Here is a 144,179-nt window from a genome sequence, read left to right as displayed (position 1 = left end):
TTAATGCTTTCGGTATCTGAGGCCGATTTTCTACGAGTTAAAAAAAGTCGTCCGTCTGCAAAGGCCAAAATGGCGCAGACTTGGCCATGATTTTTGTTGCAGATCCACTGCAGATTTTAACCCTTGTATTTCTAGGGTTGATATCCGCAGTATAAGGGGGGTGCAGACGGGCAGATTTACAGTAGCAGCAAAGTGAATGAGATTTTGAAAATATAGTCCACAAGCTGCAGAAATAATCCCCCCAAACCCCAAACTCCGTACGGAAGTTGATTCAATTCTGCAGCATGTCAATTTTATCGCTGTTTATGCTGCGGAATTCACTTCTTCTCAATGATGGGGGTGAGTTCCTGCACAGAAATATGCAATAATACCTGATTCAAAATGCAAGTGTGAGGCCTCTTTCACATAGGCGACATCTATATCGGCATGAGAAAATTGAAGCAATATCACAGCTGTGTTCTGTGTTATATCGCTGGGTTTTCTCACAGCAATATTGCGATTTTGTGGCACTACAAAGATGTGCGACTTTGTGGCATTCTTGCCAACATTTTTTGAGGGGCTTGAAATATAAGCCCTACCCAAAAATAAGCCATAGCTACACAGAAAAAAAACAACAATACATTACCTAACAGGCACTGTCTATTCCACCGCACTTCTCCTCCAGCAGTTCCGCAGCACTTGTTTGTAGTCTTCAGCCAGTGCTTCCCGGTCAGGGAGTCCAAAAATACCACCTCCAGGAAGTGCTGGCACTGATTGGTTCTGGAGTGCCAATCACTGCAGCGCTTGATGAACCAATCACAGACATTTAATGCCTTGGCTGTGATTGGTTCATCAAGCGCCGCAGTGATTAGTTGAGCCACGGCGCTCAAGAACCAATCAGAGCCAGCACTTCCCGGAGGATGGGATTTATGAACCCCCTGACCAGAAACCGACAGCTGAAAACTACAAACAAGTGCGCTGTAGCTTTGGGAGGAGAAGTGCGGTGGAGTGGACATCGCCTGTTAGGTGATGTATTTATTATTTTTTTTATGCAGCTAGGGCTTATTTTAGGGACAAACGATAGGACTTCCTACTGTAAAAGTTGCATCGCACCGCACGAAAACTGCGAGGCTACACAAAGCAAGGCTCCTTAGGAAACATGGGCTACTGTTTTCTAAGGAAATGTGAAGGAACCTATAGAAAAGCATGGGCCTGCGATTTGTAGAGCTGTCGCATCGCGAGAAAATCACACGGTTTTGTCGCCCACGTGAAAGCGGCCTTGTGAAAGCAAAATTTTCTGCTCTGTGTGCAAGGGATTTTAGATATCTCCTCCATAGGGCTTCTACTGCGAATGGTGCGCACTGTCGGCTCGAAAATCCGCTGCTTTGTTCCATAGAGCCAGTCACCAGCCTCACGTGTTTTGGCTCGGTGCATAAATAGCATTAACATATACATTGTTCTCTCTTTATACCCAGTGAGTTGCACCAAATTTATCATTCTGCATGCGCCAATCTGACATGTTTGCGCCGTTTCCGTGCATCTAGCCTGCTGGTATCCTGCCTTACATTAACCACTATTTATAAAGTGGCCCCATTGAGCCAATACATGCTTGCTACATTGTATGTGAACTATAGGGTTATAGGAGGTCTAATGCATCGAACGTCACCAGACCAGAATGTATTACATCTTTTTTTGCTGTAATCTTCATAGTTAAATCGACCAACGACATAACCGTAGCGAGTGGGTGCGTTTACGTAGAACACTGTGTGCCGGACTGCCAACTGCAGTATCTCCTATCTTTGAGGGACAGATAACAGTTTTGCCTTTTATTATAGACTGCTGTGACCACTAGGGGCAGTGTTGGGCCATCACGCTAACACTATTTCCGACCAGCTGGTGTGATTTATCACACACACTATACCCATCGAATACTGACAAGTACTGCTCGTGCTTTAACTCATGAATGGACTAAATAATGAGCTATATGAGTAAAGACGGCTTCATACGCGCTAGTGTCACCCTTTCCATGAAACTTAATGGCTATTAAAGCCTAAGGGCTCCTTCTCACGGACAGATTTCTATTGAACCTAATAGCACAATGCTTACGGTGCGGAATTCCAACGCGGAATTCTGCACCGTAAAATCACCCGGACTCTATTTGCCGCGGGTGTACGCGCGGACGGCTTCCATTGCAGTCAATGGAAGCCATCCGTCACGCTATCTTCCGCTGTAGCACAGCGGAAGATAGCGTGAAACCGCTTCTCCGCCTACCGCCAGCCGCGTCATATGACGCGACCGGCGCATCACGCGCTGTATTGCGCATGCGCGCCGAAGCGTCATGCGGGACGTGGAACTCCGGATCCGGAGGTAAGTATTGGGGTCTCTGGGGGGCGCCGTGACGGGCTCCGCCGCGGAATTCCGTGGCGGAACCTGTCACGACCGTGTGAAGCCAGCCTAAGAAGGGCCAGCAGTTTTCTATTTTTCTGCATTTTGCGCAGCGTTACACCCTTTCCCTTGAGTATTTTCATACCTGATATAGAGTTCTATGACGTTTACACGGAATGATCTTATCAATGGAAAAAAATGCTAGATCGTGCTGCACGAGCGAATGAGCGAACTCTGACATTGCTTGTGCGAACGATAACTCGTTAGGTGTAATGCACCCTAATGGCTCCTGCACATGAACATATGTGTATATACACTCGCAAGAGCATGACATGATTGCCCTGTGAATGGAGCACTCTCACATGCTTTTGGGTGCGTATCCGCACACTCTACTCTACTTTTTTGCGCTGCTGACATTGCCCGGGCAGGTACTCGCTAAGGGCAATGTTCGCTCGATCAATTCCCCTTAGCGAGTATGCTCGCTCATCACTAGTCTTGACCTATCTTTGGTGTGCAAAACACAGGTAGTCCCCAGACTCCTATGGGAACTGGAAAAAAGAGAGGAGGAGCTAGTTCTGCCGCGCTGCTAAACCCAGAAGCACTATGTCTCTGCGGTGCTGAAGGGACTCCCTTCATCCCCACGGTTGGGCTTCCCTTCATCGGAGAGATAGAGAGATGAAGGGACTTCCCAGGGCTTCCCTATATCTGCTGTGGGTTCCCTTCATTGCGGGTATGTGCATGCTCCCCAATTTTGCTCTCTGGTAAGTTATAATGTCTTTTCCTAGCTAGTGCCAAAACTGACAGTTTTGACTGTTTCAAGAAGCTAAACCCCAGCTATATGAAGGTATGCTGGTGGCTAAGTGGTCCGAAGAGACTAACTGGTTTCATGTAATGCTGCCTATGATCGAAATGTATCAGAACACACAGTGCATCACAGATTTCTGCGTATGGGACTATGTAGCCACCGACAGGTTAGAGCACCCAGGCTCATCTCTGTCTATGCCTATAATGGGCATGTGAGCATGAGCATTGGAACTGGGCAATGAGGCAATGGAGGGAAGTGTCCTGGTCTGAAGAATCACATTTTCTGTTACATCATGTGTTCGACTATCTCTGACCGTCCCATTGAAGTGAATGGAGCAATGCTATGCATGCGTGGCCATCCGCTGCCATTCACTTTAGAACTCATCCACGGCTGGGGTGTCTGCATGACAGGCTAAGCCAGTCATAAGACAACCCCCTTGATTGAATAAATCTTACCAATTGTTAGCTATTCAGTTCCAATGTAGACCTATGTACACCAGGTTGATGCATTTACAGTCAAACAACTTGTGTGTAGTCTGATCCTGCAGCCATGTATTCCCCTTCTTCCTCTGCCTCTTGCTTTTTGCTATTTTACTCATGAGCACACTAGAGGTATCTGTGGACAGTACTGGTCCGTATTATTCATGTCATATATGCCTAAGAAGACTTCAGAGCTGTATTTTCTCATAGAAATCATGACTGCATAGCTATGTTAGAGTGAGGCAGGGGTTAAAGCTAGAGAACTGAAAGAAGAGAGAGAGATAATGGGAGAATGCCAACTGAGCTCTGAATATACAGGTCCACAAGCAGGCATGTCAGAAAAAGCTGGCCTATTCAATAAAAGAAGTAATTCAGAAATCGGTGTACTGCAACTTGAAACTTTCCAGATAGAAAAAGTATTCTAAGATAAGTATCTCTGTATGACTAAGGCCGCCTTCAGACGGGCGGAAATTCAGCAGCGGGATTCCCCGCAGAATTTCCGCCCCTGGACACCTGCATAGGATTGCATTACAATCCTATGCAGACGGGCGCGGTTTGTCTGCGCGAAATCACACGCACAAAAAAACCCGCGGCATGCTCTAATTCTGTGCGGGGCTCGCTGAGCCCCGCACAGAAACGTCACTCACCGGCCGCCAGAGCCGGAGCTACGGGAGCGGGTGAGTTCCACGCTGCTCTCTGCAGGCGCTCGGGTCGGGTCCCGCTGCGAGAATTCTCGCAGCCGGATCCGACCTGGCCATCTGCAGGCGGCCTTAGGTGTACAAAACTCTTTAAAGGGGTTGTGCCAATTTGGGCATCCCCTCCAGAATGTAAGACCTGCGACAAACAGGTTGTTAGCTGATTTTGCTGGGGAAGTGGAGTGGGGGGAGCTGTGTCCAGATGTAAGGGGCTCAGATGATCGGTCCTTGGATGGTAGAAGGGCAACCTCTACTGGCCATCATACATTACTGAATTTTGTGTTTTTCTCTATGGAGTGTTAAATACTACTTCACATTGGCTGCAGAGATGAGGTTGAATGTCTGGAAGCCTGGGGATCTAAGACAGGTCTGTAGGAGCTGGATACCAGGTGAGAGAGTGACAAGCTGGAAAGTGATCCCGGTGGTACTTAGTTTTGAGAGACTGCATTGCACAGAGAGAGAATTGCAAAAGGAGCCTACGCTGCCTAGTTGCAGGACAGGAAGGAACTGCTGTACCTTTGCAGATGACAACTTACTAGTACCAACAGGCTAGGCCGATAGAATAAACCAACACGGCAGGAAAACCACAGAACACAGGCAGAGCTGGATCAAGACAAGGTAACTGTCACTGGAACAGGACCAAGGTCAGACACACAGGGAACGGAACCAATAACTGGCAACTGCTATCAGCAGCTGCCAGGCTATTCAGGAGTCTCCGCCCCTTGGGTGGAGACCAATCAAGCCGGCTGACTGGAACTCCCAGCCAGCCACTATAAGGGTGCATTCCCACGAACGTATATTGGCTCGGTTTTCACGCCGAGCCGATATACGTTGTCCTAGTGTGCGGGGGGGGGGGGGGATGGATGGAAGAGCCAGGAGCAGGAACTGAGCTCCCGCCACCTCTCTGCCTCCTCTCCACCCCCTCTCTGCCTCCTCTCCACCCACTCTCTGCCTCCTCTCCACCCCCTCTCTGCCTCCTCTCCACCCCTCTGCACTATTTGCAATGAAAGGAGGTGGGGCGGGGGGCGGAGAGGAGTCAGAGAGGGGGTGGGAGCTCAGTTCCTGCTCCTGGCTCTTCCATCCCCCCCCCCCCGCACATGAGGACAACGTATATCAGCTTGGCGTGAAAACCGAGCCGATATACGTTCGTGGGAATGCAACCTTACTCACAGAGGTAGAGCGCGCGCCACACGTTGCGCCCGCACACAGGAGCACAGCGCCGTCGCTCGCTGACCCGAACGTGCGCACAACACCATCCAAGAACGCTGCGGCGAACCGCGCCACTGCCACCTGTGGTTCCTGACCGGCCTCATAGTAACATATATATCATGTTTCCCCGAAAATAAGACCCTGTCTTACATTAATTATTGCCGCAAAAGAGGCGCTAAGTCTTATTTTTGGGGGATGTCTTATTATACTTAACAAGCTCGGTCCAGGTCCCTCCTGCTGCTTTTCAGAGCTTCGATGTGCTGAGCCCTGACAATAATTGGCCAATTCATAAATCCCGCCTCCACAATACGATGGCTGTTATTCGTTCTTCCACCGCTACTCAGCCAATCAATGCAGCGCTCGATGAAACTATCACAGCCATCGCATTGGTTTATCAAGCGCTGCATTAATTGCCTGAGCAGCATTTGAGAACCAATCAGAGCCATCGCTTCCTGGAGGTGGGATTTATGAATCCCGTAACCAGGATGTGATCTTCAGTGGAGGCCAGGAACTGCAAGAAGCACGCCAAAGCTCCGGAGAGCAGTGGAAAGGACCTGGACCGTACCTGCTAGGTAATGTATTCCTTTTTTTATGTAATGCACCTAGGGCTTATATTCATGGTAAGGTTTATATTTCAAGCTTCCCCAAAAATCCAGAAAATTTAGGATAGGGCTTATTTTCAGGGTAGGGCTTATTTTCGAGGGAAACTGGGTATTTGTAAGCCTGGTGTCCACATCATACTCTTGTTCCTTCCACGACACATATTTCCCCGGCAGTGGCTGGTAATACGGTACTTCATTACAGTTGCGTTAAGAACCACTTTGCTGCCACCTTTGCTTTGCGCTAGCAACATAACTTCTGCTTTTAATACGATGTTGTGTGAATTTATAAATGTACCTGCAAAATGTAAACTTAAAAGCCCTTTGGTTATCTGTAATTATTTCCTTTTCTTTCCAAACTATGTCTGGAGGCATCAGACCATGGTAACACGGAGCTTCTTCTTCTGGCATTGATTTTACCCGCACAGTAAAAAATTCAGTGTGATTCAAAACAAGCAGGTGCATGAATTTCTTGGAAATAATACACTGTCTCCTGGCCTCAGGAAACGCTGAGGAATTAGCTGGGAATAAGAGAAGGCCGGCTGCCTAGCAACTTGTATGCGACCAGATCCCACTAATCCCCTGTGTGTTCCCTAACCTTGATACAGGGGCCTGGTACACGTTCTCCAGCCGGAAGAAGGAGCATTGTCCTGCACAATAGCAGCCCTATTTACATCCAACTACTCCAAAATTAACTAACGTGACTACTGCGGTCCTTGTGGTTTCAAGGACTAATCTGTGGCCGGTGTCCTTATAATATAGGTTTTCTTTTAATTCGTGTTATTAGAATTATTATTTTTGTTATATATTTTGCTCATTTTTGGGTGTTTGCTCAAATAAAAACTTTACGGTAACATTCAATTTATCTTGGAAACTTTGCATTCACTTTAATCACCTTGTGTTCTAGAAATACAAGTTTCCCCGTTTGCCTTTATCCCGGGCTAACCAGTCACATTCTGACAGGATGTTCATATAATCCACCTTGTTGACTAACAAATCTAACAGCTTCAACACCTTCAAAACTCTTTAGGGTGTAGTTATGGCCTGAGCGTGCAGGGTTTGTATGAAATGAGGCAGTGTAAATGCTGATTATGGCTGCTAACCCTTTAAATGCCCCGATCAGTGTTCGGGGGTCCAAAACAGCCCCTCGCGATGAGATGATGTGATGCCATTTGGCTGCCATGGCAGCTTGGGGTCTTCCAAAGGCATCCAGGGTTGCGATGATGACATGCCTGTGGAATGCCTTGATAGCCTTCCTATCAGAGCATGGTATAATGCAATACAATGGTATTGCATTATATTGCATGAGTGATCAAATGATTGCAAGTTCAAGTCCCTTATGGAGAATACAAAAAAAGATTTTAAAAAAAAAGTTATATTAAGAGCTTACTGAGACGTCCGTATATCGCCTGGGTTTTCATGCCCCGCCGATATACGGTGTCCCTTTCTGCAGGGGGGGAGGCAGGCCAGGCCAGGAGCAGTGCACTGAGCTGCCTCCCTCACTCCGCCCCTCGCCACTGTTTGTAATGGGAGGGGCGTGGCTAAGTTCTACCCCATCCCGCCCCCTCCCATTGCAAATAGTGGCGAGGGGTGGAGAGAGGGTAGAGAGGGGACGGGAGCTCAGTGCACTGCTCCCGGCCCAGCCCGCCTCCTCCCCCTGCAGAAAGAGAAACACCATATTTCGGCCGGGCATGAAAACCCGGTCAGTATGGACGTCTGAATAAGCCCTAAGCATTAGAAAAATAAGAGGTAGGAAAATTTAAAAAAAAAAAACTTTTCCAATATCTATAATAAAAAAAAAAAATCAAAACCAAAAAAAAAACCTAAAATATATTTGGCATTGCTGAATCTGTAAAGTCAGATCTATCATAGTAATACATTATTTATCCAGCATGGTGTATGTTGTCAGAAAAAAAAAATGCCAGAACTGAGGGGGTTTTTTTGGTCACCCTGTCTGTAAGAAAAAATTCAATAGAAAGCCATCAAAAAGTCATGTACACCCCAAATTTTTTAATAGGTATTTTTTCTTAAATAGTAGAGCAAAAAAAAGTTAATAAATTTTGGTATTGTAATGATCATACCGACGCTTAGAATAAAGTTACCAGGTCATCTTTGCTGCAGTGTGTATGCCGTAAAAACAAAACCTCCTCAACGATGGCAAAAAAATAGTGTTTTTTTCCACTTCACTCCACTTAAAAGTTTTTTTTAAAGTTTTTCAGTATATTATATGGTATATTAAATAGCATCATTGGAAAATACAACTCTCCCCACAAAAAAAACAAACGAAAAAATAAGATTTTTTGAGAGTTGGCAGGAGAAACCAAAAATCGAAGAAAAAAAAAAGAGTTGCGTCCTTGTGAGGATAAAGGCGATGTATCACATATTCTTTATTAACTCAAACCAGATACTAACACATATTCTTTTTTTTTCTAATCTGATTTCCAGATTTAGATTTTTTAAATTCTATTTTCGTTTTTTTTACTGTACTTTCTTGAATGGGACTGAGCTTACTGTCCCACTCCAGGCCATTGCACAATGTTCGCAACTGTGCTAGTTCTATTGCACAGTAGCTCCTGCAAACAGCTGATCGTCGGGGTGCTGGGGTGTCATGGACGTACGGTAAAGCACCTTCATTTAAAGTGTAACTGCAATTTTTAAAACTTTTGCCATACTTGAGGGACATGTACTAAATTTTGATCTGCGAGGTGCTGAGAGCCCCGCTGATTGCTCAAATGAAGGAGCTGCATTAATTTGAGTGATCAGCAGGTGTTAAAGCACCCAGACCTTCACTGATCAAAACTTTTGCCATACTAGAGTGACATGTACTAAATTTTGATCCGTAGGGTCCGGGTGCTGAGAGCCCCGCTCATTGCTCAAATGAAGGAGCTGGGTTAAGGCACCCAGACCTTCACTGATCAAAACTTTTGACATGCTACTCTGACACGTCAAATGTTTTTTAAAAGTGTAGTTGCACTTTATGCCCAGTTTCGCCATAGTGGCCGCTTTGCGGCCCACAATTTCAGTGGGGCAGGGTTGCACAGAATGTCCTGGTATAGCCAGCATGAGGACATTGTGCAGGCTTGTGCAAAGGGCTGGCATCAGCAGGGCATACTATGCTGGAATGGGCCCATGGTCTGTCTGTGCATTTAGTCGTGTGAATCATCTACCCTCACAGACATAGGCTCCACTCTTCTGCAAACAAGCAATCTTTGTCTTCTCTGGCTGTGATGACATTGAGGGAAAGGGCTCAGTCATAGCTTCAGCGTGATAGTAGATCGGAGATTAGAGGGCCTGAGAAAGTTCTGTTTATACCCCTGTAAGATACAGACAGGGCAGGTGCTTGAGGATATTTCCAGACATGAAGCACACAAGACGGACAGTTCACTTTCAACTTTCTATAATAAAAGGAGTTGAATAAACATTGTGAAGAAGTCCATGGCTGGTTTCAGCCCTTTCTCTTAAAGGGGTTTCACCCCTGGCACCTTCTCAAAGTTATTGCAACGGTGGTCAAACAAGCGCGTTGGTGCTCTGTTGACTTCAATGGGACCACCAAAGATAGCTGAGCGCCTGAACTCCGCAATCTCTGGCAGTCCACTGAAGTGATTGGAGCTGCAGCGTGCATGCGCCGTCACTGTTAAAACTTCAAGATGCATTATGCATTATCTGGATGGTGGTGGTCCCATGGTGAGAAATCTACTGATCAACATGTGGACAGGGGCTAACATGCTGAGATGAGAATACTCCTTTAATGAACAGTATTCAGTTTACACAGATGTTCTCCAGCAGAAGAGACACATTACAAAAGGCTGTAAAGTGCAGTGGTCCTCAGGGGACGGCTCAATACAATCTTCCTGTTAGGTTGTGCATCTGGGACCTGTGGTTCTACAGGTTTTCATGAGCACAGCTTAACAGGTGAGGGTTAATTGAGCTAGCTGGGTGTGGTATTCTCCACCAGCCAATCCCCTCTGGTCTGTTGCACATAAATACCAGCATCTCCTGGTAATAGATGCTGGTTATTTTAGTGCTTTACCCTGTGTTAATCCTATTTAGAGCTGGTGTGTGCATGCTTGTCCATAGTGCCTCTCTCACCTTCCCTGAGGACAGTCTGGACAGCTGCAGTCCCTCCCCTTCTTGCGTTTTGGGGTGCGTGCATCGAGTAGTCTGAGGTACAGTGACCGCACAGGCGTATACACCCACAGGTTTCTCCCTATCCCTTCACAGGTGCGGCCTCCAGACGTCTGATGTCTTATGTGTGTCAGACGGGTGATGCCTGACACTATTCCCTGTTATGTCAGGATAGTGGCTGACTATTCCCTTGGTGTGAGGACACTTGGACTAGCTATGGTTTATTATCTGCATGCATGTGAGTTCTGGGTTGGGGATCATGTTCTATGTGGTCTGCATGACCTTGTGTGTTGGTGTGAACAGCGATGTGTTTTGTATGTCTCTGCAAGTGGCCAGACATGAGGTGTGAACTGTCTTGTTCTGTGTTCAGTATGTGTGAACAGTGTCATGTCCTGTGTTTTGTACATATCTCCAGGTTCCTAATCAGGGATAGCCCGGTCCCAGAGGAAAACAGTGGGGCTTTCGTTATCGGAACAATCACCCTGCTTTTAGGTAGAGGTTCCCCACTTTCCCTGATTAGTAAGGGACAGGTATCCTTCCAGCGTTACCTGGACAGGTGTAATTGGTCTCTGCAACATTATGAGAGTTGTTGCGTTTTATTAGGACACCAGCTTGTGTCCGTGCTGAGCGGTGGCATTTTAGTGTGCCGTATGGACGTAACCCTTCCTTCTTCAACTCTATCTAGTTACTTCCCTTTCGGGTGCAAAAGCAACAAATTTAGCATATTGTCACATGAAGAAAAAACTGTGTGCTATCTTTAAATATGTCTAGACGTGCTCCTACACTTTATATACCATCCACCTACTGGAGGGAGTTTACACAAACATTTTGAGACCTTTATAAAATGTCACTTGATAAATCTGTTTAAAAACCTCATTCCAGAAATAACAAACACCACCAAAAAATGGCAGTAAGAAAATGCAGGCATCATCCAAAAACCGCTTGCGATTTCTTGCTGGCATCCTTTTTAACCCAAAAAACACCAAATCAAAGACCGTGAGGAGAAATTTACGTAGACCTAATAGTGTCTTCATGTATGCGGCGTATTATAGTGCATCCAATTACTACAAAAAATCCTAAAATTTAGCACAGTTTCTTACTATAGTGCTTAATAGAAGTTAAGTTTTAGGATTTCTTGCAGTGATTGAGTTTGAGGAGATAATCCTTTTGAGCCTTCAGTGATGTATATGATTATAGCCAGGCATATTAACCCTTCCCAATCCAATTTGTATTCTGGTTTTCCTAGGGGGCTTACTCTTTTTCTGCCGTTATACAACGGTGCTATCTGCTGGCTAAAAGCAGTACTGCATGAGGTGACATGTTGGATAGACTCCGACAGCAGAGAGGCTGGCAATATACAGTAAGAGAACCCTGACGGACATCTGCCAACATCGGAGCTGTACAGCCTTAAATCATAAATGTCTTTAGACGTCAGACAGTGGATTGGAAAGGGTTAATGGCAGCATGCCTAACCAATTCTAGTAGTTGGTTAGACGAGGTCAAGAGGTTTAAAGACTTGAAATCAAAAAGCTCAGAGATGTCACCCATAGGTGACTGACTCAAATTGAGATTTTTAAACAAATAGTAATTAAAGATCCTACAGAAGTGGCAGGCAATGCCGTCCCGAAAAACAGTAATTTGTCGCATCTAAGATGATATTCTTGTCGGATACAGAATGGGATCAGACAATTGTCATTAAGCCATCTGACAAGGGGGGAAATGTGTTCATTATGGACCACCTCCCACTATCTTGAGATGTGCTTCAGGATTTTGAAAGATCCCGAAGGGTCTAGTATTCTTGGCAGAGACCTTACTGATGTCTTTGTGAAAGAGCTAAATGACATTCTTCTGAATGCTAGGAATATGATTCTCATTGGCCAAAATGAGTGGACATTTATGAGCCCAAAAAGACAGATTGCTACCTTCTATTGCCTTCCGAAGGTACAGAAGAGAGTTTCCCTCTTAAAGGGGGCAAACAATCAACCGTGTACTGCATCCCTTTGTGGAAGCCTTGCCCTCCTTTGTGGGTGACACGATGGACAGGTTGCACAAGTTGGAGGAAATTGCAGTCACCAATGACACCATATTGGCCAGCTCCATCCCACATGGAGGGGTCCGTGCAGCGATAAAACATTTTTTTGGATCAGAGGGGTACTCAGTTTGAGCAACAAAACCAACTGATGCTTTAATTATTGTTATTTCTCTTTAGAGCATAACTATTTTCTCTTTAATAGAAGGGTGTACAACCAGCTCAGAGGCACTGCGATTGGGAGCCTCTTTGCCTCCACTTAGGCAAATTTGTTCCAGGGCCGATGGGAGGAGCAAATTGTTATCATTGAGACTAATGAGAAATGGATGTCCCATATCTCCCTCTGGCTTCCATTTATATTTGATATATTCATCTTATGGATAGACCCAAAAGGGCTATTTGAGGAGTTTGTTGACGATCTGAACACTCCAGGGCTTTGATTTACATCAAAAATTAGTGATTTAACCTGGACTTAAGGATCAATAAGAACAGAGATGGGGCCTTAATAATAAGAGTTTTTCATTAACTGATGGCAACTCATAGCCTCCCGAATTGGAGAAGTCACTATCCAAATTCTGCCAAGAGACATATCCCCAAGGCATAGTTCCTTAGATAACAGCAGGTCTATTCAGTATTTGGGGATTTCCAAGTACATGCTGAGAGAATGAAGGAGAGGTTTTTATGGAGAGGATATCCCGTCGACATCCTTAAATCAGCTTATGAACATGCCCTGCCCTAGAGCAGAGATTATTAGTGTAACGGGAGAGAGCAAGCGAGGAAAACTAAGTTAGATTGATAACTTTTGATGCGAAAGCTGGTGAAGTAAGAAAGGTCAGTGGTAGATATTGGGACATCTTGAAGAATGACAAAGATATCGCTGATGCCTTAACCCCTGGACCCTCTATTACTTATTGCAGGGGGCGGAATCTCAGAGAACTATTTAGGCCGTAGTGTTGGGCAGGGTTCTTGGCTTGATAAGAACATACCTATTGGCGCTTTTAAGTGTTGCAAAGAGTGCAAATATATCAGTATGAGTGCATCTTTCAACAGAGCAGCAATCGGTGAGGATATGAAAATAGAGAATTTATTAATTGCAGATCACAGATTATTGTATGGCGATCTGCCCTTGTCCTCTCAACTATGTGGATAAGACTAATCAACAATTGAGAGTTGGCCCACATTAGTAACATCACACACACAGAGGATACTCCCTCCCATGTTGTTTGGTTTTTTTTTGCCTTCCTCTGGATGAACATTGGGGGGTAATAGACTGAACTGGATGGACATATGTCTTTTTTCAGCCTTACATACTATATTACTATGTATTATGTTATATGAAGCAACAGCATAATAATGACCCTGATGCTCTGAGGTTCCAGGGAGTTGAATTGCTGAGACCAAATGGGCGACCTGGTGATATAGATAAAATACTTTTAAGGCCAGGACTACACGTTCCATTGTCTACAATTCCCCCATGGTAGCATCTGTTCCTTGGGTTTTACCACCCTGTGATATCACAGCTGCACTATCTCATTTACTGTATGGATGTAAACCATTGAGCAGAGCTGCACAATACAGAAGAAGCGCATCGGACGGGAACACAAGCCTGGTGCCAAGAGAGGTGAGCTGGCAAGTACTTACAATAGCATTCTGCCATGTGGAACATCACACCAACCAGCCGTGGTCCACCAAACCTAAATAAATAAATGCTTAGATACCAATATATGACTGAAGCTAATGTGCGTGTTGTAGGGTATGCTGATCTGGGATTGTTAGACAGTATATCCAATTATATAAAAACTCTTTCAATCATGTTACTGGTGTAATTGCACCCCCGCCGTCATAAAACATAAATAACGTAAATAAAATGACTATACTTTGTTTTGTCATCTATCTGAGGAACTAGTGGTTATCTTCAGGCAGCCATACACATTAGATATATGTTGGCTGAACCCAACTATTTTGATGCTTTCATAAAAATGTTTAAGGGGGTGTCCAGAGTTTCCACCAGCAGGAGATATCAGGGAAAAGAAGGATCAGACATTTGGATTTCATCATTCTCAATCTTTTTGTTCCTAAAGGAGATAAGCTGCTGCCATAGGTGTCTATCAGCACCTCTCCCCATTCAGGGATACATGCACACTTGGTGGAGCATGCATGTCTATGGGGAGGGGGGCAGGAGCTATAGCTGTCGTACCTTTGGCAGCATTGAATGCGAATATCTATGAGTTGTTCTCCTATGGTCCTATTTAAGGTACCTTGAGCAATTATAACCTGAATAATTTTGGGAAATAGCAAATTTTGGCAATAGGAGTCCCGTGTGCCCCCAGCCACCCAAAGGCCACTGGGCAAGAAATCACTCACTTGTCGGAGTCACTTATAGTTTTTAGATTACCCTAAATACCCAAGGACTATTGGCCACTGTAAACAGGCAGTTGCTTATCTATGAAGAACTGCTTGTTTGCAGTGAATGGAGGCTGCCAGAAAAGATCTCCAACCCGTTCCACTTCCATTCTCTGAAGGACTATCGCTGCTGTGTAAAAGCAAAAGAGCGACAGCCGGTGTAACCACTGTTATGTTATGCACCCAACAGTTGCCATGTGTAAAGGTACATTTTGGGTATATCTTGGGTGCAACTGTTATGTACACAACCAGGTGCTAAGAAACAATAGACTGTCAAGTGGATTTGCATTGGACGGGAACACAACAGGGGTGCTGATTGTCTTTCCTTCTTGTCATAGCCAGAGAGCTGTTGGTCCACCTAATTAGGAATTCTGCTGATATAGTGGAAAGTGGCAGGGGTCAGAGTAAATATTTCCCTATCCCAATGACATGTTACTCCATACTGGAGATCTTCTTTTATTGAGTACAAGAGCTCAGAAATAAATTAAATGAATGCACACACGCTACCTTCTCTCCATTAATGTGGGAACCTCCAGGACCCCTGTTCTTGGAATTAGCGGGGGTCTTAGTGTTTAGACCCCCAAAGTTATCCCCTATTCTATGCAACTGCAACTTCTGCGACCCCATAGCTATGCCACTCAGTAGGGTACACAGGCATTATGCCCGCTCCTGTGATATTTTACTATGAGTCTATGACTTATGTGTATATATGAATCAGATAATACAGCTGGGGCTGTGGTCTTCTGAAAGTGCCTGTGCAAGATCATCTAACCTGTCCCCCCTCCAATCACATTCTTACACCTGCTATACTAGGCATTCGCCTCCCTGGGGTGTATGCCTAAGCAATTAGTCTCTTCTTGCCATTTGCTCTGGTTTTGACTCTTGCCTATGTGCTAACTATCCTGATGTCTGTGCTCCCTGACCTCGGTTCTGTGTATTGGATTCTGCTTTGTTTGCCTCCTGCCCTGACTTACAGCCTTTACCTCATTTATGCACCTATGCTACCAGCCAAAGGTGTAATTAGAGGCTCAGGGGCCCGGGTGCAAAAGTTCAACTGCCCCCTCCTCCCCACCTCCATCTGTACCCATACCCAGAGGAGTAACTTGAAGATTCGGGGGCCCCAGTGCTAAATCTGTAACAGGACCCCCACCTATAATTTATTCATACTACTAGGCTCCCTATATGGAGAAGAGAGGCCTTATGGGCCCCATAAGGGTCCTGGGCCCGGATGCAACTGCATCCCCTGCATCCCCTATAGTTACACCTCTGCTGCCAGCCCTGACTCAAGCCTGTCCTTTTACTACGCACCTGCTCAGCTGTGCAGGTACTGTGCCTCAGCTCAGTGCAGCCACACAACTAGGACTAACCGTGTGTGAAGCAGCCTGGGGACCCCACAACAAAGCCGGCTTGGAGGGGTTAAGTGTGAAAACTAGGGTTCCCCCAAGCTGGTGTGTATTAAGGCGGATCCACGTCCACCTGCCTGACACTAATACTACAGAGGTACTGGATTAGATTAGAAATGACATCAAAATGAGGTTATACTAGATGCTTGCAAGAAGCTGACACGGCACTCGGAGTGCCTGAGATGCTTGAGAGTTCAGTGTTGTCTCGTCCTCCAGATCTTCCTCTTTTGGGATGGGTTTCCTCTTTTTACCGCAGATTCTATTATGTTTCACACTTACGCTCGTGTTTACTCATCATATGATTATTGCTAACTTCCTCCACTTATAACCCGTCTTTCTTATTTTTAGTAGTGAAAGTGACTAGAAAGGAAACATTATGACGCAGCAATTATATAAAAAGACTCTTGGAGTAAGCCGAATCGCGGTGTGCCTCCCTTGGTAGTAAAGATGTAACAGAAATGACAGCTATTCATAGGCAGAAATAATGTAGGTTAACTGGCTTCCTACGGAATTGGTATTAAAGGGGGTTTCCAGCACGGTGACTCAGTACTGGTGTCCTGTAGCACTGGGGTCCTGAGTTCAAATCCCATCAAGGACAATATCAGCATGGAGTTTGAATGAAGGATGAACGATTTTTTTGACGAGCAATAAAAAAATAGCGCGTCAAAACATAGGACATAGGCGGGATTTTTTGACGCAGAGATTTCTCGGAGTTGTCCTATCTTTTCACGGCACAATGCTAGCAACTCCATAGACTCCTATGGGTGACTATGCGAGTCGGCTGGCAAAGGGAGGGGGGGTTACCATCCCCGTGGGGATGAAGGGAGTCCCCCTCTGCAGGGATGAAGGGAGTTCCACGCCGCAAGGATGAAGAGAATCCCCAGCAGCGGGGATGAAGGGAATCCCCCGCAGTAGGGGATCCCCTTGGAGACTTCCTTCATCGCCGCAGGGATGGCTTTCAGTGTTCTGGCAGCCAAAGAATTTCAGAGTGGCAACGTCAGTGCACTGCAAGACGCCGTAGCCAGCTAGGTAGAATCGCAAAAAATAGTCACAAGTTGGTCACGGCTATTCTTTATTCATGTGATTTAGGACTCCAATAGCTGTGATTTTTCAGAACCGCTATCAGAGCTCTAAAATGACACTTGCGTGAAAGAGGCCTTAGTTTAAAAAAAAATATTTGTATTGCAACCACTGCACAAAAAGCTCTGCTGCGCGTTTGTGGTGCTGCACTGCGCCCCTAGGACTCTTTCACATGAGGCATGAAGGGAATTCACTGTGGTGGTGGAATCTCTTCATTCCCGTGGCAGGGGACTCACTTTATCCCCATGGTGGGGGACTCCCTTCATCGCTTCAGGGGTTGTTAAACTCCCTCCCCCTCCCTTTGCCAGCTGGCTCACACAGTCTCCCATAGGAACCTATGGAGCTACCAGCATTGTGCCGACAAAATATAGGACAATAAATCTCAATGTCAAAAAAATGTGCCTATTTCCTATCTTTTGACGCGCAATTTTTTTAGGCAAGTCAAAAAATCGTTCATCTAAAGGAACCCATAGAAAACTATGGGTTCCAATAGACTTGATTTTATTGACACGTCTACAGTGCGCCAAAATGACGCCCATGTGAGTGAGGCCTTAAAGGGGTTGTCCCGCGCCGAAACGGGTTTTTTTTTTTTTCAATAGGCCCCCCGTTCGGCGCGAGACAAACACAAGGGATGGGTTAAAAAAAAAACAGTTTAGTGCTTACCCGAATCCCCGCTCTGCGGCGACTTCTTTCTTACCTTAGCAAGATGGCCGCCGGGATCTTCACCCACGATGCACCGCGGGTCTTCTCCCATGGTGCACCGTGGGCTCTGTGCGGTCCATTGCCGATTCCAGCCTCCTGATTGGCTGGAATCGGCACACGTGGCGGGGCGGAGCTACGAGGACCAGCTCTCCGGCACGAGCGGCCCCATTCACCAGGGAGAAGACCGGACTGCGCAAGCGCGTCTAATCGGGCAATTAGACGCTGAAATTAGACGGCACCATGGCGACGGGGACACTAGCAACGGAACAGGTAAGTGAATAACTTCTGTATGGCTCATAATTAATGCCCGATGTACATTACAAAGTGCATTAATATGGCCATACAGAAGTGCTGAACCCCACTTTCTTTCGCGGGACAACCCCTTTAACCCTTTCCAATCCACTGTCTGACGTCTAAAGACATTCTGATTGAAGGCTATACAGCTCCGATGTTGGAAGACATCCAGCAGGGTATTCTTACTGTAGATTACTGGCCGCTCTGTTGTAGTGGGCCTCTCTGGCATGTCACATACCGCAGTACTGGCTCTAGCCAGCAGATGGCGCCATTTTATAATGGCAGAAAGAGAGAGCCCCCTAGGAAACCCTGAATCCAAAATTGGATTGCAAAGGGTTAATTGTAACCATTCGGTCACTTACCTGTTACCGTGTAAGTGATTTCAGACTGATAAGTATATTTAAACTGTAGCTACATTATAATGTTATTTTTTTATGTCATATGTGTTTTGTAGACTTTAGTTAAAATATCAGAAAAATGGTGAACCCTTAAATAGGTAGATTGTATCGAGTTTTGTGAGTCTTTATTAATAAGTGTTGTCTCTATTGGCCAGATCATATGGTGAACGAGTTACTTTTAATTAATTTGCAACAGAATGAGTCACATCTGTGTGTGGTGGAAATGTTAGTTATTAATTAAAAACAGCAGCTGATTCACTTCTAAGCCTGTTCTATTCACAGCCTAGTGTAGCAGGCAGTTAGATCATCCTCTGAAGACATTATCAGCTATCATGATCTATTATTCCAAAGACCCCTTGCACATACAGTGGATTGGCTGTGGATTAAGGTACCTTTACCCGGATTATTCCCCGTATAATCTCTTGAAACAGCAATTTTAGTCTATAACCGTCTGGTGTAACACAGCCTCTGATAAGGCACTGAGCAAAACATATAAGGGGTGGACAAAAATATGGAAACACCGTACAAAATGCATGCCTTTAATTACATGGGATTATAAATCATATTTCAATAAGACATGTAGAGACCAATTTTAAGTGGAGGTAATATGACAGATGCCACTGGGCAGAAGTGAACAACTGCGCAGGCAACAAGGTTCCATTGGTCAGGGGTTTGAGCCAATCAGCTGCTATTACCAGCTGCCTCTCAAAACCCCCCAGAGCAGGGCAAGAGGTGAAGTAAACACAAATTTGTCAGAAAAACTCTCAATCAAGCAGGGCTCAAAAGGGCAGCTTAATGCTAATGATTAAAATCCCATGCATTTCATATGGTGTTTCCATATTTTTGTCCACCCCCTATATATACCGTGTGAACTCATCATTTTTGGCAATTAATGTGTTTGGGGCCTCCCAACTCTCCTCTGATGACAGATATTGGTGGGGGATAAGAATCAGGTAGTTGGATTTCAACTTCCCAATCCTATTGTTATATTTGTAATGTAGGCAGGCAGTACGACCCCCATCCCTTGTTCCTGTTCTGGGCAATATTTTCGACCCAGGGCATCCTTATAGTTGCATGGTTGTATTTGATGGCACTTTTGGGGGTGAGATGGGCACTGCATTTGGCAGTTCTGGGGAGATATTTGTGGTTCATCGTAATTACTCAGTGCTTTTGGGAGAGGTACAGTACTTTTTCCTGCGCTGTAATGTTTGGTGCTGTTAAGGGGTAATATGTACACTGCACAGTAGTATATGTTTGCTGGTGATGCCTGAGTAGAAAGTTTGAAAAGCCCTGCTCTAGTGAACAATTCTGGTTGTATTGGCCAGTGGAGGAAGACTATGCAACTGCTACAGGGCCAGCAGGACAGGGGGGCTTGCGGTCCAATAGCCCCACCCCGTGTCCTACCCGCTGAACCACTAACTCCTGCTCCCAAAATGCCAACCAGTAGTACAAGAATCTTCTTCATAATTTACATACTTCTGAGCCTGATGCCAGCCATGCATTCTGAGTAGAGATGAGCGAGCACCAAAATGCTCAGGTGCTCGTTACTCGGGACGAAATTTTCGCAATGCTCGAGGGTTCGTTTCGAGTAACGAACCCCATTGAAGTCAATGGGCGACCCGAGCATTTTTGTATTTCGCCGATGCTCGCTAAGGTTTTCATGTGTGAAAATCTGGGCAATTCAAGAAAGTGATGGGAACGACACAGCAACGGATAGGGCAGGCGAGGGGCTACATGTTGGGCTGCATCTCAAGTTCACAGGTCCCACTATTAAGCCACAATACCGGCAAGAGTGGGCCCCCCCCCCCTCCCAACAACTTTTACTTCTGAAAAGCCCTCATTAGCAATGGATACCTTAGCTAAGCACCACACTACCTCCAACAAAGCACAATCACTGCCTGCATGACACTCCGCTGCCACTTCTCCTGGGTTACATGCTGCCCAACCCCCCCTGCACGACCCTGTGTCCACAGCGCACACCAAATTGTCCCTGCGCAGCCTTCAGCTGCACTCATGCCACACAACCCTCATGTCTATTTATAAGTGCGTCTGCCACAGGAAAAGCAGGCACACACTGCAGAGGGTTGGCACGGCTAGGCAGCGACACTCTTTAAAAGGGGCGGGGCGATAGCCCACAATGCTGTACAGAAGCAATGAGAAATATAATCCTGTGCCACCGCCATCAGGAGCTGCACACGTGGGCATAGCAATGGGGAACCTATGTGCCACACACTATTCATTCTGTCAAGGTGTCTGCATGCCCCAGTCAGACCGCGGTTTCTAATTCATAGACACAGGCAGGTACAACTCCCTATTGTGAAGTCCCTGTGGACCCACAGCATGGGTGGCTCCCTGGAACCCACCGGCGGTACATAAAAATATCCCATTGCATTGCCCAACACAGCTGAGGTAGTAATGTTGTGCTTAATGCAGGTGGGCTTCGGCCCACACTGCATGCCCCAGTCTGACTGGGGTTCTTTAGATGTGGAAACAGATGCATTTATAATTCTCTGTGGACCCACAGCATGGGTGGGTGCCAGGAAGCCACCGGCGGTACATAAAAATATCCCATTGCATTGCCCAGCACAGCTAAGGTAATGTCGTGCTTAATGCAGGTGGGCTTCGGCCCACACTGCATGCCCCAGACAGACTGGGGTTCTTTACAAGTGGACACATGTAGGTTAAACTCCGTGTGCACCTACAGCATGGGTGGCTCCCTGGAACCCACCGGCGGTACATAAAAATATCCCATTGCATTGCCCAACACAGCGGATGTAACGTCAGCTGTAATGCAGGTGGGCTAAAAATTCATTTGATTACACTGTAGGCGAGGGCCCACAAAAATTGCTGTATCAACAGTACTAATGTACATCCAAAAAATTGGCCATGGCCAACCAAGAGGGCAGGTGAAACCCATTAATCGCTTTGGTTAATGTGGCTTAAGTGGTAACTAGGCCTGGAGGCAGCCCAGTTTAACGAAAAATTGGTTCAAGTTAAAGTTTCAACGCTTTTAAGAGCATTGAAACGTATAAAAATTGTTTAGAAAAATTATATGAGTGAGCCTTGTGGCCCTAAGAAAAATTGCCCGTTCGGCGTGATTACGTGAGGTTTCAGGAGGAGGAGCAGGAGGAGGAGGAGGAGGAATATTATACACAGATTGATGAAGCAGAAATGTCCCCGTTTTGGATGGTGAGAGAGAACGATGCTTCCATCCGCGGGTGCAGCCTACGTATTGCTTAGGTATCGCTGCTGTCCGCTGGTGGAGAACAGAAGTCTGGGGAAATCCAGGCTTTGTTCATCTTGATGAGTGTAAGCCTGTCGGCACTGTCGGTTGACAGGTGGGTACGCTTATCCGTGATGATTCCCCCAGCCACACTAAACACACTCTCTGACAAGACGCTAGCCGCAGGACAAGCAAGCACCTCCAGGGCATACAGCGCGAGTTCAGGCCACGTGTCCAGCTTCGACACCCAGTAGTTGTAGGTGGCAGAGGCGTCACGGAGGACGGTCGTGCGATCGGCTACGTACTCCCTCACCATCCTTTTACAGTGCTCCCGCCGACTCAGCCTTGACTGGGGAGCGGTGACACAGTCTTGCTGGGGAGCCATAAAGCTGGCGAAGTCCTTGGAGAATGTTCCCCTGCCTGCGCTGTACATGCTGCCTGATCTCTGCGCCTCCCCTGCTACCTGGCCCTCGTAACTGCGCCTTCTGCCACTAGCGCTGTCGGATGGGAAGTTTACCATCAGTTTGTCCACCAGCGCCCTGTGGTATAGCATCATTCTCGAACCCCTTTCCTCTTCGGGAATGAGAGTGCAAAGGCTCTCCTTATACCGTGGGTCGAGCAGTGTGTACACCCAGTAATCCGTAGTGGCCAGAATGCGTGTAACGCGAGGGTCACGAGAAAGGCATCCTAACATGAAGTCAGCCATGTGTGCCAGGGTACCTGTACGCAACACATGGCTGTCTTCACTAGGAAGATCACTTTCAGGATCCTCCTCCTCCTCCTCTTCCTCCTCCTCAGGCCATACACGCTGAAAGGATGACAGGCAAGCAGCATGGGTACCGTCAGCAGTGGGCCAAGCTGTCTCTTCCCCCTCCTCCTCATCCTCCTCATGCTCCTCCTCCTCCTCCTGAACTCGCTGAGATATAGACAGGAGGGTGCTCTGACTATCCAGCGACATACTGTCTTCCCCCGGCTCTGTTTCCGAGCCCAAAGCGTCTGCCTTTATGCTTTGCAGGGAACCTCTCAAGATGCATAGCAGAGGAATGGTGACGCTAATGATTGCAGCATCGCCGCTCACCACCTGGGTAGACTCCTCAAATTTTCCAAGGACCTGGCAGATGGCTGCCAACCAGGCCCACTCTTCTGTAAATAATTGAGGAGGCTGACTCCCACTGCGCCGCGCAAGTTGGAGTTGGTATTTCACTATAGCTCTACGCTGCTCATAGAGTCTGGCCAACATGTGGAGCGTAGAGTTCCACTGTGTGGGCACGTCGCACAGCAGTCGGTGCACTGGCAAATTAAACCGATGTTGCAGGGTCCGCAGGGTGGCAGCGTGCGTGTGTGATTTGCGGAAATGTGCGCAGATCCGGCGCACCTTTCCGAGCAGGTATGACAAGTGGGGGTAGCTTTTCAGAAAGCGCTGAACCACCAAATTAAACACATGGGCCAGGCATGGCACGTGCGTGAGGCTGCCGAGCTGCAGAGCCGCCACCAGCTTACGGCCGTTGTCACACACGACCATGCCCAGTTGGAGGCTCAGCGGCGCAAGCCAGCGGTCGGTCTGCTCTGTCAGACCCTGCAGCAGTTCGTGGGCCGTGTGCCTCTTCTCTCCTAAGCTGAGTAGTTTCAGCACGGCCTGCTGACGCTTGCCCACCGCTGTGCTGCCACGCCGCGTGACACCGACTGCTGGCGACGTGCTGCTGCTGACACATCTTGATTGCGAGACAGAGGTTGCGTAGGAGGAGGGTGGTTTAGTGGAGGAAGCATACACCCCCGCAGATACCACCACCGAGCTGGGGCACACAATTCGGGGGGTGGGTAGGACGTGAGCGGTCCCAGGCTCTGACTCTGTCCCAGCCTCCACTAAATTCACCCAATGTGCCGTCAGGGAGATATAGTGGCCCTGCCCGCCTGTGCTTGTCCACGTGTCTGTTGTTAAGTGGACCTTGGCAGTAACCGCGTTGGTGAGGGCGCGTACAATGTTGCTGGAGACGTGGTCGTGCAGGCCTGGGACGGCACATCGGGAAAAGTAGTGGCGACTGGGAACCGAGTAGCGCGGGGCCGCCGCCGCCATCATGCTTTTGAAGGACTCCGTTTCCACAAGCCTATACGGCAGCATCTCTAGGCTGATCACTTTGGCAATGTGCACGTTTAACGCTTGAGCGTGCGGGTGCGTGGCGTCGTACTTGCGCTTGCGCTCAAACTGTGGCGCTAGCGACGTCTGGACGCTACGCTGAGAGACATTGCTGGATGGGGCCGAGGACAGCGGAGGTGAGGGTGTGGGTGCAGGCCAGGAGACGGTAGTGCCTGTGTCCTCAGAGGGGGGTTGGATCTCAGTGGCAGGTTGGGGCACAGGGGGAGAGGCAGTGGTGCAAACCGGAGGCGGTGAACGGGCATCGTCCCACCTTGTGGGGTGCTTGGCCATCATATGCCTGCGCATGCTGTTGGTGGTGCCTCCCCAGCTGATCTTGGCGCGACAAAGGTTGCACACCACTGTTCGTCGGTCGTCAGGCGTCTCTGTGAAAAACTGCCACACCGTAGAGCACCTTGACCTGTGCAGGGTGGCATGGCGCGAGGGGGCGCTTTGGGAAACAGTTGGTGGATTATTCGGTCTGGCCCTGCCTCTACCCCTGGCCACCGCACTGGCTCGGCCTGTGCCCACACCCTGACTTGGGCCTCCGCGTCCTCGCCCGCGTCCTATAGGCCTACCCCTACCCCTCAGCATGGTGTATTACCAGTGATTTGATTTTCCAGGCAGGAAATAAATTGGCGCAAGCCTTCTGTTAAACGTAGCTGGCTGCGTATGATTTGTTTACTATCTCCACCCACCACACACGTACACAGAACGCTGAGGACTGACAGAGGCAGGGCACATAGAATGTTTCCCTTTTTTTAAAAAGAAAAGGCCCACTGACTATATTCAATCAGATAAGATATGTGTTGCACAGAAATGCAGTTATATGAAGTGCAGCAGAGCGGAGACTTTTCCCAGGCAGGAAATAAATTGGCGCAAGCCTGCAGGACAAATAGAATGTTTCCCTTTTTGGGAAACGGAGGGCCCACTGACTATATTCAATCAGATAAGATATGTGTTGCACAGAAATGCAGTTATATGAAGTGCAGCACAGCGGTTACTTTTCCCAGGCAGCAAATAAATTGGCGCAAGCCTGCAGGACAAATTGAATGTTTCCCTTTTTGGGAAACGGAGGGCCCACTGACTATATTCAATCAGATAAGATATGTGTTGCACAGAAATGCAGTTATATGAAGTGCAGCACAGCGGTTACTTTTCCCAGGCAGCAAATAAATTGGCGCAAGCCTGCAGGAAAAATTGAATGTTTCCCTTTTTGGGAAACGGAGGGCCCACTGACTATATTCAATCAGATAAGATATGTGTTGCACAGAAATGCAGTTATATGAAGTGCAGCACAGCGGTTACTTTTCCCAGGCAGCAAATAAATTGGCGCAAGCCTGCAGGACAAATTGAATGTTTCCCTTTTTGGGAAACGGAGGGCCCACTGACTATATTCAATCAGATAAGATATGTGTTGCACAGAAATGCAGTTATATGAAGTGCAGCAGAGCGGAGACTTTTCACAGGCAGCAAATAAATTGGCGCAAGCCTGCAGGACAAATTGAATGTTTCCCTTTTTGGGAAACGGAGGGCCCACTGACTATATTCAATCAGATAAGATATGTCTTCTGGCCCTGCCTACACAATTCTCTCCCTGTAGTATTACTGCAAGGCGCAATGCTCTGGAGACAGCCGATTTTGAAAAGAAAAAAAAAATGCAACACTGCTAACAGCAGCCTGCACAGTACTGCACACGGATAGATGTGGCCCTAAGAAGGACCGTTGGGGTTCTTGAAGCCTACACTCACTCCTAACACTCTCCCTGCCTAACCACCACTTCTGTCCCTGTACTATTAATGTAAGGCGCAATGCTCTGCAGACTGCCGATTTTGAAAAACAAAAAATTTGTGCAACACTGCTAACAGCACCCTCCACAGTACTGCACACGGATAGATGTGGCCCTGAGAAGGACCGTTGGGGTTCTTGAAGCCTACACTAACTCCTAGCACTCTCCCTATAGCAGCTCCGGCACCAACAGCACTTTCCCTCAGCTAACTCACAAGACATCTGAGGCGAGCCGCGGGAGGGGCCGACTTTTATACTCGGGTGACATCTGATCGCCCCAGCCACTCACAGCAGGGGGGTGGTATAGGGCTTGAACGTCACAGGGGGAAGTTGTAATGCCTTCCCTGTCTTTCAATTGGCCAGAAAAGCGCGCTAACGTCTCAGAGAGGAAACTGAAAGTAACCGGAACACCGCGTGGTGCTCGTTAAGAGTAACGAGCATCCCGAACACCCTAATATTCGCACGAATATCAAGCTCGGATGAGTACGTTCGCTCATCTCTAATTCTGAGCAAAATCCAACTCCTCCCTTCATCTCCTGAGCAGACTCTGTATTCTGATAGCTAGAGGGTGAAGTCGAATTAGGCTCAGAGTGCGTGGCCAGTGTCAGACTCAGAAGTGTGAGTTATAAAGAAAATTCTTGTACTGGTGACTGGAGGTTCAGGAGCAAGGGCTACTAGTTCATTGGGTGGGATAAGCAGAGTATTACTTAGTGGGGGCACAGAATGGGGCACCATTACTAAGTGGAGCCAAGGACGAGAAATGTTACTTTGTGGGGCCACAAAGGTAGCACTGTTATTTTGTGTGACCACAGAAGGGGCACTCTTACTTGTACTATGAGAAGTATTGCTGTTAATGGCTGGATGGAGTTCCCTTCTGCACTGTGCATGCAGTGTCATGTCTAATTCGGGCACAATTGTTACCATACAACTGTTTATCAATTGCTGCTTTTTATTTTATCAGTTTATGTACATTTTCCCACCACAGCTCCGTTTTTTTTTATGGCTTCTGCCTCCTATCAAATGTGCACTGGAGCTGTGTGGAGAGATGCCATTCTGTGCTGCAGATGGCTTCCCCTCTTCAGATCGTGCTCACTCTCCACCGGACCCAATGCACTGTCTATGTTTCAGTGCATCGGGTTGTGACCTATACTCTGCAGCAGCCGAGCGCCAGACATTTTGGTAGGGAAGACAGCTGGGTAAAATGCTGGTTGTCTGCGGTGGCTCTGCCATTTCCTGCCGATACAACCAAAATGCGGCCTGGACTGGCTGCACGCAGGGGGTAAAGTTAGCAACTCTGCTAAGGAGATTTATAACTTACTGTTTCACGTGACGCCAGTGCCTCTCAAGTAATAAATCGTAAAAAGTAGTTTTTAACCAGTGGTACATGGTTCTTTACTTAACGTTTCCAACTTTGATTTTCCAAGCATAACACAGCAACAGTCTTTGACATAACACTTTTGACTTACTTTCTCCTCTTTACAATCTCCAAACACACTTGAATTCAAGCGACACTTCTTCACAGAAATAAAGCTATCACCAATCTCAGTTATCTGATGGAAAATCCTTGGGAGAGCACCAGGCAAATAACACATATGATTCTTCCCCGTTCCTCACACCCCTTTTCTTGCACACTTTCTGGTCCCTTGAGAGAATATATCCCATGCGTGGTTAGAATCTCACAGTCTGTTCTTAGACTCCAGCGTGAGAGCCTCAGCCTACATGTCCTCCTTTCCTGACTATATTCTCTCAATTCTCTTTTCACTGTAACCCCGCCTCCAATTTTTCTACCAACCAATCACATCAGACAGTGCAGGTTAGAGAGAACAGACACACAGACACCACCAAGTTTAGTGATACCAACATGAGACAATGACCCAACGTTGACCCAGACAGAGCCAAAACACATAACAACACACAGTCTACTACACTTACCAGCACAGACATACACACCATAAAAGACAGACATTTAAGTGCTGAAGGGACCCCTACTCTGGGGCACTACAAACTCCATCCACTGACACACTGTAAAAGTGCATGAAGATGAGCAACGGGGAGCAGGAATGATCTGAGGAGGAAAAGCTGTCTGTAGCACAGAACGGCTTCTCCTCACACAGTGCCAGTACACATTTGACAGGAGATAGGTGCTTAAAAAACTAAACTGTGGTTGGAAAATGTAGATAAACTGCTATAATAAAAAGCAGGCCTTATATATGAATGTGCGCTGGGGGCTTTAACGGGGTTGTGTGGTTAAAAGAAAAACATTTTAAATGGCTGGACATGTAATTAAAAAAAAACTAAAACAGCATACTCTCCTGTCTTTGGCTTCCCGGGCACAGCTGAACGGCTCCGGCTGCCATGTCAATGTTCCCTAGTGTGGTTGGCAGCTGAAAGTCAGGTGACCGTTATGGCCAATCAGAGGCTGTAGCGTCACTTTCTAAACTCCTGACATCAGCGCTCACACCCCGGTTGACCGCAGTGGTCACCTAACTTCCAGTGGCTTTCTGTGCCAGGGAACGGGGAAGTGGCAGTGGAGGGGGTGGGGGCAAGACGGGTGAGGATGCTGCCTCTTTTTACCTTTTATCACATACCCAGCCTTTAAAGAATTCTTTTGTTTAAAGGGGTTTTCCAGGGAAATACTATTGATGACCTATCATCAGGATAGGTCATCAATAGTTGATCTGCTGTGGTCCGTCGCTTTAGACCCTGACTGATCAGATAAGCTGGCGTTTGCTGTCAGCGTCGCAAATACACAGAGTTCAGAGCGGAAGCCACCACGCTGACCTCCGTGTAGTGGCTGGCGCATGTAACTGCAGGCACAGCTTGCGTTGATTTCAATAAGAGCCGTGTCTGCAGTTACAAGCGCCACTACACGGTGGTCGGCGCGGAGGCTTCCACTCTGACCTCTGTGTATTTGCGTCACTGACAGCATGCGCTAGCTTAGCTGATCAGTTGAGATCCCGACTGGCGGACCCCGGCCGATCAGCTATTGATGACCTATCCCGATGATAGGTCTTCAATAGTATTTCACTGGAAAACCACACAAGCCTTTTAATGCAGCCACCATTGCCACAGGACTGAATGGGCCTGTAATGCACTCATTCACATGAAGTGTGAAGATCCCAGTTTGTATCTTATATTGCAAAAAATAGAGTAGAATAGCAGTACTATAAGAAGAAACATGGTGTGACATTTTTAATACTATTTTAGTAATTTTTTAGAGTTCTACGCTACTTACCAGAACACATAATTTTCAGCGAGCAGCTGAATCCTTGAAATAAACGTTCAGTGCTAAGAATTCCCTAAGCCGAGAGCGGAGCCTTGAGAAGTGAGTCATACTGTACAATGTAAACACTGAAACCGCTGGAACTTGCAGCGTGTTTATGAAGACAAGCACACAACACTGAGGAAAGTTTATGTTCGTAGTGCGTCACAGAACAGGATCTGGGGTCCCCTTGTTTGCTCAGCTATTACTGTGTAAGAAGAGTTTACAAAAGACGTTCAAGCTAAAAAATAGTTTCCGGATCCGGCAAAAAGAAAAAAAGATTTAACTCCTTGTACAGTAAAGATATCAACTTCTTCCAAACATCAACTCACATTAAAACCTAACTAGACACAGATTAGTATAGTCTCAGACAGTTAGGGCTTTAACAGACGAACGCATGCGCAAATACGCTCACCGCAACAGAGCGTATTTTTAATTTTTAACAGTTCAAACTCCATGCTATTGCGTGCGCAAAAAAAAGCAGAATGATAGGCCATGGTCTATCTTTTCTCGCATGTAGGAATTGCGCACGAGAAACCCACTCATGAGAACAAATGGCATCATGTTATAGCAGGGGAGCTGAGCGGACGTGCGAGAAAAAAAAAACCCCTAAGCCTGGGTTCCCACACAGCGGAATCCCGGCGGAAATCGCGTGGTTTGGCCGCAGCACTTAGCCATAGAGGAGAACGCGGCCGCAGCGGAAGAAGAAAAAGAATGAGCATGCTGCGGCCGGCTAATCCGCGCCGCAGTGCCGGCTTCTGCCGGGGCGGATTTGCCCTCCCGTGTGGACGAGATTTCTGAGAAATCTCGTCCACATGGCTGGCTAATCACAGGATTAGTGGCCGCAGGCGGATTTGCCGTGGCGAAATTCCGGACGGAATTTCTGCGGCAAATCCGCCCCGTGTGAGCCCAGCCTGAAGTTTATTCACACAAGCGCAATTGCGCACTTTTTGAAACCATAAAATTTGCTCACGCAATACACAAAGAATAGAACCCATTGATTTGAATGGGTTCATTCACATGCGCGTGTTTTGCGTGCGCATTTGATGCGCACAAAAAATATGCAGCATGTTCTATTTTCCTGCACAATTGCGCTGGGAAAAAGAACATATTGAACTCATTACGCTAATTGGCCATTTCACTGCATGCTTTTTTGTGCGCAAAAATGCGCACGATTTACACACGCGAAAAATTGTAATAAAAAATGCACTTTTGCGTGGAAATAGACAACTCCCATTTCTTAAAACACAGCGCAAATATGCGCGTGAATACACATACGTTCATGTGAATCTAGTCGGGTCCCTCCACACGAGTGTAAGCGCATTTGCGCATGTCTGAGCACTGCATGTTTGCGAACTAAATGGTTTTTTTGCGTGAAATACGGAAATGTGAACAAACCTCCATTGAAGTCAATCGGTTCTATTCTCTGCATATTGCGCAAGCAAATACGCCCATGTGAATCCGGCCTCACGGATGGCTTCAAACAAACGAATGCACAAATCTAGTCGCATACGGTATTTGTGTAGTGAACGAGGCTGATTTGCGCGTAATACTATGCGTGCTTGGGCAGGTAGGGCAATCTTATATGGGCGTGACAGCCTTCCCCCTTATTTAAAAGACTGTTTAGCCAAATGATGTCCAGATGTTTTCTTTTCCCCAAGGTTTTACACAGTGTCTCATGCAACCCATTGCTATTGCGCATCCATCCGCACACCTCCCATAGACCTCTAAGGGAACGGAACCCCTGGTGCGAAAATATGCAGGAACATAGTGCAGCTCCTATTTTTTTTTAAAGGCTGCGTTTGACCATACGCTCATGTGAGCCTGCCCTTTTCCTGCATATTTGGACACCAGAGGACTCCATAGAAGTCTATGGGAGGTGTGCAAAATGCGTGCACAATACGCTGCACAAATCTGCGGGGGGGAAAAGAACGCATCTGGACCTCATTAAGCTAAATAGCAAATACAGTGCGCTGAAACGTGCGTATTAGCGACTACGCTCATGTGAATAGTAAATTCTCCTTTCTGCTAATTTGCAGCTTTTCTACCACAACCCCTTCCAAATTTTCAGCATGATCATTTTAACCCTTGCTGGTCTGGTGAGAACGTGTATCTCCCAGCTCCAACAGAAGTAGTAAAAACCAGCGCAGATTGTGCATTTCTGACGTCTTGGGTCATATATTTAGGCAGATAAGGACTTGGCAGCATCAGGTGGCTGTAATTAGCGCTTCTTGTGTCTATAAATACAAGCTGCCCCCCATTGTTGTCTGTGGAAGAACTGCTGGAGCGCGTGACACAAAGGCTGAGAGTTATTTCGGGGCGGCTATATTTAGCTCATTGATGCAGATAGAGGGATTCCACTGACGTCAATGGAGCGTGTGCTGACGTCACCGGCCCTCCTCCCCGCTCACAAGGAAGGAGCTGGCAGAGAGAATGCGCGCAAGGCTGAGTGCTGGCCACGAACAAAGGGGCATCACATTTCCATGCCCGGGCAATGGGGCTGCAGCAGAGCAGGAGCTCCCCCAGCACAGGGCAGGCAGGGGGAGAGAGGCGGCTGTGAGTGAGAAGGGATCCCCTCTTCTCTCCCCCCTGCAGCAGGTGGATGTGTCTGGCTGCTGTAACCTGATAACAGAGAGACACAGCGCGTCCCAGGGTGTAAGTACAGGGGCTGCTGTGTGGCATGTCACACGGGGGATGCTGGGGATATTTATACTGCACTGCTGTTTGTTGATGTTGTTGCTGTTTTGTTTAGTGGAAGTCACTTTGTAAGTCTCTAGTGAAGAATTCTGCAGGTTGTTACTTTCTGGCTGCTTGTATCACTGGTGGGGATCTGACACTAGGGTCCACAATGAACAGGGAGGGGGTCCCAGACTTTGGTTTTCTATAGTACAGAATGACTGACAACTGCAGATATTTCTGCAAAACCACATGTATGGTAGAGTAAAAACCAACTGATTGAAATGTAACTTTAATTTAACTTTTTTTTTTTCTGTTTTGCACTAACTTAAAAAAATAAATAAAAACATGTAATGTGAGAATTTTCTGCTGCTATTGTCTGACAGTCAAAACCATTGAAATTATAATTTTTTTTTTTAAATTTATTTATTTATTTTGCTTGATTGTTTCATCACTCATGGTGTATAATGCAATACCATAGTATTGCATTATACTGCTGTCTGACAAGTCTATCTAGCCACATTATATGCATGGCTTGATAGGCCATCAGCCATGACAGCCCTCAAAGCCTTCACAAGTTGCCATTGCAGCCTGGGATGTTTTGATCTCCTTGCCGGAGGAGTTTGGGATCCCTGAATAATGATTGGGGCACATAAAAGCCGCTGTCAGAATTTACAGTGGTATTTAAAGGGTTAGCAGGATCAGCTGTTGCGGGCAGGGTCAGCTGTCAAAGACAACTGGACCCAGCTCTGTGCGGGGTGGGATTGGCCCCCAATCCTGTGCCCCCCAAACACAAATATAGGTCCTGTGATGTTAAGGTCTTGTACTGGATTTTTTTTTCTTTTTTGCAATAGTTCTAGTTGGTTATTTTATAAGCCAGTTATAGCACTGGAAGCATCAATTTAACTTTGGTTTTAGCAGACAGTAAATACATTCATAGACAAAAGTGAGAAAACAGCCCAAAAATTAGCCAGCAGGTAGTCTCTAGATATTTGCTGCCTGGCTCCGGAAACAGAGTGCTACTGTATGTGACATGATGTCTGATGGCGATGGAAGGAGAATTTCTTATCAAACCCTAAAAGTCCTATTGGGGGTATACATATCTGCTGCTGGGGACCCCTGCTGATCAGTTATTCTCTGGGTGGTGTATGTGTGTTCACTGAGCTGATTCCTGCTGGAAGCAGGCAGCTTAGTTCCCACTTCTATGGTCAGCTTTGGCATTACAGGTTATTCACTTAAATGGGAACTTGGCCTGTAATACCAAGCCTGGCCACTGCAGTAGGTACAGATCTGTGCACTTCCTGCAGAAATCAGCTCAGTGCATGAGCACAGGGTATTGTATCTTGACGCCACCAGGAAGTCCTGGTGGAGTCAAGATTGACAGGGGGGTGATGCCCCCTGTACCTGAGCAGCCGCATAGTTTACTGGGCTGCAGGTCCTGGTAGCCCAGTAACCTAAACCATACAGGTGCATAAATGTACCGTACAGACAGCAGCTGTGGGTGTAGCGGCGCATCTGCCAGTGCAAGCGCCCTGTCCGCTGTTGCAGAAGACGGCACCACGCTCTGTCTTAATGTGCAGAGCGGAGTCGCCAGCAGAGAGCCCACACCAGCCGTGAAGCGGCGTTGCCGGCCGACAAACACCCCGCCCTCCCCACATGGAAGTGAAAAGTCGGCGGCAGCAGGGGGGACAGAGTGAGCTGGCGGCCCCAGACTGCAGGCTGTCACTGCGTCTAGACTAGAGACCAGCGGACAATGACTGACATGCCTCCCCCGCACACAGCTGTAGGACGTCACGGAGCCAACTGCGGCAGGGGACTGTCAGTCATACGCAGCAGGCAACGACAGCAGGGAGGCCGGAGGGCAGAGCGCCATGGGGGGGGGTGTGACACAGTTACCTGATGTTAGTGGGCTGCTGCTGAGCAACGGAACCTTGACACACACATGCACTTGGCTCCTTCTAGCACCATTAGCTCTGGAGCCAATCGGGAGCTAGGGGTGTGACGGGGAATGTTCCTCATGGAAGCCCTGTCAAACACCTAGCTTCCGGTGGTGTCAAGATACAAGAATACCTAAGCACAGCAGCCTGGTCCCAGGTGGTGGACCCCTGCCAACTCTACTATTGTAAGTATAGGCCATCAATAGTTTACAACTGGACAACACCTTTAAGGGTTAATTCATAGTGGCACATGTAGCTTTGATTTGTGAAAAATGGACCAACTTCACTGCATATTTATGTGCCTTATTTTTCTATGTGCAACACTGGTTTGCATAAAAAAACGTACATCTGACTACACTAATTTACTTTATTCGGTCCATATTCAGTCTATAAAAAAAACAAAAACCACAGGCATAACTTTCTGTCTGTATGGGAACAGGCCCTAACTCTGGGGCTACATGTCAGACATCCAGTCTATTTGTATAACTGTCTTATAGTTTGCCTTGAAATCTGATGCTAGCGCCTACCTTGCTTTCTATCAAATGTATTGATGTTTGTGGACGTTCTTATTGTCTGTCTACTAAAAAGAAAATTTAAGCCCGGTCCTGGAGCGTTCTGACTGCCTTGTAAGATCTACAGCCATTTATACACAATCTAACTTGTCAGCTGTCTATAATGATTCATCCTTTTGGTCTTTGGAAATCTGCTACTATGCTGTGATAAGAACCCACATTACACACCCTGCTGTTGTCTGTTAGGATCCTTCTACATGGGCTGATAACTGTTCAGATCTGCGATCTAATGATGATCGGAACAGTTGTTCAGTCTAAATGCATGCACCGACTGAACAACAAACTATAATTTGTTCACTTTCTGCATGCATAAAAACTGAAGGATTGGCCCGTGTAAACAGGCAGTTGTTCATCTATGAATGACTGCCTGTTTACTGTGAGTGAAGGTGGGTGAGCTGGAATGATCTCCAACCTGTTTCACCTCCATTCACTCCACTATACTTTTTCCTGTGTAGAAGCATAGGAACGATCATTGCTGGAGTGACCCTATCAGACACCTGAGCCTGTCAGGTCATCCTGTGTAAAAGAACCCTTTGGCCCATTCACAGTTCTACTTGCTGTAAGAATTTGGTTAATTTAAGTATTGTGGTCAAAGTATGGTGATCTTGGTTCAAGTTGATCCTCCAATTTTGGTGGATGAAACTAGTTGCACAAACTTGGTAGCCAAAATACAAGATGGTGTACTAGGTTAATAGGCTTTTCCTTTTTGGTGAAATTATAGCCACACTTGCTGCTGGTAGCGGACATGTTTTACTATCACAATAAATGCTGGGAAGATCGCCTGATTAGTCGCTAATCGCCATGTGCAATACACTTCATCTAGGCTGAACCTTTTGCACACAGATCACTTGAACTTGGTTTTGCAAATGCTAGATCAAAAAGTGTTGGTGCAACACATTTACCAAGTTCAACAGCTGATGCAAGTTTAATAGAGATGAGCGAGCACCAAAATGCTCGGGTGCTCGTTACTCGGGACGAAATTTCCGCGATGCTCGAGGGTTCGTTTCGAGTAACGAACCCCATTGAAGTCAATGGGCGACCCGAGTATTTTTGTATATCGCCGATGCTCGCTAAGGTTTCCATTTGTGAAAATCTGGGCAATTCAAGAAAGTGATGGGAACGACACAGCAACGGATAGGGCAGGCAAGGGGCTACATGTTGGGCTGCATCTCAAGTTCACAGGTCCCACTATTAAGCCACAATAGCGGCAAGAGTGCCCCCCCCCCCCCCGCACTGTCAGCATAAAGATTGTTCTTCTCTGCCGCAGCAGTAACAGCTGTGGCAGAGAAGAACGATGTTAGCCTATTGAATTCAATGGAGCCAGCAATACAGCCGACTCCATTGAAAGCAATGGGCTGCTGACGATCGCGGGATGAATTGTTGGGAAGGGCTTAAATATAAAAGCCCTTCCCTGCAATTCATCCAGAAATGTGTTACAATAAAAATCATTACTCACTTCTCCTGGGGTTCTGCGGTGCTCCTGCAGGCTGTCGCTCCCTCCTGGTCCCCGGCAGAGCATTGCTTTCTCTACGAAGGGCTTTAAATCCCCGCCTCCAGAAACACACGTTGGCTGTGATTGGCTGAAGGCACGTGTGTTTCTGGAGGCGGGGATTTAAAGCCCTTCGTAGAGAAAGCAATGCTCTGCCGGGGACCAGGAGGGAGCGACAGCCTGTAGGAGCACCGCAGAACCCCAGGAGAAGTGAGTAATGATTTTTATTGTAACACATTTCTGGATGAATTGCAGGGGAGGGCTTATATATTTAAGCCCTTCCCGACAATTCATCCCGCGATCGTCAGCAGCCCATTGCTTTCAATTGAGTCGGCTGTATTGCTGGCTCCATTGAATTCAATGGGCTAACATCGTTCTTCTCTGCCACAGCTGTTACAGCTGTGGCAGAGAAGAATGATTTCTCTTCTATATGTTCTCAATGGGGTCGGCGCTGCTGCCGCCGGCCCCATTGAGCGCATATAGAGAAGAGAACAGGAATCGCAGATAGGTGCGATCTGCGATTTCTGTTCTATAATTTATCGGACGAGCGCATAAAAAGCGCTCATGTGTCCGATAAAAATTCGCCGGACGCATGCGCAAATCGCGTGAAAAACGCCCATCTGACTAAGGCCTTAGTCAGACGGGCGTTTTTTCACGCGATTTGCGGATCGCATGACGGATGCGCATCCGCAAATCGCGTGACCGATGCCCGAAAATCGGGCGGAGCTGTCCAGCGCATTGCATTCAATGGAGTTGGCAATACAGCCCGCTCCATTGAAAGCAATGCGCTGCGGGCGAGTGTGGGATGAATTGTCGGGAAGGGCTTAAATCTATAAGCCCTTCCCTGCAATTCATCCAGAAAAGTGTTAAACTAAAAAATATATATATACTGACCTGCTCCCGGCAGCCGGAGTTCCGCGCGGCCGTCCTGCAGTGGGTGTGAAAGGGGTGTGAGTCAGACCTGCCCCCTGATTGGCTCAGCGCTGAGCCAATCAGGGGGCAGGTCTGACTCGCCCCCTTCACACCCACTGAATGGGTGTGAGTGAGACCTGCCTCTGATTGGCTCAGCGCTGAGCCAATCAGGGGGCAGGTCTGACTCACACCCCTTTCACACCCACTGCAGGACGGCCGCGCGGAACTCCGGCTGCCGGTAGCAGGTCAGTATGTATATATATATATTTTTTAGTTTAACACTTTTCTGGATGAATTGCAGGGAAGGGCTTATAGATTTAAGCCCTTCCCGACAATTCATCCCGCGATCGTCGGCAGCCCATTGATTTCAATGGAGTCGGCTGTATTGCCGGCTCCATTGAATTCAATGGGCAAACATCGTTCTTCTCTGCCACAGCTGTTACAGCTGTGGCAGAGAAGAATGATTTGTCTTCTATATGTTCTCAATGGGGTCGGCGCTGCTGCCGCCGGCCCCATTTGAGCGCATATAGAGAAGAAGGACCGTTGGGGTTCTTGAAGCCTAAAATCACTCCTAACACTCTCCCTATAGCAGCCCCGGCATCAACAGCACTTTCCCTCAGCTAAGTGAGAACGCATCTGTGGCGAGCCGCGGGCCGGCAGATTTTAATACTCGGGTGACACCTAATCTCGCCAGCCACTCACTGCAGGGGGGTGGTATAGGGCTTGAACGTCGCAGGGGGAAGTTGTAATGCCTTCCCTGTCTTTCTATTGGCCAGAAAAGCGCGCAAATTTCTCAGGGAAGAAAATGAAAGTAACTCGAACACCGTGTGGTACTCGTTACGAGAAACGAGCATCTCGAACACCCTAATACTCGAACGAGTATCAAGCTCGGACGAGTATGCTCGCTCATCTCTAAAGTTTAACTAAACCTGGATCCACACCATGGTTGGTGCAACCTGCCCTAAAAACTGCTGTTCTCTTTTAGCCTGGCTTTTTGTGCTTTAATAAAATAATTACCATCCATAGACATAAAGGCTAAACTAGCTATCAGTGTAAAGCCCCACCCTTCATCACATTTAGATCTGCTCTCCTATACACCTCTTTATTAGGAGGATCTGATGGTCACAAGGAATCAGGCCAAGCATACCATAATATTTCTTAAACTGGCCATACACATCCGTTAATTAGTAGGCCAAACTCAAATTTCGGTGGGATAGGCTAACTCAACTTGTCATGCACAATTTTTTGGTTCCAACAGGACATGAACTGAAGTGAGGGGTCTGGCTTTGGCTTATTTCTATTATCAGTGAAAGCTAAGCCAACTGATTAGTCATGTTTATGGAATGAGTAGCTTATCGGGTAACTAGAAAACTGTCAGCTGAACACTGAAGTGTATGGTCAGCTGTAGGGAATGTTACTCCTCACCCTTGTATCTTTTTATATAAAAGATTTGCTCACTTGCTCTGTGATCCCTTCTGCATGTGCTGTGAATGGTGCCTAAATGATCCTAAACAGCTGTGGGTCAAACACTTATTCGGCCAATAGTTGCTCTTTTTGACTCCCCTATACCCATACATTCTCAGTTGGGATAAGAGTAAGCCACTGCCGGACTCGGCAGGCAATGCTAGATCTCCTTTGAGAACTAAGGATTAGGCATGTAGAAATCCACCATGTATGATCCTCTTTACACCCTTTAGACACATAAGATAGTTGTCTGGTTCAGTTGACTGTGGACTAGTGTGGGGATTCCCAATTGGGCTGCCACAACACTCAGGCTAGTGAGTTATCATTAGGCTGGCTTCACATAGCTGAGTGCTATAACTGCCTGATATCGCACTCTTAACCGTGCATTGGTTTTTTTTGGCGGGGGGGGGGGCTGAGGTAACATTGGTCTAGTGTGTAAAGTCACCGTGTGTTGGCCATTGGGGGTAACTTGGACAGGGTGGGTAAGCGTCTCTAAGTGTTGAAGCTTATTATACAAAACGTGACTTACCAGCACATTGGAAGCTTTCCAAAACTACATTATTGAAACCAGAAGTGGTTGATAGAAGAGGAGTTTAGAGTGACTAGACCCTGACTGTAGGTTTTTCTGTTCCTCAATGAACTTCAAGTGAAGTTGAGTGACTATAACCTTGTATACTGTCGGTATAGTCCCTGCATGCTTCCTGATAATCATCTTGTATTTGTGGAACTTCCATTACTGTAAGATTCTGAAAGCCAAGCTAGTCGTTGCAAGTATTTGTTATACACAGCTAATCTATCATTGTCAATAGTGATACATTTATTTTCTCTACAAAGGCCTACAAGTATTCATAGCCTCTTATTTTAGGTCCCGTTCACATTGGTGTTCTGTACAGATCAGTTTTCTTGCATGGAATAGAATTAAAGAGAAGCCATAATTTTTCATTTAAGCTAACAGAACCAGTGGAAGAATCCATTAAAGACAGTTATCAGTTTCTTTTGTTGTAGATCCCTTTTGAATGGATCCAACTTTGTAATCTTTTGTCTTGCTAACCTTTAGTGCATGCTCACTCACAATGGATGCATTAAACAGAATCAAATGTAAAGCTTTGTTCCATTGACAATAATGTAAAATCAAACAGAGGCAAATTGAGCCAAACTGAAAGACTTCAGTTCCCATTGAAATCAATGGAAACTTGAGTCTGGCTGTTTCTAAAGGCCACGTTACACAGGACAACTGTCGGGCGCTGGAAGACTTTACCAGTTATGAGACGGTGACCGGCAAGGTGCTGGAGGGCAGGTATGTGTCGCCTAGGATGCTCTCCTATGCTGCCTTGGGGAGCGCTTGGGCAGATGCGTGCCACCGAGCAGCCTGGGCTCGGTGGAGGAAGCCGGCAGTATAGTGTTAGTAGCATTAAGCCACTAGCACGTTGTAGTATGTAAGTGGCTCCAAGCCACATAATCCGGGCCGGCTTTTCCTGGAGTGACCAAAGTGAAGGGTGGGATGGTCACTCCCACGTACCAGGTGGGGCTGGTACCAGGCCTTATAAAGCCTGGGCCTACAGGGCCAGGAGGAGAGCTGAGACCTCTGCAGGTCTGAGAGTCCTGGCTGGCTGTGTGCAGGAGCCATTTGTTACCAGTGTGTAGACATGGACGCTCCATGTATAGTAAGTGCTCAGACGAGCAGGATTTACGTTATGTTTGCCTGATGTTAAGGCCTGTATTTTGCTTTTGTTTGCTTGGAAATAAACCCAGGCAAAGCCTGGACTAAAGACTTTATCCTATGTGTCACTGTCTCTGACTGCTTATGCCCAGGTTGCTACCGATCCTAAACGCTAATCCCTCACACAGTTTTTGTACCTTGCAGAAACCCAATATGGGCTTTACATGTGCTTATGGTCTGTAAAGGTACCTTTACACAAGACTGTCAGGCGGGGGCGTAGCTAAAGGATCATGGGCCCGGGTGCAAAAGTTTATCTTGGGCTGAATGGGCATATCTGTCCTGAGTTCATATGGTTTGGGTGGCATTAACCTGGTGACAGGTTCACTTTAAGTATAGAATCCCTGTACCGCATGCATGTCCTCCTATAGTGCACTGTGTAATAGATGCCTAGATCTAATAAGTATATCTGTCTGACTTCACATAGTTGACTCGTCACATAATGATCTAATGACCCTGCTTGCAAGACAGTTTGTTTCGGAAGAAGTGATAGAAGTTTGCGCAGAGACTCAACAAAAGCAACCGATTAGATAATGACAAGCAAACTGTACTTCTCTCCCATATAGTAGAATGTAGGACACTACAGAATGTACAGTAACCTTCCCAATATTGCTAGACACTGGGGGTTTATTGGGAGATCACACTGCCAGTGTAGTGCTTATGGGGCTGATGTTGGGATAGTACTTTTTCACTTTGTTTCTCTGGTGGCACCACAGGATTCGGTCATTCGGCAATCATGAATATAGTAACTTTTTTTTCTTCTCACGAAACAGATTGCTTATCTGCAGCATGATTGATAAATCTGTGATAGCTGGTACCCATGGCATAACTTGAAGCTCCTGGACTTCAATGCTAAGCTTGTAACAGGGCCTCTAACTGTAATGCGTTCTTAGTACTGAGCTCCCTATATGGAGAAGAGAGGCCTTATGGGCTCCCTAAGGCTCCTGGGCCTGGGTGCAACCCCATCCCCTATAGTTATGCCCCTGGCTGGAACTCCCGGGAAACGTGAACAAAACCAATCCCAGAACTCTCCTATCCAAGTGCAATGCATTTGTACCACCTATCTCCATTAGTCCCATACAAGGAGCAATGGTTATGCATGTGCACTGCAGCTCCATTCACTAGGCACTTTGGGGTAAGGGGTGTAGGCAACTTTTCTTATGATCTGTAGCAGTCCCAGTGGCAAGACCCCCAGCAATCCTACACTTATCACATAGCCTGGGATAGTGTTCCGTGGGAAACCCCTTTAAGGCCGCCTGCACACGAGCGGAAATCCCGCCGTCACATGAAAGAGCCAGGGCCGCCAGGCGCGGGTGAGTACGCGCTCGTCCCTGCAGGCGCTCGGGTCGGATCGCGCGGCGAGAATTCTCGCTGCCGGATCCGACCTGCTCGTCTGCAGGCGGCCTAACAATTTCACTTTACCATTTCCATATATTTGTCAATGTCTGTTGGAGCATCACACCAACTGTAAGACCGATTGACATGAAATTTTGCCCATAGTATAATCTCTACCTCCAGAAGGTTATAGGCTAAAAAAAAATCTGAAAGTTTGCATTTTATTTGCATTTTTTTGTCTTTGCTTGAATTGTAATGCAATAACCCCCCAAACCTGCTTTCACCAATGGATTCTATGTATTCTATTTAGTATTCCTAGTGATTTCCAACAAGTAATTGCCACTAGAAGAGTCATACTGGGCACTGAAAATTTATGTTTCAGGACTGCTTTTTAGCCCCAGTCTAACCCTGGTGGAGCCTCCAATCATTTGCCCATTCTTGTCCTTCCGAATTCTGCCTTGATGTCCGTGTGGATAACAGTTTCCAAAAATGATCTGTCCCCAGACAGAAATACATGGAGTAAATTTATGAACACTGGCCCTCATTTTTAAAAACTAACTTTACCTCAGCCATATAATATATAGCAACCAATGACAGCGCAGCTTTCATTTTACCTCAGCAGAGTAACAAATGAAAGCTGAGCTATGATTGGTTGCTATTAGCAAATGCCAAATTTTACTCAAATTGGACCAGAACTGGGGATTTTTATTCAATGCAAACAAGCAGATTTAGTGTTTTTAGATAGAAGATGCCAAGCAAGCGAAGGACCGGTTTGGGCAGAAGGACAACAGCCGCACTTAAAGTAGCAGCTGCGCAAGTAGCTGCAGCGCTGGAGCAAACTAACGCCCGACTCAAGAATCAACGCACTCGACAAGCTGCTGCTTGACCAGCTGAGACGTCGAAGCAAACCAACAGCCGACTCAAAAATCAACGTGTGACAAGCAGCCGCTCAAATTGTAGAAACTGACGAAGCGAAACATGCCCGACGTTCAGTCGAGAGGCACTCAATTTTGAGAAGAACAGCTTGGAAATTCCTGGAGGGGGGAGCTTTTAGATACAATGCAAACAATAACTGAGTCATCCCCAGCTTTCTATTGGTCGAATTAATATAGCATTAATCAGCATCGATGTCCTTCGACTTATTAATGCGTACGTTCTGATATCACCTTTTCTTGCTTACAATATCACGTTTTGTATTGCACCCGCTCTGGATTGGGTACCCGGGCTAGTATTCTATATAGGTTGGTGTTGTAGAATAAGTTTAGATACAAAGTACCAAGCTGGCAACATTGTAACTACATAGTAACTACTATATACAACATTGTAACTACTATATAGTTAATATGCAAGAAGGGACTGATGGCGAGGATTTGGGACCAGAAATAAGACTCTACATACAGCGCAGGGACACGTATAGTACAGCTGGGAAGAATGACTAATTCATCAGATCTACATATTGACTGAAATGTAACCATAGCTGGTTCTACTGTATGTGCGATATTCCAGATGTAGTATTGCTTTCACCAGACGTGAAGCTTCTTGTATTGTTTGTAACAAAGCTGAGTTTATCAGGCAGGAAACACAGTAGCATGGCTGCAATTTATAGAGATATTTCAGTATTCCGAGAGAACGTGTCACAATCTGTCTCATTGTCATGGAAACTGTATGTAAGATCGGTGACGGCTGCATGGAATCGCACACCATGAGCCCGCATACATAGAACGCTCTTTATGAGGATAGTAAAATCACAGCAGAAAACAATCTACAAAAGCCCCAATATTTCCTAGCATGTTTATCAAAACTGCGCTGCTGTATTGGGTGTGGAGGCTCTAGAATGTCTCGCAGAAGACCGTTACTTTAAAGGGACACTAAAATTAAAAATCTAACATTTATTACAAAATCCCTTTCTTCCTAGATTTTGTTCTGGTCTGACTTTAGCAATTCAAATGGTGGAGGAAAAAATGTTTGGCTTCTTACACTACAAATAAACTGTGTGTGAATCTTCAGTCATTCAACTGCCCCCCCCCCCCCCCCCTACCATCCAAAGATGGAAAAACAGTTTTTTGGTTTTTTTTTTTCTATAAAGTTGTCTATGGTGCAAAAAATAAGCCAGTAAAGAAGGTCTGTGCATTTATATGTGAATTTGTGCTGCTAATACATTTGTGTGACACAGGCCTAAAGATGCCCGAAGGAAACTATGCCACAAAAAATGGAGTGCATTTCGGAAGTCCTTATTGACCTGCAGTTAACATTTTGGCTGTTGGCTTTTTTTTTTTTCTGCCTACAAAAAATAAGCTGTCAAACTACAAAAACCCTCAGCTTTTGAGAAAAACATGATCTACATTAATATATTACTTCCTCCAGCTTCAATGCTTAGCACAGGTTAAAGTGCCAAATAAAGGATTCTGTTATTTCTCAGCTGTGAGGGCTGTCGGTAAAAGCATCTTCCCTTTCACCCATACCAGTGTTCCTTGGCCAAGTTGGAGGTGAGCCGAAAGGCCCATAAACCACTTGTCACACTGGGTGGCGCAGGTACAAAATGGAAAGTGGTTGGATAAAATTAAGTTGCACCCAATTAATGAAGGCAAAACTCTGATCAAAAAGGAACCCCAGCAATTTGAGCGGGTTCTTTTCTGAAAACTAAAGATGCAGGTCTGCTTCCTTCAGAGTGACCTCAAATGAGTATTTATACAAAGGACATGACCGATCATGACGACCCGCTGTACAGATGTCATCACCTGTAGGAAACTGGTTAAGAAAATCTAGAAAGTCTGATTTACATGACTTTGTTTTCAGAGTGGAAAGACACTTCTATGAAATCTGTGTAGTATGATGATATTGTGGCACTCCAGCAAGGAGGATTTCAATAGTATGGTCCTACGTCAATCTGAAATTATTGTTGGCCCTACTGTGGCTATTAGTCTGTACTCCAATTGGCATTGTCACAAGTCACCAACAGGTGATCTGCAGGTCCTGTGAAAATTTAATTTGGGCACAACTTGTATTTTGCAGCATATATAACTTTTTTGGATATTGCCATTTATGTAACTATCAAGTGTAGTGTGCGTTGGTTGCTTGTAATCAAAATAAAAAGTGGGCCAGACAGGTAAAGGGTGACTATGTGGTAGGAAGTTGTGGGACAAGGGGCTAGCTGCCTGCTGTCTAGGAAATATATGGTCTGCCCTCATTCCACCCCCAATATAAGGCACATATATTGGTGGAGTAAAAAGATTGACAGGTCGTGACCACATGCCAAGACTCCATTTATATTGAGCTTGTTTTTTGTGTTTTGGTGCATCATGGTAGACCAGATCAATCTTATTGGGATTCATTATTTTAATCGGATAATGGCTGCAGTCTGGTTTACAGAGCCTTTTCATATAAACCTAAGCTGCCCATTTTACTTGCCTTCTCTTTCACACGCTCGAATTTACCTAGTTGTGCCAGCATCTAACAGATGTCTAGTCAACTATAGATATGATGGGGAGATTCCAGTCTATGGCAGCTTTAGGGCATTGTGGCAATGCTGTTGAACAATGGGGCACATTACTAATCCTGTCTAATCGTCTCACGGTCTAATCTTTTAGACAAGACAGTCTAAAATTGTGTCAAATTTATCAGAATGGCTCATGGGGGATGTAAAATTTTAGCGCAGCTTTTCACTGTGTGTACCACTTATTGGTTGGCTTAGTTTACAGCAAAATTCTGGTGTAGTTTTGGCGTAGTGATGCAATTGGGCAGCATAGATCTGAAATTTTCTGAAACAATAAATATGGTATTAGACACCTAAGCCAGGGTTTTTTTGTTTTTTTTTGGGGGGGGGGGGGGTGGGGGGTGGAAATTGAGCTAGAATTCTAACTCTTACTCAATTTAGCTTGGAGAATTTCCTGAATGTTCCTTATAGTTGGGTCCTATAGAGAAAAGCAGAAGTGTAAGTTGAAGCTTCTGGGCCCCAATGCAAAATCTGTAACAGGGCTCCCCAACTAGGTTTTATTCATACTACTTGGCTGACTAGAGGGAGAAGAGAGGCCTTATGGGCCCCATAAGGCTCCTGGGTCCGGGTGCAACTGCAAGCCCTGCATCCCCTACTACAGTTAAACCCTTGGACCAGAAAAGGCTACATTACTGGATTTGTCTCTTGGGAGCCTGTAGGCAAAGCTGGTCTAGTCCCTACACATTGCCTTAAAACCCACCCATCATGTAGGTCCACGCCATGTTGAGGCCCATTTAGACAACGATTTATCACTTAAAATTCACTCAAAAGCAATCTTTTGAGCAGTAATCGCTGTGTGCCTTTACACGGGCAAGATGATCACTCAAACAGCAGTTTGAGTGACAGTTTTGAGCATTCACTTTGCAAAAATCTCTTAAGTAGCTAATTAGCTACTTAAGAGCTTTAGGCCGGCTTCACACGAGCGTGACGGGCTCCGCTGCGGAATATTCCGCAGTGAAGCCCGTCACGGCGCCCCCCAGAGACCCCATACTTACCAGCGGAAGATGGCGTGAAGACGCTTCCCCGCCCACCGCCGTCGCGTCATGTGACACTCCCACCGTGTCACATGACGCGGCCGGCCGTGTCACGTGACGCGCCGGCCGCGTCATATGACGCGGCGGCGGTAGGTGGGGAAGCGTTTTCACGCTATCTTCTGCTGTGTTACAGCGGGAGATGGTGTGAATGGACTGCTTCCATTGACTGCAATGGAAGCCGTCAGCGCGTACACCCGCGGCAAATAGAGCATGCTGCGGGTGAGGACGGGAGATTTCACGGTGCGAAATTCCGCGGTGGAATTCCGCATCGTGAGCATTGTGCTATTAGGTTCAATAGAACCTAATAGCAGGGGGCAACGCAGCAGATTTTTGCCGCGAATTTACGCGGCGTAAATCCGTTCGTGGGAAGGAGGCCTTAGTCTGTAAATGAAGGCTCCCACTGTATACAGAAGACTGCAGGAGAGCTGTCTTCTGTATACAGCTTTTGTGTTCTTGGAGCACTCTGCTAGATACAGGTAGGTGCACTCAGCTCTGCTGCACGCAGGTAGATGGTGGTCTACAGCTCAGTGACTGTATTCTCTCTGTAGTAGAGCCAGTCTGTAGAGTAAATCAGATGTAAGATATTACCACAGGATACCCAGCATATACTAGGGGCTCCACGGTAACATACTAAAGGGATGTAATATACCGACATGTAAGATACAAATTAAATGTTGCCATGTCCCCAAAATGTGGAAGACCCAAGCCATGGATGGTGAACAGTTCAAGCCGAATCCCCGGCTCGACAGTTCTTAAAACACAATCTTTCTACCAAACTTTTTATGCTTGCGTAGCGCTTATCGGGTCAAGCTAGTAGCATAAATACAGATAAATATAAAAGAACCCCAAAGATAAGAGGTTGTTCAACTTTATGCACTACAACTTCATGGACTGACATACAACTTTGTCTCCCTGAAGGGTTAATTGCAACAGGCTGCTACTGACAATACAAAGTATATTGCAGGTGTTTATATTGTGATATTGAGTCTTCTGTAATGGAGACATGTTACAAAAGAAGTTCTTTCTAAGTTAAAGTTACAGGAGAACCAATTGGTATTTGCGGTGTGATGAAATCTGCAGAGTCTGCATTGTACGTCATAGGACCAGTCCTAGTGTTCCCTGGACATTTACAGGGATGGTACCTTAGTACGCTGCCTTGATATACGAATGGTAACAATCAGTTGTCAGTTTATTTATATCCAGTTGGATCAACAAAGGTAAAATGAGGTCATATGCCATGTCCACTTTCTATCTTGTGTTTTTACAGGGGCTTTTACAGTATATAAAACTGAAGAGGGAGGACAAAAGGAGTTGCCTGATTGGCATCAAGTGTCCTTGGAGTCCTACAGGAAGAGCCCACCTACTCAGTACAGCTATAGAGTGCAAACTAGATATATAGGAATGACGAAGAATGGAAACGAGCCCAACAGCTGCCTCAGTAATTGGGAATTTTTGTTTTGGAATGCACATATTGGAGAAATTGCCGTTTCAGAGAAGCAGAGCAAACAAAGAAGTTATGTTGTTATTGCCCTTTAGGTTTACGTTGGAGGTGGAAGTTTCCCCAATTCCACCTAAAGTCCCTTGCTGGAAACATTTGGGATTTCCATACACTGCTCATCTGCCTCTGCAGTTTATATAGAGCTGTACAAACTACGGTATTCACTTTACTAACTTTTAATCCTACTGAGGTCTTTAGAGTTCTCCAGTGTAGTATAGAGACTCAACAATAAGTTTCTAGAAACTTATTGTTAAGTGTGGGGGGTCTTGTCTTTATTAAATGGGCTCACTGCCAGCAATGCTAATCGGGCAGAAAGTCATCTGGAAGGACTGGATTGTCTGTTAGTATGAAGCAAGTGTTTATGATGCCTTTTCAGATTGCTCAGTTCCAGTAGTGTTGCGGGGGTCTTCTATATGAACATAACAGGTGTCCAGACTGCTTGCTTATATTAGAGTTCGTGTAGAGATGTATATGGCATAAGGAGAAAGAGGACAAATGTTAATCTAGCTCACACCACAGACAGATCTTGCTTTGCGTACTTCGGTGGCGGTATTCTATACGCTAATTTAATTCTTCATCTGCAACCCACTGATTGACAGACCATCTGTCATGAGGCGGTCTTCCAAACTGCTGATGTACGCTCAGCCTTCCGTTGTTGTTGAACGGTCTACATCTGCTAATTGTGTTGCATGAAATAACCTAATAATGGGCTGTTTTGGCAGGTCTGTCATCTACTGTACCACACTGGTCTTATTATTTTTAGCACAATGATTCTGAAATTACGGGTTTTATCATCCAGACTAGTTACTTGGTGAAATGGGCTTTGGCTAAAGGCTTAAAATCATGCTGAAAACAATTCTGCATAGATAAATCCCCTTGTTTTTCCTATAAAATTACTCCAGGCATTTACTATTGATGGCTTATTCTCAGGATAGGTCATCAATAGTTCATTGGCAGGGGTCCCAATGATGAGCTGATCCTGCAGCCCACTGAGGGCAGCTCACATCGATTAGTCAGGACCAGAAGTGTAATAGATGGCTTCACTCCCATTGAAATCAATGAGCAATTCCTTTTGCTAACACTTCAGCAAGGAGACTGAAGTGTAATGGTAGGCATTGCTCCCATTGACTTCAATGGAAGTGAAGCAGTCTATTACACCTCCAGCTCGGACCACCGATGCAAATGTCCAGACCCTGCTGCACGCTTTAGGATCAGCTGGTCAACAGGTAGTGCAGGCAGCGGACCCCTGCCAATCAACTATTGATGACCTATTGTGAAGATGGGTCATTAAGAGTAAATGCCTGGAATATCCCTATTAAATGTTTAATCATGAATAAAGTTGTCTTCTGCTCATTGTTAAAGGCAAGGTCTCAAGACAATGGCTTTTTAAAGACCCTTTCATTCCCTGGTGATCAGCTTTTCTTATTGGGGGAAATCTCTGGGCATACAATCTACAAGGACATGTTTGTTTCTACTGATGGATGGACCCTTCATCAAAAGTTATCATGCTGGCTGATGGTGTCCACTTGAATTTTCACATGGGCCAGTTGTACCAACCTTTTGACCGACCAACAAGAGATGATCACGGATAAAGTATAAAGGCCCTGTACCAACACAATTTAGCCTCCTAATTAAAGTAAAATCTCAGATTAATTTGATCACCCAACTTTTGGCAAGCTCATTGATCAACATTCAACTGGCAAAAGCCAAGAAGGCAGGCTTGTCTGATGCAGACAGTGTTTTTTTCCCCCCAATACTTAAAGGCGTTCTGTCACTGGAAAACAAATTCTATACTCTCCTATTCCTCCCCAGGCAGCCTCCTTTACAGATCTTCTCCTGTCTCCGGGTTACCTCGCCTCCAGTCGGACAATTTCTTCGTCTTCTGGTGACTAAGCATCAATTGCCGGCCTTCTCCTTCCTGCAGGACAATGAACGTCAATACTGACGTAGTGTTCATAGTCTAGCAGGGAGTGCTGAGCTATTGCTGACACTGTGCATGCACGCTGTCACTCCAATAGTATATGAACTCACGGCAGAGAATGGACACATCATAACAAGAGGAGGATCCGGCTGGAGGTGAGGTGACCCGGGGGACTGGAGAAGAGAAGCGAGAGAAGATGCAGTAAGAAGACTGCCTGGGGAGGAATGGATAAGTATAAATTTTTTTATTTATTTTTTTTTAGTTGACAAAACCCCGTTAAGAGAATCCTTTTCACCACTGTGTAAATATAATGTGCAGTGAAGGCAACCCTTGTAAGAATTGAGAGACAAGGAGTTTAACCCCTTCCCGCTGCAGGGCGTAAGTTTACGTCCTGGCAGCCTGGTACTTCCCGCAACAGGACGTAAACTTACGTCCTAAAGATAGCGCAGGATCACATATGATCCCGCGCTATCCCGCAGCAGGAGCCGGCTGTCAGTCACAGCTGGCGTCCTGCTGCAACAGCAGGGGGGGCATCGGAGATGCGCCCCCCCCCCCCCTGCTGTTAACCCCTTCCCTGCCACGATCTAAGTAGATCGCGGCAGGGAAAGAGCTCAGAGGGAGCGGACTCCCTCTGTGTCTCCGGCCGGAACTCGCGATGTCATCGCGAGAGCCCGGCCTGTCACCATGGCAACAGGACGCCAGACACTGGCGTCCTGTATTGCCTATGCCTGTGATCGCTGTATAAGCGATAAGGCATGGCAGAGCAGTAGCTCTGCCATGCCTTATGACAGCGATCATAAGAGCAGTGGTTAAAGTCCCTCAGAGGGACACAGTGTAAAAAAAAAAAACAAAGATTAAAAAAATGTAAAAAGAGTTAAACCCTTTTTTTATGCTTTTTCTCAGATTAGCATAAAATAAGGTAAAAAAAAATAAAACCCCACATATTTGGTATTGTTTCGTCCGTAACGATGCGTACAATAAGTTGCACATGCTTTTGACTGTGCACGTAAAAAACCGCTAAACTGAGGCAAAATGCTAATTTTTAGCATTTTGCCTCACTAAAAATGCAATAAAAGTGATCAAAAAAGCCGTATGTACCCCAAAATGGTACCAATAAAAACTACAGCTCGTCTCGCAAAAAATAAGCCCTCATAGAGCACCGTACATCGAAAAATAAAAAAATTACAGGACTTTGAATGCAGCAATTTAGAATAGAAAAAAGATTTCCAAAAAAAGGGTTTTTATTGCAGAGAAGTGGGAAAACCTAAAAAAAGTAAGAATTTTGGTATCGTAACCGTACCGACCCGCAGAAAAAATGGAATGTCATTTATGCTGCATGATTAACGCTGTAAAAAAAAAAAATCTATGGCAGAATTGATGCATTTTCTCTCCCTGCTATCATAAAAAAAATAAAAAAAGTTTTACAATATAGTCTATGTACCCAAAAGTGGAACCCGATAAAAACTACAGTTCGCCACGCAAAAAACAAGCCCTCATACGGCCGTGTCGACGGAAAAATAAAAAAGTTATGACTTTTGATAAACTAAGAAAATCCGCCAAAAATTGTTGTCCTTAAGCCCAAAATAGGCCATGTCATGAAGGGGTTAAGGAAAGGTTTTCCTGGGTGGTGAAATTTCAATCATTTGACACTGGGAGCAGCCTTCCCCCCCCCCCCCCCTCACTATAGCCATGAACGCTGGGAGAATCGCTGAACTAAAATTGCCGATCCCCATGCATAATATATTTCTTCCCTTTGATTGCAGTTCACCTGAACTTGTCTTTGCAAATTTTAACCCTTTCCAATCCAATTTGTATATGGTTTTCCTAGGGGGCTTACTCTTTTTCTGCTGTTATACAACGGCGCTATATGCTGGCTAAAGCCAGTACTGCATGAGGTGCCACGTTGGATAGGCTCCGACAGCAGAGAGGCTGGCAATAGACAGTAAAAGAACCCCGACAGATGTCTTCCCACATCGGAGCTGCACAGCCTTAAATCATAATGTCTTTAGACGTCACAGGATTGAAAAGGGTTAAATCAAAGTGTTAGTGCAACTTATTTTGCTTAAACTAGTTCAACCGCTGATTGCAGTTAACATGAAGCAGGATCAATACTGGGGTTGGTGTGGGCTTTTTTTTTTTTTTGCCCCTTCTACTTCGCCTCCCCCACCTTCACTTCCATGTGTGGTTTCATTGAGGGAGCATGCGTAGTTCTTGCATTCGCTCCCATGCTTTTTCTTGACACAGTAAGCCCTATGTACAGGCCTTTTTCCACTGACTTCAGTATGGTAAAACTATGTCTAAAGGCTTTTACATGCAAACTGCAGGCGTGGTAGTGTAATAGGAAACCGTTCTAGAAGCATGATGACAGGTGTGTGTGTGAACATAGCCGGAGGCAGGCTGGCAGATGTGAGCTGTGACCTTTTTGTAGTTGTAATATACCGTTCCTCTGCTTAGTAATTGGTCTAATTATTGGCATACTGACATACTAGTCACTACCTGCAGTCATACAGTGTTATGTTATTATACCTCGTAATGTCGCGTGAAACCTCATGACTTTCACGGGTCTCTATTGCATTAGTGGGTATTAACATCTCATCCGTAATACAACATTTGTTACCCTCCTATAGCGCTGATGGATAGGCCGGTGGAAGCTGTTAACCAAAATATAATCACTTGGTTCTGCAATGAAGAAGTCTTTTAACTAGCTGCACGAATATGTCCAAGGTGTGACCCTATTGCCTTACTGTTGCAACAGACCTTAAAATGGTTTTGAGAAAATTTGTGTTGAGTGATGTTAATTAAGTGCTAAGGATTAATAGCACTCCAACTTTAGTTACTTGGCACTACCCGCTGAGCGGCCTTTTTATAGGATCTGCAGCTATATTAAAACTAGTTACTTAGAACAGTCATTCTAAGAGGGGAGAAAAGTTTGAAAATTCGCAATTTTGGCAAGTGCGCCAAAATTGCAACTTTAGTACATTTGAAAACTGGCATATAAAACACAATACATATGCCCCAATGTGTGTTAGTTACATCTTGTGTTGCAAATACAGTGGTGCTTGAAAGTTTGTGAGCCCTAATGAAACTTCTATATTTCTGCTTACATTGAACTACAACTATATCAAGTTTTAACACAAGTCCTAAAAGTAGATGAAAACCACTAAATCAAATGAGTCAACAATATTGGACTTGACCATTGTGTTTGAGGAAAATGATGCAGTATCACATGTCTAAGTGCCAAAACTTTGGGAACCGTCTGCTTTCTGTATCTGGTATGACCACCACCCCCATTGTGCAGCAATAACTGCATCTGAAGGTTTCTGGTAACCTGATTAGTCCTTCCCATTGGCTTAGAGGAATCTTCACCCATTCCTCTGTATAAAACCACTTCAACTGTTATGTTGTTTCCTCCCATGAGCTGCCTTTAGTTGCTTAGAGGTTACCTTGGGTTCTCTTGTGACCTTGTGAACTATTATACGCCTTGCTCTTGGCATGATCTTTGTTGGTCCTCCATTTGTACACAATCTGACTGTGGATTGGTAAAGCCACAACATTTCTATTGGAGTAAGGTCAGGATTTTGACTTGGCCAGTCCAAAACGTTAACTTCATTCTTCCTTTAACCATTCATTCGTAGAATGTGTTGTATGACCCACGTTCTCACTGAGCTGGTATTGGCTGCAGCTTTTGCAATGTCCCGTAAACCTGACGAGCCTGCAGTTGTCAGTAGTAGTTCAGTTTGTTTCTTCATCCTTTAGTTCCCGCATGCAGTAAACGAATTATCATTCGCATTCAGTCGGGTCATGCATTTACACTGAACAATATAATCATTCAGATTCTTGCTGGAATCCAGACTATCAGCCTGTGTAAGGGCCCATTTACACGCAAAGAATCTTTCAAAACTATTAAAAGTTTTAGCGATCACTTTGCACAAAGTGTTAATGGACACGGAATTGCCATTAACACGTTATCACTTGCGTGTAAAAAGGCCTCCAGGAGCTGTTTGCAGAGTCCAGCAATGTAATCTCCAGCTCCCGAGGAGATAACAGTGTGCAGTCTGTTTAGAGAAACTTATCTCTCTGCAGTTGAACGATGGATTTTAAGCTCTCCTTAAAATCATCGTTCAGACAAAGTACACAATGGCCGCTTTTACACGTAATGATTGCTTATTTGCAGTAGTTTGCACAAATTATGAGCGATAATCGTTGTGTGTAAATGGGCCTTAAGTCCTCTACTTAATCATTATTTAAATGTTGTGCACTTCCTTCATTTGTTATCCTGCCTTTTTTTTAATGTAAATCACTCGCGGTCTTGTGGTTTCTCTAGTTTTAATCTGAATATAGCCTTGAAAGCCTGCAAATATATTTTTCTGGTTAGCTAGTAACATTATCGCCTCTAGAATACATTTGTTTAAAAAGTTCTTAACATTACTAAGATTATTCTGGCTAACACAGTACCACGCTATTCTTGCTCTAAATCTTTCTCCAAACATTAACGCTTCTCATTTTAAGCCAAAAGCTCTATTTTGGTCTCCTCTGCCAACAAAACCTTATTCCAGTAGTCTTCTGGCTTGTTCAGGTGATCTTTAGCAAACTGCGGACAGGCAGTGATGTTTGTTTTGGAGAGCAACGGCTTTCTCCTTGCAATTCTGCCATGCACACCATCGTTGTTCAGTGTCCTCCTGTTGGAGTCATTAACATTAGCTAACATGAGAGGCCTTTAGTTGCTTAGAGGTTACCTTAGGTTCTCTTGTGAACTATTATACGCCTTGCTCTCGGCATGATCTTTGTTGGTCCTACATTTGTACACAATCTGACTGTGGATTGGTAAAGCCGCAACTCTTTAGAGATGATTTTGTAACCTTTTCAAGCCTGATGAGCATCAACAACTCTCCTGAGGTCCTCAGAAATCTCCCTTTGCACATGCCGTGATACCTTCCACTAACCTGTTGTGAAGAGACTTTAAATATCGGTCGCCCACTCACACCTGACTGTCATCCCATTGATTTGAAAACTTTTTCAAATTATCTGGATAGGTTCACATACTTTTGCCACTCAGACATGGCATTGGATCACTTTCCTCAAAAAATTAATTACTTTGTCTAATATTTTTGCTTTCGTTCTCTTGATTCACTTTTTGGACTTTTGTTTAAGAATAGAGATGAGCGAACGTACTCGGTAAGGCCGATTTTGCAATCGAGCACCGATTTTCGAGTACTTCACTACTCGGGTGAAAAGTACTCGGGGGCGCTGTGGGTGAGTGGGGGGTTGCAGAGGGGAGGGGGGGGGGGGGGAGAGCTCCCACCTGTTCCGCGCTGCTGCCCTGCCCCACAGCGCCCCCGAGTACTTTTCACCCGAGTAGTGAAGTACTCGAAAATTGCGGTGCTCGATTGCGAAATCGGCCTTACCAAGTACGTTCGCTCATCTCTATTTAAAAAGTTTTTTAGGTCAAATATAAGTGGAAATAAGAAATTCTGAAAGGTCCACAAACTTTTAAAACACCACTGTATCTTAGGAAGTAGTTCTTGAGTTTAGAATGAACCTTGACCATTTGACTAGTTTCAATTAGTGCACATTGTATGACAAGTAAATAAAACTGTGTATATGTAGCTTAGAAAATTGGAAGGATTCTAATTTCTTTCTTGCGTTGGGGGTTTTCTTTCAGACTGTACAGTGTATTCCCCCTTCATGCACTAGTTTTACTGTATGGAAGGAATATATAGAATTTCCTCGTGTTAGCACTGAGGTTAGGGAAAACACCGAAAGTTAGTAACTGTCGTAAGCAGGGCCCCCTCACATTGTGTGTCTGTCAGTGCACTGCTTCAATTTTCCACTGTTCAACAGCAAATGTGGAAATAAGTGAATCATCTTGGCTACATCCTATAGACAGTTATTTAATATCAGCATACACGGGTTTAAAGCTGGGATCTGCCTTCTCGCTGTTAAATTACTTTCATCAGATGTTAAAGGAGTTTTCCGACACAAATTTATCACCTATCCATGAGGAACGCTTTGAATGGAGCAAAAGTTTGAACATGCTTGTTGCTACTCTTTACAAAGTCTGTCTTGGACAGGCAAGTAATGTGTTCTAATTTTGAGCCTACTGAAACAGTTGGAGGTAGGGCGCATGCCTGACCAACTGTAGGCTGGGGGTCCTTATTGTCTTTCTGCCACCTGTTACATTTTTCATATCACATGGTTTTCCATTATGTGTACATTCGGCATATGCACTGAACGAGTCAATAGAGATCGAAGAATGGTAAGTATGTCCTTCTGGCATATACCAGGCAGGCATATGTAGCAGAACCAAAAAAAGGCAACAGCACTCATAATATATTTACTATCGGAGGTATACATACCTATAATCAATACTCTAACCACATTAAATAATGCAAGGTTCTTGGGGAAATATGATTTGATCAAATTATATACCATCTACCAACATCCAGGTGTCCAAGCTTTCAGATGGGTCCTAACGCTAATAACAGGTGGTTTAATGTTGACCTGGAAAAAGTTAGATACCTACCTCTCAGAATGTTCTTCTCTTGGGACTAAGCCTACAGGTAAAAACAAGGAGGGTAGGATACCATTTATATGCTCCAGTAGGAGGGACAGAAGGTAAAATGGCGGCAGGTGTGCACGACCAGGTGAAGGCAGCCAAAACCTCACAATATTTGCAGAAAAAAACAATAAAACAGGTCAGCACTACCCAATAGAACGAAGTGTTCATTCCTTCTGGCAACGCCATAAGCAAAGGACAAGTGAAGCATTGCATGGCTCCTCTTTATATTGATAGGCTGTTTGTTTTGAACAGGGGACCCATAACTTTAGTATTCCAATCTGCTTTTGCTCTTTAGAATATGTCTCTTGCATTAAGACATGGTACGCACTTGAGTCTTTTGAACAGATTTGTCAATCGCCAGGCTTTGTGTGCCTTTGTTTAATGGGCAAAGCACTTGTGATGTCCACATGTACAAACACCTTTTGCCAATTGGCTGTTAAGTCCTTAACACAGAAGTTCACTTTTTCTCCCTGTGAATCATTAATTTTCTCAAGGCTTCCTTCAGGCTATGAAGACACACATGGCAGATTTGCCACGGATTTTTTTTTTCGGGTGGAATCTCCACATTGTGGGAGAATCTGCATAAAACCCATGTGGAAACTGATATGCAGTGCAAATTAAAAATCCATAGCATGTTAATTATAGCACTTGATTTTTATACGGATTCCAACTCTTCTGAAGAGGGTGAACTTGAAGACTAAAATCCAACAAATGTGTGACAGATTTACCGCTGGGACATTCCGTAACCAATCCGTTTCTTGTGTATGATAGCCTTACAGTCTAAGAGTACATGTAGATAGGACGATCTGCCCAAATGCCGACGTCACTGCTGGTTAGCGCTTGTACATGGCATTTAAACGGGAAGATCACTGGCTTCTCGCTCAGAACTTGACATTCTATGTGAAGCATTGAGTGGGGAACATTTTACATGCAGCAAGAAGCCTGCGATTGAGTGATATTTTAATGCTGACTGGAAGTCAGCAATGACTAAAAGTGATTGAATAGAAGAAACGTCTTGCATTTAGACGTAACCATCGCAGATTTTCGTGTGTTTGAAGCAATTGGAAGTGATGATTGTCCCATGTAAATGGGGGTCAAGGGCCAGGAAAAATTCCATATGCAGAGTATGCTGCAATTTGCAAAAACAGACTGCCTGTCCATGGGTGGGTTTGAATTGTATTCCCCGCAGCAATAATCCGGCCGCGGGGAGCGCAGTGAAAGCTACCCCCCCCCCCCCCCCCCCCCCCCCACCCATCCATCATTGTGATTCTCCGCTTGCGGGCAGCAATTTGCAGCATGCTGCGAATTTACTGCAATTCTCCGCAGTTAGCCTATCTATCAGATAGGCTGTCAGCGGAGATCCGTCTGCCAGCTCCTGCTCCCGGGCGGCGGATCTCCGCCGCGGGATACCACAACTCCTGTGGACAGGCAACCTAAGTGAGAAACTTCAAATACACTTTGTAGCATTTTCATAATTCCTTTTTGATGCTGTATTTTTGTGCAAAAGAAATGACTGAAATGCGTCATTTTTCCCAAGACTGTTATAAGCTTAGATTCTGGTTATTGAAGTCCTTCTAGAAAATCAAGCTGCGTAATCAATGCAAAATATACGTAATCGGGACTCTAAAAATCTCAGCCAGAATTGTAGGCTGAGACATTATTTTTGGGTTGTTTTCTATTACTGTTTATGGAAGCCTGGAATAAAACTGCTTCTGGTCGAATTGGCTCTTAAAGTCTACAAAATTCTGTTTAGCGTTACAAATATAGCAATTTGTAAGTCCTTTTTACATTACTGCTGTTACAGGAACCTGAAAGCTACTTCAAGTAAAAATAAGAATAAAAACAATCTTAAAACGCAATGAAATCTCCCAATTTGTAGAATGCCATCTGTGCAGACTTTGCTTTTCCTTAACTTATTGATGCATGATGAATGCATGTAATTTAAAGTGTTCTTTAGGCAGTGGCTGGGATCCCGGAAGATTGTTGGCAAAGTATTCCATAATAACCACCATCACATTCCAAAAAGCAGCAGCTCTGGGCCTTTTTCCAAGAATCCAACGCAAACATGCCGTAAAGTTGTATTAATTACGCATGTGTGTGGACCTGCTTAACTGAACCCAGAGAGGACTCCCGAAATAGACTTTAACAATAGGAAAAGTGCATAACCTATTTCTGTTTGCACTTCTTTTATAGCGGAGGTTTTCCATATCTATCTACTACCTTCCACTGCCAGTTTGTCACTGGGTTGGAATATAGTTTATGTGCAGAGCTTGCTGCTTTATCTTGAACAGGGTACAGAATACAAACTTGTATCTGGTTAATAAGTTACAAGGACATCAGGCAAATAGAACTAACTAGTTTTTTATATATTACACTTGCTTTTTAGCAATATAGATTTCTGCCTTTTTTTTTTTTGCCTAAAACTCTTGTTTTCACTAGAGCTTTATAGCGGCCCCATACTCCCAAAACAGAAAACACCGGAACATGTTGAGTGGATGTCTGCATAATAACACTTCAACTGACAGCGAATGTGTGTAGCCAGCCCTACTACCCTGTTTCCCCGAAAAGAAGATTGGGTCTTATATTTCTTTTTGCTCCAAAAAATGCGCTGGGGATTATTTTCAGGGAATGTCTTATTTTGACAGCAGGACTACCCAATCTGAGAACCCACCACTTCTAACCCTTATTGTTGCTCAGACCTTTCTTGTTCTTTACTGCGTAATTTTGAGCATTAAAAACTCCAACAAAACCCTCACCGGCCAAACGGTATCCCTTTCTGGTTACGGGAATCACAAATCGCACTCAGCCAATCATAGACATCGCTTTGTGGAGGCGGGATTGATGAATGCTGTAACCAGGAAGTGCTTCTGTGTGGACAGCCGATGACTGCGAGAACCACACTAAGGAGCAGCGGGAAGGATCTAGACTGAGCCTGCTTGGTAAGTAACTCAGCTGGCCTGCATGAAAAGCCCTGTAAAAATGCAGCTATTGCGTTTTCATGGCCCTTTTCATGCACCTTAGCGTTCCTATTGACTTATGTACTGTAACTTTGGCTTATAAATATGGGGTATATTTTCAATTTTATTAGTGCACGTTTTTGTTTAAACTGTTTTTTCTAAGTGTGCCGACATGCAAACATTGTTAGTATGAGGGGGGAGCGGTGGCCTTCTCTCCCCTCTTACGCAGGACAGGAGCTGCAGAGCTCACTGCAGACTGGTAGAGCCAAGGCTCACTCCCTGCCATTGTTGGCAGCATCACCTACACTCTCTCAAAGAAAAAAAGCACCTAGGAGTTAGAAAGTTTCATTTGATTCCATGTGTGATTTGTAATGTTTATCAGTGATGACAATATCAGAGCAAAAGGATAATGCAGGAAACTGAACACTTGAAGGTAGACTCTAGTACCCTGTTGTACCACCTCTAGCTTGGATCAAAGATGTGATACGGACTGGCATGCAGGCTCTAGTACTCTGTTCCACCTCTACCATGGATACACGATGTAATACGTGTGGGCATGGAGGCTCTAGTACCCTATTTCACCTCTAGCTTGGATCAAAGATGTGATACTGGCAGGCATGGAGGCTCTAGTCCCCTGTTGTACTGCCTCTAGCTTGGATACAAAATGTGATACGGACGGGCATGAAAGCTCTAGTACCCTGTTGTACCACCTCTAGCTTGGATGCAAGATGTTATACGGACTGGCATGCAGGCTCTAGTACCCTGTTGTATTGCCTCTAGCTTGGATACAAGATGTGATACTGGCGGGCACGGAGGCATACAGCTTCCATATGGTATCCTGCAGCATATTGCTCCACATTTATTGTAACAGTCTCTAGATCGTGTAGACTTATAGGCTGTCGAAGTTGGTGTCCCAGATGATCCCAAAGATGTTCTTTTGGCAAAAAAAATCTGGTGACAGGGCAGGCTACAGAAGTGTGGCAATGTTATCGAGGCATTCCTCTGGCATCCTTGCTGGATAATGCCTTTTGGAAGCCATACCATGAGAGGCAACACATATGACTTCAGGATATCCTGAACATATCGCTAAGCTGTCATGGTTCCTCATACCACTACAAGAGGTGACCAACTGTTTGGGGTGTCCATCTCATACCTACATACCAGCAGTGGGGGTAGTGTGCTGCTTCGCGGAAAAGGCAGGATTGAGGTGCTCACCCCTAGGTCTCCAGACACAAACATGGCCATCTATGCCTGAACTAAAACTGGATTAGTTGCTGTGGACAACATTGTTTCATTCCATAGCAGTCCTGTGTTGTGAAGAACACCACTGAAAACGGATGGGAGGGTCTCAAGGGTAGTACCTGTTTTGGGCACCGTGATGCCAAATGTCTTTCAGCTAAGCGCCTGGAAATTGCTCCGATAGACACAGGGGTACTGTAACAATAGTGCCACCTGTCTCTAGATGGCAGACAACAAAACAGTTGGAACTATTCATGTGGTCTGAGGGTGTCTTGAGACTGGTCGCCTTGTGTGCATACCCTCACACATCCACTGGTCCCAACACCTCCTAACTGTCTGGCCAGAACGGCCCAGGTGGTGGCAATTTGTCAATGCAACCATCCACCTTCTCTTATTCCAGTAATGCACCCCTCTGAAACTCTTAAAAGAGAAATCTCTTTGATTGCATCATAGAGGCGTCTAGTCATCAACAAGCTCTACACAAGCAGAAAGAGGTCCATTAAACACAAGTAGTCTCTAAACGCCTTTTTATAGGCCAAGGCTGGAAACGCTTCTAGAGCCTTGGGTGGCAAGAACACTCCTCTAATCATGCCATAATTCTACCTTGTATAGCTGCCTCAAGTTTGGCAGCAAAATGACAATTCCTAAGTGTTTGGGTATTTTTTGGACAGTGTATTTTGTATCCAAGAGCGTACGTACCATAGAGGCAGACAGTTGGATCTCTATGGGGTCCTTGGAGAGAGGGGGCCCAACTGTAATTCCTCCATCCCTTTTTCTATTGGACAGCAAAACCATATGCAAGGCATTATTCCAAAGAGGAACTGCATTGTTGGCAAACAAGAGGTGGAGAATTGGACCAAAAGCCATTTTAATTGGGCATAGAACAAGAAGCAAACACTGGGCCCTACTGTCCTGGGTAATAAAACTAGATGCTATAATAGAGAACACACATTTTTGCTATCTCCTCTGTGTATGCCACTGTTAGCCACTATGTCGATATGCAGGTTTTATTGGCTGTATTTCTCAGTGGTTGACTATCTACTATCTTTGAGCATTGTTGACCATCGCTAAGGCTCATAAGGATAGATTCATATCTAGGAGAAATGTTGAGGATTTTCCAAAGTGGAATAGGCTGCAGAAAATCCACAGTACGAGTGGTGTGAATGAGAATTCACTAAATCTCCTCCACATACTGCAGAAGAAAACCTCAGCATAAACTGACCTGTTACAGATTTTAAGGCCTTGTTCACACAGCAATTAGTCTTAATCCGTCATTGTCATCAAGATGGTTCTGTGGAGGGGGTCGCCTTAGACAGACACCTGTTGCTCTAACTGAAAGGTGGTCTCTATGTTCATTCTTATGAGACCTATACCCATAGGTGTGCATTTTGCGGTTTCTTGATTTTATAAATTTTTTAAAAAAAAATAAAGTAACCCATCCACTCATAGATCCGGTTAGTGTAATCATCCTAAAATCTATTTTAATCCATTATTTACAATTCATTCTGTCAATCCAGCCACTAAACAATTTAATTTAAGGTGTTTCCAATCTGGTCTGAACCTTAGCAACCGCAGTGGAGATGTGTTTTTAGGTCCTCTAGGTTTTGAGGCTTCGGGGCCACAGAACATCTGTAAGTTGTATTAAAAACTTCATGAGTTCTATCCCCCATGTCAATTCATGTATGAAGAAATCTGCTTCACTTTTGCACCATTCTCTGTACTACTAAGATTTTTTTATCTTTTTTTTTGGGGGGGGGGGGGGGGGGGTGTTGTCCACTTGTTACCTGCTGGTCAATGGGTTGATTCGGTCAAATGTCAGAGATCCTTGGCAGTCAACAGTTCACTGGGCATGTGTGCTTGTGCAGCAAGCTGACTTCTGCAGGAAGTAGACAGCTCCATTCTCACTATAGTGGCCAAGCTTGGTATTGCAGACAAAGTTTGCATTGATTTTAGTGGGAATTTGGCCTGTATTCCAAAGCTGGACCACTGTAGTGAGAATGGGGCTGTCTGCTTCCTGTAGAAATCCAGTTATTGTATGAGCGCACTGACCCAGTACACAACTCGGTGCGTTCCTGGGTATTTGACCCCTGCCGATTCTATTATTGATGGCCTGCCCTGCTGCTGTTAAGGCATTAATAGTTTACAACTGAACAAACCCTTTAAAAAAATAAAATTCATAGTTTGTTTCTGCTGCCCCAGATACTGTGCACTGCAAGGGTTAAGATGAGAAAGTTATCCGAAATTGAGTTATCTGCTTTATAGAAAAAACAGAATCTGAACAGAGAATACATCACATCTCCCCTGACCAAGTCAAGTTTTCCGACTGACGTAAGTGAGCGTTATCTCTGATTCCTACCCTTAATGCTTGACTGCTTGGCCATATGCAGTATAGAGAATAATTAGTAAGTGCAATATGGATTTTCTTTTTACATGTAAGCAGACTAATGACCCATAAAGCAGAGGAACAAGAGGCCAATGAGGTAATTGTATGTACAGAAGGCCGCTTTCACATCTGCTGCAGGGGTTACATTTCGGGGAGCAGGAAAGGGAAATCCCTTGGCTGAACGGATCGTCTTACGACGGAACTGAGCAGCGCTGAATGGACCTCATTGATTATAACTGAACTGGGTCCGTTCAGTAGCTGCTCAACTGCCTGACGGTTTACTGGAAGTAAAAGCCCTGCATGCATGAGATAGGATGCCAGGCTGTAACATTGGTCACCCAACTTTCCCAGAGTACAGTATGGCAGACTTGGCTACTTGTGTTTGGCATCCTGAAGTGGGGTATGCAGTTTTGCCTTGCAAAGATCTGGGCAAGTTGGCTAAAAACCCATGTGGGTGCTGTATTATGGCTAAACAGGTTGTCGCCAAGCTCTCAGACTTTTTTAACCAGTGGGTGAGCAGTAGCGGGCGTGCCAACGTGTGTTTTTGTTTTTTTGTTTTTACGCTGATGCAAAGCATTTTTCTTTTAAACATCACATCCCTTCTATGAAATTCCAATCCTCATGCATGTCTTTGGATCACAAGTGTTTCCCATTGACTTCATTGGAAAACCTCTCGCACTCATGCACATCCCACGGGTCCGAGAGAACGTCCAAAGATGGAACATGCTGCAATTTTTGTTTTAAAAGAATGTATTTTATATTCGTGCATCGCACAACTCGTGTGAAGGGGCTTTTTTTTTTTTTTTTTTTTTTTTGTTTGCCTTCTATAATCAAGACTTTATTTTAGGAGGTTTTTTGCCACATTAAGTCTATGTACTGTATCTACAGCGCATTTTTTTTTCCCCCTCGGCACCGGTGTAGTTTATTGCTCGGCTCGCTCCCCTTTCTTGGCGGCTGTCATGGTAACCAGCATGGGCATGTTGCTAAAAATGCCTGGGTCAATAGTTACAAGCAGGGTAGGTTACTGTGGTGCGGTGTTCGAGGCCTCTATAGAGCCGACCATGATCTCTCTGACAGCTAACAGATTTATTACAAAGCAAAGAAATGCCATTTCCACAAGCTGCTTATCCCACAGCGTCTAATGCTTCAAGCAGCCACATATTTGGCTCTTTTCTTTGACTTCTTTCTGATTAGCCGGTGCAGTGTAGCCACCATTGTGTTCCATGATCTGCTCCACCAGAGTGATTTGCACTCGCAGATTTTCTATTCTCACTAGTCTGTGTTCTTTGTAACAGGTTTTAGCTCATCTTATGGGCCAGTTATTATGGGAGCTGCTGATAAAGCTGCTCCTATACAAGTAATATTTAAGTTGGCCATAAACTTAAGATGATCGGAACCCATTGTGCACGACTTCCTTAAAAACCTGCATGCTCATATCGGACAAACGTGCAAGAACTGGCCTATTAAAAAGCCCTCCATGCTTGGAAACCATCATGCAGACACTATAGGCATGGGAGATATGATTTGTCGGTCTTCGTGGTTGGTCATTTATTTTTTGACAACTTTTTAACCCCTTAAGGTCATACCTTTTGTCCTTGTCAGTTTTCATTTAGATGCCACTGTCATAGTTGACAGCAATATTTAAAGGATTAACAGCCCTGAGCAGCATTCATTGTGGCTGTGGCAGTTGTCAATTGTTAAAGGCAGCTGGCATTCATGTATGGAGTGAGATCTGCTCCTGCTCCATACAAACCCTGCATGCCCAATGGTATGAAGGGGTTAAGGAACAGGGGGCACCATAAAGCAGACCTTTCTTAAGGATCGCTGTCACTTCATAAAACCTCTGATCAGGGGCATAACTATAGAGGGTGCAGGGGATGCAGTTGCACCCAGGCCCAGGAGCCTCAGGGGGCCCATGAGTCCTTTCTTCTCCATATAGGAAGCCCAGTACTAGGAATAAAGCATTATAGTGGGGGGGGGGGGGGGGGGGGGGGGGGGGGGGGGCTGTTAAACTTTGCATTGGGGCCTAGAAGCTTCAAGTTGTACTGGTGTCATATGTCAACACCAGAAGCTAGGGGTTGACCGGGCCCCCTAGCTTCTGGTGTTGACATATGACACCAGTACAACTTGAAGCTTCTAATGCCTCGTCATGCACCTAGCTTTAGATTATCTCTGCTGTGTCCCATTCCCACTGTTACTTGTGACGGATGACTGGCTCCTGCTTTGTGCAGTCTTCAGCCCCAGACCCTCAGCTCCTGCATGCCGCTCCCTCCGGCCAGCAGTGTACCACAGACGGTGCTCTATTCCTCCTGGCCGGCTAGTTACTTGCACGCTGACAATCTGCTGTTGCTGTTCTGTGGGACTGTCCCGCCTTCCGCCCCAGTCCCTCCAGATGGTACCCTGCCACCACTGGGGAGAGTGACAGCAAGGTCGGGAGTGAACATAGGAGTCAGCAGGGGAAGAAGAGTGACAGTGGGGTGTGTCCGTGTGTCCCCCACAGCTGTGAGTGACCTGCCCGGCCAATCCATGTCTCCACCCATACGTCCGGTGGAGACCTATTACACCAGTACTGCTTCAAGTTGCGCCTCTGCTTCTGATATTTTACTAGGGTCCAAAGGCCTTCACCAATTCTTAGAACAAAAGGGTTATAAGCATTCTACTGTGTGATGTGCTAATTCAGCTCTTGTAATCTACTCTGAGGCATATATCTAGTCTAGAGAAAACCTATAAAGTATAGCATGTATCCCTTCACTCTAGTGATCAGAGGATGTCTTTGCATCTGGACCAAACCGAACAAATTGGCAATATAGACTTTGTTATGGAATATCTCTGCATTCTGCAGCAAATTCCACCTTGTGTGAAGGTGGCCTAAGGCTGCCTGTCCACAGGTGTTGCGATATCCGTCGGCGGATCTCTGCCGCGGGAGACACAACCCAGGAGCAGGGGAGAGCTGATGGGCTCAGTGCAGAGAACCATCTGACAAATGGGCTCACTGCGGCAAATCGCAGCATGCAGCAACTGCCGCCCGCGAGCGGAGAATCACTATGCTTCTCCGTTCGTGGACGGGGGTTTGCGCTTTCCATAGCAACGCTTTGGAAAGCGTTGACTGCGTTCCCTGCGGCCGGATTATTGTTGCAGAGAAACACTATGAAAATTGCCCGAGGACAGGCAGCCTTAGGGTGCATTTACACATAACAGACTTGGTGCTAATTTTCCACAGCGGAAAATGCAGATTTTGATGTGGATTTTCAGTAGATTTCAGTTAAAGGTGTGAAGCCTGCTGTGGATCGGCATAAATATTCACACAAACCATGTCGAATTCGAAGCGGATTTTCCACTGCAAAAAATCTACATCAAATCCGCTACATATAAATACACCCTAAACCTAAAATTAGTGAGGGCTCTTAACCCTTGCATGCTGCTACCTTGAAACTTCACCCGCTCCTGTTGCTGATTTAATCTTTTCAGAACCAGCAAATTTCTGTCCTACCTAATCCATTCAGTTCACAGACCAAAGTGTATAATCTTCTGCCACACAATTCATTTTCCACCTCTGCCTCCTCAAAGTCTGGCACCCAACTTCACTGCTAAATATCTGCTTTTACTCAAACCAGCTATTCGACTAGATCCACATTCTCTGTTAAACTTGATGCAACATGAGTTATTTTTGAGAGGGAAAAAAGCGAATGTTGGCATTGGTTATTCGTGTCCAGTTGTAAACTATTAATGGTTTAGCCTCAAGATAGGTCATAAACAATTGCCAGGGGTCTGCTGCTTGAATCACCCCCATGGATCAGCTGTTTACCAGGTCAGCATGCTCATGGACTGAGTGGATTACCACATGAAGCAGACAGCTCTGTTCCCACTGCGGTGGTCAAGCTTGGTATTGCAAGCAAAGTGCCCATAAGTGCATGTAAGCTTACTAAAGCGCTAAACCCATCTGGTACCCCAGCCGATTATCTGTTTGCTGAGTTGGTGTGCTCATGCAGTAAGCCGATTTCTACAGGAAGCAGACCACTCTATTCTCTGCAGTGGCCAGGCTTGGCAATGCAGGCATAGTTTACATTCACTTCAATGGTCACTTGACCTGCAATACCAAGCTTGGCCATGACAGTGGGAACAGAGCTGTCTGCTTCCTGGGGCGATCGGCTCAGTCCATAAACATACCGACCTGGTAAATGGCTTTGTTGGAGTCCCAAGCAGTGGACCCCAGCCAATCTAATATTTATGACCGAAGTAAGCAATCAATAGTTTACCTGACTAACCAATGCCAGCATGATGTGTGTTTTTTATTTATTTATTTATTTTTATATTGCATCCAATCTAAGAACAGAGTGGATGTATATATTCAGATAGCTGGTTTGGGTAGCCTAGATATTTCGCAGTAAAGTCTTGTGCCAGACTTTGAGGAGGTGGAAAATGAATTGTGTGGCAGAAGATTATATACTTTTGTTTATAAACTGAATGGAATAGGTAGGATAGAAATTTGCTTGTTCTGAAAAGACTGACGTCAGATGCAGATTAACTGCCACTTAGAACAAAGATTCTGCATTATAATTATCAAAGCCGGAAATGTATAATTTTGCTTGCCGCACTAATATATAAAACCTATTCTATTTATGGGTATGCTCACCTTTTGAACACTTCTTACATATAACGTCCATTAACTTTTTTGCTTTCCTTTCCTATTAGGACTTATTCAGATGTGCGTATATCGGTCGGATTTTCACGCCCGGCCGATATACGCTGCCCCTCTCAGCAAGGGGAGGAGGCGGGCCTGGCCGGGAGCAGTGCACTGAGCTTCCGCCCCTCTCCACTGTTTGCAATGGGAGGGGGTGGGATGGAGGCGGAACTGACGTGCCGTTTTATGAACCTAATGTGCCTATTCTAAACAACTTGGGCTTTGTCACATCATTAAGACTAAAGTCGAATTTTAGATTTAAAACACGTGTGTCCCATTCTTGATCAGTGGGGAATCAGCAAGTTATCCCCTATTCTATGTACTTGAATTTTGGTACAATCCCTTAAGGGCTTATTCACATTGCTGAACTTTGGTTTGAGACTTGTTTTTCTCTGTTATGGGAGCAGAGCAGAAAATTGAATCCCTGCTTAAATGGACCCATCATACGATGGAATCAAATGCCACTGAATGAACTTCATTGACTATAATGGGGTCCATTCAGCTTCTGTTACGCTTCCAACTATTTACCATAAAACACAGCATTCTGCGCTATTTATTTTTCTTGCATCTTAACGGAATCTGTGAAGACTCATGGTCTAGGTGGGATTTCAAATGATTGCCTTTCCTTTGACACCAGTTTTGTGTGTCTGTTGTTTAATTCCAACAAAGTCTTCCAGGTTTTCCCATGTCTAGATTCGTGGGTGTGCGGATGCATGATGCTGCGTACACAAGATGGTGACTGTTCAAGGGGAAAGTGTAGTGTTTTCTGGCCGGCAAAACTGTGATTTGTGTGCACCGTGAGTTGTGTGTTAATTGGCCCCAGAAAAAAATCTGCATGTGAGTAAACTCATATCTGACCATATTGTGCATGAAAAATCACCCATGTGAATGCACCTCGGGGCCGGTTTCACATGGCCAAGAGATTTGTGCATTGGGATGCACTAATGTGAACCCCAATTGCAGCATTTCTTATCTTGGTCATTCCTTTGAATGCATTGTATCACCCATTGTTTTCAACTAGGCTGGCACAGTGTGAGGTGCGATGCATGGTTTACCAATTTACACAGAAATCTGATTCTTTTCAGACTGCTGTGCACGCTCTCCCACACTATAGTCTATGGGAGCATGTGCACATGGCAGTCTGTAGAGTCACAATTTTTGTGCACCGCATGATCTTCAGAGGGACATCACTGGAACTAGGTAGCGGATGAGTATAAAACTACATCTCCCAGATCCCCATCACCTCCCCTAACGGCACCATAACTTAGGCCGCCTGCAGACGGGCGGGTCGGAGCCCCGCACAGAAGTAGGACATGCCGTGCAGCCAAACCACGGCCGTCTGCATAGGAGTGCGTATTGTAATGCACTCCTATGCAGGCTTTCAGTGGTGGAAATCCCGCCGTGGGATTTCTGCCCGTGTCCAGGCGGCCTTAGTCTGATGCTGTAGGGTAACAAGTTCCATTTAACAGCGTTTTATAATCAGATAACCCCTCTAAATCATACTAGTTCTCAAAGGGTATGTATACAGGCGTGTTTTCCATCCAACTTTCAAATGGAAATGACACCCACTCATTTGAGTGTGTTTATACACATGGGCTTTTTTTTTTTTTTTTTTTAAATCTCCACTGTGTGGGACACTGCATGTTGGCATGTATCATTTTCATCAAACAGCACATGGATGGAATGTCAGTGTGCTGTCCGATCCGAGGTGTGCAGGTATCAAATCATAGAATGGTAGAGTTAGAAGGGACATCTGGTCCAACCACCTGCTCGGTGCAGGATTCACTAAATTATCCCAGACAAATGTCTGTCCAGCCTTTGTTTGAAGACTTCCATTGAAGGAGAACTTGCCACCTCCCATGGTAACCTGTTCCACTCATTGATCACCCTCACTGTCAGAAAGTTGTTTTTGTTTTTGTTTTTTTTCTAATATCTAATCTGTGTCTCCTCCCTTTTCAGTTTCATCCCATTGCTTCTAGTCTTTCCTTGTACAGATGAGAATAGGGCTGATCCCTCTGCACTGTGACAGCCCTTCAGATATTTGTAGACAATAGCCTTTTTGCAAGCTAAACATTCCCAGATCCTTTAACTGTTCCTTATAGGACATGATTTGCAGAAAGCTCACCATCCTGGTAGCGCTACTCTGAACTTGCTCTAGTTTCTTTTTAAAATCTGGGTGCCCAGAACTGTATACAATATTCCATATGAGGTCTGACTAATGAAGAGTAGAGCAGGATAATTACCTCACGTGATCTAGACTCTATGCTTCTCTTAATACATCCCAGAATTGTTTGCCTTTTTTGGCTGGTGCATCACATTGTTGACTCATGTTCAGTCTATGATCTATTAGTATACCCAAGTCTTTCACATGTGGTGCTGCTTAGCCCAATTCCTCCAACTCTGTATGTGCTTTTTTTCATTTCCTTGCCCAGATGTAGGACTTTGCATTTCTCCTTGTTAAATACCATTCTGTTAGGGCGCCCACCCACTAGCGTTTTTTTTCACTGCGAAATTCGTAGGTTTTTTTTCTGCAGGGGGTCTATGGGACTTGTAATGTAAAAATCGCGATCGCGCAAAATCGTGATTTACCGCGATATCGCGATTTTGCGCGATCGCGATTTTAGCTTTGCATGTCCCATAGCCCAAAGACCCCTGCAGGAAAAAAAAAAACTCTGCGAATTTCGCAGTAAAAAAACGCTAGTGGGTGGGCACCCTTAGTCGGCACCCACTGTTCAAGCTTGTCTAGATCTTCTTGAATTCTCTCTCTTCCCTAGTGTTAGCTATCCCTCCTAGCTTTGTGTCATTGGCAAATTTGATCAGTTTCCCCTCAATTCCCTCCACAAGATCAATTATAAAAATGTTGAACACTGGGCCTAGGACAGAGCCTTGTGGTACCCCACTTGATACATTCTTCTAATTGGATGTGCAGCCATTTATGACCACTCTGAGTACGATCACTCAGCAATTTGTGAATCCACCTAACGGTTGCCTTGTCAATCCAATATTTGTTCGTTTTTTGGGGGGGTTTTTTCATTTAAGTATGGTTTGAGATACTCTGTCAAAAGCTTTACTGAAGTCAAGATATACTATATCCACTGCATTTCACTGATCAACCCAGTCAGTGATTCTGTCATAGAAGGAAATTGGATTTGTCTGGCATGACTTGTTACAAACCCATGCTGGCTCTGGTTAACTGCTACATTCTCACCCAAGTACTTGCATACATGCTGCTTAATTGTTCAATGTAACCTAAGGCTGGTTTCACACAAGTGCTAATCTTGCGTGTTTTGTGCATTGCACGACTCAAACTTTGTGCAAATATGAACTCCATTCATTTCAGTGAGGGTGCATTCAGACGACCGTATATCGGCCGGGTATTCACGCTGGCCGATATACGGCGTCTCTTTGCAGGGGGGGGGAGGCTGGAAGAGCCGGGAGCAGTGCGTTGAGCTCCCGCCCCCTCTCCGCCCCCCCGCACTATTTTTAATGAAGAGGCGGGACGGCGGCGGAGCTAATCCCCCCCCCCCCCGAACTTTGCCCCGCCTCCGTTCCGCCTTGCAAATAGTGCAGAGGGGCAGAGAGGGGGCTCTGCCCGGACGCCGTATATCGGCCGTCTGAATGCACCCTGATTCTGTGAGGGGGGGGGGGGGGGAACGTGGCTTTTCCATGGCTCTTGCATGTTGTGTGATGTGCTTGCAAGTGGGACGCGAGGTTCCCCATTGAAATCAATAGGAAACCCTTCTGATCCCCTTGCAGGAGTTTCACACTGGATAGCGGATCAGAATCTCACAGAAGTGATGCGAGGCGGTTTTGACTGAATCTTCCTGCATCCGTGGGTAAAATACACTTTGCCAAGCGTGGTATCTTTATTTTAAAGTACAGTAAATAAGCCAATGCGCATGCAAAAACAATGTTCGCTATGCATTTTTTTGTGTGCACAAGCACTGCATTTTTGCAGATATCCATGGGTAGTTGCCTTTAGGGTACATTGATTTTTGGACCGAAAATCAGTTGGGGGAGGGGGGGGGGAGAGAAGGTCTGATGGAAATGGCCCACTTTCATTTGACTGGGTACTTTCACATGGCCTTTTCTTTGGGATGAATAGTCAGTAGTAAAGAAAAATAGTGGCATGTCTGACTTTCGAATGAGAATATCACGTCAGTGAGTAATGACCCACTCTGAAAGCAACGGACGGGGTCATCTGTGTGCTGCCCAATTCAAGTTGCACCTGAGAATCCTGAGCATTTTAAACAGCCATGTGCATTTACCAATAAGGCTCGCGCAGGCGTATCTCAGTTGTGTAAATTTGCAGCGTAAAAATATGCTGTGTATTTACGTGACAAAGTTGCTTATGCTCATAGATTTTGCCCGTTTCTGCTGGTTTTTGTGCACGCAAAAAAGTATACAGACGTGCCAGTTGATTTGCTCAGACAGTATTGCACTCGCATTAAATGTACGCATGTGAATACCCGTCAATCAATTGGGTTCTGTTTTCGGCGTATTGTCCGCAAATTTTTTAGTGGGGGGTGGACTTGCCTTATCTTCCTCGCACATACTGTTTTTTTTTTTTTTTTTTGAAACGCACATGCAATAGCGCGGAGTTTTAATAGTTAAAAAAAAACTTAAACCCCTCTCCATGCGCTAATATGCTCTGTAGCGGCGAGCGTATTAGCGTATGTGCAGAGGTGGTTTTGCCTGACTTTGTGCTTGTGAAATTACTATTCTGCATATAAGCCTGATGGCTTGTTTGCACTTAAAAATAATAATAATAATAATAATAATAAAATGCATCTACGTACTTGCAAATTTTTTTTTCTACGCACATGATGTGAATAGTTTTTAATGCATTGCAAATCCCATGACATGTGAGTGGTGGATCTTTAAAAAAAAGTGTATCGCACTCTCATGCCATGGGACTTAACTATTGGAAATACTTGTGCTTTTTTTATGTGTGTGAAAAGAAATTGCAAGTACGTAGAGGTCTGCCGTTTTTTGAGTCCCATAGGAAATAAAATAAAAGAATCCTTGCAAGGGATCTCCCAAAAATAAGGCATACACCAAATAAAAAAAACTGATTGCCCATGTGAATAAACCCATTACTTTCAATGTATTCTCGCGCACGTCCACATCACTATCGCACTGCCCGGGTGACTGCACCTTCAGGGATCACCTGCCTGTCTCGTGCAGGGTCACACGGCCAGTGCCGGGACACCTGCCCATGACAGCCGCGCTCCTCTATGGGATCCCTTGTGCCGTAAGTATGTAGAGAATCCCAGGGAAGCCTCCTGCCCGCGCTATATCCGCCGGGTGATGACGTTAATTCGGGGTCTCCCCTCCCCTGGCTGCTATTTCAGGGCCGCGGCCCTCCAGCCGGCCAGCTATTAATAGAGCGCGGGCTATTAATAGATCAAACAATGCGTCCTGCGTCATAGGAAACAACGTGCGTCACCAGAGACATTCCAGCGACGTGCCGGAAAGACCACGCCCCCTGTCGCCTTCTATGGAGAGCGGAGAAGAATCACTCAGTGCGTCATCCGCCCCCCGTGCTAGGCCGCGCCCATCCTGCGTCACAGAGGCTTTAATAGAATGTAGAATGCAGGAGCAGCGCACAGAGAGCAGTGCGGGGAGCAGGGGACACAGCGAGGCTGCGGACAGCCGCACCGGGGACCTCCAGCTGACACGTCTGGTATGTCATCAGCACTGCTGCTGCACCCCGGCCACTGATGGCTCTCGGGGGGATCTATGTACCTTTATGTCATGCTGTCTTATTGCATTTCTGCTGTGATCGTTGCATTGCACTTGGAGTTTGGCGATGGCTGAGGTGTTTCTAGCAACAGGTGCACCATTTCTTCCCGCACCATATGCAGGCATGGATCAGCCTGGTGCAATGTAGTCACTGGTATATGAGATGCATGCCATTGGCATGATCCAGTAATAGTCAAGGATCTGGTGCTATTCCTGTGCAAGTGAATCTGATACTTGTGAATGCTTTTGTGCCTTGGGTGCACCTGCACATACTGTAGCCTCCTGTTCTGTTGCAGATCTCATGTACAGGATTGCATTGCCCATTGCTTCGGCTAAAAGGATAAAAGTTTTTATTTAATTTTTTTTTCTAAATGGCTGAGCATGATTTAAAAAAATCATGGGGGAGCAGCTCTGGTAGATCTCCTGCTGTCAAGGCTGACCGGAAGCCGGATAACCACCACAGCCAATCGGAGGCAACAGTGTCACCTGCCGTTAATATCCTGAGCACTATGAAGTCATGAGATCAGAATGGGATGCTGTGACCTCTGATTGGCTGCGGCGGTCATCTGACGTCTGACCAGCAGGAGATTCACCGGAGCCACCCCACTGGAGATTCACCGCAGTCGCTCCACTGCGCCCAGGGAAGAAGGTAGGTAAATGCATATATTTTAAAGCATGCTCCACCATTCAAAAACTTTTTTCCATATCCTGACAACCCCTTAAAGTGCTAATAATTCTATATTTGAAGTAAATCTCAAGTTTTGGCCGTCTGTAGAGTATCGGCTCTTCTCTTGCATACATGCATTGGTCAATCTGTGCAGCTGATATGCATATATTGGAGGTTTTAGAAGCTTCCCTTGAAGTGCTTGGTCCTGCATTATATAGAGGTCTGGCCTATCAGGAGCTCATCTTTTGCTGTGTCTTTGTGTTCCTGTGCAAAGTGCTTTCTTGGCTCTATGCAGCGTCCTATCTCATGCTCCTGGTTGCATTTCCTCTAGGGAAAAGTCTCCAACCTATAAGGCTTCTAAGACCGTTTTATTGTGTCGGATTATAATGGCGATTTGTCAGCTGCTAAATAAATAAAATAAAAATAGCAGTTTCCATATAACATGCCACACTTGTGGGCCGTTATGGCACCTTCTGGGTATTGCTGACTTTTATTATGAAGGTACACATGCACTTTGTATGCTATCCGTTTTACTGGAGACTGATATAAAGGGCTACCCTAGTTTTACTAGAAGCGTCCAGAGCTGTGATCTGTGCAACTGCTGCAGAGCCTCTTGAGGTGTAAATCCAGCTGTCTGCACTGTGCTTGATGACGTTCCAATCCGTTAGTTGAGTATGATGTAAAGAAGCAGAAACCTCATTAACAACTTCTTCCCGAGGATCTCTGCAGCAGCTGAGATGCCTTCGTTAAGTCCAGTCATCCTGGCAGATCCCTACATGATCTATAAATACATTGAGAATACGGACAGCTAGGCTATGACCTAATAGCAATTTTTTTTCCTTTCCTTTTTTTTTTTTTTTTAAATCCACAAGTCTTTCCTTTAGAGGCATGCTGGGAAGTGTAGTGCATTGGTGGCAAAAGAACTGTTCATCCTATGACTTTTTTTTTTTTTTTTTTGTATTTTTTGGCCTTTTTATAATTTTATATAAAATTAAGAGTTTTCTATTGTTGCTCTCAGCAATGAAATTAAAGTCCTATTGTGTGTATTCTTGCTGCATTATCTTCAAAGCACTTGCTATAGAAGTTTCTTAAGGTGGAAACCTTTACGTCTACGGTATGTTGTGGCAATGCTTTTTGTTCCATGCAGTGGGCATACGTGTTAGACAGCAATCATTGACTGACTGATAACCTGAGCCTTTACTGGCTTAAACTCAATTGCCATAAATTTACCTGTCAGCACTATAAGTACTTTGTGCTATAAAAGAACTGACTGGCTTGCTGTGTCAAAGTGGCCATGTAGTACTTGCAGCAGAACTAGATCGTGTGTTTCCTACTGAAACCTCCGATGAACCATTGCCACTTGTTCCATTATTACTTCTGTTCTGGACCATCTAAGGATACGGTCACACATGCAGGATTTGTTCAAGCGTTTTAATGCAGTTTCCAAAGCCAGTTAAGGATCATTAAGGGAGCATAAAATCCATCCAACTTCTTGGATCCACTCCTGGTTTTGGCTTCAAAATCTTTGCATGTGAACGCACCCTAAGATGAGCATTTATTCGGCTTTGTGGGAATTCTTGGGAAATGTTGTTTTCACAGGGGCAAGTCAGTAGAGTGCTCATTGCTGACTTGCAGTATATAGGTTCTATAACTGGGATGATTTAGTGAATCCTGCATTGAGCAGGGGGTTGGACCTGATGACCCTGGAGGTCCCTTCCAACTCTAACATTCTATGAGCTGCTAGTATGCCTGAAGTCTGACACTTTTATAAAAGTAACTCACTCCAGCTGTGGTAGAAATTTCTCTTAAAACAGTATATTTCATCTGTAGTAGATCCTCGACTGAATCAACTGTTTAAATATGTTAATGGTGTTTTTTTGTTTTGGGTTTTGTTTAGAAATGCCCTGTATTCAAGCACAGTATGGAAGTCTGTCTCAATGTGCAGGCCCAAGTGACAATTATGTTCCAGATTTCTTAAACTCTGAGTTCACTAAGTTCACCATGGACCTTGTTAACAGTGAAATTGCAGCTTCCACTTCACTGCCCAGTTTCAGCACCTTCATGGATGGTTACACTGGAGAATTTGATGCTTTTCTGTACCAGTTACCTTCAACACCCCAGTCATCACTGAAGGTGGAGGAGTTTCAAGTGTTCGGTTGTTATCCAGGTTCTTTCACAAATCAGGTGGATGAAACCATGTCATCGAGTGGTTCAGATTATTATGGAAGCCCTTGCTCCATCCCATCTCCATCTACACCAGGTTTCCAGAATCCTCAAGTTCCAACGTGGGAGAGCTCTTATGGAGCCTACTCTCCCACTCAGAATTACGACAACATGAGGCCATGGACTGATCATCCAAAAAACAGCATTCCACAGTCATCTTTTTTCTCCTTTGGGACACCATCTCACAGCCCAAACATGGCTCCTAATTCATTAAAGATGACCCCAGGTCCACATAGACTTGAGCAGCAGATTGTGGATCCTGATGTGTTTGCACTAGCACAAAGCTCTTCTGCCGGATTTCCCACTATCCCTATTAGTCAGGGGCCTGTGGTACTGGATAGCTCGGTTATATTGGACGGTCCACTATCTCCCTCAAAGGCACGGAGCCCCAGCTCGAATGAAGGGCGCTGTGCTGTCTGCGGAGATAATGCTTCTTGTCAACATTACGGTGTACGAACCTGTGAAGGATGCAAAGGTTTTTTTAAGGTAAGCCCTAAATACTCTACATTTTTCAATTGTCATCAAAGTACATTAGACCTTGATTGCCTCACCTCTTGGTCTCCTCGTTGCCCTGCAGACTTGGCAGGTGGCCTTGGCACGTACATTTGGTCCTGTGCCATCCTGTCTTTGCGCTTCAGCTGATACGCGTTCCTAGGGATGAAGAAAAGGGGCTCGTCCCAAAACTGTCCTGTGGTGTTAAAAACCAGCTGTCCACCCCGTGTACAGTTTCTTGGCCCGCTTTTACAGCAGTTGATCAACTCTGCTGTCTTTTTTTTTTTTTTTTCCTTTTTTTCCTAACGTCAACCGAAAGGATTGAGCTGGGGCAAATGGGATAAAAGGAGGAACCCAACACCAATTATCCAGCGACGCGGGGAGTAGAAGTTTCCATTAGGCAGCAGGTGTTGGAACGGTGTGAAACAAACTGCAACCTTAACCCTCTAAAGCGGAGATCTAGAATCATATAGTCTACAGTAACCATGCACAATGATTCTTGTAGTTTGGATCCATTTCAATGTACTCTGATATCGTGAGCGACTTTGATGAACGATGCAATGTTGTACTGTCCCTTAGTAGCCTACATAATGTGGTCATAAATTGTTTGCATAGAGGGTCTTACAATGTTCATGTATGTTGAAGGCAATAAGTTTCCAGTCAGGTGTGAATTTACTCTGTGGCAAGAAATCTCGTTGTCCAGCTAGAACTATAAAGCAAATCCATAGTTTTGTGTGTTTGGAGGAAAAAAATTGGTAGTAATGGTCTAAAAGCACTAAGAGTGACTTCATGATACTGTATATGGTCTACAAAATTGTCAAAAATTTAAGTAAAGTTGACTTTGGTTACATTGTTGCAGAAATCTGTCAGGAAGGGACATAAGTCTTTTGCTAATTGCTTTCTGTCCGTTGTAGTAAAATTCCTCTTTGGGTTTCCAACGTTGCTACAAGTGACTTGTGAATTTGGTCAAAGCCTCGTTTTTGGCCTGTGTCCCTTAAATTTGCAGTAATCAGTCTTAATAGTTCTAGCATGAGCGAAGTGCCTACAGTTTCAGCTGTCCCCCCAAAATTTGTTTTTGCATTTCTTGGTCCTAGTCCATCTGTGTTGTACGCAAATCAGGTGCTATAGAGGAGATGGTCAGCTAATTAAGATAGGTGAATCACTCCCTTTTGCTTGGAGCCAAATGTCAACTTGATATTAGGAACAGTCCGACACTAGAGAAATGTTACAAAAATAAATAGGAACAGACGGGGCTTTGTGTTGGTCTGGCATCTTGCTTCCCCTGACAATTGTTCCCTTTTCTCCCCACAGAGGACTGTACAGAAAAATGCCAAGTACATCTGCTTGGCTAACAAGGACTGTCCCGTGGACAAAAGGCGCAGGAATCGCTGCCAGTTCTGTCGGTTTCAAAAATGCTTAGCAGTGGGAATGGTAAAAGAAGGTATGTACTTTAATAGATCTCCTAGAATGTCTAATCTATTCCCATTTTATTCTTTGGCAGGTAATAAAATGTTTGTAGAATGTGGAATTCTAAGTGAGCTGCAGGTTTTGTAAGACATATAGATTGGAAAGATAATCTAAGATGGGGATAAAGTGTAAATTGATAGTACATGAGAAATTATATATCTTCCGCTAGATGCTTCATTGGATATCTTGTATCATTGTCTGCAGGTTCAATCAAAATACTAGTACACATTGGGGATAATTTTAGTAAAATTGTGTGCCAAAATAAACTGGCATACATGCCTTGCACAACATTTATGTGGTGGTCGGGTACTTTTTTTTTTCCCCCTGCATCTCATTTGCCAAATGGGTGTGGCTTATGAGGAAAGGGGCATGGTTTGATATTACAACATGTGCAAAGTAAGCTGAATAGGTGGTGATAGACTGGTATCGACGGATGCACCAACTTTATCCTATAGTATGTTAATGTGATAGATTTGGTTAATGTTCAGAAGGTCTATCTTTACAGTGTAAACTTCAACTAGACATAGGTAGAAAATCTGCGCAAACGTAGATTAAAAAAAAAGATGCACACTTGAATAGAAGTGGTTCTCAATAGAAAACTACCTAAATACGGTGTTTGCATTTTCCTGCCCTACTAATGGGGAAAAATGTTTCATTTTTCAGTTGTACGTACAGACAGTTTAAAGGGCAGGAGGGGTCGCCTTCCATCAAAACCAAAGCAAGTTTCAGACTCCTCTCCGGTTAGTCTCATCAACTCTCTGGTGAGAGCACACATCGACACTGTCCCCAATTCTAGCAGCCTGGATTACTCACAGGTAAGTCATAATTTAAGGTTCTTAAAATTGTTAAAAATGGAAGAATTCATACTGACCTCCTATTTTATAAACAAATTAATTTGACAAGAGTTCCATGACTTATTTTATCTTTGTTCATCAGTACCAAGAGAATGCCCCCATCCTGCTGGAGAAGGAGAATCCGGTTGATGTTCAACAGTTCTACGATCTTCTCTCTGGTTCTTTGGAAGTGATTCGCAAATGGGCTGAGAAAATCCAGGGCTTTGTAGAGCTTCCTAAAGAAGACCAGGATCTTCTTCTGGAGTCTTCTTTCCTGGAACTCTTCATCCTTCGACTTGCTTACAGGTAAAGGAATGGTCACCTGCTAGAAAACGGAGATCCTATTCAACTGCTAATCCTGTTCTAAACATTGGGCAGAGCATGCAGTAATGCATTCAAAAAGTTCAGCCAGCTCCTTATGGGAGAAAAGGCTCAGCAAAATATATTCTGATATTTTAGAATAAAGTAAGAATGAAAACAAAAGTTAAAATTTGAGAATTTGAACCAGATTACCTAGGATGGTTCAGGGATTGGGGGAATCCTCAGATTACCTAGGATGGTTCAGGGATTGGGGGAATCCTCAAACACCAACTTCTCCAATTTCCTAGAATAGTCTTTTTTAAATTGTCATACTTTTGCTGATTAACTCTTAGAACATGATTATTTTTCAAGACCAGTTTTGCTTATGCACAATAGTACAAGGACCTTATTTAAAAAGTTGCTAATTTCTGTCAAAAAATTAAATAAAAAGGTTAAAATATTGTACTCCATGTTTATATATGACTCTCTTTCCAAATAGCTCGAAGCCTGAGGAGGGGAAGCTGATCTTCTGCAATGGGATGGTGCTTCATCGAATGCAGTGTATTAGAGGGTTTGGTGACTGGATAGACTCTATCATTGACTTTTCGCACAGCCTTCAACGCATGAACATTGATGTCCCATCATTTGCCTGTCTATCTGCCCTGGTTATCATTACAGGTAAGGACAATGCTTATACTAGAAGACTTCTGGTTGCAGCAAAGTGTTAGATGGGCGACTGAAATGTATGATTTTATGCGCATACAAATATATCATGTATCATTAATAATTCCGCTTGTAGTGCAAGTCTTCTGTTCAAACGTCTTATTGCCTATGGCTCACCCACCCAGACTACAAGCTAATAAAGCCTATCATGAATAGCCAACCAAAAACACAAAATGGTCAATACAGTTGAGCCTTTAGCACAAAGTATAGATTGCCTTCGTAACGGTTATCTAAAGGGGAAGAGTGCTGCTTCTCAGGATTTAATTATAACAAATATTTTATAAATATGTATTAGTTCATTATGGAACTTATTCCTAGTTTAGGTATTGTACCATTTCTTATTTGCATTACACAAATTCTACAGCGCCACCTATTAGAAGGTAGCATTCCTGTAAGCCAGTTGTTTGGAAATAGAAGCCAAAGTCTTCTCAAGTAGGAACAGCGAACCATGTACAGTTATGTTACAAGATCCGTTAATGGGTCAGACAACTTCTGGGTTTGTGGTCCTCATCAATGTTGCTGGATGAGCGGCTATGACATTGGTCGGAAAGGGTATAGCTTCTCCTTGGGGAAGGAGACTTATAAGGCCATGCATGCTCCTCTGGGAAATTAGGTATGCAAATGGAGGTGTTACAATGCCTCTAGGGTGCTGTTTTGTAATTGGGACTCTCCAGAGGAACTGTATTGCAAGCAAACATGTGGGTGAACTATTGGACTAATGCTCAGTGAAAGGGAGTGGTAGGGACACCATATCTATTCCTGCATCATGAGTCCATCTTGATCTTTAGTAATCGGTCCCCACTGATCTATGTATGCCACTGCTGTGATGAGAAGCAAAGTAGATAGACTGATATAAAATAGACTGCACACTTTGTACATATTGCATATTCCATAATTAAGGCTGGCTGCACACGAGCGTGACGGGCTCTGCCGCGGAATATTCCGTGGCGAAGCCTGTCACGGCGCCCCCCAGAGACCCCATACTTACCAGCGGATCTGGCGTTTTCGCTCCCGCATGACACTTCCCTGCCGGCCGGCCGGCCGTCTCATGTGACGCTGCAGCGGTAGGCGGGAAAGCGTTTTTACGCTATCTTCCGCTGTGTTACAGCGGGAGATAGCGTGAACAGACGGCTTCCATTGACTGCAATGGAAGCCGTCAGCGCATACGCCCGTGGCAAATAGAGCATGCTGCGGGTGAGGGCGGGAGATTTCACGGTGCGGAATTCCACGGTGGAATTCCGCACTGTGTGCCCTGAGCTATTAGGTTCAATAGAACCTAATAGCTGCGGGCACCGCAGCGGATTTTTGCCGTGAATTACGCGGTGGAAATCTGTTCATGGGAAGGAGGCCTAAGTCTTATGTGCGCAGAGTGTAAGCTCTTGCTTACGACCTGCAGGTTGCAAGTTCGATCCCTGCATGGTTCAGGTAGCCAGCTCAAGGTTGACTCAGCCTTCCATCCTTCTGAGGTCGGTAAAATGACAACCCAGCTTGCTGGGGGGGTAATAAGCAACAATTTACCTGAAAGCGCTGCAGAATAAGTTGGTGCTATACAAATACCAAGATTTAGTTATTTATGCAGTTTTTTTTTTTGTCTTTGCAGATAGACATGGTTTGAAAGAACCTAAAAAAGTAGAAGAGCTGCAAAGCAGGATTATTAATTGCCTTAAAGAGCATGTACCATCAAGCCTGAATGAGCAGAACAGATCCAACGGTCTGTCCAAGTTACTGGGCAAACTTCCTGAGCTCCGCACGTTGTGTACGCAGGGCCTCCAGCGTATTTTTTACCTGAAGTTAGAGGATCTAGTACCACCTCCTCCTATCGTAGAGAAGATCTTCATGGATACACTGCCCTTCTAAACCAGCACTGCACTTTTTTTTGTTTTTTTTTCTTCTGTTCATACACATACAGAGAAAAGGAAACCATGTGTGGACAACGGAGAATCCTGTTACAAACTTGTGGAACCTTTTTCTTTGACTTTAGGTGCCTAACCCAGTATATCCTTTTGTCTTTTGGGATTTTCTGGGTCTTATCAGAAGACTTCATTTTTATTCTATAATATCCAGATGTGCCTTTGGCTAAAAACAGACTTATATTTTTTTTTTCGTTCATCTTTTGTTTCTCTTTTTAAGTGTTTTTTTTTAAATACTTCCAGAATTCATCAGGCTACTAAACTGCCTTTCCTATAGCACTCCGGGACTGGACCGCTCCTTTGTAATAGACTTTAATTCAAAATACTGGGAGGCAGGCGCCACCTCCCCACTTTATCCCATCTGTCTTGAAATGGGCCGGAAGGGATGGAACCTATCCTAGTCGCAGCCAGTTTGTAAAGTCTTGTACATAAATGATGAGTGAACTGTATATAGTATTACGAATACAAAGCTACCCCTTGTTATGGTCACTATGGTTTTCACAGTGTTCTGGGCTGTGTGTAAATATGTGTAATTTTTTTGAATAGAAACATTTATATTTGTGTATCCTACTGGATTTACAGTATGTGTTTTTCTGATTAATATATATTTAATATATTGAATAAAAAATGCTGTAATAGTACCCAGTTTCTCATTAGCAGCTTTCTCTACCTAAGTGTCCTTATGCGTTTTTGATACTGTTGCTGGAAGTTTTGTTGTAAAAGACCCCTAAGATGGACATGGTAGTATTGTACTCCAAGTCGTGCCACCAACCTGGTACTAGTTTATAGCTCAGTTCTTGTATCTGATGATAGCTGCTCAATGTTCGCCATGCATCGTTGGCTAATATTGATGCATATGTTTTTTTTGTTTTTTTTTGTTTTTTTTTTAGACTTGCCCAAATTGGCTTTGGGCAGAGCATTTATCAACCTACTCTTAAGTCTAGCTAGATTGATGGCTGTAAGAAAATGATCATTACAAAGTATTCCCCCAAGGCTGGATTCGCACAAACGTATATTGGCTCGGTTTTCGCGCCGAGCCGATATACGTCGTCCTCATCTGCAGGGGGGGGGGGGAGGATGGAAGAGCCAAGAGCAGGAACTGAGCTCCCGCCCCCTCTCTGCCTCCTCTCCACCCCCTCTTCGCCCCTCTGCACTATTTGCAATGAAAGGAGGTGGGACGGGGCTAAATTCTGAGAATTAGCCCCGCCTCTCCCCATTGCGACCTGCATCGGTGGCCTATGTATGAAGAGAGATCGCAGGGTGACCTCTCCATACAGTGCGGGTGTCAGCTGTTTATTACAGCTGACACCCGTGGGCAATAGCTGCAATGGGCCGTGTGGCTGATCGTGACTATTAACCCTTTAAATGCCGCTGTCAATTCTGAGATCGCAGGGAGCCGTAGGGGTGTCATGGCAGCCAGGGTCCTTCTGAAAGGCCTCAGGGCTGTCTTGAGAGACTGCCTATGAAGCCATCCCCGTGGGGTGGCTTGATGGACTGCCTGCCACATTGCAGTATGATGTAATGCAATGGCATTACATTATACTGCAGGAGTGATCAAAGCATTGCTAGTTGTGGTCCTTCAGGGGGGCTAAAAAAAATAAGATCAATAAAGTGTTTTGCTTTTTGTTTTTTTACACAAATTAAATCCCCCCCCCCCCCCCTTTTGCCATATAAGTAATAATATAAAATCTAAACCACAAAACAAATCTAAACCACAAAACAAATACATTGTATCGTTGCATCCACAAAAGTCTGATCTGTCAAAGTAGCGCATTATTTACCCCACACGGTGAACGTCATCTGAAAAAAATAAAGAACGCCAGAAATGCACTTTTTCAGTTACCCTGTCTCCCAGAAAAAATGCAATAAGAGATCAAGTCTTATGTATTCCAAAATGGTACCAACATAAACTACAGGACATCTTGCAAAAAAATGAGCCCTCGCACAACTATGTTGACAGAAAAATAGTTATTGCGTGCAGAAGATTGCGGAAGAAAGTACAGATAGTCCCCGACATGCGAACATTCGACTTACGAATTTCGCTAGATACGAACTATCTGTCCTGCACAGTATGATGTAATGCTATGGCACTACATCATTCTGTGCAGGGAGCGGAGAGGCTTCTATCAAGCCTGATAGAAGCCTGTCCGGTCAGATCGCGGTTGCTAGGCAGCCGGGGGCCTTCTGAAAGGCCCTAGGGCTGTCTATGCAGCGCGCCTATCAAGCCGTGCGCTTGATAGGCACTCTGCATAGGCAGCCCTGGGGCCTTTCAGGAGGTGCCCGGCTGCCTAGCAACCGCACAGCGTCCTGCGATCTCATCATGGGACGCTGTACGGGCCCCCTGAACGTCAGGTGCAGGCTGTTTCTTACAGCGGGAACCCGGCGGCAGCAGTTCCGACGAGCCGCGCCGCTCGTCAGAACTGTTAACACTTTAAATACCGCTGTCAGAGCGGTATTTAAAGTGTTAACAGTTCTGACAAGCGGCGTGGCTCGTCGGAACTGCTGCCGCCGGGTGCCCGCTGTAAGAACAGCCGGCACCCGACGTTGTACGGAGCGGGATCCACCCGCTCCATACCATTTGTTCGACTTGCGAACAAAACGGACTTGCGAACGGGCTCCCGGAACGGAACCTGTTCGCAAGTCGGGGACCACCTGTAATGTTTAAAAAATTAAATGTCTTTGAAAAAAAGTACTACAGAAAAAAAAACTAGACAAGTTTGGTATTGTACTGACCCATAGAATGACGTTATGGCATTTTTGTTGCAGTTTGTGTGTCGTAGAAACAAGATGCACTAAAAGATGTTTGGGTTTTTTTTCTCCATTTTACTCCACTTGAAAGTCTTAAGTTGTTTTTTTTTTCATTCCATTATACAGTACGTTAAATAGTATCATTGAAAAATACAACTCTTGCCACAAAAAACAAGCCCTCAGACAGCGACGTCTATGTATAAATAAAGGAGTTGCATGCATATATACATAAAATTTTATATATGGAAAAATGAAGATGGGGGGGCACGGCGCGCATCATTGAGGGGTTAAGAGAAAAGATGGCGTTCCTGACCCACGTGTCAGGCCTCACACTAGCCAAGCTAGAAACCTACTACACACTAAGGGGCAAACACCCCAAACAGCTGTCTGGGAGTTGAAAGCCAGAATCCATACACTGTCACTTGTATAAAGAGTCTGACATTGACTTGCAGGAATGCAGCCTTCCAATAGGTGGCGCTGCAGAGGTATTGTTCCAGTCCCTTATTTAGAATGTGTTCCAAACGCATCCATAAACTATAGGGCTGTATGTGCGTAATAAATGGCAAAATAAAGCGTGCTGCTGTTTTTTTTGGTTTTTTATTTCTCTTCTGAGCAGAATTCTGTACAATAAACACAAGTGTGAATGGAGCGATGAAAATCAATGTGTTTTCATTTGACTCCATTCACCCCATATTATGCACGTGTAATATGCAATTCAAATAAGTTTTGTGTGAGCCTGGCCGAAGTCAGATCTTTCTATAATCTACTGCAGTCTTTAGTATTTAACCTTTTTTTTTTTTTTTTAAATTGCCAAAGTTTCGACTTTGGCTGGGCTCACACGTGCGCTGTACACCTATGTGATGCATGGTAATTCGCAGGCAATCACATTGCCTAATGCAGTTCCACTCTCGCATATCAGAATTGCATAATATGTAAGTGCTAAACAGCATGTTCTATTTTACTGCGTATATACAAGCAGTGGAGCCAATTAACTATAGGCGTGTATATACATGCGCCCATACACAATCATATTGTACTGCGGGAAATACAATAAAAGTTTTAAAAAATGGTGGCCTGTGCATGACTATGTGCGTGAGATACTGTCATGCACAGTACAACTTCATGCAGCAGTAAGCTAGGTCACCGCCAGCTTCACAGTGGTACAACGCTGCGTGACCCACCCAGCATTTTATGCTTATGGCTGCATGAACTCTGCCAAAGACTCAATTTACAGTGTTGACCCTTATTTTTCAAGACTTCGGCAGTTTTCCCCTGACATGCTGGGGATCAGCTTCCAGGCTAAAACCTAACTAATGGCAACAAATTCTTGCCTTATCAGTACTTGGACGGACAAACAAACACACCTACATTATGATAAACTGCTTTTTAAGGATTGACCCCCCCCCCTCCCCCCCCCCCCCCCCGAATTGTGAGCCCACTCCCTTGGATGAAAAGCAACCCTACACATGAATGGGATCAGGATGCTTTACTGTTGGCATGAAACAGGACTCATGGTAGCGCTCACCTTATCTTCGGACAACAATCCTTCAAGATGTCCCAAACAGTCTGAATGGGGCGTCATCCGAGTATTAAAGTTATTGTAACATCCGCCAGTCCCTACTGATCATTTGGGGAGGAGGGGCACTTGCCACCGCTCATCTTGAGAATGGGGGCTTTGGGTCCCTGCTCTTCACTGCACACCCAGTAGTAAAGAGGAGATTAAATGGACTGACAGTTGTGCACTGTAGCTCAATTCACTTTCAATGGGACTGCCTGAGACAGCACTCGGGTGCTTCCGATAGCACACTATATTAATGGTGTTGACATGCTTTCTCAGCCAGCGCTCTACTTGTGATGTTCCTTTTGGGTTAGAAACATGACTACAGTGATCAGAAAAGGTGGCCATGGGACCCTTGTTTTTGGTATTGATGGGGGACTTGGCAAACCCCCACCGATCAAGTTATCCTCTATCCTGCCTAACTTGTAATTCTGGTACAAACCCTTCAAAGTATTTGGCTAGCGCAAAGGGTGAGTGAAGCTACACTGGCCATAGACACGTGTCCCCAAACTCCAGTCCTCACGACCCCAACCGGTCAGGTTTTTGGGATTTCCTCAGTATTGCACAGGTGATTGTCAGTGGCCCAGAGATTGTCTTGCATGGTCTCTCCTATAGGATATCCTCAAATTGTGACCTGTTGTGGGGTCATAAGGACTCAAGTTTGGGAAACCCTACTTTAGACAAATTGACTAAAGTCATGAGATGTTATTAAATGGGCTACAACAAGGGTTTACTGCAACTGAAGGCTCAGCCTGAAATAAGCAGACTCTTTGCATGTTGCTACAGTGGTAGAAGTTATGGTCCTCTTTAGGGAATCTTTGCTGGCTGGTCCTATCCTTTAACTGTAAATCTGGTTCAGAGGTAGATAAGCTGCTAATGCATATTTTTAATTTTTTTTTTGCAATTTCCAAACACATTCTCACTGGGAAGCCCTTTGATAACTGCCTACAAAGTTCACTGCTTGTATTTTATTTGGTCTTCAGGCTATAGCAAGTCTGTAGCCTCCTAATGGGATGCATAGCAGCCTCAGGAAACTTGGCTTCCGTAGCTGAAGATCATAAGTCCTGCAAGCTAATGAAGCATACTGGGTAAACTTGCTATACAAACCAGAGGTGCACTTACATTTTCCCAGACTTTAGTATTGATGGCCTAGACTCTAGGATATGCCATCAATATCATATCAGTGGGGTTCTGACTCCCGACACCCCCATGTTTAGCTGACTTAGAGTGGTTTTGGCAAGAGCTGTGGCTTCTTATTACTTACTAGGCACAGCTCTGTACATTTTGTATCTGTCTGGTACTGCAGATGATCAGTAGGGCTGCCGAGAGTAGCACTCCCACTGATCTGAAATTGATGGGCTATGCTAGGAATAGGCCATCAACATTAAAGTTCAAGAAAAGCCCTTTTAATGGAACTTTGAAATAAGGTCGTTTTTTTGAAAAGGCAAAACCCAAGAGGGAGGTTTCAGCTGACGGCAAGTTTAACCTTTTCAGTCTTAAGGTGACTTCTCCAGCTTGGAATAGGACTGTACTTCACATGAACTCTTCTACTGTACATGTGACACTTCCTGATATTCATACCACTGTTGGTCACAAGAAAATTGACTTGAGCGGGTTATATAATAACTTGGTGTAGGCAGATTTAGACATGTGCTCAGCAAGACAGATCGTCATATTGAAGTGGCTTTCAGAGGGCAAAATGCTTGCAAGTGTATTTTTGTAATTCTGTAGCTAAATACTGCAAAGCTGAAGCTGGTTAAGTGCAAGGATGAGTCAAAAAGTATCTGCATGTTGGCTGGAGAATTGTTCTTATAGTAAGCAACATTCAAAAAAGACATACATTGTATCGGAAAATAATCTCACTGCTTTCTGGAAGACTCTGTCCATCTGTCAACAAGCTTCCATATTCCTACATTAAAAAATGTTTTCGGCTGAGCTGCGAGCCACGAATACACCGCTGTCTTTACCTTTTATAAATCTTGTTATTTGTATAGCGCCAACTTACTCCGCAGCACTATCAGGTAATTTATTACCCCCCCCAGCAAGCTGGGTACTCATTTTTCCAACCTCTTTTTTTAGCTACAGTTACATATACACTGACTTACGGGTGACAAACTCACCTGTGTGTAAATTATTATTTTTTTTATTACTCTTTAGATTTTATGGCTTTTTCTATGGCTTCTAGTAACGACCACATCGTTGTATAATATGCTGTTAGCTAGGCATTTTAACCCAAGATCTAGATGGAACACTGGTTTGTTTAATGACATTTTTTTGACTGAGTGAGGAGTACTTGGCTTAGACGTTTTGGGAAACTCCATTCTAAGGGCTCATTCACACTTGTGTTTGGACTTTTTGTATCTTTCCTTTTTTTGCAGTCTGTAGTGCAATGTGTTCCGTTAAAGAAACCTAACAGAATTGAAACAAAATGAAAGTTTTCTGTTTCTTTGAAAACCCATATAAATCACTGGGGGGGGGAAATCAATTTTTGGAGCAGCGAAATGGAATTAAGATAGAATTAAACAATTGTAACAGACATAAAGCCTGAACGCAGGCTTAACGTAAGTGAGCACTAAGGGCTTTTACCCACTAGCGTTTTTTTAACGCTGCAATATCGCTGCGTTTTTTTTCAATGGGGCTTTCTAATGTTAAAATCGCATTTTTTTTTTCTTAACATTACGAAGTCCCATAAAAAAAACAACGCAGTGATATTGCATCATTAAAAAAAAAAACAAACGCTTGTGGGTAAAAACCCTTAGGCCTCATGTCCACGGGGGAAATCGGGCCCGCCGCGGATTCTTCATGCAGAATCCCGCAGCAGATCCCTCCTTTCCCGCGGACATGATGCTAAAAAATAAGAATTTCCTTACCTGTCTGGATGCTGCAGACCTGCCCTCCATCGCGGCCGGATCTTCTTTCTTCAGCCCGGCATCCGTCGGGCACTTTTTTTTTAAATTCCTGCTCTCCCGTGCGCGGAGAGAAGAAATTCAGGCACGGGTGTACCGTGGATCCGGACGGCTTCCATAGGCTTCAATAGAAGCCTGCGGGCGCCGTCCCCGCACGACACCCGCACTAAAATGGAGCATGTCGCGTTTTTTTTACCCGCACACGCAATCCGCGCCTGAAGGGGAAAATGACATCCGCAGGTATTTAACTACTTGCAGGTGTCCAAAATATCCCTATGGGGCACGGATCCACGTGCGGGAAAAACGCTGCGGATTTAAAAATCACAATTATCCCGTGGACATGAGGCCTTACTGATCTCTGATTATTACTGTAGAATGTTATACTGTTACTACTAATGTTAATAGGATGAAAAAGAGGAATTGGGTGCTCGCAGGGTAAGGTGTAACTAAGTGTCTAATAGGCACTTAGACATATAGGGGGTCTCACCCCTAGAGACCACCGCCCCTCGTCATGGAACAGTAAGGAGACTGGTGCCACTAGTACAGTATATAGAAGTTTATTATTCCAAAGCAAGAAAAGGTACAAAAGTGACAAGGAATGCGAGTATGGTCCAAGAGTTGGTTTTGCAGCGAGTTTTGGAGCTATAGTATTCTACTACTAATGTTAATATTGTACAATCGTAATAAACCACGTTTCTGAAAGCTGCTAAATATGTTTACAATAAAAAGTGAAAAAGGTTTTTTGATAAGGGGCATTGGCATGCCAATATGCTGTTGGAGTGTTGGCATACAAAGGTTTTACCCCTTAAAGACGCGTCCCAATACTATTTCTCAATTTTTGTTTTTTCCTCCCAACTTCCAAAAAGCATAACACTTTTCTTTTTCCATAGACAGAGCTGTATGAGGGCTTGTTTTTTGCAGAACAAGTTGTAGTTTGCAATTGCACTATTCTATGTACCATATAATGTACTGAAAAAACTATATTTTTAAGTGGAGTGAAATGGAAAACAAAAACCTAAATTCTACCGTCTTTCGGAGTCTTATTTTTCCAGCCTACAAACTGCAGCAAGAATTCTAACTTTATTCTATGGGTCAGTACAGTTATGAAGATACCAAATTTATATAGTTTTTTTTTTTTTACTGTATTACTTTAAAAAATAGATATCGTGTGGGTTAACTAATGCATCAGGACGCCTTCACACTGGTGAGAAAATCAATTTTTTTGTGATGCTAAAGTGAGTGAAAGCGCATGATTAAGAAGGCAATGAATTTCAATGGTCCATGAAGAAAATCGCGGCATGCCCATTCTTTTTACGATATCGTCCATTGCTTCCAATGGGGCCGGTGGCAGCATCGCTGGCCCTGTTGGAAACAATAGAAGATTGTGACAGCTGCAACAGGGAATTTCTTTCAGACCCACAGGGATGTGAGGCTGTTACATCCAGGGATTTAACCTAGTTCTCAATTGGTCGGCAGCAGCAGCGCCGGTCCCATCGAAAACCTAGGGAGAACAGCATGATCTCCTATCGCAGTGGCAGGGGATTCCTTCATCCCTGCTTGGAGTCCCCTCATCACTGAACACTGTGACAGCAGCGGCAGGAGATCACAATGTTCTCCCATTGCTTTCAATGGGGTTGGCGCTGCTGCTGCACCATTGAAAACATTGGGATGAAGGAATTCCCTGCAGTGGTATGAGGCTGTTTTCACATGAAACCGCCTCGGATCTAGGAGTTTTTAAAAGATTTGTGAGAGCGATAACAGGTCGTGAATCACGACCAGATATTGCTCTAGCCAGTGTGCCGGAGCCCTTACTTTGATAGATCAGAATTTTACGAGTGTGGACACCAAATGTATATATTTTTTTATATATAAATTTAGGAAAAAGTTGTTTTCCCCCAGTCGTCACCACGACAGCACCAATTGAGATTGCCTCCTCCTGATAGGACAGGAACATACTGAGAGGTTAAAAGCTCCCCCCCTTCCCCACTTTCCTCAGTGTCTTCCTGTCCTGCCAGGAGGCAGGATCTCTGAGAGGAGCTGGTGGAGAAGCCAGCCGGAAGCCTACTCACGGGCGGATCGGAGGGCAGTGGGTCAGCCTGTCCTCCCTTCCCAGCCAGACGACTCCCGGGACGCCACATGGGGTGGTAACCCCCGGGCCAGGTTCCTCCCGTGGCGGCCCATGGGGGGTACAAAGCGGGAGCCTCAGTCTCCCTCGTCCTCCCTGCACGTGATCGCGTCTGCATCAGGAGCGGAGGGGGCGGGGCTAAGCGCAGGAGCGCGAAAATTTAAAAAAAAAAGGAACATGAGAGAAGCCAGAACAAACCAGCACTACAGGTCGCAGGGTGTCTGCAGCACCGGTATAGTAATGAGTGCTCCAGCCCCAGAGACAGCTGAAACCTCAGCCTCAGCGGCCGTAAGTAGCCAGTGCGGCAAAAAATACAAAATGCAAAATCCAATGTATTGTATATGGAAAAATTGCATATTTACCCGCAAAAAATACAATGCAAGCATCCAGTGTATTGTGTATGGAAAAATTGCATATTTACACGCAAAAATGCTTTATTTGTCAGGGGGTTAAAAAAAAGACATCCCCCCCCCAGAACAAAACTCAGAAAATGCGTGGAATGCGGGATAAAAACTGCCAGCTACGTACCAGAGGCCTCTATGCAAGGCGTGCGTAGCTAGGCTAGTTAAAGAGGAATCAGGAGGACGTTAGGAAGCTGGTGAAAGAAGAGGTAGATCAGCCCTAACGTCACACCTGGCGCCACCAACGAAACGCCATAAAAGGGCGTATGCTCCTGACGAGCCTTCCGACTCCGAGAGTTCTATCGGGTCGGAGCAAGAGGAACAGGCGGCGAGGAGTCCTCAGATTAGGAGGACTACAAAAAATACTTATTCCATCAGGACGATTTAAGGGAATTAAGTCAGTCAGGGCGTACCCTATAAGATGAGGTATTTGGGGGACTAGGGGAGAGGCGCAAGCATACCTTCCCTGTCCACAAGAATATCACCAAAATAATCCAGAAAGAGTGGAGGAAATCAGACGCAAGCTCCTTCTCCACTAGAGGGGTAAAAAGAAGGTACCCATTCGAGGAGGAAGTTTGCGCAAGCTGGGAGGAGGTACCTAAGGTAGACGTCCCAGTGGCCAAAGTAGCCAGGAAAACGACCCTGCCCTTTGAGGACGCCGCACAGTTAAAAGATCCCATGGATAGCAAAGCTGAGGGCCTTCTAAAGAAATCATGGGAGGCAGCGGCAAACAGACTTAGGCCAGGGATCGCAGCCACTTGTGTGGCGCGAACCCTGGGGGTATGGCTAGAACAGCTACAGCTACACCTAACCAATAAGATGCCGAGGGAACAGATCCTAAATTCCCTTCCGATCCGGCGTATGGCAACAAATTTCCTAAACGGACGCCGCGGCCGAAACTGTCAAACTCTCAGCGACAGCTACAGCCCGGTCTAACTCAGCCAGAAGAGAGTTATGGCTGAAATCGTGGTCAGGCGACCTAGCCTCAAAAAATAAGCTATGCGCCCTCCCGTTCTACGGCCAGTTTTGTTCGGACCGGACCTTGACAAGATTCTAGAGAAGGCGGCCGACAAAAAGAAGGGATTCCCGGAAGAAAAGCCACAGAGAGGGAAGACCTTCTTCCAGGCCCCAAGGCAACAGCCAGAGGCCTACCGAGGCAAGGGCAAGACAGGCCGCTGGAGTTACCCCAAGGGGGGCAGAGGAAGGAACATCCTCTTTAACCCCCACCAGGGGGAGCCAAAGCAGAGACCCTGACGCCATCCCCGTAGGGGCAAGGCTGGGGGGCTTTGTGGATCAAGGGGCCGCGATTTCTGAAGGCCCATGAATCCCAAAGATCTTACAGCAGGGATACCGGATAGAACTGGTTTCCCTCCCCAGAAGAAAATTCATTATCACGGGAGGCTCCAAACAACAGCTACACCTACTAAGGCAAAGCGTTGGGGACCTGCAACAACTAAATGCAATATCCCCCGTACCGCAAAACGAGGAAACCCAGGGCCATTATTCCAGGCGCTTCCTAGTAAGGAAACCCTGCGGGAAACAGCGGATGATGGTGAACCTGAAACCTCTGAACACCCGCATCAGATACAGAAAATTCAAGATGGAGTCCATCTCCTCAACGATAAAGTTGATTCCCAAAGGAGCCTACATGGCATCCACCGATTTAAAGGATGCTTATTTCCACGTACCGATCCACCAGGGGTCCCGGAAATACCTAAGGTTCGCAGTGGATATGGGCAAAGGAATAGAGCACCACCAATTCAGATGCCTGCCCTTCGGGATCTCCTCAGCACCCAGAATCTTCACCAAAATTATGGCAGAGGTAGCCGCCTACCTGAGGAAGAGTCGGTCCTAATAATACCCTACCTGGACGATATTTTAATAATAGCAGAGTCCAGAGAACTCCTAACGGAACACCTGAGGATAGTGCTAGAACTTCTCCAATCCTTAGGATGGATCATAAACTGGGAAAAATCCAGCCTAGATCCCGACAAACAGAAAACGTTTCTGGGTATAACGCTCGACTCAGAATCGCAATGCTCCTGCCTACCCGAGGAGAAAATACAAAAAATCCGACGGCTAGTCAAAACCTTTTTACGGAGACGATTATGCACAGTTTGGGAAGCCATGTCTCTCCTGGGAAGCTTGACGTCGTGCATCCCAGGAGTGGCATGGGCCCAGGCTCACACCAGAGCCCTGCAGGCCTCAGTCCTATCCACGTGGGACAAAAGGCAGTCCTCCCTAGGGACAAGAATGTACATCCCAAGCATGGTGAAAACATCCCCGCATTGGTGGACATCCCCAGAGAATCTGCGGAGAGGGGTTCATTGGCTACAAAACCCAGCCACTCACATCACAACGGATGCAAGCGCCTGGGGATGGGGAGCGTATGTGGGGAACCAGTTCTTTCAGGGCCCATGGCCTCAAAGGACAAAAGAACAGTCCTCAAATTACAGGGAACTACAGGCCGTATGGCAGGCCCTACAGCAGTTAGGGAACTCGCTACGGGACCAGCATATAAAGATATTGTCAGACAATATCACCACGGTCGCCCATATACGACACCAAGGGGGCACAAGATCTCCCGCTCTGCAAAACATCGCACAGAAAATTTTCCACTGGGCAGAGGGCCGGATCCTCTCGATCACGGCAACCCATTTGAAGGGGACGCTAAACCAAAAAGCGGGCTTTCTCAGCAGGAGGCAAATAGACCCAGGAGAACGGTCTCTCTCCCTGAAAGCATTCAGAATCCTGATCAACCAGTGGGGGACCCCACAATTGCACCTGTTCGCAACCAGGGAAAATGCCAAAGTAAGCAATTTCTTCTCCCTCCGGCCAGGAGATTGTCCGACAGCAGTAGACGCCCTAGGCCAAGACTGGGGAGAGGGGCTGGTGTACGCCTTTCCTCCTATACCATTGATCCCCAGAGTCTTACAACATTTCAGAACCCAGGTATGCACACTAATCCTGGTGACCCCCTTCTGGCCCAAAAGAAGCTGGTTCGGTCTCGTAGCAACATTGAGCGTCCAGGACCCAGTCATCTTCCCTACCTGGACAGATGATCTATCGCAGTGGCCACTGAGCCATCCGAGCCTAGACAAGCTCCACTTAACAGCATGGCTCTTGAGGAATCCTCACTAAAAGAGAAGGGATTCTCAGAGAGAGTAGTAGAAACGTTAATGTCCAGCAGAAAAAAGACTACCCACCTTATCTACCAGAAAGTTTGGAGAAAGGTTTTCCTCATGGAGACAGGGAAGGGATCGCGGGGATTCTATCCCGGACATCCCTCTAATCTTAGAGTTCTTGCAGGAGGGCCTAGAGATGGGCCTCTCTCAAAGCACCCTGAAGGTCCAGGTCGCAGCCCTTAGCGCCATATGTGACACAAAGTTCGCAGACAACAGATGGGTCAACAGGTTCCTAGCAGCAGCAACTAGATTACGGCTTAGACCCATAAATCTTTTTCCAGCCTGGAACCTTAATTGGGCCCTAAGGGCCATGATAGCGGTACCATTCGAGCCGATCGAAGCACTACCCATAAAAATGCTTACTATCAAGACCATTTTCTTAGTAGCCATCACCTCCGCAAGACGGGTTAGCGAGCTGCAGGCCTTGTCCATTCGCCACCCATTCCTGAAAACCTCGGACACCAAATTAGTATTTAAAATGGACCCTGCCTTCATGCCAAAAGTAGTGTCACATTGTCATAGGTCCCAAGACATAATAATCCCCTCATTTTTTTAGTAAACCTAAAAACGAGGAAGAAAAAAACTCTAAGCTGCCTGGACGTTAGGAGAGCAGTCCTAGGCTACATAGAGGCGACAAGCCACTGGAGGTGGGACGACAACCTGTTCATCCAGTTCAGTGGCCCAAATAAAGGGAGCAAAGCAGCAAAAAGCTCCATAGCCAGGTGGATCCGCCTAGCCATCATAGAGTCTTATAAAGCCCTCGGGAAGGAAATCCCTTTAGCTCTTAAAGCCCATTCTACAAGGGCAGTAGCATCCTCATGGGCCGAACATAGCTCAGCCTCGGTCGAGCAGATATGCAAAGCCGCAGTCTGGAAGAAACCCCACACGTTTGTTAAACACTATAGGGTAAAAGTGCAGCAGGACCATGATAGACATGATGATTATTTATAAAATGTCTATCGATTTGTATAAACCAAATGTATTTTGCTGTTGTAATGACTTTTAGCTCTGGAGTTTTAATGGACACACACACACTCTAATCATGGTATTTACTAGACAATGGGATGGTGAAGGATGTCTGATCTAATGTTAGCTAAGTACATAGAAATTGCACAAGAAGCCTCTAAGAGTTAAGGGCCATAGTGTTATATGTATATACTTGTCCAATACTAAATAACACAGATACCTCTCCACCCCTCCCATCCTGAAGCTATTTAAACAATGATTTGTCAACTACACAGAATTCCTTAAGGTTGTCTGCATGCTAAGCAGACAAAGTCCACACTATGGCGGACGTGAGGAAGGGTGGGCAGAGAGGCGGGAGATTCTATATAACCCAGCGAATAAGAATATATATATGTTACTGATGTAATCTGTTGCACGCCCATTAAAGGCGGTTATCATGTGTTATAATAAAAAGCCTGAGCCTCTACACATTGTAGAGACTCTCCCGGTTTTAGACCAGCATTTGTGTCTGATTCTGTGCGACGATGTGTGCACACGATACAATTCGGAAGCTACAAAATACCCCAAAACCTGCTGGAGAAAACTATAATCCAGATCAGGACGAGGACATGGCCTTCGGCCGCGAAGTCCTCTCGGCAGCAATCCCACCCTAGGGAAACTTTAGTTGGTACGTCTCAATTGGTGCTGTCGTGGAGACGACTGGGGGAAAAAATGGATTATACCTACCTGATAATCAGGTTTCCAGTAGTCTCCACGACAGCACCCGTACCTTTCCCCCCCTAAATTGATAGAAAAGAAACTATGTAATATAATATAAAAAAACATACAGTATATATAATATAACTTTATTTTAAAAAACAAAAAACAAAAAAATCCCGGTTAAGGGAAAAAATTTAAGTTGAGCTCCTACCCCGGCAATTCGTTAGAATCCACTGAGGAAAGTGGGGAAGGGGGGGAGCTTTTAACCTCTCAGTATGTTCCTGTCCTATCAGGAGGAGGCAATCTCTCAATTGGTGCTGTCGTGGAGACTCCTGGAAACCTGATTATCAGGTAGGTATAATCCATTTTTTTTTGTTCAACTTTTTATACAGTTTTATTTTTTCTAATAATTATTAGAACTATTTTTTAACGCCTTTTTACATGTTATCTTTTTTAATCCCCACAGGGGATTTAAACTTGTGAATCTTTGATCGCTCTAAGAGTATAATGCAAAACCAAAGTATTGCACCAAACCACTTTCTGACAGGCAGTCTTTCAAACTACACTACAGGAGCCCTTCAGAAGGCCCCAGACTACCATGGCATCCCACGATCTCATGACGGGGTGGGGGGAACGGTTTTTGGGACCCCTGAATAACGATCAGGGCACTTAAATACCACTATCGGAGTTGACAGCATTTAACGGGTTTACAACCCTGATCAGCATAAGCACTGATCGTGGGTGTAAGCTGTCAGATTGGCCCCCAATCCCCCCCTGACATAAACATATGTCCTGTGGTGTTAAAGGGGTTGTCCCGCGCCGAAACGGGTTTTTTTTTTTTTCAACCCCCCCCCCCCCCCGTTCGGCGCGAGACAACCCCGATGCAGGGACGTACAGACAGCTTACCGGAGCGCTTACCTTAATCCCCGCGCTCCGGTGACTTCTATACTTACCTGTGAAGATGGCCGCCGGGAACCTCTTGCTCCGTGGACCGCAGCTCTTCTGTGCGGTCCACTGCCGATTCCAGCCTCCTGATTGGCTGGAATCGGCACGTGACGGGGCGGAGCTACACGGAGCCGCTCTCTGGCACGAGCGGCTCCATAGAAGATTACAGAAGACCCGGACTGCGCAAGCGCGGCTAATTTGGCCATCGGAGGCCGAAAATTAGTCGGGCTCCATGGGAACGAGGACGCCAGCAACGGAGCAGGTAAGTATAAAACTTTTTATAACTTCTGTATGGCTCATAATTAATGCACAATGTATATTACAAAGTGCATTATTATGGCCATACAGAAGTGTATAGACCCACTTGCTGCCTCAAGACAACCCCTTTAAGGGATTTTAAACTATCTGATTTCTATGAAGAATACAGGATCTGCTAATGCCACATCTATCAAGTCTTATGTCCTGTGTCTGACAGTAATAAGTTGTGAAGGTCCTGCTAAAGATTAAAGAACAGCTGCAATGCTCCAGTGTGAAGAGACAGACCTGACCTCAGGAAAGAGTACATTCCTGCCAGACCACTAACGTGTTAATAGTGGGGCAACTATTTTAACCTTGACACTCCTTCTGACAGCAGACTTTAAAGGGAGTCTGTCAGCTCCTATCAGGCCGGTTCTACATCTGAGTCGGAACCTCTGGACGGGGGTTTTGTTGTAAATTCGGCTAAAAACTCCAGAAGAAAAAGCGCTGCATACAAAATAAAAGCTGGCAGCTGGCCAGAAAAAGAGTGGGCCCCATTTTAGTCAATGGGGGTCCGTATGGCGCTATACAGTTCTATCCAGACAGAACCATTCGGCCGCGGCGTTTCCTCTTTCCTTCTCACAAAATGAAGAGGGAAAAGGGAATTCCTGACGCAGATTTAAAACCACCCTTACCCACAAACTAAACTTATAGGGTCATAGGAGAGGAATCACTGAATCCAAGGATGTGATGTTCAGTGTTTCCACACTGTCAAAGTTGCTGCTGCATGTAACTCATGGGCCACATAAGAGCGAGTATATAATGAAAGGACTAGGCACCTGAGGAAAAGCCAAATAGTAGAAACATATGATAAAGGAATATTGATTATCCCTATGAACCACCTGGTGGATTTGGGAGGCCCATTGTTGGCTGTCTGGCAGATATTGCCATCAAGTGATGAGTATTTAGTATTCCTGCTGCATACATAGCCAGTTTGAAGTCTCTGAATAAAACCTCCTGGCTTTCCTCTTGGCTGAAGCCTGCTGCCCATATGGACTTCAGTTCGATTGAAAACACCATCATTTAAGAGTCTTAATAATATCTCTCAATCATCATCGTTATATATTTACTACACTTAGTTTTGTGTGTCTCTTTTTTCCCATTTGTTTGGAGTCCACATTTTCCATTGCCATACACACAAAGAAATAACAGCATCATTGTAGACAGTATACAACGGGATACAGCTGTACTGAGCAGTGCAGATGTGATTCCCGTAGCTGTAAATCACTATTAACTGCAGCCACATCTCTGTGAGTCTCTCTGCTTCTGTCTCCTATCTCTTCCTCTTCAGTTTCACCTCTCCATAGACATCTATGGGCAACAGGAGACAGCACCCACTTCCTGTTATCCATCTTAGTGTCTCAGGAGACAGCACACAAACCCAAATACACTAGTGTGCCGGAGGCTTAAGAGTGATTTTTCAGCACAAAAACATCATTTTAGGTAAATAAAGTGATTTGCACTTTTGCTATTTATCACTATGGTTGTGTTCACTATTTAAGTCAACCATGAACATACAGGGGTTGGACAAAAATATGGAAACACCACATGAAATGCATGCCTTAAGTTACATGGGATTATAAATCATATCTCGATAAGACATGTAGAGACTGATTTTAAGTGGAGGTAATATGACACAGATGTTGTAGGGCAGAAGGGAACATCTGCCCGAGCAACAAGCTTCCATTGGTCAGGGGGTTGAGCCACTCATCTGCTGTTACCAGCTGGCTCCCCAAACCACCCAGAGCAGGGCAAGAGGTGAAGTAAAGACAAATTTGGTGGGAAAGCTCTCAGCCAAGCAGGGGTCAAAAGGGCAGCTCAGTGCTAATGATTAAAATCCCATGTATTTCCCAGTGTTTCCGTATTTTTGTCCACCCCCTGTGTGTTAACAATCATTTTCCAAAAGGCTCCACTTAAGCAAGTTAAATGAGATTTAACTCTTGGGCAGTAAAGATTCAGCGTAGAGACGTAAATACAAGTGGTTTTCGCTTTGGTTTTACTGCAACTTTGGATGGTTTTTGTGAGTTTTCTGCCACATGATTACTGCTGCACGTAAATATACCCCAATTCATTTTTATCATGGTTACCTAGCATAATACTTTATAATAATGGGGTAAATTTACTTCAATCCTATGTAAAGTTGCGCATAACAAGGGATATCATTTTGAATGAATATCATAGAATGGCAAAGGCAAAAAACAAAAAAAAAATATATATATCTAGGTTATTATGTACTCATACTCACAGATATATTGTATCTCAGTATTTTCCTGGCCAGAGGAATCCTTGTCCATGTTGCCATCTTCATGGTAAGTGATGAGTGACATCTACTCACATGGATCTGGGCTGCACCATAGGGGGTAAGACATTCGGTATTCACTGACATGAAACCCTGTCACACACACAGAGACCTCTGTCCCCAGTGGAATATGTCACCTGGCAGATCTGAAGAATACTTTCACCTGTTGCTGAGTAACTTTCCAGGCACTGTCACCTTTCAAAAATATCGCCTTCCCTTTATGGATAATGCACTAGTTTTCCGATCACCACATTGCTCACGTGTTTTAGTGCATTCTCCTTAAGCTGGCTCAAAACAAACGCTTTAAGGTGAAATGAGTCATTGATATCGACTGAAGGGAAATCACATCATAGCTTATATTAATTACCTCTATGAGATAACGTTGTTGGCCAATCATTGTAATAGATCAGACTGTATTATGATGTGACAGTTGTAAAGTCAGTTCGGATTCATGTCACAATGCTGTCAAGATTTTTAATAACCAAGAAACTTTTATTGAGTTTCTAAAACAAATATGGTGCCGCATTCATATGTGAAAATATAATCAAAGACTTAGGAAAATGATTCCAGAAGAAATAATACTAGCAATAATATAAACATTACAGCATTGGACAAGGACAAAGGCATGGATATAGTACTAGTAGAGATGAGCGAGCACGCTCGATTTAGGGTGGACACCCACTGGTGTTTTATTCTCACTTGCGCTGCGAGAGTAAGTGAAAACACTCGCAGCGCAAGAAAAATGCTGGAGTATCGCCAGTGTTTTCAAAGGGCCAGTGGCAGCAGCGCTAGCCCCATTGAAAACATAGGGAGAAGACCGCGGACTTCTGCCACAGCTGTCACGGCTGTGGCAGAAGTGCAGCATGCTATCCCATTGCTTTCAATGGGGTCGGCGCTGCTGCCGGCCCCATTGAAAGCAGTGGTTTGTGGCAACCCCCGCAGTATGATTTTAGGGGAAGGGCTTGAAATATAAGCCCTTCCCTGAAAAATCATCATTAGCTGCATAAAAAGAAAAAATTACTCACCTCTCCGCCGCTCAGACGCATCCTCCGGCTGGCTCCCCTGCACTGCTGTCCAGCACTTTCAGTAGGCGGGGATTTAAAAATCCCCATCTCCTGAAAGGGCTGTGCTGATTGGCTGAGCCAATTACAGCCAGCGCTTAGCTATTCACCCACGGGGATGAAGGAAACTCCTGCCACAGTTGTGGCAGAAGTCCGCGGTCTTCTCCCTATGTTTGCAATGGGGCTAGCGCTGCTGCCACTGGCCCCATTGAAGACACTGGCGATATTCCAGCGTTTTTCTTGCGCTGTGAGGCGAGTGTTTTCACTTGCTCTCGCAGCGCAAGAGAGAAAAAAACGCCAGTGAGTGTCCACCCTTAGGCTCATACTTGAGAGAGCATCGGTCTTTTCGAGTAACTGCTTACTTATCTGAGCATCATGCGGGGAGGGAGGGGGGTGGCAGGGGGAGCGGGGGGGACTTACACTATGTTGACAAAAGTATTGGGCCCCCGACCAATCTTGTGCTATCAGGCAAAGGGGACAAGCAAATCGAATGTGTGAGCATTAGGTATATAGGTATACACAGCAAATCCCAGTACTGAAACCATCAGGAGGTGTAGAGTTGACAGACTTTCAACCGGGTATGATGGTGGGATGTCACCTGAGCAACCAATAAGTGTAGGACATTGCAGCAATTTCGGACCTTCCAAAGTTCACTGTTGGCAATGTTACCCAGAAATGGAAAACCTCTGGTGTGTGCGGTGCAGCCTCATAAACTGACAGAATGTGCACAATGAAGCTTGGTATGATTTGTGTAGGCATCATGTATATCGTCCCCCGAAACACTCACTCAGGAGGTCTCATAGGCCATTGGGACATCCATTAGCATCATAACCATCTGTAGGGAAGGGTTACCATGGACTAGTGGCTGCATACAAGCCCAACATCAGAGCCATCTGTGATGGTGCTTGTAGAGTCATTTTTGGACTAAATGAGTGGAAGCAAGTGTTGTGAACAACTGAAAAAAAGGAAACCAACTTCTGATTGGATGGCCGCACTTAGGTGTGGCAGTTGCCTAGGGTGAAGTTTGGAGTAGGTTCTGTTATGGTGTGGAGGTGTTTATGCTGGGAAGAACTAAGACCATTGGTTATAGTGAAGTCCACCCTCAATCCTCATTGCCAATGGGTACAGGGACATTCAGGACAATGTGACATTACCTACCCTGTTGTAATACTTGGGTACAGCTCCATGTCTCTACCAACATGACCAAGAATCATATCATACAGCGCACAGTATTGAGGCTTGGTTTGAAGAGCAGAACATCAGTAAACTTTATTGGCCAGCCCAAATTCTAAATCTCTACCTGAAGCTCTCCTTGAGGAATGGAGGAAAATTGCTCCACACATCTAATGGAATTTGGTGGAAAGCAGCCGGGGAGGGTTACTTCAGTCACTGAGGCCAAAGTCGGCCCAACATCATATTGAAGAATGTGAATAAAATCAAATGTAATCACCTTCTAAGTGTGTCCCAATACGTTTGTCAACACAATGTATAGTCAAGATAGGATATCAATAGCTGATCAGCGGATTTCCACCGCCCAGGATCTTCATTGAACAGCTGTTTGCCAAGCCTTTGTGCTCATGCACTGAGCTGTTTTCTGCAGGAAGTAGACAGCTCCATTCTTACTACAGTGGCTAGGCTTGGTTTTGCAAGCCAAGTTCCCATTCACTTCAATGGAAGTTTTGCTTGTAATACCAAGTGTGGCCACTGCAATGAGAATGCAGCAGTCTGCTTCCTGCAAAAATCAGCTCAGTGCATGAGGGCACTGGCCCAGAGAACAGCTGATCAGGATGCAGGGCTGCATAGCCCCACTGTTCTACTATTGATAACCTATCCTAAGGATAACCCATTCCAACCTGGCAACCCCTTTAACATAGACAATTGGTATGCAAACAACCACATAACCTACACAAAAAAAATATAAATGTAGTATAATACAATAAAGTGTTATAAAGGTGGGATGGCTCGAAAGAAGCAAGAGGGAGAGAAGCCAGTAGCAGACAGAAAGCACTAAATCCCACTAGGCATTGAAAGTGTTCCGAATCACCAGGTACTGGTACATTTTGGCACACAGCATGAAGACATAGTGTGTGGGGAGTCATGTAGGATTGGGGTTTTGGCAGCTAGACAATATTTGGCAAATTGGAATAAGGCTACAGTTACGAGTGCTCTGTCAACTTTTCTAGCATAGGTTTCGGGAATCGTAACTAGTAAGCAAAGTTTGGAATCTTCAGTTACTGGAACTCCATATGATCACTTAGTAATTGTATTACCTGCATCCTAGAATACTAAGCTTTAGAACAAGATCATAGCAAATTAATGGAAGTACATGATTTGCTCTGGTCTTTAGGACACAAAACAAAGTAGTCTGGTTTAAACCTTTGGAGTCTACCAACTATGTAATATGCTCTATAACATATGCTCACACATTGAAAAACATACTCAAAAATAAGCCTTCGTGCACCTTCGTAGACAATGTTCACCTCTCGCATCAATAGCAGGTGATGCTTCACACTTTCCATGTCGGTTATTCCTAATGGTGCCATTGGGCCGCTCACCATACACTTTCACCACAGCAGCACACCAACAGTTCACAAACTGCACTATTTAAGAAATACTGTTACCCTTGGCTCGAAAACCAATAATCAACCCTTTTTGCAGCTCTGATAAATCACCCTTTTGATCCATGACAACAACGAGCGATATGTGGGCAGCCAGACCATCGTACACCTTATGTATCCACCAAGCCAGCTCACAACACATTACTTCCTTCATGGGCTACCCGCTGCCAATGTCGGAAGTAGGAGGTGGTTATAATAATGTGACTCGACTATGTATTATACAACGGGACAGAATACCAATGGAAAAACTTAAGTATGAACATACTGTTGCAGCCGTTCTGAGGCCTGCACCTTGCTTGCAAGCCAGACCAGGTTTTGGGTGTGCCCTTGCTTCTCCTGAGGGTGCATTCACACGAGCGTAGGCGTATTTACGTTCGCACGTGCGCAGCGTATAATCGCCGGAAAGAACGTTTTTCGGCGATCATGACCAGAGCTAGAAAGCGTATTATCGTTTGTTCCTACTTTGCAAACTATGTTTTCGGCCATCGAATATGCGTTGGCGCGTATTTCGGTCGCGTATGTTCCGTTTTTTTTCGGGTTGCCGTTTTTACGCGCCGTAAAATCGCCCGTGTGAATGAATACATTCGAAACCAACGCCTCAGATGGTCACGTATATACGATTGGGCGCAAAAATGCGCCGTTTATGCGCTCGTGTGAACGCACCCTGAAGCTGAGGGGTGTGGTAGTTGCAGGAGTGATGTCAGTCAGCACCTGGTGCTGACTAGCTCAGCTCCTATTTAAACTGTGCTAGCATTGACCCCTGTGCTGGTCAATGCTTCAGTTGCCGCTGGACAGCAATGGAGGAACACATCCTGGCTGGAGCTCCTCTATTCCAGCTAAGTCCTTTTCTGCTTTAGTTGGTTATTTGTTTTCCCTTTCTTTAGTGCTAGGGCTCCCGGGTAGGGACTTGTCAGTGGCCCAGGCACGAGTGCGGGCTCGCACCTATCAGAGCGATCGGCCCGCTGAGTAGGCAGGGCCCCCTCCTGGGTAAGGGGTTTATAGGGAGAGAACTCCCCTTAGTTTTATGTTCCTTTGCGCAGTTGTGCCTTTTTCTTTGTTTTGGAGGTTGCACTCCTAGTGGGATGCAACGCATACTTAAAACACAACAAAATGGTGCATATGGTGGGATCACAAGGTACACCGACCCTATTCTGTATATCTACCGTGTTTCGCCGAAAATAAGACAGTGTCTTATATTAATTTTTGTTCAAAAAGGTTTAACCTTTTTACATGTATAGCTGCCTGGACACTATTTAAATTGACTTTTTTAATTAACTGTTAGCAGGGCTTAAGTTTGGAGTAGGGCTTATATTTCAAGCACCCTCAAAAAGCCTGAAAAATCATTCTGCATCCTCAACAATTCTGGAAAATCATGCTATGTCTTATTTTCCGGGTATGTCTTATTTTCCGGGAAACAGGGTATGTCAATGATAGACTTATGAGCCTGATATCAAGGGAGGTAAAATATCTGAAGGATTTTCTTCCAGAATAAACTGATGAAAAACCTATCCAGGCAGCCAGTGCTGCTAACTAAAATGCCAAGACGTGTGTGATTGACTCGCCATCGTTTACCTTGCTGTGACACTTTTACATTCAAATGTGCACTTATCCAAAAGACGATTCCAATATGCTGTGATAGACAATGCAAATAGACATCAGTCAAGTAACAGTTTCTCCACAAGGATACACCCAGCTGTACCAGGGAATACATTTCCATTTTTCAAGACTGCATTTTTGAGGTCTCTGGAACTTTAAGCTGTTTAACAGAAATGAAGAAAGCAAATTGCAAACATTTGCAAGAGGCAAAGGAAGCTCCATACAATAGGATTATTGAAGAATGTCGAATCCACTGTTCTGTCAATTCCAAAAGGCAAGTCAAAAGCTAGATGAGATATTCCTTAGGAGTCTTTGTGAGCTTTTCTTGACAATCAGCTTTTCTAAAACCACAAGACACAATCCCATTACTGGAATGCAGGTTCACAATCCATTACGTTCCGCTTTTGTGTGATGATTTATTAAATGATCAATGCTTGCATTATGGCTTAGACCGACACCATCAGATCTGAAGAGGTAGCTGACACCGCTGCACTATTCTCCAGTCTTTTTTTTTTTTTTGCTGCAAAAACCTGACAAAATGTCAGATATCATTATTATTATACTGACATGTAATATTCTTCTTGACTTGCTTGGGGCCTACATACATTACTCAAAAAAAAACAAAAACATGAGAACACTTAAATCCAATCTCGATGAATAAAAGATGTGCCCAGTGTGAATCTGCTGTCATCTATGAAGACAAGTGGGCACCAATGGTGGATTTGCCAATTCTGGTGTTCTATGGCAAATGCGAGTGGAGCTGCATGGTGCTGAGCTGTCAGCTAAGATCCCACTATAGGATGTTGGGCTCTTGTGCCACCCTTATGGCGTTTGATTTTTGGCAGTTTGTCAAGAAACATGCAGACCAGTAGTCCACTGGAGGGAGTTTTGTAGGGCTCTGGCGGTGCTTTTCCTGTTCCTCCTCGAACAAAGGAGCAGATGCCGAAGCTGAGGCTGGGTTAATGCTCTTTTACAGCCCTGTCTAGCTCTCTTCGCGTAATGGTCCATGTCCTGGTATCTGCTGCACGCTCTTGAGACACGGCACGTATGGATGTTCCATCCTGTAGAAGCAGGACTACCTGTGCAACTGATTGGGCTGCAGAAACTGCCTCATGCTACCAGTAGTGGCAAGGATACTAGAAAAAATGCAAAGCTAGAGAAGAATCAGTCTTGAAGGATGAGGAGGGAGGAATTGTCCATGGCCACTGAAGCCCTTGGAAACAATGGTGTGGGTTGGAGCCGGTGCTCCGTCACTAGCTCTAGATGGGCCCGGCCCCTGGGGAAATTTGGGCCAAGTGGTGATAGTGAGGATATTGGGGAGGCCACTGTTTGTGGAAAAGTGCCGGGTTGGGCAGCTGGCAAGCGACCTCAACTACAGCTGCACATTGATAAAGAAATTGGTACACATCGGTCTTCCTGGGAGAGTCCAATTCCATACATAGACTCTATAGTCATACTTAAAGGGGTTGTCCCGCGAAAGCAAGTGGGGTAATACACTTCTGTATGGCCATATTAATGCACTTTGTAATGTACATTGTGCATTAATTATGAGCCATACAGAAGTTATTCACTTACCTGTTCCGTTGCTAGCGTCCTCGTCTCCATGGTGCCGTCTAATTTCAGCGTCTAATCGCCCGATTAGACGCGCTTGCGCAGTCCGGTCTTCTCCCTTCCGAATGGGGCCGCTCGTGCCGGAGAGCTGCTCCTTGTAGCTCCGCCCTGTCACGTGTGCCGATTCCAGCCAATCAGGAGGCTGGAATCGGCAATGGAGCGCACAGAGCCCACGGTGCACCATGGGAGAAGACCCGCGGTGCATCGTGGGTGAAGATCCCGGCGGCCATCTTACTAAGGTAAGTAAGAAGTCACGGGAGCGCGGGGATTCGGGTAAGTACTGGATGTTTTGTTTTTTTTTTACCCCTGCATCGGGTTTGTCTCGCGCCGAACGGGGGGGGCTATTGAAAAAAAAAAAACCCTGTTTCGGCACGGGACAACCCCTTTAACTGAATTTATTGGTTTCTTTCTCCAGTTAATCCTGGAGTACCTGTAATTAATAACAACGTTCCATGTAAATGGTAACTATTATGCCTGGCCAGACATGGGGTCACAATACAACATGTCTCTCACGTTTTATCTGGTGATCAAAAGTTTTAGAAAGCCGTGCTCTCCGTTAGTCAAGGGGTGCAGATCTGCCGAAGCTGAGAATTAATCCAGCAAGAAACGGTTTATTGAGAAGCTAACCTTGATGCCGAAGGGCTATGTGGCAGTTACAAACCTAATAAGGATCCTATGTATTATTATCACCTGTATAGTTTTCTGCCAACTGCCCTGCAGTGGAGTCAGTGCTGGAACAGAAGGCAATTTTCATCATAATATGACTGGAATTTTACTATAATAGGGATACTGAAGTATTGCAGTGTATTATAGATTAAATCAGATAATCGCATGTTCAAGTTCCTCTTGAGGTATAAATAAGAAAGTTAAAAAAAAGTTAGTAATTCTCTCTACGCATCGCTCAGTCTTGAAGTATGCTTCTCACTATGGATATTCTAAGGGAACCCTTCATGATTCGAAAGAATGAATGGACAAGTTTCTTCTCTGGACTGTGTATTCTTGAGGAAACTTTTTGTACCATGCCCCTAGTGGGTTTATTTGTGTATGTTATTTGAGGTTTCTTTGTTTGCCTTTGTAATTCTTTCTGAAAACCAATAAGCAGATTAAACATAAAAAAAATTAGTACTTTTTTTAAATATATAAAAAAAGAAAAATTAATCTCCCTTTTAAGATTAGAAATATTAACAATAAAAAAATGAACATACTGTAATGGATACCACCGCAGGTCCAAAATATTAGCGTATCACAATATTTATCCTGCATAGTGAATACCAAAAAAAAAATGCAATACCAGAATTGTAGGTTTTTTTAGTTGCTGCAGTTTCCAAAATAAAAAATAATCAATTAGTTATGCATCAGAAAGAGATAACAATAAAAAAGACAACTTGCCCTGCAAGAAAACAAGTCCTCATACAGATCCATTGATAGAAAAATAAAAAAAGTTGGGTGGCCAAATGTAACAACAAAAAACACATTTTTTTTGTAAAAGTGCTAAAACATACAAACACTATATAAATTAGGTATTGCCATAATCATACTTACCAAAGAATAAAGCTAACTTGTCATTTTTATTGCACAGTGAATGCTGTAAAAATCTACGCCATTGGGGTACATATATATAGATGGATAGAGTAAAGGCCCATTTACACAGGACGAATGTTGGGCAAACGATGCCTAACACCCGTCCCCGTGTGTCCTCACTCCCGTGCTCCTGCATGGGAACTAGCAGAGCTGGCTCGCACATGGAGTGGCCAGCAGGGGGGTGTGGCAGTGCAGGAGATTTCTCTCCTCTCGCTCCCCCGCCCCTCTCCATTGAGATACACAGCGGCCGTTCTCTATGGATAGGCCGCTGTTTAAACTGCAGGATGAGCAATGAGCTGATCCTCCATCTTTTATGCAGCATAAAAGTTGAGTGATGAAGCGAGAGGAGAGAAATCTCCTGCACTGCCCCGCCCCCCTGCTGGCCACTCCGTGTGCGAGCCAGCTCTGCTAGTTCCCATGCAGGAGCATGGGAGCGCAGAAACACAGGGACGAGTGTCGGGCATCGTTTGCCCAACATTCGTCCTGTGTAAATGGGCCTTTATGATAGATAGTAGATAGATAGATAGATATGAGATAGATAGATAGATAGATAGATAGATAGATAGATAGATATGAGATAGATAGATATGGGATAGATAGATATGAGATAGATGGATAGATAGATATGGGATAGATAGATAGATAGATAGATAGATAGATAGATAGATATGAGATAGATATGAGATAGATATGAGATAGATGGATAGATAGATATGAGATAGATATGAGATAGATATGGGATAGATAGATATGAGATAGATAGATAGATAGATAGATATGGGATAGATAGATAGATAGATAGATATGAGATAGATATGAGATAGATGGATAGATAGATATGAGATAGATATGGGATAGATAGATATGAGATAGATAGATAGATAGATAGATATGAGATAGATATGAGATAGATAGATAGATATGAGATAGATAGATAGATATGAGATAGATCGATATGAGATAGATGGATAGATAGATATGAGATAGATATGGGATAGATAGATATGAGATAGATAGATAGATAGATAGATAGATACTGTAGATAGATTATTATAATCGGGAGAGAGAGATAGCTGAACAGTGCAGTAACTAGTGTCTGTGATATTTGAAGCTGCTTTTTGCAATTATGATGAGCTGATATCTGATTTGTATATTTTTGTTCTTATTTTCTGGTTGATATTATAAAAAATTCTTTTCAATAAAAAGTTAATTGGGAAAAACAAATATGTTTAATATAAGTTGATTTAAACAATGCCCGATTTCTCTCTTCGGAGCGCAGACATGACAACGAGTCACTTTATGTAGACAAAGATAATAATTAAAGAGATAAAAACTGCAAGCCAGGAATTATGGGTAATGATAAGTAAAAATTTCCAAAAACAAATGATATTGTATCTCAAAGCAGCAAAATAAACCGCAATTACAAGAAAGTAATAAATCGCGTCGGGCAATCTGCAATATCAGATTCTAAACGTTATGAGGCATCATTGATTCTCCTAAATATATTCAAACTTAGCAAAATGACAAAATCCTTCCTCCCTCACATTGTGCTTCTTACAAGATATCCTTACGTAGGCCTGGCAGGAGTGAAGCAGGTTATTGCAAATCTATTCCAGTGAGGAAACTGAGTCTTGTAAGACTGCTGGGTCAGGCTGCGTTTCAGATTCTAGGGGGGGGAAGTATGAACCAAGATCAGATTGCACTGGTTTCCAACCATAAATTTTGGCCTGGCTGTTGGCACTGTCTTGTGCCAAGGGTGTTCCAGGCATGAGTCCAATACTGAAATCCACCCCAAACTATAACAGTAACAGACTGTGGAATTTTTGCAAGCAAGAAGATGCTTACGATTGGCTACCGCAAAGAAGTCAATACATTGTTGAAAAAGATAAGCAATAAATGGCTCGGCGTAATGAGATGACCGCGTCTTAAAGCGGGTGTCATCCGATAGTTGGTAGTAACAGCTGCTAAAATTAGAAAGTGCGCACAATGGAGAATGGGATTTATACGGCTAACAACAAATTGGAGTAAAACAAGAAAGTATAGGAAAAGCGAGTAGTGCCTTATGCGAGTACCTGCTTTAGTATCTCTAAAGATTCGGGTGCTGGCGGGGGAGAGCGGTGAGTTATGGGAGTGAGCAGTGGGGTGCGGGGGGGGGGGGGGGGGAGAGAGTGAGAGAGAGATCTCCCCCCCGTTTCTCTCCGCTGCCCCGCCGACACCTGAATCTTTAGAGACAAGCGGGCAGGTACTCGCATAAGGCACTACTCCCTTGAGTAGTTTGCCTTAGCGAGTACGCTCGCTCATCTCTACTCCCAAAACTTAAAGCATTGGACAACCTTCTATTACACATCTCTCCAAATGTGGCCTTAAACCCCTTAAGGGCACGGATCTTTTTTTCTATTTCGTTTTTTCCTCTTCGCTTTCAAAAAATCATAACTTTTAAAAAAAAATTTGTTTACATAGATACATGAGGGCTTGTTTTATTGTGGGACAGGTTGTATTTTTCAATGGTACCATTTACTATACCATATAATTTAGTGGAAAACTTTTAAATATTTCTAAGCGAAGTGAAATGCGACCCCCCCCCCCCTTCCCATAATTCTGCCATTTTTTTGGGGGGTGGGAGTGCGGTTCTTGCTTCCATGATGTACAAATTGGGGGAAAATAGACATAATAGCTTTATTCTGTGGGAGAGTGTGATTGTGGTGATACCAAATTTTTATTTTGCTGTACTACTTAAAAAAAAATTTCTTAGGAAATAAATAAAATAAAAAATAAATAGATAAAATAAAATAAAAATAGACACTTTTTTTGCAGCCATAATTTTTTATTTTTCCGTCAACATGGTTTTGTGAGGACTCATTTTTTGTGGGACATGATGTAGTTTCCACTGGTACCATTTTGGAGTTATTGTGACTTTTGGATTGCTTTTTATAAAAAGATTTTCTTTGAGATGACGTGACCAAAAATGCACAATTCTGGCGTTTTCTTTTTATAAGCCATGTTTACTGTGCGGGATAAATAATGTGTTACTTTGATAGATTTATTCTTTTATATTATTAATATGGGAAAATGAGTTTTTTTTTAAAACTTTTACTTCCTGCATTTTTTTACAATAATTAAAATACTCTTTTTTTTTTACTTATTGTAACATTTTTTTTGTACCCATAGGGAACTTGAACTTGTAATTATTTGATGACTCATACAGTATATTGTAATACCATAGTATTACATTTTACTGCCTTTTTGACAGGCAGTCTATGAAGGCATGCCACAGGCTGGGGTTGGTACTGCAGGAAGAGTTCCATTTACTTCAATAGGAATCAACCTACAGTATCAACCCTGGCCACTGCACCGTGTAGGGAGCTGTCTGCTTCCTGCAGCAAAACATCTCCATACACAAATACACCAGGCCGAGGAAACAAGTGATCCTTGAGGGTCTTGGGCAGCAGACCTTTACTGCTTTTCCACTGATGACCTATCCTGAGGATAGATCATTGATAGCTAGAAGTGGGACAACCCCTTTAAGGAAACACATAAGAGCCATACATAAAGATCGTGATCTTCTCTCATTGCTTTCAATGGGGACAGTGCTGTAGCCACCCCATTGAAAGTAATGGGATGCAGGCAACCCCTGAACAGAAACAAGTAATATTGAAAAGTTCATGACATTCAAACACACCTAGATATTGATCATAATAATAATCATCCCACATCAAACATTTATCAAAATATAGTTTTCAGTGAAAGAAGATGAAAGACTCCAAAGTATAAATCCAAAAAAGCATTCGAAAACATGACACTCATGTAGTTGATAGTTTGGAAAGACTAAATTTTTCGCCCATAAATAAATATGGCTCTATAACTATGACTTCCATTTTTGCTATTTTTTTATGTTGTTCAGGGCTCAGATGAGCATGTTTTTTTTTCTTGCACGTATGGGGGCAAAAAAAAACAACAACCTTCTACGCATGTTAACCCTTTCCAATCCAATTTGTATCCTGGTTTTCCTAGGGGGCTTACTCTTTTTCTGTCATTATACAATGGCGCTATCTGCTGGCTAAAGCCAGTACTGCATGAGGTGACACGTTGGATAGGCTCCGACAGCAGAGAGGCTGGCAATATACAGTAAGAGAACCCTGACGGACGTCTTCCAACATCAGAGCTGTACAGCCCTAAATCATAATGTCTTTAGACGGCAGACAGTGGATTGGAAAGGGTTAAACTTGCATGTGACCGAAGCTCCGTGCCCTTTGCTTTCAATGAATTGCATTGAATTCAATGAATGGCTGAGCGCTGCCTGTGATTGGCTGAACGCACAGCCAATCAGACTAGAACTTTCTGGAAGCAGGGATTTTAGATTCCCCAGCCACCAGAAAGTGTTTCAGAGCAGTGACGGCATGGAAGAGAGCAGACATGCCAGAGCCCTGACAGCGGCGGAAGGTGACGTATATATTTTTTACATTTTTTACACCAGCTAGGGATGATTTTCAGGGAAGGGGTTATATTTCAAGCGCTTCTCCAACGATCACTGCAGGGGTTGCCTGCATCTCATTACTTTCAATGGGGTAGCTGCAGCGCTGGCCCCATTGAAAACAATGGCAGAAGATCGCGATTCCTTCATCCCCGCGGGAAGTGCCCTTTTCACTGAACAATGTGACAGTGTTTATTGACAAGGGGACTCCCCGTGGAGATATTGTACATGCAGCACGGACCTTCCCGGTGCACGGATGTCCTATCTTTTGCAGGTGTGAGTATTTTGCGCCTGTAAAAGATGGACTTGTAGGCGCATGTTCAAATACGCTAGTCTGACTTTGCCCTCACTGTGCAGTAGTAATAACATGTTAACACTATTCTGCAGGTCAATACAATTGTGCCTATATCCAGGGCCAGCCTTTGAGGTGTGCGACCTGTGTGACTACATAGGGCACATCATTTCACCTAGAGGAAGGGGGAGCCACTAGGTGCTCTCTCCTAATTCAGTGACGTTCCATCCCCTCCTAAAGCTGGGGCTGCTGAAAAAGGGTTAATGAATGAAACGCAGTCACACAGGGGCTGTCTGATGCTTTGAGTCTGTGTGCCGTCTTCCATAGCAGAGCTTCTTAACTGCTAACTCGGCCAGGGTCCGACACCCGCTGCACTCTGAGTATTGAAGCCAGGCCACGGAAGGAGTGTTTGGTACTATATTGGGGGCGCCCAAATTTTTTTTGCATAGGGTACCATTTAAACGGTAGCCCTGCCTATACCATAGTCCTGCCTATACCAAAAGTGTACAGTTTTGTGGGTTTTTTTACAGCTTAGTACTCTTGCACAATAAAAGCATTAATCATTATGATAGCAGAGATATCATATAAAGATTTTTATGGTTTACTATTTTCAAACAATTATTTTTTTTATTTAAAAATAAGCTTTTTTAAGCAAATTTAATTTTCTCTTTTTGTGTCCCATTAGGGGAGATGAAGCCGAAATAATTTGATCACTTAGATAATGCTTTAGAATACCACACATTATAGTACCAGCTGACAGGCAATGTATTAGGAATTCCTTTATAGAGAGATTGCTGTCTAAGCAATCAGTCCTAGCCTCTGTATTGGGCCCTTGCTGCCATTGGATGCCTGCTCCATGTATCAAGCTCCCTAAATGTCGCAGCCGCTTTCTGAAGGGTTAGAGAGATCACAGGCGAGTTCTTGCTTTTGATTGTATGAGCACAATTTCTTTACCCACTTGATCTTCCTAATGTAACTAAACATTAGGGAGCCTCTAGGCAAAGCAATCCATCATGCATTTTTATTATTGTGTGTGCCAAGGAGTTAATATAAAACTAAATTGGATCCTAAAGTGAGGGAAAGTATAAAAGAAGGATTTATAGTGGTCCAGTTTTTTCTTTTGTTTCGGCTAAACAGACACATGTGAGCTGTGTGAACCTGGCCCAAACCTTTCTTTATCACTGTAGGCTTTAAAGGAACACTATCGTCAGACTATAACCTCTTCTTACAATCAAGTTTTCATGTTTTTATAAAAATGAGTTGGTGGAGATTTTATTTAACATTTCATATACAAAAGTCCTGAAATCCTGCAGTTTTCTACTCTGGGAACTGAGCCCTCACAATAGAATACACTTGCTATCACTTTTTAGGTTGGTTTATGTACATTTTGGGGTAGGCTTAGCAGTAGCGATGAGTGAACTTTTGAAAAGTTCGATTTGGCTTGTTAGACTAATTTGGGCAAAAAGTTTGAAGCTAAGGTTTGAAGCCAATTAGTTCAAACTGAACCTAAACTTCCCCAATACCCCTAAAACTGGTATATAACACCGTAGAATAAAGAAGTAGGAGGAAGAAGGGAGAAGAAGATCAGAAGTAGAGGAAGAAGCCATTTTAGTGGGTGCAGCTGAGATGAGCTGCTCAAAGTTCCGGTTCGCCGTGAACCAAACTTTTAGCAATGTTTAACCTGAAAAGAGGATTCAGCTGTTTCGGTTCACTCAACACTACTTAGCAGTCATCTCATTATCATTACAGGTAGGATTACAATGAACAGTAACTAAGGATGAACGAGTACACTCGCTAAGGCACTACTCGTTCGAGTAATGTGCCTTAGATGAGTATCTCCCTGCTCGTCCATAAAGATTCGGGGACCGCTGCGGCTGACAGGTGAGTCGCGGCGGGGAGCAGGGGAGAGATGGAGAGAGAGATCTCCCCTCCGTTCCTCCCCGCTCTCCCCTGCAGCTCCCCGCCCCGCGGCGGCCCCTGAATCTTTAAGGACGAGCAGGGAGATACTCGTCTAAGGCACATTACTCGAGCGAGTAGTGCCTTAGCGAGTATACTCGCTCATCCTTAACAGTAACCCTTCTAAAGAAACACTGGAGGTAGCTACCATAAGGCAATAGGTGATGGGGACAGCTCCCTTTATCCTCTGTTCTCTCCTACTCTGTACTCCTGCAGGTCCTAAAGAATGTCAACAGCACTGTCCTGTAGCAGTCAATGGGTCATTTTCTGACCATTTTTATATTCACATGCCTGCTGTTGCGCAAATCTTAGTGTTGCTCTGGCCTTTCGGTATGGGATGTTTCAAGTTAGTTCGTATGACACAGAATAGAACATATTCATGCAAATGCACCATATATAATAATAATAGTAATATTGTCTGCCACAGCCCCTTAGGAAACCATATGTTGCACATCTGATTGATATTGCTATAATAGGTCTAATAAAAAAGGAAAAAAAATCTCTTTGGACCATGTTAGTCAGTAGATAGAGATAATAAAAAGTGAGATTCCTCTGCTCTTGATCCCATTTAATGGGCAACTGAAAATGGGATGTCTTAGGGTACTTTTGCACGGGGCAATTGTCACACACTTAAGCGCTCAACTACCATCCCATTGACCATAAAGAGAACTTTTTCATGGGGCAACGTATATGCAATCCTATCTATCTGTATCATGATAGTTAGGCAATACTCTTCAATCTAATATGTCAATTCCTTCATAGACTGACACTAGAGCGTCAATGTAAACTTGTGACATGTGATGAGACAATGTTGCCATACAATGTTTCACTTACCTCTTTCCTGTACTGCCTATTTTTTTCTAGATTACGAACATCATGCAATTCGATCCACCTCCTACCCCTCTGAACTGGAGCTGTCAGCAGGCCGGTGCTGAAAACCTGATTTATCTTTATTGCTTTGTATTATGTGATTTCACATCATCAGCCTTCTAATTAGCCATTGCCCTCTCTGCATGAATTGTAGGTGACGGAGTTTCAAGTTTTATGAAATGATATCATAATAAAGGATTAATACAATAAAGTGTCACACATCCGTGTACAATTACAGGATCTATTAAAAGCCAAGAACCCAAAGGCAAAAAGCTAAGGATTGCTGCATTGGCAATAAAATGTGAATTAGTCATTTATTTGATGTAAAAAATGAGTGCTACAGACAGAGCAATGCGAAAGTGAGGGCTATTTATTGGATGTTATTACGTGCTGACTCGGAGGCTTTCTGCGAGGGCACAATCATCTTTCAATGCCACTTTACAGTTTGCAGCTTGATATAAGCTAAATAAAATCTTGAATACCTTATAAAATCATTGGAGATGTATCAGGCAATTCATATTCACAGAGCTGCTGGTTTCCAACCTATATATAAGGTTCAAAATGCAGAAAGTCAGGATTTACATATAAAGTTTGAAATGTGTATAGGTGGTTCCACATCTGCGCTCAGGGTTCTGCAATTTTGCTCCGAAACTGAACAACACCGAACTGACCCAATTGACTATAATGGGGTCCATTCGTTTTTAGCTTAGCTGCCTGGCTTTTAGCTGGAAGAAAAAGTGATGCCTGCAGTACTTTTTCTTTTGATACTTTGTGCCAGGTCTGCAATGGAACCTCTAACTGGAGGTCCAACACAGATGTATAATCACTCTAAGGCCTCATGTCCACGGGGAAAATCAGGCCCGCCGCGGATTCTTCATGGAGAATCCTGCAGCGGGTCTCTCCTTTCCCGCGGACATGATGCTAAAAAATAAGAATTTATTTACCTGTCCGAACGCTGCGGACCTGCCCTCCGTCGTGGCCGGATCTTCTTTCTTCGGCCCGAAGCATGTGCTTGGCACACCGGCAGCATGCCGCGCGCATGTGCCGGGCACTCCATTTTACTTTAACTCCTGCTCTCCGGCGCTCCCGCGCGCGGAGAGCAGGAATTCAGACGCCACTGTACCGTGGATCCGGACGGCTTCCATAGGCTTCAATAGAAGCCTGCGGGAGCCGTCCTCACGGGACACCCGCACTAAAAGAGAGCATTTTGCGTTTTTTTTTCCCGCACACGCAATCCGCGCCTGAAGGGGAAAATGACATCCGCAGGTATTTAACTACCTGCGGGTGTCCAATGCATCCCTATGGGGCGCGGATCCGCGTGCGGGAGAAACGCTGCGGATTTTAAATGACAAGTATCCCGTGGACATGAGGCTTAAGAGTATTCCATGGGGTTTTCATGCTTACTAAGTTTTTGATGGTCAGACAAATGGATATGGCTCCACCTTTCCACACACTGATTTGACTTAGACTACAGTATATCTGAAGGAAGCACTTGGGTTTTCCTTCTTGATCCCTTCAAGAGGAATTTAGTCTTCGCTTTGAGGTCTCCAAGCCGTTATTCACAGGAAATGTTTCTGATGGTATGAACACAGATGTAAGCCAAAAACAAGCCAAGGTCGGGGCAAGCAGAATAACCTTCTACATGGGTAATAGGCAGAGGCTCAGGCGAGGGTGTAGATAAGTAGCATGGCCCAAAAAACTAGCCAAGGAGAGGAATACTAGGGCTTTGTTACAAAGCATAGGAAACAATTGCTTAGGGATTCACGCTTGGGCGTGGATACTTAATATAGCGGGTGCTGGGAGAGGATTGGTGGGGGACAGGTATTGGAGCAATGGTCCTCAAGGCTGGGGTCAGGAGAACGCATGATTCCCATGGGCAGATGCCAGAGGCCATGCAAAAGAGAGGATGTGCAGGATGGAAGCGAGGACAGTGAATAACATTAATACAATTAAATTATTTTTGAAGACAAGTCTGGATAGAACATATAACTGTATATATCTTCATCCAAATGTTTACATGATGCAGCCAACATGGTGCTTCTCCCTGAACCGTCAAGATGTGTGGATTAACGCTTAATAAGATAGTGAGCTGATAGTTTTTATCTTTTAGTTGGATCATCTTCAAGTAACCCCTGCTGGTTCAGTATTTTACATTGCATGTTCTGCTAATTCGCTCTGTGGGTGGGTGTTGTACTTACACTAGACGCTGCGCAGCAATCTGTATTGCTCTAGTTCAGCAGAGAGGTTTTTTTAATTATAGGATGCCTGCTATGCTGGTTTGTGATCTGGCTGTTGACAAAGACTTAATGGATTCCAGGAGCAACTGCCAAAATTGTGAATGCAGGTATATTCAATGTGCAAATGCTACAGAATTGTTGCAGGGCAATCAACACTAAATCTACCTCAAAATCCACCTGAAACGGCATACTATTTTTTTCCTGCTGTATGTGGATGGGAAACCCACTCATATGCATTATACTTACAGATTTTGGCAGATTTACTAAATTTGGAGATTTACGGTGTTGAATGCCAGTTATAAATTTACCTTGTTACTGGCCCTATTAACAACATTTGTTTTATGTTCAACCAAACCTAAGCTAACAAAAATTGGGAATTAGGGTAGGCTGGATAACGTAATTAAATTAGAGGTTCAAAAGTAACTAGAGGCTAGAAGTCACGAGGTAAATACATAAGGCTGGCATCTGTCCCTGAAATAGATGGGACTGTTCCTGCCTAAAAAGCAGAGCAACTGCCCTGACAAGGGCGACTTCGCAACAGGAACCAAGGGGGATGCCTCAAGCATCCCTACAAGAACAATAGAAACAAGAGACAAGGGGTGAAGCAATTAAGGCAGACTAATAACAGTAAAAAGCACAATAAAAGTGGCCAGAACTGGGCAAAAACTCAGAAGTGTTAAGCACAAACCCAACATCTCTGACACTGACCTGAAACACAAGAGTATAAGTGGCATCTTTTACCAAAAGGAGCCAGTTAAAATACAATTTAAACAGACACTAATAGGATGGTTGGGTTGTCTATCATCTCAACCAGCCTATTAGTGTCTGTTTAAAGAGTATTTTAGACCCGAAGGAAGATGTAATTCTCTTGGCATCCTGTGCAAAATGACAATGTGCATCCACCAACAGGTGCATGTCATGGTCCAGTAGACAAATCAAAAAATGTGACCATGGACTCTTGGTATTGGCAGCACTCTGACAATTTGGCTTATTTTGCTAGAATAACAAGAAAACTAGCCACTAGAGATGAGCGAGTATACTCGCTAAGGCACATTACTCGAGCGAGTAGTGCCTTAGCTGAGTATCTCCCTGCTCATCTCTAAAGATTCGGCTGCCGGCGCGGGTGACAGGTGAGTTGCGGCGGGGAGCAGGGGGGAGCAGGGGGGAGAGAGGAAGAGAGAGATCTCCCCTCCGTTCCTCCCCGCTCTCCCCCGCCTCTCCCCGCCCCCCGCTGTCCCCCGAATCTTTAGAGACGAGCGGGGAGATACTCGCCTAAAGCACTACTCGCTCGAGTAAAGTGCCTCAGCGAGTATACTCGCTCATCTCTACTAGCCACTGCATGCATCTTCATCAACTCGCAGAATAGTCTTGAGAATGGGACCAATTAGCTTCCCTTAGTAATATTTATTAATCTGTGTGCTAAAAAAAGGTTTGTAGTCGATTCAAGGCAAAATGTAGATGATTACAAAACATTCCATGTATAGCAATCCATACAATGGTATTCATTCAAATACTGAGGTCTCTCTGAGTGTATCTTCACACGGTGTAGGATAATGTGTCAAAGGCCCAGTTCCCTGCCATTCTGATACTGTGTACAAGCAGCTGTATATGTTCTAGATGGTAAGGTTCGATGAACGTATCCCAGGACACAACCGTACATACATACATGGAGCTTGCATGTATCAGTAGAACCCAACGTGTACGTTCCTGGGTGAATCGTAGCTGCATGCTAATTGTAGGCTGAGTGATTATCTATCCAACTACTATCATGTTGAACTTTAGGGCCAGGGTGGCAGTTGCATTGTGAAGCCACTAAGGGAGCTCATCCTACTGTTGTAAAACACCCCAAATCAATATACTAATACTTCTTGTCTATCCCATTGTCTGAGGATATTGTACACAATATATACCTTCAAAATGCATCATACTGAGATAATAGACCTCCTTTATTACATTCACCAATGCAACAACGGTTGAGGGATTTGGAGGACCTATACATCACCCAGCTTTCCTTTGGTTTCTACAGTACTGTTCATACTGATGCCGACACTGACACCCTACCACGTAATTGCGCTACAACTAGGAATGTTGCTGCTCCCCAATACCTCTCAGTGTTGTGCCTTAGTTGCATCATATTCTGTCCAGGTGAGCACACTTTCCTACACATCCTTCATTTCCTAACAGTATCACTGTAACTGTACTGTCCCACTGCTTGCGGTATGGTTATCAGATGTTATTATTGCGTTGTGACATTTCGGCCGCAATCAGGAAGTGGAACCAAGGTGATGTCATGACGTCGGCCCTAACCCATGTGACCGTTCTTTCATTGCATGCGCCCAATAAGCAGTGGGTGCCAATGGATAATTTCTTCCTGTCGCTGTAGAAGGTCCCTTAGGTGTCGTCTGTCAGAAATCCCTTAGTGGAGCTCAGTGTATTATGTGCCCTCTTTTACAACCCTGCTACAATATATCCTGTAGTATATGGACTGATTGGTCGACAGGGAAGTGTTTCCCCTATCTGACCAATCAGCCATACTGCATATGTATTTATTCCAGTCCCGCCTCTACATGGTTGCCAGTTATTGTTCGGTCTTAGGTCTTTAGTGAAGCAGCAGACTCTTGTCAGCTAAGTACTCGTGGTTATTCAGAATGTGTTGTATAAATTGCTCTTTCTTTCTGCCTTTATCCCCTTCCCTATCCCCCATCTAGGGACAGACTATGCCCCCATTTCTCATAGGACATGGCTTGCAGACCCATCACCATCCTGATACCTCTTCAGTAATTTGCTCCCTTTTTTCTTTTTTTAAATTGGGCTGTCCAAAACTGGACATGGTATTCCGGATGAGGTGTGACTAATGAAGAGTAGAGGGGTATAATTACCTCACATGATCGAGACTCTATGCTTCTCTTAATACATCCCAGAATTGTCGTTGCCTTTTTTGCTGCTGTATCACACTGTTGACTCATGTTCAGTCTGTGATCTATTAGTATACCTATCACATCTGCTGCTACTTAGCTCAATTTCTCCCATTCTGTATAGGCTTTTTTTCATTTTTCTTGCCCAGATTTAGAACTCTGCATTTCTCCGTGTTAAATACCATTCTGTTAGTTGCTGCCTACTGTTCAAGCTTGTCTAGATCTTTTTGAATCTTCACTCTCTCTAGTCTAGTGTTATCTATCTCTCCTAGCTTTGTGCCATCTGCAAATTTGATCAGTTTCCCCTTGAACAACACTTGGCCCAGGACAAAGCCTTGTGGTACCCCACTTGAGACATTCCTGACATGGGGTATTCTTTATTGGGGCAATCGCCTTACTTCTAGGCAGTGTCTTCCACACCAAAGTTCGTTAGGGATAGCAGTCCTATATTCATGTTTCTGTTATCATTATTTACTCTATATTGTTTACCCTGTGGTCTTGTGATACAATATACATGTCTGTATTGGTCCTTTGTGGACATAAATTATGTCTTGGTCTGTCCTATTGACAATGTCCATTGAGGACGCCATTCTTGTGCTCTTGTCGAACATAGCATACTGCTGGTATTACAGTTGAGCACAGAAACAAGCCAAAATGTAACAACCTACTGTATTATAAACATAACAATACCTTACCTACATAATCCTTCGAATTTTAAAATATATTAAAAATATAGAGTTAATATAGAGCTATATCTTGGCACAGCATAAAGCCTTGGTGTATACTTGTAGCTATAATCAGTCTTTCAGTAGGTGCCACTTTATATGTACATTGGCTAAAGTATTCTACTCCAAAATTGTCCAAAGCCACATTTTTACCTTATCTAAGGAGTGTTTTTTAGATACTACCAATACTTTAGAGAATTATTGACAATGCGACTCCCTAATATTCATCCTAAGTGCCTCCAAAGTTGGTGGTACTCCACGTTCAAATCTTGACAGCTGAGAAAATGAAGCCAAGCTGCCCTCTTCTGCTGTTCTTGCCAGCTGACCATGTAATATACCAGGCTATTACATGCCAATTTCGCGAGTGATGATACCATCATTTCTTCACTTTCTGATCAAGGAGATGTTTCAACAAATAAGCTCCTCACTTATGTTTAGGGCACATTACAGTAGTCATAGGACAGGACACTGACACTGTGATATGTTATGCCAAGAGATATTATGACACTGGAAAAATTAGGCTGTCCAGATATTAATAACATAAGATATACTTTTACAGTTGGTCACTTTCTCTTAAGAACTACCATTCCACCAGTAGATACCATGCAAGCAAAATACATTGAATTTCACAAGACTTTCACGAGCTAACTTTTTGGGGGTTTGGGTTATTTTTCTGGATAGCTGGAGTAGAAAAGATGACTTTAGCATTCAGCAGGAAAAGGATAGGATCCTAGTTATATTGAGTAGTTAAAGGTAAAGGGGTTTTCCAGTTGTAAATTAACTATATATGGTGAGTGAGGAGACTCAAATGGCCATGATTGCTCCTCTGGGTAATATGCAAATAAGGGAGATGGAATAAATCCTCCACAGCGCCACCTATTGGAAGGCAGCATTCCTTCAAGCCAGACTTTTTATACAAGCCTTGTTACAATGACCGGGAATTAAAAGCAAAGCCAGACTCCATGTACAGACAGCTGTTTCAGGGTTTTTGCCCTTCATTAGTGTACAGTAGGAGTCTGGCTTTGCTGGTGAGAGGCCTGGGAGGGGGGTCAGAAACTTTATCTTTTCTCCTTAGGGAGAGCAACTATATACAATGAGTGAGGAGACTTAAATGGCCATGCATGCTCCTCTGGGTAGAAAAGATAGCGTTTCTGACCCCCGTCCCAGGCCTCTCACTAGCAAAGCCAGACTCCTGGCTTTGCTTTTAATTCCCGGTCATTGTAACAAGGCTTGTATAAACAGACTGACTTTCAATAGGTGGCACTATGGAGGATTTATTCCAACTCCCTTATTTCCAGTTGTAAACTATTAGTTTTTTTTTTCTTCAAGATAGGTCATAAATAGTGGATTGGTGGCGGTCCTTTGCCAAGGTCCTCCACTGATCAGTGCTTTGCTGGGCCAGTACATTCGTCTACTGAACTGAATTCTGCAAAAAGCAGACAGCTCCATTCTTGCTGTAGTGGCCAGTGAAATGAGTGGGAACTTTTCCTGCAATACCAAGTTTGGCCACTACAGTAAAAACGGAGCAGCCTATTCCAGCAGAAAACAGCTCAGTGCACAAGCATGCTGGCCTAGTAGACAGCTGATTGACAGGGGTCACGGGCAACGGACCCTGCCAATCTACTATGGGTGACTTATCCTGAGGATAGGACTTCAATAATTTCCAACTGGACAATACATTTAAAAGGTAGGATTTCAGAAATAGGAACACCATATTCTGAAACTGATTGAATTTGTCTCTTAAATTCTTTGAGATTTCTGAACTTTTGCTCTCTATTTTCTAATGTGAAAATCTGTGGGATCAGAGGCAGCGAGCTCTTTTTGAAGACAGTATGCATTAGATTTCGATTATATAAGACAATATAAGGACTGGTGGGACAACTTTACTAGAGCAGCTTGTGAATACTCGGCTATTTCCCCAAGAAATGAATGGAGCGTTAGTCACACATGTGCACTACCAGTTCATTCTCCCAGGAGACATGAAGGTCCACCATTCGCATGTTCCTTGAGGGTCCCAGTGGTCAAACCCCCAATGTAGCAATTCTACACAAGTCTAGACCTTCTTGTGGTTGTCCTTGGCTGTCTAGGGAGCCAGGGAGAGTTGTGAAAATATGCCTTTTGTAAAATATTTGGGTGAACTCAGCAATAACTTTTGTAGCTTTCAGGCAGTATGTATTCTTTTGACACATTGCAGTCATACAGGAAAGGTGGTTTGGGATCCAGCTGCCCCTTGTACTTAAAAGGGTTTTCAGTTTGTAAACTTCTGATGGCCTATCCGCAGCATAGGCCATCAATAGTAGATCATTGGGGGCATGCCACATAGGAACCCCGCTGATCAGCTGTTTATCATGTAGTATGCACAATGCACATGCACTGAGCCAATTTCTGCAAAAAGCAGACAGCTCCATTCCCACTGTAGTGGCCAGGCTTGGCATTACAGGCAAAGTTCCTATTCAATTCAGTAGGAACTTAGCCTGCAATACCAAACATAGCCACTGCAGTGAGAATGGGGCTGTCTGCTTCCTGCTGAAATAAGCTTAGCACACAAGAACACCGTCCTGGCAAATTGCTGATTTGCAGGGCTCCCAGGCAGCAGATCCCTATATCCTGCGTATAGACAATCAATAGTTTACAACTAGAAAACCCCTTAGGTTAAGCAGGTTGAGAAATGCACTAATGTAATTTCAGCTGCAGAAATTATTACTGTGAAAGAATAAATAGCTGCAAACTTCAATACAGTTAAAGTAATGGAGTAGTTCCTTATCGGGCGAAGTAAAAGTCTGAAAATGAAGTCTAATAAACAACTCAGGTCACATTTCTGTAGCCGTTCCTCAGTTATACCAAAGTTGCTAGCACATCAACAAATGGGAATTCAAGACGGTCTGGCTCATTATTGCAGTATTGACTTGTTAGTTTGTTGGCTTTCGCCCCAGAACCACACCAAGCTGATCACCGCCTCTAATCCATGGCAATTCGTAAGTGAGAATTCTTTGTACATGACAATCTATTTCCATTTGTTTGAAGAGGTAAGTGTCCATTTATCGAGCAAGTGCCCTATGACTTACAGTTGTAGTAATGGTTCAAGAATGAAACTGATCAAAGCCTTGTTGTCATCTTGGAATCCCTGGTTTTCATAGCAGTTACAAACTCTATAACTAGTGAACATCTATCCAGTACTCCAGTGTCACTAGAAATCCTTATATGTGCTTCAATGAAAAGGCACTACGCATACTATAGGAAACCTAACTTCAAAGTAAAGATTCTTTAATGTCAGTAACATGTCATCCTATACGAGCAGTGGATTTATGAATTCATTCTCAGTAAGTGCAATACTAGTATACTACATACCATGTATACTCGAGTATAAGCCTACTTTTTCAGCAAAAAGACCCCCTCAGCTTATACTCGAGTCGCAAGTTCCTTCCATTGCTTTCCATGGGGTCGCGGCTGCTGCCGGCAGCCCATTGAGAGCAATGGACTGCAGGCACCCCTGCAGTGATTTTCAGGGAAGTGTTTTAAATATAAGCGCTTCCCTTAAAATCATCCCTAGAATGCGTAAAAAACAAAAAATACATACTTACATCTCCGCCGCTGCCGGGCCTCAGGTGTGTCTACCTACTTGGGTTCTGTCACTGTAAAGAAGTTCTTTCAGCAGGCGGGGATTTAAAATCCCCGTCTGCTAAAGAGGTGTGTCTGATTAGCTGAACACTCAGCTAATCACAGGCAGTGCTCGTCCATTCAATGAATTCAGTGAATGGCCGAGCGCTGCCTGTGATTGCCTGAGCACTGTGACCAATCACAGGCAGCGCTCAGCTGTCATTCAGTGAATGGCTGAGCATTGACTGTGATTGGCTGAACTCTCAGCCAATCAGATGCAGCCCTTTAGCAGATGGGGATTTTAAATCCCCGCCTGCTGAAAGAACTTCATTACAGTGACGGGACCCAAGCGGCTAGACGCGCCTGAGCCCCGGCAGCTGCGGACAGGTGAGAGTATTTTTTTTTTTTTTAACACATGCTAGGGATGATTTCCTGGAATGGCTTATATTTAAAGCCCTTCCCTGAAAATCACTGCAGGGATTGCTGGCAGACCATGGCATCTCTCACCCTAGGCTTATACTCGAGGCACCTAATGTTCCCAGTTTTTTGTGGTAAAATTCGGTGCCTCGCCTTATACTCGGGTTAGCTAATACTTGAGTATATACGGTAGATTAGTTTCAATTACTATTTTGGAGATAATTATTGACTGCCTTAGGAATTCCTTGTAGATTAACAAGCATTGCCATACAGCTTGTAATATGCAAATAAAGGAGATGAAACAAGACCTCCACCATGCCATCTATTGGAAGGCAGCAATCCCTAAAGTCAATGTTAGACTCTTTATACAAGCCTTGTAACAATGACCAAGAATTGAAAGCAAAGCCAGATCCCATGCACATACAGTTGTTTCAGCTGATCTTCATCAGTGTGCAGTAGGATTCTGACTTTGCTAGAAAGAGGCCTATGATATGGGTCAAAAACGCTATATTTTCTCCTTAGGGAGAGCACCTAGAAGGTGAGTGAGGAAACACAAAAGGCCATTTATGCTTCTATGGGTAATATGTAAAATTTGCATATTACCCAGAGGAGAGTTAATGGCCTTTTAAGTCTCCTCACTCACCATCTAGGTGCTCTCCCTAAGGAGAAAAGACAGCTTGCAGTATGTTATTGACCTCAAGTACCCCAGGCCAAGCTATAGATAAGTGTAAGCCATACCCTATATCTGGATTGGCCATAAACATGGGAGAAATGTTTTAAATGGAGTTATGCTTTAAGGTCCTTTTACACGGGCAGATCATTGGCACATACGGTAATAACGAGCACCGATCAACAATAAGCATGTCAACCGGTGTTTGTTAATTTTGGCTAAACAGGCAGGTGATCTGTAGTATGAGGACAAGTGCTTGTTAATATGATTGATTGTTCCCCATACTGCTATTAATGGGCGGCTACCGAAGAGAAGTGTCAATTTTAGTGATAACAGTCCATAAAGGGATAGTTTCATGAATGACTATAATTTTAGGTTGGATGAGAGATAGTGACAGACATATTGGGTGTAAGAGGAGTACAAGAAAATCTAAAAAAAACAAGAAAACAACGAAAATGAAATCAGAAAATGATAAAGAATTAATTAAAAGGAAAAACAGCAAGTGAATGAAAATTCAAAAACAGAGAGAATGCAATGAAAGTGAACTGAACTTGAAGGAGTGAGTCATATTAGGGTTAACAGAGCTTTCCTGTCACTGAAATAATGAAAAAGAAACATTAGTAAATGATATAGACTTTGTATGTAAAGAATGGAGAAATACTTAAAGGGAATAAATAAAAGGGAGGTAAACATTTAAAGGGATTGTGTCATCACTAGAGATGAGCCAGCATACTTGCTAAGGGTAATTGCTCGAGCGAGCATTGCCCTTAGCAAGTGCCTGCCCGCTCGAGACAAAAGGTTCGGGCGCCGGCGCGGTCGAGTGGTGAGTAGGGCAGGGTGGAGTGGGGGGAGAGAGGGAGAGAGAGATCTCCCCTCCGTTCCTCCCCACTCTCCCCCGCCGCTGGCACCCGAACCTTTTGTCTCGAGCGGGCAGGTACTCGCTCGAGCAATTGCCCTTAGCGAGTATGCTCGCTCATCACTAGTCATCACTTCTTAATTTTTTTTCATTTTCCATGTCATTATGTACATTAAAGAAATCCTTAAATTCTGCAATTTTCACACTGATCACAAAGCCTAATAATTGTCTGATGCTTCCTCTTCTGTAGGGAAAACTTTTCAACAGTCATTTCATTATCAGATACAGGATTACAATGAAAGGTAACACCTATATATAGATGACACAGGACCCACCATTCACAATAGGTGATAGTCACAGCTCCCCTCCTCCTCTCCCTGCACAATGAAATCTGCACAAGTCACAGAACATGCCGAGAAAAATCTCCCATAGAAGTCAATTTAAAAAAACCTCCAATGGTCGGCAGACATCATACAGCGTTGCACATTTAAGAAGAAATCACTTGCTATCTTAGAACACATGCTCCTGGCTCTGTGCCTTTTTTGAAACTTTGAGGCTTCTCTATGCTATATATGCTAAAATGTAGCTAAAAAAAGAGTGAAGGGAGTTTATGTTCTGGAACAGAAGTCATTGGGCCATGGAAAAAAATATCACCTAAAAATTCTTTTTAACATAAAATCTTGATGTAAACAATAATAGGTAATTTTCTGAAGAATAGGTTTATGCAGTGCAGGTAACATAGTAACACAGTCTGATAGGCTGAAAAAATACATATGTCCATCTAATTCAGCTTATCACCTAATCAGAGTATGTACCATTTATAACCCCCCTCTGCTTTCTATCACTGACCAGTTACTTACCCACTTATACACATTCCCGCCCAGACCAAGCATTCTCATGTTATATACCAAATTTTTTATGCTGCACAGTATCAAACACTTTGGAAAAGTCCAGATATACAAGATCCAATGAGTCTCCCCGGTCCAATCTAGAACTTACCACTTTGTAGAAGTTGATCAGGTTGGTTTGACAGAAGCCATCTCTCATAAACCCATGCTGATAAAGAGTTATGTAGCTATTTTCCTTGAGGTCCTCCAGGATAGCGTCTCTTAGAAACCCCTCAAACATTTTTCTCACAATAGAAGTCAGAATTACTGGCCTGTCATTTCTGGGTTCACTTTTCAAGCCCTTCTTGAATTTTGGCACCACAGTGGCTATACATTAATCCAGTGGAATAGACCCAGTCACTATAGAGTCCTTAATATAATAAACAATGATCTGTCTATCACATTACTTAATTCCCTTAGAACCTGGGGGTGTATGCTATAAAGACTCAGCAATTTGTCTATTGTAATCTTTTTAAGGCGGCTCTGTACTTTGTCCTGGGTTAAACTGGTGACATTTAGTGGAGAGTTTACTTTATCACTCTGCATTTCATCTGACGTTTCATTTTTCTCTGTAAATACACTGGAAAAAAAATATTTTTATAGATTTGCTTTCTGCTCATCACCTTCTACTACTTTTCCTACATTATTTAACCCCTTTAGTGACCAAGCCTGTTTGCGCCTTAATGATCAGGCCAAATTTTGGAAATCTGACATGTGTCACTTTAACATAGAATAACTCCGTAAAGGTTCTACATATCCCAGTGATTCTGATATTGTTTTTTCACCACACATTGTACTTCATTTAGGTGGTAAAAATAGACCGATAGAGTTTGTGTATATTTATTAAAAGCGCCAAAATTGGGAAAATCTTGAAAAAGTTATAATTTTTTCACATTTTCCTTTGCAATATCTCAAATATGTGCAAACATACAGTACACATTTTTGATAATATATATTTCCATCTGTGTACTTTATTCTGGCGCACACTTAAAAAACTTTCATTGTTTTTTAACAATTTAGGAGATGTACAAATTTAACATTAATAATTAACATTTTGAGGAACATTTTGTTTTCCTGCACCAAGCCAAGATTGCAAAGGCTCATAAGTGACAGAATGACTACATCCCTTAATGTATTCACTAAGGGGGGTCAGGAGTATTTTGACCCCACCGTTTCTTTTCAGGAGTTAATGCAATTTAGAGGAGAAAAAATAAAATTTCATATTTTTGGAAATATGTCATTTTAAAGACATATTTTTTTTCTAAAGTGCACATGAAAATGAGCATTTGCACCCCAAAATGGATACCCCTTATGTCTGCAGCCGGTGACTTTCAGATTAAAGATTTTGCTTGAAGGTGATTTGGGCCCCATTGCACATTTGTAGAGCCCCTGAGCGGCCAAAACGATGGAGAACCCCCACAAATGACCCCATTTTGAAAACTAGACCCCTTATTGCATTCAGCTAGGGGTATACAGTGTATTTAGACCCCACAGTTTTTGAATGAATCTAAGCAAAGCAGAAGGAAAACATTATGGTTTTCATTTTTTTGGCAAATGTGTCATTTTAATAACAGTTTTTTTTTTACAGCACACATATGAATGAAGACTTTCACCCCAAAATGGATACCCCCATTTGTCCTGTGTTCAGAGACATACGCATTGTGGCCCTAATCTCATGTCAGTATGCACAACAGGGCCCAAACTGATTGAAGCGTCAAACTTCAACTGTCTTTTACGTGATTGCCATTACCCATTGGTTAACGGCAATCACGTGACCTAAGACAGCTCACCGAGGCCCTAAGTCAGTGTTCCAGGCTCTCAACAACCTTTAGTAGCCAGGAGCAAGGAGACTCTAAATTTTCCGGGCCCTCCCCAGCTTCTGCACTTGCATCCGCCATGTTGGCGATGGGCACATGGGCCAAAGTTGTGAAAAGATCCGCCGATAAAGATCCCATTAGGGGACATCGCCGAGGCCTTCTGTAAGTACTTTCACCTCCCGTCACGGATCCAATCCATGTCGGGAGGGGGAACTATAACTTTTTTTTACTTTTACATGATCGCCATTATCCATTGGATAGCGGAGATCACATGACCAGGGAACACATACCGCATCCCCCCGTGACATCTCCAGCCTCTCCGCTACGTTCGGTAGCCAAGAGCAGGGAGATTTTTTATTATCCTGGCAATCCACAACTTTTGCGCATGTGTCCGCCATCTTGGCAAAAGGCACGTATGCAGAAGCAAGGCTTAGGGACATAATTTCTTCTCCACTCACGGAAATGATCCATGAGGTGAGATGAAACAAACTTTTGTTCTTTTTTTCACACTTTTTTTAACTTTTACATGATCGCTGTTATTCATTGGATAGCAGCGATCATGGGACCAGGAACCGCATACAGCGGCTCCTAGTGACAGCTCCATGCTCTTGGCTAATCGTACTAGCCGGGAGCAGGGAGTTTTAAAATTTCCCGGGTCTCTCGACCCTCTGCGCGTGATGTAATGCCGCCTGGCGTGCATGCGCAGACGCTGACATCAGGACGAGAATGCCGCAGGACATCGCGGAGGATGGGGGGGGAGTATCGTCAGCTCCCCTTAGGCCGCCTGCAGACGAGCGGGTCGGATCCGGCAGCGAGAATTCTCGCTGCGGGACCCGACCCGAGCGCCTGCAGAGACGAGCGCGTACTCACCCGCGCCCGGCGGTCCCGGCTCTTTCATGTGCCGGCTGCCAGGCAGGAGCCAGCGGCTGCGTGAGTGACGGTTCTGTGCGAGGCTCTACGAGCCCCGCACAAAAATAGGACATGCCGCGGTTTGTTTGCCGCGCGAGATTTAGCGCGGCCAAACCGCGGCCGTCTGCATAGGAGTGCGTATTGTAATGCACTCCTATGCAGGCTTTGAGCGGCAGAAATCCCGCGGGATTTCCGCCCGTGTGCAGGCGGCCTTACGGATCTGATCCATAAGGGGAGCGGAAACTTTATAGCTCCAGGATATCGGCTACCTCTAGGAGCTGGCAGCCTGGAGCTGTTACGTCCAGAGCCTGCAGGGCTTTAATCCCCAGAGAATGCATGTTTTTACATCCTTGGGGATTAAAGCCCACTTAGGCAGGATGTAAATACACTATGGGGTGGTCACTACGGGGCTAAAAAAGGGACAACACTTTCAGTTCTAATATTTTAACTATTTATATAATTGAAGAACAGTTTAGGGTTAGTTTTACTAACTTTGGCAATGAATCTTTCTGTCTCCAACTTTGCTGCTTTTTCCATAATTTATTTCTTTCCTTATAGGTTTTTTAGTGCTTCTTCCCTGCCTTTTTGTTTTAGTAGTTAAAGCGCTTTTTTTTATTACTCCCTTAACATCATTATTGAGCCACATGGCTTTTCTCCTATTCCAAATTCCTTTATTCCTGTAGTATTATAATGCTCTGTTCGCACTTCTACATTTTTTTGGCCATTCTCCTGACCAAAAAGCATTAACATCATGTTATTTTTAGTTCTAAATTTCTACATTGATTAATTTCTGAAGGCATCTTTATAGTGGTCTGTTCATCTGAAGTGAAGCTTCTATTCCCTGCATAGAGTTAAAGGATAAAATTCAATCTGCTAGAGCCCACCAGTAGAGGGCACTTAGGAGCAGACTGCATATTGCTTTATTATTGAAGGATTTGTCCGAGCTTTATACTACTTTTTAAAAATAGATCCAAATATCTTAAAATGATAAAAGCAGCAATACTTACCCGGTATTCTTGTATCTTGATGCCACCAGAAACTAGGGGTTTGACAGGGGAAAACCCCTGTCACACCCCTAGCTTCCGATTGGCTAGATTTAAGAAGGTCCTAGAAGCAGTGTCTAAAAAGCTTTTAGCATACCCTGGAGGGTTAGGGTTAGGGATTGGTGTTTCTGGCACAAATACTAATCCCTAACCCTAACCCTCCAGCCCAGGGTAAAAGTAATGTACAGTTTTGTCGGGGAACATAGACCCTGTCTGCACTCTGCTTTTCAGAAGGCACCCCCACGGCCGCTCAGCACCACTCACATATCGCACTGCAGTGCTGACATGTACCGGGCGCCGGCTGCCAGCTAAATCCACAGCCACCAAGCATATCTGGGGTCTGCCGGCTCTCACTTTTCTCCACGCCGTCACACCGAATGTGAAGGGAGGTGTGAGAAGAAAGCCAGCAGTGAGACTGACCAATGGGCTGGTAAAAAGGAAAGCAGCCCATGCCGTTCATCGCTGCTGCGTGGCCGCCCGCACCTACAGCACCTGTCAGCCCCAGGAACGGCAGACAGGCCTGCTGCACACAGACACACTGCGGGACCTGTAACACGGAGCCGGCTGCAGGACCTGTGAGGCGCAGCAAGGGAACAGCATGCAGCCAATCACGAACAGGGGGCGTGAACCCCCTATTAAAAACCCTGTATCTTGACTCTACCAGTACTTCCGGTAGTGTCAAGATACAAGAATACCTACTTACCCATCCTCTCCTAGAGAGCCTGCACTGCAACCCCCCATGCCTTCGGGTCTTTGTTCAGGAATGGCTACCATCTGAAGCCACAGCCAATCTCCGGCTGGGGGTTAGGGTGGCATCTGCTCCATGGGCTGGTCCTCCAGTACATGTTTAACCCCCGCTGACATGCAGTCGCTGCTGGGATCATGCGCAGGTTTTGTTATTAGTTAAGGACAGGCTTTATCTCCAGCTGTTGGACGTTCCTACTAACAATGACTGATCCTGTGGAGCCAACTGATCACTTCCTCCTTTACCCAGGGTGCCAGTCCATGCCCCACTGAAAATTGAGGCCGGAAAAGTTAAGGAATACACCACCGCAGCGTTGCAGAGACAGCGGCAGCTGCAGGGGATGCTGAGACCCCTGTAGACTGAGCGCAGAGGTTGGACGGCTGCGGGGCTTGACTGCGACAAGTCATTGATTACACTATATTATAATATTATACTGTACGATTATATTATATACTGCCAGTATACAATCTTGTATTGTCAGTATATTTATATCACCTCTTGACTGATGATGGAAGGTATGAGAATAGATTACGGTTATATTGCACTATACTTTGTTATAGAACTCCAATTCCAAAAAAGTTGGACCGCTGGGTAAAATGTAAATAGATTAAAGAAAAAAAGAATGCAAATATTTGGAAATCTCATCAAACAATATTTTATTGACAATAAAAAAATGAACACATCAGAAGGTGACATTTTTCCCTTTTATTTAAGAAAATGAACTCATTTGGAAATTGATGGCAGCAACACATCTCAAAAAAGTTGGAACAGGGGTAACAAAGCCCCGTAGGGATAATTCCATCCTGTGTGAAAGGTCCATACGGGGCTTGAATGCCGCACTTGTTGAAATCCGCACGTCTTTACTTCAAAACTGCAAGATTAAATGTTTTCTGCTGCGGAATTAACCCTTCACTGCATGATCTTCCAAAAACATGACAACAATTATATTCTATATAATCTGCAACTGACCAGCTATGCCATCTAGTGGCTGCTCTAAGCACTATGTAGTAATACCATGGAATGTCTCATATCTGTTACACCATGCAGTAGAGAGGCAGAACCATTTCTTTAAGGCCAGGCTCAGATGGCTGTATGCGGAGTCTGCTTGCAGCGAATTTCAGCTGTGAGCCCAGCCATGACCCTGCATCCGACTACATAACATACTGCGTATAGCTACATATTCACGCAGGCGGTCATGCACACTACACTTTTTTAAATTTAAAATGACAAGGGTATCCGCAACCCATACGCAATGTTATTGAGAACAATGGGCTCTATATGCTGCATTCTGTTTCTTGTGAACAGTTTACGCAATTCCAACATGCTAATATGAGTGGAATTGTGTAATCCAATGCATTTGATTGATCCGCATATTACCGTGAATCAAACGCTAGCCAAATCCACAATTCCTATATGGTCGCGTGAGACCGGCGTAAGAAATATATGGAAATATGTGTACTGTATCATATATGATACAAAATGCAGTGTAAGGTTAAGGATGTCTCGCAGAATTGTTGTTGCAGATTTCTAACATACAGGAGTAATGTATGTAATTCTGCAATTAAATTATGTGTAACAAAGTATGCTAGAAATTCTGCTAAACCTTCCGTAGAATGCATTCTGCAGATAAAAACACTGCAAAATCCGCATTCGCGCTGCGTTCCGTGGTCAACACAGAGGATAGGTCATCAGTGAAAAAGAGGGCAGACAACCCCTTTAACTCCTCCCCTTTCTGAGCTTTGTTGCTGCAGCCGTTTCTTGTGATTTTTGTGATTAAATACAACTGTTAAGGGTACGGTAGCCACATGCAACAAAACCCGCCCACCGGCAGCAGTCAATGGCTGCATAATGCTGCCGGCATTATCTAAATTTTTACTTTTTTTTTCTTTTGTCTCCATAGAAGACTTCAACTTGCGATTGTTTGATTAGCATCATTATTGCCACAGATGGGATTTGCATAAGGTTACAGCATCCTTACAGTTCAAAAGGTACATCGGAAGTGAAAAATAAATCTAGAATCACAACAATCAATGTTAAAAGAGGAAAGTACCTCTATCAAATACCCTGTTTCTCCAAAAATAAGCCCTAGCACGTTTTTTCAGGAGTTTTGAGAATGCAGTATGATTTTTCAGGATTTTTAAGGATGCTTGAAATATAAGCCCTACTCCAAAAATAAGCCCTAGTTACAGTTAATAAAAAAAAGTCAATTTAAATAGTGTCCAGGCAGCTATACATGTAAAAAAAAAGTAAAAGCTTTTGGAGCAAAAATTAATATAAGATCCTGTCTTATTTTGGGGGAAACTGTAAAGTTTTCCCAAAAACTAAAGTCAGAGGAAATGACACTGGGAAAAGGGTCAGTTGTTGCTGAGATACTTCATATAGATTGTAATGAAACTGTATGTATTACACTTGTATCACCTCTGTTGCTGCAGAACAATTTGAACAGAATAAAATGTATCAAAATCACAGTTCTAATGAACTTGTTAAGTTTCCTATATATATACCCAGCTTATTCATTCCTTGTCTGAGAGTCACTGCTGTTACTTCCGGTTTCTGTCCTTTGTACCACCTGAAGTGTCTGGTACTTTAATTCTAATACACCCCTTTCAATTAGAGTCTATTCACCAGTCCAGTCTTCGTCTATTCCTCTTGTTGCTGCTGCATCTGGCTGCCTGCTGGTGACTCTTCTACAGACTATGACTTGGGTATTCTGTACAGTAAAGTCCACATCCCAGTATAGGGGGTTAACGGGTGAAAACCAAGGAATCCCTCAGACTCTGTGCCCCAGTCTAGTCAGCGCCAAACTGACAGCAGCTATTGCTATAAAGCTCATTAAGGAAACAGAAACCCAGAATTTTGAAGATATTTCCATTAAACCTACAAAGATCATGTTCAAAGGGTAGAAATTCACTTCTGGCTGGCCATATATTTCTGGCGATCAGGTTTAAAATGATTCAGTGCAGGGGGCTCTAACAAAAGGGAATCCACTAGATAATATTTTGATAATCCAGTGGATTCACAGTTGGTTGTAGGACAGATATCAGAGTGTTGTTCATCTGAACAGGAATGAGTTACAAGTGGTGACCACAAGGTCTGTTCTGGGTCCCATTCTTTTAAATATGTTGGTAAGCAACATTAGAGGTTTAATAGGTGAGGTTTGTCTGTCTGCTGATGACACAACAGTGTGTAATACGGTTGACACTCCCGGTGGGGTCTTGAACAGGGAGAAAGATTTAGCCTTATTGGATAAATGATCAAAACAATGGAAAATGCAGTTTAATGTTTCCAAATGAGAAATAGTGCACTTAGAGAGAAAAGGTCATCGGAAAGAGTATCAAATTAGCCGTTCTGTTTTACCCAGGACTTCAGAAGAAAAGGATTTAGGATTTCTGACAGACTCAAAATGAGGCCACAGTGCAGTCAGGCAGCAAAGAAAGCAATTAGGATGCAGGGCGTCCTCCCTTCATACAGCGCGGGTGCCAGCTGTTTATTACAGCTGACACCCGCGGGAAATAGCTGCAATCAGCTGCGCAGCTGATCAGCACTATTAACCCTTTTAATGCTGCTGTCATATTCTGACAGCTAAACTTAAATCCCCCAAACGATGTTCGGGGATCCCATATGGTAACCCCGGCAATGAGATTGCAGGGAGCCATGCAGGTATCACGGCAGCCGGGGGCCTTCTGTAAGACCCCAGGGCTGTCTTAGCAGACTGCCTATCAGGCTACCCCTGTGGGGTGGCTTGATATACTGTCTGTCAGATCGCAGTATGATGTAATGCTACGGCATTACATCATACTGCAGGAGCAATTCAAGCATCGTAAGTTGTGGTCCCCTAGGGGGGCTAAAAAAGAAAGTGAAAATAAGATCAATAAAATTTTACTAATTGTAAAACAAAAAAAGTAATAAAAGTTTAAATCACCCCCCTTTTGCCATATTTACAATAAAAAAATCAAAATAATAAAACGAAAATACATATTTGGTACTGCCGCGTCCGTAAAAGTCCGATCTATCAAATTAATGCACTATTTTCTTCACATGGTTGGCATCGTCCGAAAACAAAAGAAAAGAACGCCAGACTTTTTGGTCACCCTGTCTCCCAGAAAAAATGCAAGGAAAAGCGATCAAAAAGACAAATCTATTCCAAATAGTACCAACGTAAACTACAGGACGTCCCGCAAAAAATGAGCCCTCTTACAATTATGTCGATGGAAAAATAAAAAAGTAATGTGCGCAGAAGATGGTGGCAGAAAATAATTTTAAATAATTAAATGTCTTCGAAAAAATAAGTAGTACAGGAAAAAAAACTATATAAGTATTACAACAGAATTGGTCCTAATTACTTAATGGGTTAAAGTTGTTGTTAACCTCTATTAAGGACCAAGTACGGTAAATTTACAGCTCTTGGTCCTGAGCTTTAATCCCGGTGGACAGCAAAATTAACGACACAGGATTAAAGTTCCTGCATTCTAGCAGGAGCAGGTCGGGTTCTAGGCTGTTAGTCACAGCCGAGGACACTGAGGAGGAGGCAGAGACGGTTTTGAATGTGCGCTATGAAGTTAAGGGAGAAATCAGAAGGGCTAGTTCGACCTGGCAATCATGTGACTACCTGCAAGGTTCTAGTAGACCCAGATTAGCTCTGTTAGTGACTACTGTCACTAGTGAGGGATGTTTTCCCCTGTAACTGGGGTTCCTATGGATGTGACTCCTATGGATGCCCTAGATACAGTGGAAAAGTATATATATAAGACAATCTAAATGACCCCAGAGATCTTATATGACATCATGGGACATGGATGTCAAAAACAAAAGAAAATTTAAAAAAAATTATATATATATATATATATATATAAGAAAATGGCCTACTGCCGTCGCGAACCAAAACTGTTACCATACGCACCCTGTAATCCATATATTAAAACATCCGAAACAAAATGAGGAGTCCATTTATGTACTTTATTATTGCATAATGTACTAATTTTAAAAATAAACAACAAAAAAAATTTTTTACCCCCAATTTTTATTTACGCAGGTAATTAGCCACAATAAAAAAATTTGACCAAAAATTGTGACCATCCGAAGCATTGGATTCCAATGTATTCATTCAGATGAACGCTTTTCGCTCTGGAAAAAATAGCACTTACACGACCGTTTTTGGTTGCCGATTTTATACTCCATGTCAAAATATAGGTCTTGCCCTATCTTTTGCCGAGATATGCAGGAAGCTCCCATAGACTTCAGTGGAAGCGGGAGAAAAAGGGAGGGGACAATGCTGGGACAAGAACCCAGCTGGCCCGTTTTAAGCATTAATGGTCATTCCGAGTATCTTACAGTGAGCAATGGTTTTCTGCGCTTCTACATGTTTTTTTGCCGATACACAGCAGAAGCCCATGTGAATGGCAGAAAATACGCTTTTAAAGTTTGGGACTCGATCGCGGCAATTCTTCATTCATGCTATTTTTCAGACAAACGTATAAACGCATACAGTCGTGTGAAAGAGGGCTCTTTCATACAAGTGTATATCGGCTGCGTTTTCACGCCGGATGGGAAAGATAGTGGCTCCCGTAGACTCCTATAGGAGTCTACGGGAGCCTATGACAGTTGCCGGAGAATGGAGGTGGGAGGGAGCTTAGCAGCATGTCTGCTAAACTCCTACCCCCTTCCCTCCTCCTCTCTGCCGCTTGCCAGCTGTCTGCAATGGGAGGGGGCAGAATGGGGTGGGAGCTAGTGTGCTAAGTTTAAGACACTAGCTCCCGCTCCGCCTTTCCACTTGCCGACGGCCGGAGAGGGGGCGTAGAGAGGGAGGCAGTTTGGCAGAACTAAACTGTCTCCCCCCGTCCGACGGTATTCCGCTGTCTGAACAGGCATTAAAATGGGAGTTGCAGCTGTGACTTGGTCAGGGCTGCTTCTTGTTCTCGCGATTTTCGGCTATGCTGTGGCTGTGGCAGGGCCGGCCGAAAATCTTCACACCCGTGTGAATAAAGCCTTAAGGTGTTGATGTACAATGTAGAATCTGCTGAAGACACCCAGAGTGTATAGGGAATGAACAAGGATTTACTATAATGTCGACATTAGTCTCAGAGGGAATTCTGTGTTCTCAAATCTCTGAGAGTGGCTATTACATCACAGATATAGCTTTATATATCCAGTAGGCAGGCTTATTAAAAGTTAACACTTATTGGTTCATCTTATCTTTTAGCATAAGACAAAGAAAGACGAAAGTTTAGTTTATTTTCACTCATGCAAGTTAGGTACATAAAGGTACAGGAAGACAGAGAGAGTGAAAGTGAGGGGGCCAATGGGGGATGTTGCTGCAATCTCCTTAGTATCCAGTTACACTGTGTTCATCGGCTACAATATGGGAGACTATTACATAGAGGAGGATTAGATCGATAGAAAAGCAGAATGTATCTACTTTTGTTAAAGAGAGAAACATCCTTAAGTCAACTACGTTTATAAATGAGAAATTAATAAAAGGTAAAGTTAGTATATAATAGCTACATTTCATTTGTTAGATACATATGTAGTAACAGAACAATACATATAATATGCTTCAGCCTTCGGGCTGATAACAGAGAAACAATAGCTTATAAGTCCTCGTACCACATTTTTCTCCCTTTGATAGCTATCACTTGCTTATAGCCTATCATCCTAATTTAGAGGTTTATACCCTCATAGACTTGAGTATAGCCTCCATATCCTATGCTCCAGCAGTGTCTATCCGTCTATCAATGTTTTAGAGCAATGTTTCTCAACTTCAGTCCTCAGGACCCCCCAACAGGTCATGTTTTCAGGATATCCTATAGTAAGAACACCTGTGGCAATGTCTGAGGCACTGACAATACTTATATCACCTGTGCAATACTGAGGAAATCCTGAAAACATGAGCCGTTCGGGGGCCCTGAGCACTGGAGTTGGGGAACCCTGTTTTAGAGGGAGGATATACTGAATTATAGAATATGCTCTGTGAACCTTGTTCACACATGTAGTAAGTGGTCTTATTGTATGTACAACCCCCCTCCTTGTTTCCCCTTAACCGTGTAGTAAGTATGGTACACTAATGTTCTTGTGATGTGTGCGCCTGTTCTCGCTTCTTGTATACATTTATCACAATTATTAGCACAAGTCCAAATTTACTGTATGGAGAGTAATCCCCCCCAACACGCTCTTTAGTAGATTCTTCATTCTTCTTGTTGTCTTGCAGCTCTAGTTCTCCCCTCTCCTAGGTGTCTGAGGGAAAAACCAATGTCTCTGTACAAAAACCACTGTCTCTGTGAAGAAAACACTGTCAGCAGGTGCCTCCTGGGCTTCCAGTAGGGGGCACGGCCTTTGTCTGCTCCAAGGCACTTCTGGAAGTTTTTATGGTGAGCTTCAGTGGATCTGTCGGGTGTGATAAGCAGGCACGGTCAGTGAGGCCACTTTGACTCTGGTCTGGTGGATTCAAGGTCCCATCTCAGCAACTTTAACAGCAGGCGGGGTAGATAGGATAACGGTGTATGGACCCTACCACCTTGGTTTGAGAGGCCTCTGCTGCCAATCTTTCACCCAGTCTTTTTTACCTGGAAGAAAAAAGAAGTACACAGCAGTATCCAGACATATAGGTAACTTTTGCACAGCAATATTTAAACATATAGGTAATCTTTCTCCTGCTCTTTTGGCGATGGTTGCCATGGTCTTACCCAGGGCAAGCATCTGCTGGTGATTTATCATCTCTCTCACTATTTTGTTGTCTGCTCTAATCCCCAACACTACTTTGCTGGGCCTACCCTATATCATCTCAAACAGAGAATTAGCAGTTTTTTTGGTGGGGGCAGATCTGATTCTGAGCGGAGCAATGGGTAGGACTCGTGGCCATTTTAGGTGAGTCTCCTGACAGAGCTTCCCTAAAGCAAGTTTTAAAGTCCAGTTCATGCGTTCAATCTTTCTTGAGCTCTGAGGTCTGTAGGCAGTGTGTAACCTACATCTGATCTTGAGGCAGCTGGCTAGCTCTTATATAATCTCTGCTGCAAAGGCTGGTCTGTTGTCTGACCCAATCCGCAACAGTAGGCCGTGTCTTGGAATAATGTCTCTCAGTAGCACTCTGACCACTTTGATTTCTCAGTCCAAGTGGGGTAGGCCTCCACCAACCCTGTGTACATGCAAACAAAGACCAGGAGATACTTCCATCCGTCAGCTGCAGACATTTGAGTAAAGTCCACTAGTACATCTTGGAAGAGAGCTGCTCCATAAGATTGTATCCCTGGAATCTTCAAAGGAACTTGTCTGGAATTATTTTTAGCGCAAATGACACATTTTCTGGTGCTCGCCTGGTAAGTTTTTGGATGTACAGCACATCTTGGATTAGATTTTCCACATTGGTGGACCCATAGTGTGTCCTCATGCACTTTCTTGACAATTTCCGTTATTAGTGGTGTTGAGACCACGATTTTTCCATCCGAGAGGATGAACCAGCTCTCAGGTGTGTATTTTCCATCTTCTGTCTTTAGCCATTCCTGTTCATCTCGATTGTAGCAGGGGTTCCAGTTGCTGAGGGGAATGAGGAAAGAAGGCTTGTAGCTTGACAGTATTTTCAGCATTTAGGAGAGTGGCAGCTCGCTTGGCATCAGCTTCTCTGTTTCCCTGTGCAATGACTGAGTATCTCTTCTGTTTCCATTTACAGTGAATGACCGACGCCTCTTCTGACAGTTCCAGAATGAGAAGAGCATGCTTCACTTCTTGACCCGCTGAAGTGAACAGACCTTTTTCTTGGTACAGGGCCCCAATAAACATGGAGAGTGAGGAAGGCATACTTTGAGTCAGTGAAGATATTGACTTTCACCCCAGCTGCCAGCTGTAGGGCTCTGATAAGTGCAATAAGTTCTGCCTTTTGACCTGAAGTTCCGTTGGGCAGCGGTTCTGCTTCTATAATAGTCTGTAAGGTGATCACTGCATATCCAGCATAGTGTATACCTTCATCTACGAAGCTGCTACCGTCAGTGTACTATTTGACATCAGGAGCTTCAAGGGGTGTGTACCGTAGATCAGGATGGCTGCTAAAGACTTTATCCATCACCTCACAGCATTTATTGTCAGGCGTTCCAGTTCTAGTAGGCAACAGAGTTGCTGGACTTAGAGTGGTGCACACTTTCAACTTCTGTCTTGGGTTTTCACATAGGAAGCCTTGATATTATTCATACGAGCATTTGTCTACCAGTGGTGACCTTTGGCATCCATCAGAATTAGGACAATGTGGCGCCCGTACCATGAGCTCTTCACCCCAGGTTAGCTTGTTAGCCTCCGCAACCAAGGCCACTGTTGCTGCCAGTTTTCTCAGGCAGGGAGGCCATCCCATGGCCAATTGTCAAGTTGTTTGGAGAGATAGGCAACAGGTTGATGCCATGATCCCATCATCTGGGTGAGAACGACGATCGCCAGTCCCTTCTTCTCATGGACATGCAGAATAAATAGTTTCTCCAGATTAAGCAAGGCCAGTGCGGGTGCTTTTAGGAGAGCTTGCTTCCATCCAATTCAAAGGACACTTGCGCCTGTAGTTTTCTCATCGTATCCCGTCCCAAAAGTAGTATTGGACAGCCTGGTAGGTACAAGAGATGATGAGTGACTTCTCTGTCTCCCAAGTTGCATTGCTGTGGTACAATAAAGTGATGCTTCCTACCTTGTCCAGTAGCTCCCACAATCTGGGCTGTCCTGCGTGAAAGAGGTGCTAGTTGTCGGGTTATAACTGAATGTTCAGCTTTGGTATCAACCATAAAGTTCACAGAATGATCCCATACATTTACTTTGGCATTCTAAATCTTGTTGCACCTGGGGAGGATCTTAAGGAGCGTATTCCCAGTGGTGTGAACCCTCCAATCACGTCTGCTGGGTCAGTAACCTGAAACACTAGCTACTGCACACCAAACAGTACAAAATAATAAAGACAACCACAACAAGGAAGCAAACTTTCCCTAATGAACTTTTGCCAGGGAGGGGACCTGCCTATACAGCAGGTTAGCAGTCCTGACAAGAAAGAATCTGACCACGTACCTCAGCCACTAGCTGACCCTATGTGGGATAGGGGAATAACACAAAAAACATAATGAAACAGATGCATACTCACAGGTACTCACAAGACAACTTTAATATGAAACCTGCCTGCATGCGGGACGATCATCCCAATAGGGAACATCCCATGCTGGAACCTAAGGACCTAGCTAGCCTTAGGTGGTAAACAGTCCCTTGGCAGGTCAGACAAGACACAGCACACACCGTTACACAGGGGAATGCATAACTCACAGAACAGGGCTATTCATACACCAAATGTCCGTCCACCTAGAACACATCACTATTCACACAAATACACACAAACACCATGGCTGGAGCACACACCAGGGTGTTAGGAAACAAGCTTCCTCTTGCTAGAAGGTCTGATAAACCCAGCTAGCTCAATTATCCCCCACTTGTGGTATTTATTTTTCTCCTGGAACTTCATAAAACCAGAAATCCCAGCAATACAGTCTAACAGCTCCCCTTCACTGCATCTATGTCTGTAGACCTCCCATTCTTCCTCCTCATCCTCCCTCTTTATTTGTTCTACCTCTGGCCGCACCTAAGAAGTGGGTGAAGCATCTATCAAGGGGGCAGTGACAAGGGCAGGTGGTCCTGCCTTTCTATACAGAATTCCACTGGGTGGCAACACAATTCCTACCCCCTTTTTTTCTGTTTTTCTCTTCTTTGTCTACAAAATTTTTTTTTTCCTCTTTCATTGGGTGCGGCCAAGTCCACTATTCTTAACCATCATTCCTTTGCATCTAACATCTTAATACGTGGCTTTTGGTTTCTAACAGCAGTTATCCAACACTGTACAAACAGATGCATATACTAGTAACTCCCATAATTGTCAATGACTTTTTCCAGCTTTTCAAGCATTTCAAAATCAAAACTGTAGTCCGGTGGCCAAGTTGGTAATAGCTTCAGCCATTCTATTTCACACAAATATTTTAACCATTTGTTGTCCAATTTCACATTACTAACTTTACAATATAGTTTACTGAAGTTTTTTTTTTTTTCTTTTTTTAGTATGCATTCAAATGGTGATTGTGAGATCGCACTGCCCATACTTGGTTGGTATTATTTTCTCTATGCTCCGCAAACAATTGTCGAGTTTTACAGGTTTTTTTCGCTGGACTGTACCATGGTATACTGCAGTTTTTTTCTCGCTGGACTGTACCACACTATATTTACCGACAAAACATCTTCGCTTCCAAAATCTGATAAAGGTACTAAGGATTTGTCTAAAGGACGTGATCAGGGCCCTCTTCTATCCCTATAGGATAGGCCGTTTACCTGCGATTGCCTCAAACTAATCGCTAACATTAACTCGACAGGGCATATCTCACAATCACAAAACATATTACTTCACAACTTCAGAATATATTTCAGAACCCAGGGTTCTTACCTTTTCAGCTTATTTCAAAACTTCCCGATATACTGTCTAGATCCTATCACTCTTCTAAGTTCCATCCAATTGTAATGAGAGATCAGACAAGACTTCTGGAATGATCGTTCCAAAGACCCCAGCAAAAAGCCGATCACAATCAGTGTCCTGTGTTTGCTCACAAACAAGAGAGGATGCAAAAAATGCAGTCTTCATCAGATATCCCGGACAAGCCCCCATTTGATGTACGATGTAGAATCTGCTGAAGACACCCAGAGTGTATAGGACATGAACAAAGATTTACTATAATGTCGACATTAGTCTCAGAGGGAATTCTATGTTCTCAAATCTCTGAGAGTGGCTATTACATCACTGACATAGCTTTATATATCCAGTAGGCAGGCTTATTAAAAGTTAACACTTATTGGTTCATCTTATCTTTTAACATCAGACAAAGAAAGACAGAATTTTAGTTTACTTTCACTTATGAAAGTTACGTACATAAAGGTGCAGGAAGACAGAGAGAGTGAGAGTGAGGGGGCCAATG

General features: G+C 44.4%; 1 protein-coding gene across 3 annotated transcripts; it reads left to right on the top strand.

Annotated features, from left to right (window-relative positions):
- The first annotated feature begins 31,405 nt into the window (after positions 1–31,405).
- NR4A1 (nuclear receptor subfamily 4 group A member 1) lies at positions 31,406–115,554 on the top strand. Of its 3 annotated transcripts, none has more exons than XM_066585967.1 (7): positions 31,406–31,644; positions 75,166–75,977; positions 77,295–77,424; positions 78,114–78,265; positions 78,387–78,589; positions 79,083–79,261; positions 80,907–81,857. In XM_066585967.1, the coding sequence occupies exons 2-7, from the start codon at positions 75,168–75,170 to the stop codon at positions 81,161–81,163; spliced, it is 1,731 nt and encodes a 576-aa protein (XP_066442064.1). In that variant the 5' UTR covers positions 31,406–31,644; positions 75,166–75,167; the 3' UTR covers positions 81,164–81,857. The 3 variants fall into 3 exon arrangements, with proteins under 3 accessions (XP_066442064.1, XP_066442069.1, XP_066442057.1); XM_066585972.1 differs by lacking the exons at positions 31,406–31,644; positions 80,907–81,857 and adding exons at positions 72,442–72,542; positions 115,396–115,554; XM_066585960.1 differs by lacking the exon at positions 31,406–31,644 and adding an exon at positions 72,442–72,542.
- Positions 115,555–144,179: the final 28,625 nt, after the last annotated feature.

This window comes from Eleutherodactylus coqui, chromosome 1 (genome assembly GCF_035609145.1).
Source record: "Eleutherodactylus coqui strain aEleCoq1 chromosome 1, aEleCoq1.hap1, whole genome shotgun sequence".
NCBI classification, from domain to species: domain Eukaryota; kingdom Metazoa; phylum Chordata; class Amphibia; order Anura; family Eleutherodactylidae; genus Eleutherodactylus; species Eleutherodactylus coqui.
The sequence above is the reverse complement of the archived record's forward strand: the minus strand, read 5'-3'. Positions and strand labels throughout refer to the sequence as shown.

What these genes read in the sequence shown, in the direction of transcription:
- NR4A1 (XM_066585967.1), top strand. Translation starts at nt 75,168, where the DNA reads ATGCCCTGTATTCAAGCACAGTATGGAAGTCTGTCTCAATGTGCAGGC. An exon ending in AGTGGGAATGGTAAAAGAAG is followed by an intron (nt 77,425 to 78,113) that starts GTATGTACTTTA and finishes TTCATTTTTCAG; the next exon opens with TTGTACGTACAGACAGTTTA. An exon ending in TGCCCTGGTTATCATTACAG is followed by an intron (nt 79,262 to 80,906) that starts GTAAGGACAATG and finishes TTGTCTTTGCAG; the next exon opens with ATAGACATGGTTTGAAAGAA.